General features: G+C 37.0%; 18 protein-coding genes, 2 long non-coding RNA genes and 1 pseudogene across 40 annotated transcripts; 11 read left to right on the plus strand and 10 right to left on the minus strand.

Annotated features, from left to right (window-relative positions):
* Positions 1 to 3745: 3745 nt before the first annotated feature.
* Positions 3746 to 5947, plus strand: LOC149387605 (uncharacterized). The gene is made up of 2 exons (XM_089622194.1): positions 3746 to 5378; positions 5631 to 5947. Exons 1-2 carry the CDS (start codon positions 3746 to 3748, stop codon positions 5945 to 5947), a joined length of 1950 nt encoding a protein of 649 aa, XP_089478320.1.
* A 13047-nt stretch (positions 5948 to 18994) lies between these two features.
* LOC149387606 (uncharacterized) lies at positions 18995 to 20659 on the minus strand. Its single transcript, XM_089622195.1, has 6 exons — positions 20585 to 20659; positions 20058 to 20502; positions 19884 to 19975; positions 19670 to 19765; positions 19464 to 19556; positions 18995 to 19099 (listed from the first exon to the last, which is right to left on the minus strand). Exons 1-6 carry the CDS (start codon positions 20657 to 20659, stop codon positions 18995 to 18997), a joined length of 906 nt encoding a protein of 301 aa, XP_089478321.1.
* Positions 20660 to 20663: 4 nt separating this feature from the next.
* Positions 20664 to 22255, minus strand: LOC149387607 (uncharacterized). Its single transcript, XM_089622196.1, has 2 exons — positions 20736 to 22255; positions 20664 to 20694 (listed from the first exon to the last, which is right to left on the minus strand). Exons 1-2 carry the CDS (start codon positions 22253 to 22255, stop codon positions 20664 to 20666), a joined length of 1551 nt encoding a protein of 516 aa, XP_089478322.1.
* A 404-nt stretch (positions 22256 to 22659) lies between these two features.
* LOC149387608 (transcription termination factor MTERF2, chloroplastic-like) lies at positions 22660 to 29402 on the plus strand (annotated as a pseudogene). Its single transcript, XR_016301082.1, has 7 exons — positions 22660 to 23280; positions 26691 to 26735; positions 27135 to 27541; positions 27632 to 27844; positions 28179 to 28286; positions 28392 to 28666; positions 28884 to 29402. The product of XR_016301082.1 is annotated as a transcription termination factor MTERF2, chloroplastic-like (transcript).
* Positions 24042 to 26685, plus strand: LOC149387609 (uncharacterized). Its single transcript, XM_089624792.1, has one exon. The coding sequence runs from the start codon at positions 24398 to 24400 to the stop codon at positions 26570 to 26572; it is 2175 nt and encodes a 724-aa protein (XP_089480918.1). The 5' UTR covers positions 24042 to 24397; the 3' UTR covers positions 26573 to 26685.
* A 7854-nt stretch (positions 29403 to 37256) lies between the features above and the next one.
* On the minus strand, positions 37257 to 38571 carry LOC149387610 (limonoid 21-O-acetyltransferse-like). Its single transcript, XM_089622197.1, has 2 exons — positions 37772 to 38571; positions 37257 to 37665 (listed from the first exon to the last, which is right to left on the minus strand). The coding sequence occupies exons 1-2, from the start codon at positions 38569 to 38571 to the stop codon at positions 37257 to 37259; spliced, it is 1209 nt and encodes a 402-aa protein (XP_089478323.1).
* Positions 38572 to 44166: 5595 nt separating this feature from the next.
* On the minus strand, positions 44167 to 49005 carry LOC149387611 (proline-rich receptor-like protein kinase PERK15). Its single transcript, XM_089622198.1, has 8 exons — positions 48423 to 49005; positions 47378 to 47971; positions 46415 to 46504; positions 46233 to 46303; positions 46067 to 46143; positions 45808 to 45955; positions 45522 to 45683; positions 44167 to 44472 (listed from the first exon to the last, which is right to left on the minus strand). The coding sequence occupies exons 1-8, from the start codon at positions 49003 to 49005 to the stop codon at positions 44167 to 44169; spliced, it is 2031 nt and encodes a 676-aa protein (XP_089478324.1).
* Positions 49006 to 51819: 2814 nt separating this feature from the next.
* Positions 51820 to 52859, plus strand: LOC149387612 (uncharacterized). The gene has a single exon (XM_089622199.1). It carries the CDS (start codon positions 51921 to 51923, stop codon positions 52857 to 52859), a length of 939 nt encoding a protein of 312 aa, XP_089478325.1. The 5' UTR covers positions 51820 to 51920.
* A 5943-nt stretch (positions 52860 to 58802) lies between these two features.
* On the plus strand, positions 58803 to 61858 carry RAB7B (RAB GTPase homolog G3F). The gene is made up of 7 exons (XM_089622909.1): positions 58803 to 59024; positions 59443 to 59469; positions 59694 to 59793; positions 60397 to 60543; positions 60646 to 60726; positions 60818 to 60963; positions 61411 to 61858. The coding sequence occupies exons 1-7, from the start codon at positions 58972 to 58974 to the stop codon at positions 61475 to 61477; spliced, it is 621 nt and encodes a 206-aa protein (XP_089479035.1). The 5' UTR covers positions 58803 to 58971; the 3' UTR covers positions 61478 to 61858.
* A 1026-nt stretch (positions 61859 to 62884) lies between these two features.
* Positions 62885 to 67859, minus strand: CHB3 (DNA-binding family protein). Its single transcript, XM_089623274.1, has 7 exons — positions 67196 to 67859; positions 66079 to 66608; positions 65169 to 65846; positions 64776 to 64942; positions 64131 to 64702; positions 63750 to 63940; positions 62885 to 63673 (listed from the first exon to the last, which is right to left on the minus strand). The coding sequence occupies exons 1-7, from the start codon at positions 67650 to 67652 to the stop codon at positions 63311 to 63313; spliced, it is 2958 nt and encodes a 985-aa protein (XP_089479400.1). The 5' UTR covers positions 67653 to 67859; the 3' UTR covers positions 62885 to 63310.
* A 7928-nt stretch (positions 67860 to 75787) lies between these two features.
* Positions 75788 to 77651, plus strand: LOC149387615 (uncharacterized). The gene is made up of 3 exons (XM_089622200.1): positions 75788 to 75812; positions 76437 to 76553; positions 76942 to 77651. Exons 1-3 carry the CDS (start codon positions 75788 to 75790, stop codon positions 77649 to 77651), a joined length of 852 nt encoding a protein of 283 aa, XP_089478326.1.
* A 780-nt stretch (positions 77652 to 78431) lies between these two features.
* Positions 78432 to 79661, plus strand: LOC149387616 (BURP domain protein USPL1-like). Its single transcript, XM_089622201.1, has 3 exons — positions 78432 to 78543; positions 78637 to 79081; positions 79294 to 79661. The coding sequence occupies exons 1-3, from the start codon at positions 78493 to 78495 to the stop codon at positions 79659 to 79661; spliced, it is 864 nt and encodes a 287-aa protein (XP_089478327.1). The 5' UTR covers positions 78432 to 78492.
* Positions 79662 to 85852: 6191 nt separating this feature from the next.
* Positions 85853 to 90070, minus strand: LOC149387617 (calcium-transporting ATPase 9, plasma membrane-type-like). Of its 14 annotated transcripts, none has more exons than XM_089621699.1 (10): positions 89856 to 90070; positions 89414 to 89457; positions 88916 to 89039; positions 88746 to 88794; positions 88533 to 88601; positions 88386 to 88431; positions 88260 to 88278; positions 86365 to 86424; positions 86083 to 86245; positions 85853 to 85981 (listed from the first exon to the last, which is right to left on the minus strand). In XM_089621699.1, the coding sequence occupies exons 1-5, from the start codon at positions 89896 to 89898 to the stop codon at positions 88574 to 88576; spliced, it is 288 nt and encodes a 95-aa protein (XP_089477825.1). In that variant the 5' UTR covers positions 89899 to 90070; the 3' UTR covers positions 85853 to 85981; positions 86083 to 86245; positions 86365 to 86424; positions 88260 to 88278; positions 88386 to 88431; positions 88533 to 88573. The 14 variants fall into 14 exon arrangements, 8 of the variants coding, with proteins under 8 accessions (XP_089477825.1, XP_089477822.1, XP_089477826.1 ...); XM_089621696.1 differs by having other exon boundaries at positions 88533 to 88615; XM_089621700.1 differs by lacking the exon at positions 88260 to 88278 and having other exon boundaries at positions 88533 to 88615; positions 88970 to 89039.
* Positions 90071 to 90477: 407 nt separating this feature from the next.
* On the plus strand, positions 90478 to 94521 carry LOC149387618 (uncharacterized protein At5g08430-like). 7 transcript variants are annotated; one of them, XM_089623763.1, is made up of 10 exons: positions 90478 to 90730; positions 90845 to 90891; positions 90981 to 91224; positions 91304 to 91401; positions 91478 to 91537; positions 91618 to 91668; positions 91842 to 91912; positions 91998 to 92195; positions 92428 to 92550; positions 92697 to 92822. In XM_089623763.1, the coding sequence occupies exons 3-8, from the start codon at positions 91053 to 91055 to the stop codon at positions 92107 to 92109; spliced, it is 564 nt and encodes a 187-aa protein (XP_089479889.1). In that variant the 5' UTR covers positions 90478 to 90730; positions 90845 to 90891; positions 90981 to 91052; the 3' UTR covers positions 92110 to 92195; positions 92428 to 92550; positions 92697 to 92822. The 7 variants fall into 7 exon arrangements, with proteins under 7 accessions (XP_089479889.1, XP_089479892.1, XP_089479890.1 ...); XM_089623766.1 differs by having other exon boundaries at positions 91998 to 92168; XM_089623764.1 differs by lacking the exon at positions 92697 to 92822 and adding an exon at positions 92673 to 92694.
* Positions 94522 to 105697: 11176 nt separating this feature from the next.
* Positions 105698 to 106406, minus strand: LOC149387619 (organ-specific protein P4-like). The gene is made up of 2 exons (XM_089621694.1): positions 106278 to 106406; positions 105698 to 106096 (listed from the first exon to the last, which is right to left on the minus strand). The coding sequence occupies exons 1-2, from the start codon at positions 106323 to 106325 to the stop codon at positions 105773 to 105775; spliced, it is 372 nt and encodes a 123-aa protein (XP_089477820.1). The 5' UTR covers positions 106326 to 106406; the 3' UTR covers positions 105698 to 105772.
* A 4643-nt stretch (positions 106407 to 111049) lies between these two features.
* LOC149387620 (organ-specific protein P4-like) lies at positions 111050 to 111848 on the minus strand. Its single transcript, XM_089621693.1, has 2 exons — positions 111703 to 111848; positions 111050 to 111521 (listed from the first exon to the last, which is right to left on the minus strand). Exons 1-2 carry the CDS (start codon positions 111748 to 111750, stop codon positions 111198 to 111200), a joined length of 372 nt encoding a protein of 123 aa, XP_089477819.1. The 5' UTR covers positions 111751 to 111848; the 3' UTR covers positions 111050 to 111197.
* Positions 111849 to 114556: 2708 nt separating this feature from the next.
* LOC149387621 (uncharacterized) lies at positions 114557 to 115516 on the minus strand. The gene is made up of 2 exons (XM_089622202.1): positions 115021 to 115516; positions 114557 to 114873 (listed from the first exon to the last, which is right to left on the minus strand). The coding sequence occupies exons 1-2, from the start codon at positions 115514 to 115516 to the stop codon at positions 114557 to 114559; spliced, it is 813 nt and encodes a 270-aa protein (XP_089478328.1).
* A 5132-nt stretch (positions 115517 to 120648) lies between these two features.
* Positions 120649 to 132411, plus strand: LOC149387622 (BURP domain-containing protein BNM2A-like). Its single transcript, XM_089621692.1, has 2 exons — positions 120649 to 120866; positions 131388 to 132411. Exons 1-2 carry the CDS (start codon positions 120819 to 120821, stop codon positions 132198 to 132200), a joined length of 861 nt encoding a protein of 286 aa, XP_089477818.1. The 5' UTR covers positions 120649 to 120818; the 3' UTR covers positions 132201 to 132411.
* Positions 121601 to 123226, plus strand: LOC149387623 (uncharacterized). The gene is made up of 3 exons (XR_016300492.1): positions 121601 to 121740; positions 122495 to 122557; positions 123197 to 123226. It is a non-coding gene; the product is annotated as an uncharacterized LOC149387623 (long non-coding RNA).
* On the plus strand, positions 129200 to 130825 carry LOC149387624 (uncharacterized). Its single transcript, XR_016300493.1, has 3 exons — positions 129200 to 129339; positions 130094 to 130156; positions 130796 to 130825. It is a non-coding gene; the product is annotated as an uncharacterized LOC149387624 (long non-coding RNA).
* Positions 132412 to 132643: 232 nt separating the features above from the next.
* On the minus strand, positions 132644 to 133217 carry LOC149387625 (uncharacterized). The gene is made up of 2 exons (XM_089621703.1): positions 133149 to 133217; positions 132644 to 133064 (listed from the first exon to the last, which is right to left on the minus strand). The coding sequence occupies exons 1-2, from the start codon at positions 133191 to 133193 to the stop codon at positions 132822 to 132824; spliced, it is 288 nt and encodes a 95-aa protein (XP_089477829.1). The 5' UTR covers positions 133194 to 133217; the 3' UTR covers positions 132644 to 132821.
* Between the last annotated feature and the right edge of the window lie 6998 nt (positions 133218 to 140215).

Here is a 140215-nt window from a genome sequence, read left to right on the forward strand (position 1 = left end):
GGACTTTATGAGCGTTGTAGTCCATAACATAGACGACGATTGGAACCTGAACAAACGTATCATGGCGTTTAGGAGGATAGAAGGTTCTCACACTGGTGAGAACATCTTAGATATCATAGTTAGTGTTTTAGCTGAGTGGGGTTTGAACAATAGGGTTATATCTGTGACCTTAGACAATGCCACTAGCAACAACGCCATGATTAGGGAGTTGAAACAAAAACTTAACGCAGACGAAACCCTTATACATCAACGTTGTGCTACCCACATCATCAACCTCATAGTTCAAGCCGGAGCCGCTAGTTACGACCCTTCGATAAACAAGATTAGGAATTACATAAGTTGGATAAATAGTTCAACCTCTAGAGTAGATGAGCTTAAGAGACGGCATAGACTAAACGGCCTTCAAGAACGCACATTTCACCTAGATAACAAAATTAGGTGGAATTCAACTTTTCTTATGCTGACCAACTTCTTATCCGAGCGTTACGTCGATGTTATTGTTTCTTACATTAACATCGTACATGGCGAAAACGCTATATCTGATTTGGATATTAGGATGGCTGAATCATTTGTTTCTTTTCTCGACATTTTTTATAAAGAAACTTGTTATCTTTCTGCTGTTTACACTCCCACTTCTTTTCTCGGTCTTCATACTATGACCGCAATTGCTGTGCATCTTGATAAATATAAAAACGAAACTATTTTTCAAGATTCTATTCAAGCAATGACAGCAAAGTTTTTAAAATATTGGGGGGCTGGAAAGGTTCCATTACTAAACGGTTTTGGAGCCATTCTAGACGTCCGATGTAAAATTGGAGGTTTAAATTTTTTTTTGAAATACATAAGAAACCATTTTGTGGACCAAGATTACGTTGCACTTGATCTTCCGAGGATCGTGCAAGCTTTTTTTGATCTTTTCAAGGTTTACGAGGCGAAAATTCTACCGCAATACTGAGCGCAATCTTCTCAATCACAGACGCAATATCCGAGAAGACACCAATACACGAATGTCTTCGTCAACGCGCCCGCGTACAGCCCGTCTCCTCAACAACAAGAAGCTGGGGCAAGTCAGACGAGGTCAAGCGCAACCGACGCACGGTCCCATCCGAAGATCCAAGAGTACGATAGGAACGATTGGGTCAGGTCGGACGACGAAGCCATCGACCTCTTGGTTTGGTGGAGGCAGAATGCGAGGAGGTTTCCGATCTTGTCATCTATGGCACAAGACATCCTCACCATCCCAGTTTCAACTGTGTCCTCTGAGGCGGCTTTTAGCAGCGCGGGCCGGATCATCGACGATAGAAGATGCAGCCTGAAACCGGAGATGGTCGAAGCATTGACGTGCGGAAAAGATTGGATTCAACATCGAAATCGAGCACAAGAAACATTCATGTGCTTCGATATTCTAGACGATTTTGAAGTTGATTTTGCAAACGTAAATATAAATGGTTAAAGTATCGTGTATAACAAAGGGATATCCCGGCCCTTGTCCGGGATACATTTTCAAACATTTAACGAGGAAAGGGGTGCTCTTTTTCCTCGCCGTCGCACCTTTTTAGGGGTCGGTGAGGTTTTTTAGGAGGCCCATTTTTAATTTCACATTCTTCTATATTCATATTTTCCACCCATTTACTTCTAAATCTTTTAAATTAAGTCCTTTCATCTAATTCTTTAACTATTTTCATTTTTTCATTTCAACCCAATTCTTAAAAAAAAATTCAGTTCAGTCCTTCTTTTTTCATTTTTTTCTTTTTTTTTAAGCCTAACGGGGTCCGAATTCCCGTTAGGCACCGTCCCTACCGTCCCGGTTGATAAGTGAGATTCATTCACACTTATCTATGACTCTTAGATAAGAATCGAAGCTTGTTCTTAATGTTTTTGATATTATTTTGTAGTTTTTATTGCATTTTCAAGTTTGAGAGAGTATGAGAAGGTTGTGGTGCGAAAACGGGCTAAATCGGAGCTAAATCGAGCAAGTTATGGTCATTTGAAGTCAAGTCAACAAAAGTCAACGACGGTCAACGACGGTCAATGGAGTCAACGTTTCTCGAGAGGCGCGCTGCGCCTAAAACATGGCGCGCCGCGCCCTGGTGCCAAAATTTACACCGAGAGCTCGAGCAGACGACGCGCAAGAGAAGCGCGGCGCGCCTTCAGAATTTCACGAGTGGCGCGCCGCGCCGTTATGTGGCGCACCGCGCCTTCAGAAAATTCACGAGTGGCGCACCGCGCCGTTATGTGGCGCACCGCGCCAGTTGCTTTTTCAGCACTTTTTTGAGCTCGTCTTTTAGATCATTTTTGGCCCTTGGATCTCATCCAAGGGTCCTTATTTGCTCCGAAAACCTTTCCTAAACCCTCATATACACTTATTCAAAGAGGAAAAGAGGAAGCTTTAGAATAGAACACTTTTGTTTTGGTTTTTGAAACTTTAGAGAGAGAAAGCTAGGGTTTGACACCCATTTTGCTCTTGAGCTTGGGAGTGAAGAAGAAGAGGGAGAAGTGACAACCTCCATCATCCTCATCACCTCCATTTGTTCACTCTAAACTCTATCTCTTTTATTTATTGTTTTTTTACTTATTTACTCCACTTTTTGCTTGTTGAACATATTTTAAGCTTTCAAGTATTCTATTTGGGTTTTGTTGATTACCTTTGTCATTTGAGCATTGTGATAAGTTTATTGTTTTATCTAAGTGGAATATTGAAGTAGTGCTTGAGTTTTATGATATATTTATTTGGTTGTTGAGATTAGCATTCAATGTCTTGTTTCTTTATTGTTTTGCTTCTTTTACTTATTTCAATTTTACTTTGTTTATTCTTAATCATGAGTAGCTAAGTAGATTTGGGGTGCGATGTAGTTGAGTAGTTGAGTTGGTTGGTCAAACATTTGGATTAGATTGGTGCTTCATGGTTGGGTTGAGAGTGGAATTCTATGGGTATGGGGCGTGTGTTAGCGCTAATTAGAGTAGCTACCTAGTTAGTGAATCTTAGACGAGTTTAGACACCGAAAGGTAATAAACGAGTGAGCTCTACCCGTCCCATCATTAACCTTCCTAGAGCTATAGAAAGACTAGGGGGTAGATGTAGTTGTTTGAAATCCCGGGCTAAATGCGGTTTTGTGCTTTAATAGAACCCAAACCGAGAGGTGTAAGTTCGACACATAGCTAGATTCCTAAAGACTCGAGAGAGATTAGTGAATGTTATAGGAGGGATTGAGACTAAGTTTTAACACTCTAAACCCGAGCTTAGAATCGTATCTTGACCGACCGACTCGATGAAATAACAAAATCGTACCCCTTCCTTTTAACTTTTGTTTAAATAGTGTTTTTACTTTTGTTTACATTTCATCTTGTTCTCAAAATAATCAAAAACCCCCCATTTTTCATTTTCCATAACTCGAAAAAGAAAGCTAGTGAGTTTGCTTCGGAAATAGTCTAGAGTCCTTGTGGGATCGATATCCGTGCTTTTGCACTCTATTACTTGACGACACGTTCGCTTGCGTCGTGTAGAATTTTTCTTTAGTTAAGAAAAATCTCCATCAAGTTTTTGGCGCCGTTGCCGGGGACTACGGTTCTATTTTCGATTGAATTATCTAGTTTAATTTTTTAGTTTGCTTGTTATTATTGTGCTTATTGTGTGCCTCTTATGTTTTAAAGGTGCATGCGACGACGTAACCCTCCGCTCATTCCTATCAATCACGAGATCGAACGGACTTGCCGACGGAACCGAGCGGAGGCAAGGCGAGCCGCCATGGAAGGAGGCAATGAAGCACAACATCATGCTCGTCGAAACGCGGAACATGGAGAAGAACGAAGGACCATACTCGACTATGGTCAACCTACTTTCGACGAGCACCAATCGGCAATACGAATTCCGGAGATGGAAGGGAACCCAAACTTCGAGATTAAAACCTCGATCATCCACATGGTGCAAAACAACCAATTTGCCAGTTCCCCCTCCGAAGATCCGCAAGACCACATCAACAACTTCTTGCGGATTTGCAACACGTTCAATCTCCCTCACTTATCCAAGGAGGCCGTGTGTCTACGACTCTTCCCGTTCTCCATCCGAGACCGCGCACATGGGTGGTTATCCTCTCTTGCTCCGGGTTCGATCACCACATGGGATGACTTATGCTCGAAGTTCATCTCACGATTCTTCACTTTTGAGAAGATGACCCGGAGGAGAAACGAAATCCATAACTTTGGACAATACGACGGAGAGTCCCTTTACGAAGCGTGGGCTCGTTTCAAGGATATGATTCGGAAGTGTCCGGGCCACGGTATTGCGGAGTGGGTGCAACTCCAAATCTTCTATAGCGGGCTTATGGCCTCGACGCAAGACCGAGTCAACACCGCATCGGGAGGCTCACTTCTCGACAACACCACCACCGATGCATTTGCACTACTCGAGAAGATGGCCCAAGTGAACGATCAATGCCCGGTCGAGAGGAGAATTGCCGCGAGAGAGCCGATAACTCCGGAGATGGAGCTCCTCAAATCGTTGACAATTGAGGTAGCCAAACTCACGAAGACCGTCCACGGAAAAGAAGCGGTGAAGGCGGTGGGGACATCTCACCACAAGTGTGGTTTGTGTGCGGGTCCTCATCCGACGGACGAATGTGGCGAGATAGAGGAGTCCAAGTTTGTGGGAAACCACAACAATCGTCCCACGTACCAAAACTCGGGGAATTATTACACGGGAGCGAGGAACAATCATCCAATATTCTCATGGAGAAATCCTCAAGACCAAGTGGCAATGCAACCGGCTCCACCTCAACACCAACAACCATACCTTCCACCACATCATCAACAACATCAACACCCACCGCCTCAACAACACCATGGGAGCTCTCAATACCGGAATAATCCTCCTCCTCAAGACAAGAGACCGAATCTTGAAGAATTAATTGCCCAAATGGCAATTGAAAACACCAAGTTCATGACGAACACCACGGCCGCACTCGAACGCCAAGAAGCGGCCCTCAAAAGCAACTCGGCTCAAATAAGAACTCTTGAAGTTCAAATGGGTCACTTCGCTAAAGCCATGAGCGAGAGACCGCAAGGGTCCCCTCCAAGCACCTCCGAAGTGAATCCAATGGAGCACTGTAATGCCATTTCTCATCAACACGTTGCAGCCACCGAGAGCCAGAAGAAAGAAGAAGAAGAGGCTGCCCCGGTCACCAAAGCCCCTAAGCCGCACTCGTCGGTCCGCATCTATGAGACGCCACTCCCGTTCCCGCAACGGCTCACGGTGGCGCTTTCCACCGAGTGTGCCGCACTTCTAAAACAAGAGCTCCCGCCAAAGTTAGAAGACCCGGGCAAGTTCACATTGCCGTGCACTATTGGAGACGTCTTTATCGAGAACGCCTTGTGCGATCTAGGTTCGGGCATCAACCTCATGCCGTCGGCCGTCTTCAACAAACTCGGGGTGGGTGAACTAAAGCTCACGCGCACCACTCTCCAACTGGCAGATCGGACCGTAAGGCACCCGCGCGGCTTCGTGGAAGACCTCCTCGTAAAAGTCGGAAAATTCACTTTTCCGGCCGATTTCTACGTCATCGACATGGACGAGGATCGCGATATCCCCATTCTCTTTGGAAGGGCTTTCTTAGCCACTTGCGGTGTTCGCATAGACGTGCAAAGAGGCGAGTTGATGATGCGCATGAAGAACGAGGAGGAGACGTTCGGGATCTGTAAAACCCGAAAGCGCAAGAAGCAAAAAGAAGATGTCTACGTCCTCGAGACGTACGAAGTCGCCACTCCACCACCCACACCTCCGCCACGGGCTCCTAAAGAAGAATCAACAAAAAAGGTGATCAAAGATGCAAAGCCGAAGTCTCCTTTCGAGCCACGGCGAGGACATTGGCCAAAACCGTTCAAAGAGGTATGGATGAAGAAAGAGCGCGTGGAAGAAGATCCGCCGCCGCCCGAGCGCGGAAGCGACGAGTAGGGGAGTTCTACCACCCCCGCGAGGTAAGTTCTCTGTCTCCCGTGTTTTTATGGATCTACATTGAGGACAATGTAGAGATTGAGTTTGGGGGGGTGAACTACTTTGTGGGAGATTTCTGTTAGATTAGGTTGTCTTTATTTAATTTTTATTTTCTTAATTTTGTTTGGTGATTGCTTATAAGTGATAGCATTAAAGTGTTTTCTCTCGTTACTTGCCAATGATACCATGTATTTTCAAAGAAATCCGAGTTTGAGTCAATTTTAAAAATTTTTGTGCTTCATTGTGATTGACTAGTGGTTTGAATGACACAATTTCGGTTGATTTTTCCCACTTATGCACACACGTCGTCCCGGGGTTTGAGTAGTCCTTAGAGGTTCGATCACATCTTTAAATGTCTTTTAGCTCACGAACGCTAAGAACCGCTCTAGCCCTCATCGAGGCAAAATGACATGACACGAACCTAGGAAAAATGACATAGGCCTTCATTTGGACCGATCAGAGCCAAAAAGCCAACCCGTAATACTTCCTTGAGCACCCTTTCAGAAAAAGCCGAACGATTAATCCTTTCTCGTTACTTAGTCAGAAAAAGCCAAGCCCATATTTGTTCAAATCCCACAAAGAACCCCGTTAACTTAGCGACTTTTGAGTGAATTCTTTCGATTTTTGTGACATGTTCTTCGACTAGTCTCTATGTGTTTTATAGTTCATTAGACACCACGCCGGTGATTGTTCGTTTTTATGTTTATTGTTTTGTATTAGAAAGAGAAAGAAAAAGAAAAAAAAAAGAAAAAAAAGAAAAAAAAAGAGAAAAAAAGAGAAAAAGAAAAAAAAACTACAAAAAAAGAGTGTTTAATTTCTGCGTTTTATTATTTAATTGTATTAGTTTTTGGCGTGGTGTTCTGTGACATTAGTTTTAGAGACTAGACGTTGCATAGTCAAAGTTTGGGGGAAAACATTGGGAAGTAAAGGCTTAGGAAAGAAAACGTTCGCGAAAGGTGAAATGTTATACCATGAACGTGGGAATGGGGGAGTGAGTAATATCATGTGAAAGTTGGTGAGTTTGGTGAGATTGAGTCGCTAAGTTGACGTTTTAGCCACATTTTGACAATATCCTACCGTTGACCCTAGCCTAACATTACAAGCTGACAAAGCCCTATTGATTTCCTCGGTAAGTGTCTTGCATTAGTGGAGATTGAGCGGCGAAAAGCATTATGGTGTTCGATTCACATTCATCTCATTATTATTTGAGCATTTGACATTAGAAGACGTGAACGAACATATTGAGTTGACCTCTCTCTCTTTCGGGACATATTTCACACACGGGGGATTTTGATCGGGAATGTGTTGCAAAAGGCCATTTAGTCAATCTAATTATTTTTTTGGTTTCATATGATGATTGACTTGGATTCGGAAATTTTTGTAGGTTGAGGCATGTAACTAACACTTGACATTGTTGCTAAACTTTGTGATCACCATTCGTTTTTAGTGTAACTTCTTTGGTGTGTTTATTTTATTGTCTAGTCTTTTGTGTTGCTTGAGGACAAGCAACGGTTTAAGTTTGGGGGTTTGATAAGTGAGATTCATTCACACTTATCTATGACTCTTAGATAAGAATCGAAGCTTGTTCTTAATGTTTTTGATATTATTTTGTAGTTTTTATTGCATTTTCAGGTTTGAGAGAGTATGAGAAGGTTGTGGTGCGAAAACGGGCTAAATCGGAGCTAAATCGAGCAAGTTATGGTCATTTGAAGTCAAGTCAACAAAAGTCAACGACGGTCAATGGAGTCAACGTTTCTCGAGAGGCGCGCTGCGCCTAAAACATGGCGCGCCGCGCCCTGGTGCCAAAATTTACACCGAGAGCTCGAGCAGACGACGCGCAAGAGAAGCGCGGCGCGCCTTCAGAATTTCACGAGTGGCGCGCCGCGCCGTTATGTGGCGCACCGCGCCTTCAGAAAATTCACGAGTGGCGCACCGCGCCGTTATGTGGCGCACCGCGCCAGTTGCTTTTTCAGCACTTTTTTGAGCTCGTCTTTTAGATCATTTTTGGCCCTTGGATCTCATCCAAGGGTCCTTATTTGCTCCGAAAACCTTTCCTAAACCCTCATATACACTTATTCAAAGAGGAAAAGAGGAAGCTTTAGAATAGAACACTTTTGTTTTGGTTTTTGAAACTTTAGAGAGAGAAAGCTAGGGTTTGACACCCATTTTGCTCTTGAGCTTGGGAGTGAAGAAGAAGAGGGAGAAGTGACAACCTCCATCATCCTCATCACCTCCATTTGTTCACTCTAAACTCTATCTCTTTTATTTATTGTTTTTTTACTTATTTACTCCACTTTTTGCTTGTTGAACATATTTTAAGCTTTCAAGTATTCTATTTGGGTTTTGTTGATTACCTTTGTCATTTGAGCATTGTGATAAGTTTATTGTTTTATCTAAGTGGAATATTGAAGTAGTGCTTGAGTTTTATGATATATTTATTTGGTTGTTGAGATTAGCATTCAATGTCTTGTTTCTTTATTGTTTTGCTTCTTTTACTTATTTCAATTTTACTTTGTTTATTCTTAATCATGAGTAGCTAAGTAGATTTGGGGTGCGATGTAGTTGAGTAGTTGAGTTGGTTGGTCAAACATTTGGATTAGATTGGTGCTTCATGGTTGGGTTGAGAGTGGAATTCTATGGGTATGGGGCGTGTGTTAGCGCTAATTAGAGTAGCTACCTAGTTAGTGAATCTTAGACGAGTTTAGACACCGAGAGGTAATAAACGAGTGAGCTCTACCCGTCCCATCATTAACCTTCCTAGAGCTATAGAAAGACTAGGGGGTAGATGTAGTTGTTTGAAATCCCGGGCTATATGCGGTTTTGTGCTTTAATAGAACCCAAACCGAGAGGTGTAAGTTCGACACATAGCTAGATTCCTAAAGACTCGAGAGAGATTAGTGAATGTTATAGGAGGGATTGAGACTAAGTTTTAACACTCTAAACCCGAGCTTAGAATCGTATCTTGACCGACCGACTCGATGAAATAACAAAATCGTACCCCTTCCTTTTAACTTTTGTTTAAATAGTGTTTTTACTTTTGTTTACATTTCATCTTGTTCTCAAAATAATCAAAAACCCCCCATTTTTCATTTTCTATTACTCGAAAAAGAAAGCTAGTGAGTTTGCTTCGGAAATAGTCTAGAGTCCTTGTGGGATCGATATCCGTGCTTTTGCACTCTATTACTTGACGACACGTTCGCTTGCGTCGTGTAGAATTTTTCTTTAGTTAAGAAAAATCTCCATCACCGGTAGGTAACGGGACGGGACTCCCGTTTAGCCAACTAACGGGAGTACGGGGCTTGGCGGGACCGGGAGGAGCGGGAGGTCCCGCCAAGCCAGGTTTATATAGCCGCAATTCACATGCGACAAGAAAAAATGCACAGCATCATCGCAAAAGCAAAGTAAAGAGCGTATATATCCAGAATTGTGCAATAAAACCACCGAACCGCAAAGCAAAACTATAACCGACAATAGACATATTCCAGGTAATCACAAACGACGACTACAGACTAAAAACCAATATCGGCAATTTCTCATGAATTAAATTAGCAACGCTCTGATACCAATTGTTAGGGTTTTGAATCCCTAAAATATAATCCTAATTCAATTCAAGAGAAACCAAACCATAGATCTTAATAGCAGAAGCGTACCTGAATCCATGGATTGTAAACACCAAGAGTTGGATGGTCTTCTGATTGCAGTTTGCATGAGTACGGAGAATTCTTGTTGATGGGGATACAAGAAAATTATCGTACGTACTGCAATCAGGGACCTACCCTGTTATTAATAACTGTCAGACAGTTACTAATAACTATTGCTTATTTCTAATTTGGCTCATCATCAAATTAGATTAGCACTTATGGTAGCCACATAATAACTTCATGACAAATATGTCCTTAAGTCACAAACTTTATTCTAAATTTGACCACATCAATTTTGACTTAATTAATAATGACCCAACACATTTATTTAATGACATTAGTAGTCCCAAAATTATTCTAACACGAACGACAAAAAACGACGAAACGACATACTTCGCTGTCGCCGGCCGTTTAGTCACCGGAATGGAATTTCCAGGCGACTTTCGCCGATTTCCGGCGACATTTAGTTCCTTGATATTTATACAAGGACCACATAAGGCCATTATAATATACATACGTGGGTTTCAGATAACCTTGTGTATGCGTTAACTTGCAAACAAAGTCAAAAGATTTAGATCTTCATCTTTATCCGGAAGTGACGAAAACAAGAGCTATAGGCCACAAAGTTGAATAAAAAGGCTTTGGTTGGTGGACGACGTTTACTGCGGTCTGTGCGTACGACGTTTACTGCTTCGGGAAAGTCTTGCTCGAGCTCGTGACGGGAAAGCTCGGAATCAGCGGCTCGAGCGATGCCCAGACAAAGGAATGGATGGACCAAACGCTCCCGTACATCAGCATCTACGAGAAGGATCTCGTGACGAAGATCTTGGACCCGTCGCTGATCGTGGACGAGGGCCTTTTCGAGGAGGTTTGGGCTATGGCTGTGGTGGCCCGATCGTGCCTCAACCCGAAGCCCAATAGACGCCCGCCGATGCGGTACATCCTCAAGGCCCTCGAGAATCCCCTCAAGGTAGTCCGCGAGGAGAACTCGGGGTCCGCTAGGCTGAGGACGACCTCGTCGAGGGGCTCGTGGAATGCCGCGCTGTTGGGGAGCTGGCGGAGCTCGTCGGACATCACGGTGGTCCCGGCGGCGGGTCCCGCGGTCGCGGGCCCGTCTCGGCTCGAGAAGAACTCGACGGGCTCGCAAGGGAGCGCCGGAGGGGGACCGAACGGCGGAGACCATTCGTCTTCGCGGAGGAGGAATTCACGGGAGATATTTCCCGAGCCGTCTGGCGTACAAGATATAGAGAGACTCGAACAGGCCTAGGGGGAGAGACTCGGACCGGGATTGGTTGTTCTTGATTCTTTTTTGTCAATAATACAGCGGGCTTTTTCCGATTTTCGGTAGAGTGCCTGTTTTTTTTTTGGGTGTGAAACCTCCGGGCTAGCTTAGCTCTTCTTTAGGATGTCGAAGATCGAGCGGTGTGCGTTGATTTGATCGAGAGAAACACGAGCTTCGCTTCGATCGGACAGCTGTTGTTTGTGAATCAATTCACTGTGACAGTCGGGAATTATTATTGCGAGGGAATTCAGGCGGGAAAAAAAGAAAAAGAAGACGGTGAAGCCAAGGGGTGTCACGGGGGATTATATGGGTTATTATGATTTGTTCCACAGCTTGTTTATGGCATTAAACGAGCTTGTCAATTTTTATGCAATTGATTTTTCTTATAATACTTTTCTTTTGGGTTTCTTGCTTAGTTTTTTTTATCCTCATGTTTGAGTATATTGTAAGAAAATTTTGTCAAATATTCTATATTGGGCAACATATATTAATTCAATTATATTTTGCTATTTGAATTAATGGGTTGACATTATGTGGTCTAATTTTGGATGCCCATTGATTTCTAATTAAATATGGAATTAATTGAGTAGATACTAATATTGCCTAATAAGGGGATTATGGGAACCCTATTGAACACTATAAAAAGGCCTATTGGTTATGGTCCCCAATACACAAAATCATAACACAGTTTCTCTTCTCCCCATCTGGAAGAGTGACGACAGTCCCATAGAGGAGCTAAGGCGATTTGGTTGAGGAAGGCCACAAACCACACTCGTCCGTGTTTACGAACCCACGTTGGATTGCCGCAGTACTTCCGCAACAGTCGGCGATCAATTCCGATGGATCCAGGTATTTTGATTATCGTTCTTAATGATTTACATGATGATTTTGGGCTTTATGGAATATAGTTCTTACAAGTGGTATCAGAGCCGTTCATGTTATTTCATTAGGAAGTTCGTTGATCAATTTTATTTTTTCTGGACTGGTTCATGTGCGTCCTTTTACTGTGTATTTTGATATATGCACTGTGATAAAACCGTGGTGTCAGAGCATGTATTTCATGTTGGATCGTTAGATTTAATTCATACAATTTTGGGTCATGTTTTCGTCCATTCGGTGATGGTTTTTTTGGGTATTGTATGAATTATTTTGATATTGTATGTTTTTTTTTTGTTTGTGGCGGTTGCTTCTGGCTTTGTGCACATGTATTTGTTCAAGTGTATATATACAGTCATATGCTTTTTATACATTTTTTTTTTATGATGTTGTTGTTGCTGTTTGTTCTCAATCACATATGTTGCTTAGTGGTTGCAGACTAATGGATTCCTTTTCAATTAATATATGAATATATATGTTAAAAGGATCTTTTGGCCATACTGTTATTTTTCGGTCCTGTATAGAGCTTTATAGACTCTTATTCTACATCTGGTTGTATGTTTTACTCTTTATAGTATGTATTTGGTAATCAGGTTTACACAAAAAGTTTTTTTTTCTTTTAATTCCTGCCGTATAAATGTAAACCCTTTTTTTTTTTTGGTAATTCTTGTGAACAAATATACGGAAATCTTTGTGCATATTTTGTTTTATTAGCACTAATCTTTGCGTATATTTATGCGAGTAATGGCCGGCCCAAAGGAAGGTGTTATTATTTGGCCAAATATCATATATAATTGTTATTGCTATTGCCTTAAAGAGCATTTACTTTTTTTTTTTAAAAGAATCTTTTTTTTTGCTTTTGCCGAATACATTTTTTGGATATATTAGGAAAGTTTTTTTTTCGTTCCTACAGCTTGTGTTAGGCTGTTTTTATATAACTAGATACTAAGGTATATATCTTTAGTTATGTAAATTTTTTTTTAAATCAAATTAAACCATCAATTAAGGTTATCTGGTGTATTTTAATTGAGTTGATTCAAACAATATGTTGCCAAAGTAGCCTCTGTTGTGAAAAATTAATTTAATTAAAATTATACGAATAGATGTTTGTGCGAAATTATTCATGCGAATTATGCTCGGCCCAAAGGAAGACATAGTTTGGCCGAATAACAACGTGCTTGCAATGATAAATGCGTGATAATTATAAAGTGTCATTCATGTGATCTATGAAAAGTCCAAAGACATTTTATAGTTTGACAGAACTTATTATCAGTATTTGATCAATGCATTGAGTGTACCAATTACAATTAATTTCTCTGTCCAAGACTAGGAATTAATGTTGTGCTAGGTAGCTTGAGATGGTTTATTGATTTAATCATGTACTAAAGTGAGCATATATTTTCTTTATTTTGTTCGTGGATCCAGTTTCATTTGCAACCGCTTCTAACATGTCTAGCCAAGTGAGCCACATTCCTATGCTGAACGGGACAAATTTCAAAGCATGGAAGGAGACTGTGGAGATTGTCCTTGGTTGTATGGACCTTGATCAGGCCCTACGACAAGATCGGCCCATTCCTGCTGCTGGAACCACTGAAGATGCAAAGACTGACAAATGGGATCGGTCAAACCGTATGTGCTTGATGATCACGAGGCGTTCCATCCCAGAAGCGTTCCGAGGCTCCATTTCTGAGAGTAAAAGTTCCAAGAAGTTTCTGGAGGAGATTGAACAATTTTTTGCCAAGAACGAGAAATCAGAAGCGAGTAACACTCTGGGTAAGCTCGTCTCCATGAAGTATAAGGGAAAAGGAAACATCAGGGAGTACATCATGGAAATGTCTCATCTTGCTTCAAAGCTGAAGTCACTGAAGCTTGAGTTGTCTGAGGATTTGCTCGTGCATTTTATTTTGCTCTCTCTCCCACCGCACTTTGGGCAATTCAAAGTGAGCTATAACACGCAGAAGGACAAATGGTCATTGAATGAGCTCATTTCTCATTGTGTGCAAGAAGAGGAGCGGCTCCAGCGAGACAAGACTGAAAGTGCTCACCTGGCAACCTCATCTCGAAATAACAAGAAGAAAAGAACCAAGGAAACTGGGGGACAACCATCTCAGCCGAAAAAACAAAAGACGCAGGAGAATGAATTCACCTGTTTCTTTTGCAAGAAGGCTGGTCACGTGAAGAAGGAGTGTCCCAAGTATGCTGCGTGGCGTGTGAAAAAGGGTAAGATTTTGACTTTAGTTTGTTCTGAAATTAATTTGGCTTTCGTACCTAAGGATACTTGGTGGGTAGATTCTGGTGCTACTACTCACGTAAGCGTATCCATGCAGGGTTGCCTGTGGAGCCGACCGCCAAGTGATGATGAAAGATTCATCTTTGTGGGCGATGGCAATAAAGTTGTCGTGGAGGCTATTGGAACATTTAGATTGCTTTTAAAGACTGGTTTTAATTTGGATTTATTTGAGACTTTTGTTGTACCGTCTTTTAGACGGAATTTGATTTATGTTTCTATGTTGGACAAATCTGGTTTTTCTTGTTCATTTGGAAATAATAAAATTAGTCTCCATCAAAATTCAAATTTCTTAGGTTCCGGTTCTTTAATTGATAATTTATACCTGCTTGATACTGTTAGTTCTAACAACGAAATATTAAGTACAAGCTCGCATGGTACGAAACGAAAATTAAATGAGAATTCTGCCACTTTATGGCACAAGCGTTTATGTCATATCTCTAAACAGAGAATTCAAAGGCTTGTGTCAGATGGAATTCTTGAACCCCTAGATTTGACAGACTTTCAAGTCTGCATTGAGTGCATCAAGGGGAAACAAACTAATTCTAGAAAATTGGGTGCCAATAGAGCTACGGATGTTCTTGAACTAATACATACTGATATATGTGGTCCATTCCCTACAACTGCTTGGAATGGACAACGGTATTTTATTACATTCATAGACGATTATTCTCGATATGGTTACCTATTTTTGATACACGAAAAGTCACAATCATTGGACGTTTTCAAGTCTTACAAGGCTGAAGTCGAACTTCAACTTGGAAAGAAAATTAAGGCTGTCAAATCCGATCGTGGTGGTGAATACTATGGCAGGTATGACGGATCTGGAGAACAACGTCCAGGACCCTTTGCGCTTTTCCTCGATGAATGTGGAATTGTTCCGCAATACACAATGCCAGGGAAACCTAGCATGAATGGTGTTGCCGAGCGACGAAACCGAACTCTTAAGGATATGGTAAGGAGTATGATTAGGCACTCTTCCTTACCAGAGACTCTTTGGGGAGAAGCGTTGAAGACAGCGGTTTATGTCTTGAATCGGGTACCAAGTAAAGCAGTTACCCAAACCCCTTATGAGCTTTGGACTAACAAAAGACCAAGCATCAGGCACTTACACATTTGGGGTTGTCCAGCTGAAGCTAGGCCTTATAGGCCACATGAAGCAAAGTTGGACTCAAGAACGGTTAGCTGTTATTTTGTTGGTTATGCCGAACGTTCACGTGGTTTCAAGTTTTACAATCCCACATCCAGATCTTTTTTCGAAACGGGAAATGCCAGATTCCTTGAGGATATTGAGTTTGGGGGAGAAGAAAATACTAGGAGCGTTGTCTTTGAAGAAGAATCTTCGACTATCGGTATTCAAGATATTATACCTCTTACCGTTCAAGACATAGTTGAAGATATCACTCCCAACGTTGTCCCTAACCAAGACAACATTGAGATTCTTCCTCAAGACCCGCCCATAGAACAAACTCAACAACCTCAAGAAGTGCCATTAAGGAGATCCACTAGAGAGAGAAGAAGTGCGATTTCTGATGATTATATCGTTTTTCTTCAAGAACATGAGGATGGCATTGGTCTGACAGAAGATGATCCAATCACCTTCCATCAAGCCATGCATTCTTCTAAATCTCAACAGTGGATCGATGCCATGAAAGATGAGATGAAATCAATGGAAGACAATGACGTTTGGGATCTTATTGACTTACCTGAAGGTGCAAAGCCAATTGGTTGTAAATGGATATTTAAAACCAAGTTGGATTCAAAGGGTAATGTTGAAAGGTATAAGGCTCGTCTAGTCGCCAAAGGCTTTACTCAAAAGGAAGGCATAGACTATAAAGAGACTTTCTCTCCGGTTTCATCGAAAGACTCTTTTAGGACTATTATGGCACTAGTAGCTCATTTTGATTTAGAGCTACATCAGATGGATGTAAAGACTGCGTTTCTCAATGGAGACATTGAAGAGACAATTTATATGACTCAGCCAGAAAACTTTGTGTCAGGAAATCCAAAGTCTATGGTTTGCAAGTTAAAAAAATCCATCTACGGACTTAAACAGGCATCGCGGCAATGGTATCTCAAGTTTCATCAGGTTATTACTTCATATGGTTTCGAGGCAAATATTGTTGATGATTGTGTATACCAAAAATTCAGTGGGAGTAAATACATCTTCCTGGTTTTATATGTCGATGACATTCTGCTCGCTAGTAGTGACATTGGTTTGCTACATGAAACCAAGAAATTTCTGACGAAGAATTTCGAAATGAAAGATCTTGGTGAAGCTTCTTTTGTATTAGGAATCAAGATACTAAGAGATCGTTCTCAAGGTGTTCTTGGATTATCACAAAAGAGCTATATTGACAAAGTGCTTAGCAGATTCGGCATGAAAGATTGTAAGCCAGGAGATGCGCCCATATCTAAAGGAGACAAATTCAGTCTCAAACAATGTCCCAGTAATGATTTTAAAAGAAATGAGATGCAAAAGATTCCCTATGCCTCAATTGTTGGGAGTCTTATGTACGCTCAAGTTTGCACTCGTCCCGACATTGCATTCATCGTGGGTGTCCTTGGTAGATATTTGAGTGATCCAAGTTTGCAACATTGGAAGGCAGCAAAACGTGTGATGCGTTATCTAAGACGAACAAAAGACTATATGCTCACTTTTCGGAAATCAGAGAGTTTGGAGGTCGTAGGTTTCTCTGATTCCGATTTTGCTGGATGTCAAGACAGCAAGCGCTCCACATCAGGCTATGTTTTTATGTTGGCAGGAGGAGCTATTTCGTGGAAGTCTGCTAAACAGAGACTTGTAGCTTCTTCAACCATGGCAGCGGAGTTCATAGCTTGTTTCGAGGCATCCAACCACGGAATTTGGCTGCGGAATTTTGTCACTAGATTGCGAGTTGTAGATGGCATTGACAAGCCATTGAAGATTTATTGTGACAACAAATCTGTGGTTCTTTACTCCAACAACAACAGTAGCTCGACGAAGTCAAAGTTCATCGACATCAAGTTTCTAGTTGTGAAGGAGAGAGTTCAGGATGGACAAATTTCTATAGAACACATAGGAACCGATTTTATGCTAGCAGACCCATTGACTAAAGGTTTAACGCCTAAGGTGTTTCATGAGCACACTGCTCATATGGGCGTTATTCTAGAAAATACCTTGGTTTAGTGGGAGTTTTATTTTGTGTACTATATGTTCTGTATTCATGTTTTGATTGATGATTTATGCAGAATAAAGTTGGTTTTTCATCATTGTCCTGAATTCTAAAACTTGCGATATTATATTGCATAAGGAAATGATCTCACTAAAGACTAAAGAAGGATCAGTTGGAAATTGACGCTAATTTGAGACCACATTGCTCAAAATTTCCATGCTACTCATCCATATTTGATCTATGTCATGTAGTATATTAATATGGTGATTGCCGTGGTTTAGTCACAACGGAATGTGATAAAAGTTGCGATAATTCCATTATTGATATATGAAATGGACCAGATTGATTAAAGAGAAATCAAAGTATAAATAGCATACGGAAGCGCGCCTAAAGAAATTGTGATATAATTGATTCAGGAATCATATGTAGCCCAAGTGGGAGATTGTAAGAAAATTTTGTCAAATATTCTATATTGGGCAACATATATTAATTCAATTATATTTTGCTATTTGAATTAATGGGTTGACATTTTGTGGTCTAATTTTGGATGCCCATTGATTTCTAATTAAACATGGAATTAATTGAGTATATACTAATATTGCCTAATAAGGGGATTATGGGAACCCTATTGAGCACTATAAAAAGGCCTATTGGTTATGGTCCCCAATACACCAAATCATAACACAGTTTCTCTTCTCCCCATCTGGAAGAGTGACGACAGTCCCATAGAGGAGCTAAGGCGATTTGGTTGAGGAAGGCCACAAACCACACTCGTCCGTGTTTACGAACCCACGTTGGATTGCCGCAGTACTTCCGCAACAGTCGGCGATCAATTCCGATGGATCCAGGTATTTTGATTATCGTTCTTAATGATTTACGGGATGATTTTGGGCTTTATGGAATATAGTTCTTACATGTATATTGTAATTGTTGAAAGATCTCTTACTTAAATCAGGATTGACATTTTGGTTCAAACGTAAAATTCAGGGGAAAAAAAGAAAGAAAAAAAAATGAACCGGGTTTTTCAATGAGTAAATGGCGGCAAAAGTCCCTAAAGTTTCCAGAAACAGCTAAGTTGGTCCCTATTCTTTTTTTTTTTATGGCGAAAGTCCTTTATGTTGAGTTTTAGTCATGCCGTTGATCCCCAACCCCATTTTAGCGTCAATTATTGACGATGTTACAGCGAAAACGTTAGTATTAACTGACTGTGGGTTTTAAGGCTCAATTTAAACAAATAAAATGAAAGAAAATTAAATAAAATGAAACAAAACAGAATAAAACGAAATCAAAACAAAGCAAACCAACATAACGATATCGATAAACATTTCCCCAAATCCAAAATTGAAAACCCTAGAATAAATTCCATCTGTAATCGTTGTAATCAGTTCAGCACGAACTCAAATGGGTGATGAAGGTTCAGCGTCATCGGTATATAGCCACTCACAGCGCACGTCGAGGCGAGGAATCACTGGGAGTCAAAGCTCGGTATCTCATGGTCGGATAGTTAATGGACGTTGCTCGTGTGGGGTCGCGGTGGTGCAAAGGACGTCGTGGACGGATTCAAACCCAGGTAGAAGATTCCTTGGTTGTTACAAGAAAAAGGTAAATTATCGGATTCAAACCCTAGTTTTTTGTTTGGTAGTTTGATTTCGGTATTAAACTAGGTCTGAGTGATGTAGGCAGATGGTGGATGCACAAGTTTTAGGTGGGTTGACCCAGACATTTGTGAGAGGTCAAAACAAGTCATTCCTGGGCTACTGAGAACAATTAACCGGTTGGAGTTGGAGAATCGCCACTACAAAGAACAAGCAGAAGCATCAAGTGTTTGTAGCAAAGATTGTTGTAGCAGAGTTCAAGTTGTGGTAAAAGAACCTGTGAATAAGATGTTGTACATAAATATTGGAGTGTTTGTTATGATGTTTGTAGTGATAGTATACAGCTGTGGTCGATGAGTGGTAGTGTAATTTGTAACTGACTTGAGTTGTAATGAATTGGTATCTGGTTTGAATGTTATGAATGGCAAGCTAAAATTGTAAGGAATTGGTATTTGGTTTGAATGGGAACTCTGGTTTGAATGGCAAGTCTGAATGTTATGAATTGTTATCTGTTTTAAAATTGCAATGGTAGTAGGTACTGCATTGACACTGCAAATTGACACTGAATTGGCACTCAAATTTCACTGCAAATTGATACTGAATTGGCACTGCAATTTAACTCAAATTGACACTGCAATTACACTCAAAATGACACTGAATTGGCACTCAAATTTCACTGCAAATTGACACTGAATTACAGTCAAATTGACACTGCAATTACAGTCAAATTGACACTGCAATTACACTCAAATTGACACTGCAATTACACTCAAATTTCACTGCAAATTGACACTGAATTACACTCAAATTGACACTGCAATTACACTCAAATTGACACTGCAATTACACTCAAAATGACACTGAATTGGCACGCAAATTTCACTGCAAATTGACACTGAATTACAGTCTGCAAATTGACACTGAATTGGCACTCAAATTGGCACTGCAATTACATCATAATAAACAGATTCCAAAACAACATACTACAACTACATAATCTGTTTTCAGCAGTATTCCAACAAAACAGGTATGCACACCAAAACAACATTTAAAATCTAAACTTGTGACTGAGCAGTTTGCTTCTGTCTTCTCGCCCTTCTCTTGATTGTCTCTGGTGCAGGGTTTTTAGTCTTAGGTCTGCCCATCTTCTTTGCTGGCTTGACCTGTGAAACAAGCAAATCAGTTGTCCAGATTTAAATCTAAAATGTTACAAGTCAATTCAAATTGTACCTGACTTGATCCTGGATTAGAACAGGTTCTCTTGGAATGGCCTTCTACACCACAATTGCTGCAGTGATTCTTTTGCCCCCTCCTAGACTGTTTTGTTGCAGTTGTATACTCTGGAAATGGCCCAAACCCAGGAGCTGCCTCATCACCTGTTCTGTTCCTTTTCTTCTTAGGTCTTCCAGGCAAAATCATTTCTGGTGGTGGCAGAATTTTGTTGAGACCAGGTTCTGGCCACTTATCTGGACTTGCCATTGGCTCAATTATCACACTGTAACACGCATTGTGAGCCTCACGCTTGTACCAACTGTCTACATACTCATAGTCTTTGAGTCCAGATGCCCATATACATGTCAAGGCATGTGGACATGGTATGCCAGACAGTTGAAACACCCTACAAGTGCAAACCTTAAGCCTCAAGTCAACAACAAAAGACTGTGAGCCTTGAAAGTTAACCTGGCAATTGAAAACAATGTATTATTAATCACTTGAAAAACAATGTATTGTTCATGTATTGAAAACAATGTATCAAAAGTACCTGGAATTTGGAATTTCCAGCAAGTGTGGACTGACAGTATCTTGATACAGTTTTGTGCTTCTCAATTATCTCCATGATCCTAGGACCAACTGGTGTTTTCCATTTCTGAGCTGCATCTCTTTTTTTTGCAAACCGGCACATTAGCCAAAACCTAATCTTCTCTAACAAAGTGACTATAGGTTTGTCTCTGGCCATGAGTATTGCATTGTTGAAGCTCTCACACAGATTGTTCAACAGCATGTCACTTTTGACAAATGTTTTGAATTGAGACCTACTCCACTCCTTAGGGTTTTTCTGACTAAGCCACTCAAAGGCCTTCTCATTCTCATCTTTTAGCTCAGCCATTTTGAGCTTGAATTCTTCTTCTGTTGAAGCTCTAGCACAGTTCCACATCAGTTGCTTGAGTAATAACCCCTTGTGTTCCTTCTTAAAGTTGGCATGTAAATGCCTAACACAGAATCTAACCTCTGCACCAGGAAACACCTCTGCAATAGCCCTCTCCAAACCCTTCTGCCTATCACTAATCACAGTAAAACCTGTTGAGTTTTGTATGCCAAGATCCTCACTGAGAAGCAGCATGAACCACATCCATGTGTCTGTATTTTCCTTCTCTACCACGGCAAAAGCAACTGGGAAGCATGAGTTGTTAGCATCAATACCCACGGCAGCAAGTAACATGCCCTTGCAATATCCTTTGAGAAAGCATCCATCAAATCCCAATAAGGGTCTGCAACCTCTATTAAACCCCTCCTTGCAAGCATTCAAACAAATGTACACTCTTTGAAACAGTCTTTTGTCATCAACTAAGTCTGTTTTCAGTATAGCTGTTGAACCTGGATTAGTTGCAAGAATTTGCTTGCAATAATCTTCCAAAATGGCATACTGGTCTCTAACTGAACCTTCTAGAGCATCTTTGGCATTCTTCCTGGCTCTAGTAAACACTGGATACGAGACATTGGTGTAATGAGCTGCAGCAGCTAGCTCTTTGAAGTTCTGATAGTCCATGTTAAGGTTGAGCCTAAAGTGCTCAAGGAACTCAACAGACAACCACTTACTCGTGACTAATTTATTATCAAACACTAGTCCACAGTCATGATTGTCTAAAAGAGTGTTGATTCTCATAGTCCTATTATCAGAATTCTGAACTTTAGCATATAACGTCCAATTACAGCCTTGTCCTGTGCACCTAGCTCGTACTCTGGTTTGATCATTATGCACATACTTGAATGACCTATGTTGTTTAATGAAAACCTCTCTTAACGTGCATCTCAGAGACTCAACAGATGGGAAAAGCATACCCAATTTGAACTTGAACTCTGCTAAGTTTGCTCGCGGGTTGAACGAACTCCTCGACGGCTGCTCATCGTCTTCGTCGTTGAGGCTCTCAAGCTCGCTCTCTGACCTAATGCCTTCAGAGTCTTCGCCTGGACCACCCTCACCTTCTTCACATGCCTGATTCACCGACGACCACCATTGCTGAGGGTGCTTTGGATGTCGATCTTCGTCATTCTCTTCCTGGCCAACATATGCCTCCTCTGCGAAGTCAAACTCATCACCATTTCCTTCTTCAATTTCGGGTTCTTCGATTTGGGTTTCTTCGATTTGGGATTCGATTTGGGGTTCTTCGATTTGGGGTTCGATTTGGGATTCTTCGATTTGAGGTTCTTCCATTTTCAAATGGCGGTTTTATTTTCAAAACTCGTTGGTTTGCTTTGTTTTGATTTCGTTTTATTCTGTTTTGTTTCATTTTATTTAATTTTCTTTCATTTTATTTGTTTAAATTGAGCCTTAAAACCCACAGTCAGTTAATACTAACGTTTTCGCTGTAACATCGTCAATAATTGACGCTAAACTGGGGTTGGGGATCAACGGCATGACTAAAACTCAACATGAAGGACTTTCGCCGTAAAAAAAAAGAATAAAGACCAACTTAGCTGTTTCTGAAAACTTTAGGGACTTTTGCCGCCATTTTATCTTTTTCAATTTCAGTTTAGTCGGACAAAAAATAAGTCCATTAACTATATGATATGTGAAACACTTAACTCATAAAATCTCTATTTCTTATCTTCGTGCCATAACTGCCCTATCTTAACCCAAACCGAGAACCCACCCAGTCTCGAAATGCTGACGTGTCCTCCCCCGCCGCGTCACTTCTTCCTATCCCCACGCGCCGCCGCACCGTCAGCTCAACCTCCTCCGCCGTCTCCGGAGCTCAATCCTCGTAACCACAACTCAAAATCCTCCGACCTACTCCTCCGTCACCTCTCCTCCCAATCCTCCGATCACCCCCACCGCCACGTATCCTCATCCCCATCCTCCGCCGCCGCCGGATTCGGCGCCGACGATCGGTCCAGACTCCTCGAGCTCTCGCTGATACGCTGGAGAACTCTGCAGTTCCCTGGCTCCATCTACGCCCAGTTTCCCTCCGACGCCGACGTGGCGGATTCGCTGCCGGCGCTCCGGAGCCTCGTAGCTTCAGACGCCGATGAGGATGAGATGATACCGAGGGCCGTGGAGATTCGGCGGAGAGTTGCGGCGGAGATTCTGAAGCAGGCGATGATGATGAAGGGAAAATTCGGGATCACGTATAGTCAGAACACGGTGGAGATTCTTGGCGATTTCGTCGATTACGTCATGGTTGAAACGACGTCGCTGAAATGCTTGCCTCAGTACTCTGATTCGACCTTCAATCTCCGAGCCATGACCAGGCACGGATCCACGTAGGGGCCAGTGGGGGCAGTGGCCCCCACTGGAATTTTGGAAAAAAAAAAATTTGTACTTATATAATTATATTTAACAAAAAAAAGTCGGAGTCAGTTATAAATCGGATTTAACCCACACCCAATATAAAAAAACTAACTCTGGCTGCTCATCCCGTGGTCATCCGAGAGTTTTTTTTTCTTTGTTTTGCTGCATACTTCAGTTCACGAATTCCAAGAGGTAATTATTAGGTTTTATTTATTGCTGATATCAGTGATATGTACTCTGTTATAGGGATATAGGGATATGCAGCTTTTTTTTTTTTTTGTACTTGATATAGGGATATGCAGCTTTTTTTTTTTTTTTTTTTTTTTTTTTTGAAAAAAGGATTGCTTCGTTCAGTCCCCTTACCTGCAGGACTGCTTTGCTTACCTGTATATGGCCAAATGTCAAAAGCAATTTACAGTACACCATGTTTTTATATTAAAAATATATAAGCACTTTATTTATTATTATTTTGATTATGCAATTCATATGAGTCTATGGTCAATCGTATATATATATAGCTCTCCCTTTATATTTTTTTTTTGCTCTTCTCTTTTGCTTTCTTATGAATTCTTATATTTTTCCTCCATATTTTATTTTGGGGCTGTCAGCCAAAAATATGGCTTAGCCAGCTTTTATAGAAGAAGCTACTTTCTCTGTTTATTTCTTGAAATCTTTTTTTATTCCTCCCTTTCAGATCAGCTTGATTAATTTATGATGAACAAGCCCCTTGTTTGACGGTCTTTATTATGTAAAAAATATTTTCACTGTTGTTAGATGAAGATTTTGGTCTTATCGTATACAAATTACAAAGTTCTTTGATTTTTTTTTTCTTCTTTAATTTTTTAGTTAAAATATTTTATTGATTTTCTTTCTTTTTGTTAAATAGGTATGGATAAATATTTAAAAAGAGGATAAGACTCTCCGTTTCAAACAGGAAAAAATTATGATATTACAAAATCAAGCAAAGAAGAATTTAATCCAAACACTCTTGAGACCGATCCTGGAAAGAGAATACCAATATCAGATTATCATCCAAATCTACAAGACGACGTTCGAAGAGCTTATATGTTGAAAGGTCCTTGTCAGCCGAAGCTTGTTAAGTTTCCTCCTACAAAGTTTGGTGACAGAGAAAGACGCTTTAATCATGCTTGGTATCAACAATATGCTAACTGGTTGGAGTATAGTGTGGCCAAAGATGCAGCTTATTGTCTTTGTTGTTATTTATTCAAACAAAATAACGGGGATCAAGGAGGTGGAGATTATTTTGTTGGCGACGGATTCAGAAACTGGAAAAAAAAGGAGAGATTGGATATACATGTAGGAGGCCATGACAGTGCTCACAATCAGGCGTGGACTAAGCTTGAAGCTCTACGAAAACAGAAGCAACATATTGAACATGCTTTCATCAAGCAAACTAATCAAATGCAAAGTACTTATGCATCACGGTTGACTGCCACAATTGATTGCGTTCGATTTCTTCTACGACAAGGTCTTGCTTTTCGTGGTGATGATGAAACAGAAAACTCAAAGAATCAAGGTAATTTTCTTGAACTTTTGAAGTTTTTGGCGAATCATAATAGTGATATTGATAAAGTTGTCCTTAAGAATGCTCCGAAGAATGATAAAATGACTGCACCAAGTATTCAGAAGGAAATTGTTAATGCGATTGCCGTGGAAACTCTTAATGCCATCTTGAGAGATATAGGTGGTGGATTTTTTTCCATTCTAGTTGATGAATCTCGCGATGTCTCAATGAAAGAGCAAATGGCTGTTGTTTTACGCTATGTCGATAAAAGTGGTTCTATAATTGAACGCTTCATTGGTCTTGAACATGTTGCTACTACAACAGCTATATCTCTAAAAGAGGCAATCGACGGATTATTTTCTAGACATGGATTGAGCATTTCTAGATTGCGGGGCCAAGGATACGATGGAGCTAGTAATATGCAGGGAGAGTTCAATGGCTTAAAAGCACTTATTTTGAAAGAAAATCCGTGTGCTTTTTACATTCATTGTTTTGCTCACCAACTCCAACTTGCTCTTGTAGCGGTAGCAAAAAAACATATTGAAGTTGCAAGTCTTTTCCTTTCTATTGCTAGTATTGTCAACATTGCTAGCGCTTCGTCTAAACGGTGCGACGTTCTTCATCAATTGCATGCAATCAAGATTTTTGAGGCTATCGATAATGGTGAGATTTGTAGCGGAAAAGGATTAAATCAGGAGACCATGTTGAAACGTACTTCGGATACACGTTGGAGCTCACATTATGATTCTTTAATCAGCTTGATCATCATGTTCTCATCCACGATTGATCTTCTTGAGATTATTGTTGACGAGGGGTCAAGCTCAGAGCAGAAATTTGAAGCAAATAATTTATTAAGTATCATGCAATCCTTTGATTTTGTATTTACGCTACACTTGATGAAGGCAATATTAGGGATTACAGATGAATTGTCAAAAGCTTTGCAGAGGAGGGACCAAGATATTGTAAATGCTATGACTTTGGCAAGAATTTGTAAGCAAAGGTTGCAATCGATGCGAGACAAAGGGTGGAAAGATTTCTCTGATGAAGTTTTTTCTTTTTGTGAAAAGAATAACGTGGGAATGCCTAACATGGATGATGTTTACATACCCCGAGGAAGGTCAAGGCGTAAAGGTCAAAGCGTAACGAATTCGTTTCACTTTCGTGTCGAGCTGTTTTATTCTATTATTGATATGCAACTTTTGGAGTTAAATGATCGTTTCACTGAGGCGAACACGGAGCTTCTTTTGTGTGTAGCATGTTTGTGTCCTACCAACTCTTTTTCTGCTTATGACAAGCAAAAGTTGATCCGTCTTGCCGAGTTTTATCCTGAAGACTTTTCTATTGCGAATCGTTTAAAGCTCGATAACCAACTCGAAACTTATATTTTCGACATGCGTTCTAATGCGGAGTTTGCTAACCTTAGAGGGCTTGGGGATCTTGCAAAAAAGATGGTCGAGACAAAGAAAGATCAGGTATATCCACTAATATATTTACTCATCACACTGGCATTGGTACTTCCAGTTGCTACCGCTTCGGTCGAAAGAGTATTTTCAAGCATGAATATTGTGAAGAATCGTCTACGCAACCGAATGGGAGATCAACTGATGAATGATAATTTAATTGTGTACATCGAAAAAGATATTTTTGATAGGATTGACAATGAGACAATTATACGACGATTTCAAGACATGAAAAGTCGACGTATACAATTGTAGTTTTTGATATTTAATTATTTAATGAAGTTTTTTTTATTGCATTCTTCTTGTTATGTTTATCAACCCATTATAATTTTTTTTTGTGCCCCCGCTCGATTAAAGTTCTAGATCCGTCACTGGCCATGACCGTCATTGAAGACTCCAAGGTCGTCCCTTTGATTCGGTAATGAAAACCTAATAATTTTGCCCCCATTCAATTTCTCGTTATTAAAAAAAAAAAAAAAAAACATGTTTGTTGAGTCTTTTTTTGCTGGGCTTGAATAGAGTATGTAAAGTTTGAGAGATAACATTTGATACTAAAACTGGAATTTTTTTCGTTTCGCTTCTTAATAGCTTGAAGACTGATTACGAATTATTCAATGCGGTAATGAAAATCTTGGTATTAAACATGTTTGTTGAACTTTGTTGCTCGGCTTGAACAGAGAAACACTGATTTGGGTGCTACAAGCCAGTTTGAGAGATATAATTTGATTTAGACTGGATTTTATCTTCTGCTTAATTGCTAGAACACCGATTAAGAATGTTTAGACTTGATTGGTGTATTAGTATTGTGATTTTTCAGGTGGTTGAAGCATAATTCACTGTCGTACCCGCAAATCGGGAAGCTAATCTGCAGGACAAAGGGGAATCTCGAGCTGATTCCGCGTCTGGCAGCGTGGCTGAAATCGGTGCACGTGAAAGGCGAGTTCATAGGGTCGGTGATACTGAAATCGGGAGAGAAGGTACTGTGGCGGCCGAGAGAAGAGCTCGAAGAGATGGTCGGGTATTTGGAGGGAAACGGAGTGAGGAGAGAGTGGATGGGTTACGTCCTGAGTCGGTGCCCTCAAATCTTGTCGATGGACATGGAAGAACTGAAATCCCGAGTCGCGTTCTTCGTCGATATGGGCATGAACCAGAAGGATTTCGGGACGATGGTCTTTGATTATCCCAGAGTTCTCGGGTTCTGTTCCCTGGCAGAGATGAGTGAGAGAAGGTATATATAAAAGGGTTGTTTTTTTGCTTTTGTCTTTTATATGCATATTTTGAATCAAATTTTTTATTATTATTTATTTTTAATGCAGGTTAACTATTTAAAGGAGTTTGGGATCAGCGACGAGGAACTCAGGAAATTACTTGCGTTTAAGCCACGGTTGATGGCCTTTGGCATCGAGGAGCGATGGAAGCCTTTCGTCAAGTACGTTTACTACTTTGGAATCACACGCGACGGTTTGAAGAGAGTTCTTATAAAGCCTATGGTTTTCTAAGATTACCATGATTACCATCGTTCCAAAGGTACGTGGACGCATTGCCCGGAACCTTGTAACTATTGAACCATCATCAGATTCGTAAGTTATGATAAAAGCTTATAGGGGTGTTACTACTTGTGATAATTACAAGTAGAATAATGGTTCGAAATCGGTGCACTAGCGGTATAATTTTTTGTCCTGGCCGGTCAGGACTTTGTTATTTATAAATAATATAATGTTTCTTGAAAGAAAAAAAAAGAAGTAAAAGTTAGAACTAACCATTTAGGGAGAACAAATAAATTTGGTGCCGTAAAGGTCTCGCAGGGCCTTTACGATGCTCTTTGGTTAGAGTGACAAACATTAATCTGCTATTCGTGTAGGTGAAGTTTTTTCAGGACATTGGTATTCGAGACGAAGCTAAAGGTAACATGCTTGCAAAGTTTCCTTCATTGCTGACTTACAGCCTCTACAAGAAAATCCGACCAGTGGTTGGTCTTTTTCTCGTCCTAGTTCCTTTTACAATTCGTGTGGATCTACTGGGCAAACAAAACAATTTGGTTGAAAGTATATTGAAAACCAAATGTATGTGATAGGTGATATTCTTGATCATGAGAGCCGGGGTCACAGAGAGGAATATCGCGAAAGTCATAGCTGCGGCGCCGGCGTTGTTGGGATGCAGTATCGCCCGTAAGCTCGATGTGAACATGAAGTACTTTCTTTCGCTCGGAATTCACGTTCAACAGTTGGGTGATATGATCGCCGATTTCCCGATGCTTCTGTGCTACAATGTCGAACTCCATCATCACAAGTATCGGTACCTAAGGATGACCATGGTTCACAGTCTAAAAGATCTCATCGAGTTTCCGAGGTGAAAATCATTGCATAGCTGTAATCCGGTACTTCGGGCAAATCTCGATAAATTGTTATTTCAGCTTCACCGATTGTTTTTGTTTATATTCTTTTTTCTCGAATATCTTTTTTCGAGCTTTCATATCGCCAAAGAACTTCTGTTTCCATATCCGAGGATACATGTCACGATCTTTACTGGTTTTTGGGTATTCATAACTTCTGTTCTCATTTTGTAGGTTTTTGAGCTACTCTCTGGAAGACCGAATTATTCCAAGGCACGAGGTTTTGGTCGAGAATAGGATCAATATGAACCTACGCTATATGTTAGCTTGTACAGACGAAGAGTTTAAAAAGAAAGTCGAAGCAATAAAGGAACAGCGCCAAATATTTGAATCTAGCGCAGGAAATAGTAGCGTACTCCAAAATCTAGAGGAGATCGATAACAACGACGACTCTGTAGAGAACGAGACGCTGGTTGATTGCTCTGAAACAGAGAGTCAGAGACAAAATCGTGATTCTGAAATTAAAAAATTATTGAAAGTGCCCTTGGATCTGACGCCTCGCTGGTTGATGGAAACGAAACACTAATTAATCTACAGTACCATTATTACACTTCAGAAAACTGTCTTTTACTTGACAAGAGAATATATCGACTGACCAACGATTGTATAATATCATTTGGCGGGGAAGTAGAGACCTGAAAATGTTATGAAAAAAGGTGCCAAATAGAAGATAAAGGTCAGTTTAAAGTTTAAACAGCGGAGTGAGTGAAGTTTGATTATAAGTTCGTAAACGCAGTTCATCTTCTTTATGTCATGTTGAAAACCTGAAGTCAATAAAAACGGGAAACAACCCGACTCGAGCTGACAGGTTCGACTAACTTCTTGCTAATAAGATTACAACCTGTCAATCAACCGAGAGAGTTATTTCGTTCAGTAATGACCTATGAGTATCGATAACTCAACATAAAAAACAAAAACAAAAAAACCGCAATCATCCTCAAGAATAGTAATTTGTATATATATAATATCTATACTAATAGACTAAATAATTAAATATATAATACTATTCCTTTTTATTATTTTAAAGAATATTTGTAATGTAGTAGAAAAATATTACAATTTCTTTGAAAAAAAAAATTATTTTATTACATTTTTTAATATAGAGAAAGTAATGTAAATATTAATAACGTATATCTATAAGAAAAAAAGTTATAGGTATATTTTAAATTTGATTGTTTTATTAGAAATTTTAAAATACAAATAGTGGTACATATTTTTTTATATTTTATTATAAGATTTTTGTCGATATTTCCGTCGATAATCGATATATCATCGATATGTCACCGATATATCACCGATATAATCGGTAATCAGTATTAAAATTGTTATAGAATATCCGTCGATACTTGATATATCCGTAAAATCAGAACCTCGGTATGAGTATCGGTATCGATATTTCAAACCTTGGTCCATACATACCTAATCTATCAAAGCATTTCCCATATATGTTGGGAATATATGATGAAACAAGTATGTATGAAGAACCAACAATATCTGGACTAAACCTGGCCTAGCGGGATCTCCCGCGTCTCCCGCTACCGCCAGTGATCCCCTCCCGTTATTTGATCAAACGGGAGTCCCGTCCCGTTATGTAATGGGACGGGAGCGGGATTCCGCCTAACGGGAAATCGGGACCCCGTTAGGTGTAAAAAAAAAACAAAAAAATAACGTTTTAAAAGAATTTAAATAATTAAATAGAAGGATGTAATTGAAAGGAATTTAAATTAAGTGGGTAGAAATGAAGATTTAAATGAAGTTAAATAATTATATACAAGGACTTAATTGAAAAGATTTTGAAGTAAATGGGTAGAAAAAATAATATAAAAAAATGTGAAATTAAAAATGGGCCTCCTAAAAAACCTCACCGACCCCTAAAAAGGTGCGACGGCGAGGAAAAAGAGCACCCCTTTCCTCGTTAATTATTTGAAAATTTATCCCGGACAAGGGCCGAGATATCCCTTAGTTATACAAGTTAGTCTAACCATTTATGTTTACATTTGCGAAATCAACTTCAAAATCATCAAGAATATCGAAGCACATGAATGTTTCTTGTGCTCGATTTCTATGTTGAATCCAATCCTTACCGCACGTCAATGCTTCGACCATCTCCGGTTTCAAGCTACATCTTCTATCGTCGATGATGCGGCCCATGCTACTAAAAGCCGCCTCAGATGACACGGTTGAAACAGTGATGGTGAGGATGTCTTGTGCCATAGATGACAAGACCGAGAACCTCCTCGCATTCTGTCTCCACCAAACCAAGAGGTCGATGGCTTCGTCATCCGACCTGACCCAATCGTTCCGATCGTACTCTTGGATCTCCGGATGGGACCGTGCGTCGGTTGCGCTCGACCTCGTCTGACTTGTCCCAGCTTCTTGTTGTTGAGGCGATGGGCTGTACGCGGGCGTGTTGATGAAGACATTCGTGTATTGGTGTCTTCTCGGATACTGCGTCTGTGATTGAGATGTTTGTGCTCGGTATTGCGGTAGGAGTTTCGCCTCGTATACCTTGAAAAGATAAAAAAAAGCTTCCACGATCCTCGGGAGATCAAGTGCAACGTAATCTTGGTCCACGAAATGGTTTCTAATGTACTTCAGAAATTTTTTTAAACCACCAATTTTACATCGGACGTCTAGAATGGCTCCAAAACCGTATAATAATGGAACATTTCCAGCCCCCCCAATATTTTAAAAACTTGGCTGTCATTGCTTGAATAGAATCTTGAAAAAAAATTTCGTTTTTATATTTATCAAGATGCACAGCAATTGCGGTCATAGTATGAAGACCGAGAAAAGAAGTAGGAGTGTAAACAGCAGAGAGATAACAAGTTTCTTTGTAAAAAATGTCGAGAAAAGAAACAAATGATTCAGCCATCCTAATATCATATTCGGATATAGCGTTTTCGCCATGTTCGCTGTTAATGTAAGAAACAATAACATTGACGTAATGCTAGGATAAGAAGTTGGTCAACATGAGAAAGGTAGAATTCCACCTAATTTTGTTATCTAGGTGAAAGGTGCGTTCTTGGAGACCGTTTAGTCTAAGGTGTCTCTTAAGCTCATCTACTCTAGAGGTTGAACTATTTATCCAACTAATGTAATTCCTAATCTTGTTGATCGAAGGGTCATAACTAGCGGCTCCGGCTTGAACTATGAGGTTTATGATATGGGTAGCACAACGTTGATGCAAAAGGGTATCGTCAACGTTAAGTTTCTCCTTTAACTCCCTAATCATGGCGTTGTTGCTTGTGGCATTATCTAAGGTTACAGATATAATCCTATTGCTCAAACCCCACTCACCTATAACACTAACTATGATGTCTAAGATGTTTTCACCAGTGTGAGAACCTTCTATCCTCCTAAAGGCAATGATACGTTTGTTTAGGTTCCAATCGTCGTCTATATTGTGCACTACAACGCTCATGAAATCCATCTTAGATTGACCAGTCCATATATCCGAGGTTAAGGCAACGCTATATCTACCAGATGATATTGTGTCTTTCATTTGTTCCTTTTCTCCTAAAAACCATTTTAGGATATCGGATCTCAAGGCTTTCCTAGACATAATTTGAACGTTTGGAATTATTGTACTCATGAATCTAACGAAGCCTTGAGATTCGATATGACTAAAAGATTGATCGGTGGATACAAAATATTCTACTAAATCACGTCTAAAGCTTACAGGATTGATGTTACTTACCTGGGTTGACGAGGCTCCAGATTGAGTCCCCTGGCAGTGCCTGTGATGACTCCACAATAGCGACGTCCCGACTCTTGTGTTGTGAGCGCTGAAGATTTTGCCACAACTGTGACATTTTCCGGCTTTTTCGCCGTTCGCAATCACCTCTTCATAGAAGGTCCACACAACGGACCTAGCACGACGTCGTGGTGGTTGTTGTTGTTGAGGTGGTTGTTGTTGTTGAGCACGTTCATGTTGTTGTTGTTGTTGTTCTTGTCGTTCTCGTCGTTGTCGTCGTTGTCGGGTCTCCTCTTGTTGTTCACGTTGTCGAGGTCGTGGAACTTGAGTTCGAGGTTGAGGTGGTGGTGGTGGTGGTATGTCTTCTTCTTCTTCCTCCTCCTCCTCCTCTTCTTCATTTGGATTTTGGGTTTCATCGTCATCTTCTTCTTCATTTGGATTTTGGGATTCACGATAATGTTGCTCGAATTGTTGAAATTCTTGAAAAGCCACTTGGGATGGCGGAATTTGAGCTTGATAGGCTTGCTCGGGATCCATTTGAGGGTAGTATGGCACTTGGGTGTTTGGAATTTCGGTGAATTCCGAATGGTTGAAAGTAGGAGCAACATAATTTGGATCGAAAGAGTATTGGGTGTTTGGGTCGGGGGCGTTTTGAGATAAGTGCAACCAATTTTCTTCAAAACGGTGCATTTGTTGACCTCGGGAAGCTCTTCCCCTTCGACCTCCTCGGTTGTGGGATGAGGATGCCATGAAAAATTAAAAGCGTTAGAGAGAATTTGAGATTAAAATCGAGAGAGATTGAGAGTATTTGAGATTGAGTTTGAGAGAGTTTGAGAGAGAGTGAATGAAAGGTGTGAAGAAAATGAATGAATTAGGGGGGGTATTTATAGATTTTAGAAATAAATGGGTAAAAAAAAAAAATTAAAATTTCGGCCGAAATGTCCAACGGCTATAAAAACAAACGGTAAAAAATTCAACGACTCTTTTTTTTTTGGGCCGTTGGATCAAAGATCCAACGGCCGAGAATTTAAAAAAAAAAAAAAAAAAAAAAAAACGGGACTAACGGGACTCCCGTTACCGTTCGCCAACTTAACGGTACGGGAGTCCCGTCCGTCAACAGTAACGGGAGTCCCGCTCCCGTTACTATGCCTAACGGTAGCGGGGATTCCGTCCCGTCCCGCTACCGTTAGGCCAGGTTTAATCTGGACTCACATCTTTATTGCTTAAAAAAGACAAGGCACTATGCTAAAAAAATTAAAACTTTCTTGAGGTCATATGGTTAATTTTATTTTAATTTTTTATTTTACTCATGTTCTATAAAAACAAATGTATTTTTCTCGGAGCATTTTGAATCCTATGATGTTTCACAGCATTTTCTACGTAATCACATATACAAAGAAATAGTAAGATTCCATAAGGTCCAAATAGACTTGAAATCGAACCATTGAATTGCAACGCCGACCGTATTTATATCACACAACAGATATTTAGCTTAGCCTTGACCAAGAAAACAACATGTGATACCTAAGAAGCCAAAAGCCAATCGCTTAAAAACACACCAGTCAAATAATGGAAGTTTATAGTAGTGATTTTATCTTATTCCCTTTTCTGAAACTCGATACGTCTTTTTTTCTCAGAGAGAGAGAGAGAGATAAATGTAAGAAGCCAGCTAAGATAGCCATTGGAATCTTGTTCAGGAAAATATATAGTACACTTTGACAAGAAAGCACATATTGTTAGCATGGGATGGAAGTTTCTTTGCCGCAGAAATTTGGAGAGGAAAACATATAATATTAGTTTTTGTTGTTGCACACTTTAAAATTTAAAGGCTTTGTACGGGTGGAATTTGCCGGTGAAGTCACAACAACAACACATTATTTCATTTGTATCACAAATGAGTCTAAATTACATTCGTGTCTTTTTTTTTTACATATTTTTCATCTATACAATGTCTTAATTACCCTTCTATTTTATATCCAGCAAGAATTCATATCCACACCCAAACTCTAATCTCTCATCAAATTCCACCATTAATATTAAAATCTTCAATTAGTCAAATATATTTATTACGAATGTGTAATTTTTTATTATGTCCAATTTTAGATTAGATTTTATACGCACTCCCCAAATATCGACATTAATATTAATCATGGACTCTTCAAATATCCAAAAAGTTCTCATAAATAGTACAAAACGAAAAAAAAAAAGAAGTGAACTACCAACTTGTTCAAAGCATCTCTTGGTACAATGAAATTATGAAACGATACAAGGCATAGCTGTAAATGCAATTCCCTTTTTCTTGGGTTGTTACGAGAAATAAGTACTAATTCTTCAAGTCAATTAGACTAATTCTTCAAGTCAATTAGTATTTGAGAAAAAAATATATTTTTTCAAAAATGCTAGTTGATAAATTTTGTGACATGTCAATATGGCAACGTAGTAGATGCTTTATTGAACTCTTTTAGTTGGTTGATGCCATAGCTTATATATCATAATATGCCCATTCATTCAATGATATCTATTACCTGTTTGGATTTTGGAATGTTTTTTAATTATATTATAAGTATCGTATAGAATTTATCCAAAAATATGCTCATCCTTTAAATATTCTAATTTAGAAATAATTACCTATGCATTTATTTACTTGTTCAATTTTTAATGAAATTTCGCTTATTGATCTTTATTTATATTTATTTTTATAGGAAATAGCTTCGTCAAAATTTGTTTGAGCAATTTCAATAAGATATTCTCCGTAGAAGAAAGAGTGTCAATGCTTTAATTTTCACTAATTAATAGTTTCGGCCTCAAACAGATAGAATTAGAAATCTCGGGTCACCAAACGTTGTTGGAATCAACTAGCTAACCAACTTTAACAAGATTGTGGGTAGCTTCTTTAATAGTACTAGAGCCACGAGACATTTAGACTCTTACAAGCAATAAAAATATCAAACCAACTCTATGGGAGTCGTTCATACCCATCGTTGAAGTTTGTTGATCATATACCTTGAGAATCAGACTCAGAAAATGGCGTCTAACAAACCTTGTGGCATGTGTGAATGTCGTGGAGAATCGCGCGCATGAGTTTCAAGCACCTCAAGGATATACTGCTGTACAAAGTATGAATTCGAACAACAGTTTCTGAAAACTGTCAATCAAAGTTCTTGTCGCCGTGTGTCTAGTTCTAGCTGCAACGGGAATGTACGACAATTATATTTAACTATCGTACCGGGAATTAGTTATTTTTGTGTCTATTTAAAGCAATATGTCCAGCGTATGTTTCTTCTCTTTGTAAGAAAAACCATCGTTTTATTTTGTAATCCTCATTCCATCGTTTCTTCTCTTTTTTTTTCTTTTTTTTTTTTTTCAAGTACATGATTGTCTTTTCTCTATTCCTTGAATTGAAATGTTTGATTTAGGGGCGATACCCTACGTTCACACGAGCTACTTAATATGGTCATTAAGTAGGTGAAATTAAATAGAGGATCAGGTGATTTCAGTGGCGGATCACCTTGAAGTAACCAGAGATGTGGATATAAATGAATTAGTGCTAGTAGCTATGAATAAAGGATTGGATACAGAGTTTTCTATTTTTCTTTTCATTTTTTTTGGGTGATGTATGATGTAAGATTTGAGATACTCATTGAGTTTTCCGAGAAAAAGGGTAAATTTTCTATAATGAATGAATATAAAATTAGTTTTCATAACTTTTATTTTTATTTAAAATTGGGGTAAACTCCGATTTTTTTCACAATAAAACTCGATTTTTATGAAATTTTTAAATAGATTGGGTTGATTTTTTGCATCACGAAATTCTCTACCGATACCGACGCGGTTAATCTCGGTTTTATGGATATCTCATGGTTTTGTTCGTTTCGTTATCGATATTTGGCAGTAAGCGATATATCGCGCGATAACTCATCGAATACTCCGATATGTATCATAATTGTAAATGGGTTTTGTTTATTTTCTTATTTAATATGTGAGTATGACTTTCACGTTGTATTTGAGTATTTCAGGTGTTTTTTCATTATTTAACAAGAGTCCTTTATTAATTATTATAAAAGCATAACAATATGAGTTTAAGTAGAATACTGCATTTCAACTTTTAGTTTTCAAATATATCAAGTTTGTAGCTTCACCCCTCTCTCTCTCTCCATGCACCTTAAATATACAAAGAAAAGTGATCGGATCGGGGACGTCATCGTTTTTCTCATGAAGGGGTTCGGGTGCTTCGCCTTCGGGGTTGTCATCGATATTTTGCTCCGAGTCTTCAGTCTCTGGTCCTAACGGGATGTACTCCGGTGCAACTTGCTCGTCGAGCCGTCTCAATGAGAATGCCTTGTCTTGCGAGTCTCGCGACAACGCAGGAGAGACGGAAGGATACTCGTCTCATTTGCTCCATTTGTGCGTCTTGATCGCCTTGTACGGATGCGGGGAGAGCTTCCTCTCGGATGACGTCGTTCTCTTGGACTTGGCGGGCTCGGGCCCGAGTGTTGAATGCGACGCTTCCTGCCGAAAGAAATGAGAATTGGTTTGTACTTAATCATTTAACTAATTAATCACAAAATATCATTAAAAAAAATATTTTTAATAACATTTGTTATCATAGTCTTGGATAAAATAACTCGTATTAGATATTACAAAAACATTAACAAATCATTACACGTTTGAAATAATCTGATAAAGAACTAAGAAGTTATAAGAAAAGAAGTCAAAGAGATCAAAATAACGACAAATCATCAACGAAATAAAGAAGAACTCACGCAACAAACTTATAATAAAACAGCATTAATCATGAAATACGAGATAGAAGGAAAAAACCATGCGTAAGTTGCATGTTTTTCAAATTTTCAAATAAAACCCTTGGTCTCGTGATAAAAATTTGCATATTTAAGAAACTCCACGTCAGCTTCGAGCCTTGCCATAATCTCGGGTTTCAAGCTCACGTAGGCCTCAATTCCACCGCCGCGTTTGGAGTCAAAAAAGCTAATTTCGTTGTCGTAATTCAACGCTGCCGCGCTGACCCACGCAGGCTCGCCCCACCCAAAGTCGGCGTCGTAAAGAGGAAATCTGCAGAGACTGTTGAAGCTATACTCGAGAAACTCGCCGCCTTCCATCTCTACCCTCCTCATTTCTTCCACCACACGCTTCAGATTCGGGTCCTCCCCGGATTCCCTCATCTTCTCGAGAAACTCCTTGTCCACTTTCCTTATCTCCTCCCTTATCCTCTTCGTGACTTCTCCGCCATCGGCGACGACGCTGCCGCGAGCGGATGATCGTGAACGCATCGCGGTGGATGTTTCTGAAGGAGCTCATCGGGAGCGGCAGGTTGAGCTTCTGTCGGATATTCACCGGGTGGGCCAACATGACTACCCGCTCTCTCTCTTCCTCGGCCCCGTCCTCGCTCGCCGAGAGAAGGCGAGAGAGTATGAAAACCGACAATGCCTCGACCAGGGAGACCCAGCTTCCGTACTTTCCCCTATTCGCCTCGATCGCCGGAGCGTCGAATGAGAACATCTGCAACGTGACCTGGGTCGTGATCGATAAGGTGGGGTCCAGAACCAGCTCGTCCCGAGGAGGGAAGAGCTCCGCCAACGCGAAAACTGGCTTCTCGATGGCGGTTGAGCCGCCCCGGGATAAGGCGGCCAAGGACTTGATGAAGCTGATGAGAGAGAGACCATCGCCGAGCTGATGGCAGACGCAGATTCCGACCGCCACGCCTCCGCCGGAGAACATGTTGAGTCGGATTCCGGCGGCGAACTCGTTCATCTCGTTGACTTCGAACGGAAGGAACTTCGAGAGCTCGCTAGGGTTAGGGTTTTTTATTACCTCGGAGAGCTTGTGAGGGCTCACGACTCGGGCCTCGGAGAAGGAGATTCCCTCGTCATTGCAGTCGACGAACCGGTCTTTTCTGACACGGCCGGCGAGCGGGTAATACAAGGCTAGGGCGTCAGAGAGAGCCTTCTTTATTCGGTTCGATATCTCGCTGATCCCAGGCTCGTCGGCTCGGTCGTTTTTCAACTCGTAGAAAAAGATTAGAGGACTGTACATGTTGGGAGATATTTGGTCGAGATAAGAGAGTGTGTAGCGGCGAAGATGGTCAGGTGTTTCCGACGACGGTTTGATGATCTCTTCCGAGGTTACTTCCACTTGAATATTCTTCATTTCTATCGAAACTCTAATATTTGTACTCCGTAACTTCGAGGTGGTATGTATATCTTCTGAATTACTTTGGTTCTTCTATAAATATTACGCTACCATGCCCACATATAGATTTGATTGAAGACGGATATTATAATAAATGAATCTTTGAAGTTTTCTAAAAGATATTATTTAGCAACTTTGTAGAGCAACTCTTTTCTTTTTTGTTTTCTTTTTTTTTTCGTCTTAAAGTTTGAAATAAGTATTTGTCGTCGTTTATCTGATAACGATATCTAACTTTCACGTGATATTTATTTCTTGGTGTCACTAGAAACTGTCTATTAATTACTAAATATATGTGTGGGCGGGGTGTGGGTTTTTGGAAAGATTTGTAGGTATGTGGATAGGATTGATTAATACTCTGTGAGTGTGCGTGCTCAAATGACTGTAAGCAAGCTATCAATTTGAGATAAGGTATCGATTGCCAATATCATCTTTAATATTGGATTTTGGGTTTTATTTGGTCTTTTAGCTTATTATTAATAGTAGTTATTGACTGATACATTATTTTCTCAACAAAATATGTGATTTCGTATAATAAAATTGGTATTTCAATCTATAAATAAAAAACGTAGATTTGCTCATCCATATATCTACATTCTCTACTTAACGGAATACTAAAAAGCTATAAAAATAAAATATGTAAGTTAAGGTATTTACTTAGAAATGCTAAACATTAGTGATTAGTGTATAAGTCTATAATGCCAAAAAAATAGATATGTTTCCTCGAGTCCAGGCCGGGCCCACCTGCAAGAAAGAAACTAAAGCAAAAGCTTTTAAGTCCACTTTCTAAAGAAAGTGTGCACTTTGAAATGTTTACTCCGTACAAGCTATACTTTATAAATGCAGCAGAGAAAAAAAAATATTAAAACAATCTTCTAAAAATAGGAATTCGGAACCCACTTATTACCACACATAATCAATTGCCATCAAAGCTTCTTGTATAAGCCCATATACACTACTCAATTTTAATAAGACTTTGTATAAGCTCATATACAATTGTTTGAAATCAGACTCATACTTTTCATACTTACATAACTAACACATGACTAATGTTTAAAAAATAAAGAGCAATCGTTCATCTTTTATTTTGTACCAGTGTTTGAAAACAATGTTTGAATATAGTGTTTTATTAAGAAAATAGGGAGAGAGAGAGAGAGAGAGAGAGAGAGAGAGAGAGAGAGAGAGAGAGAGTGCTTATATTCATTTTTTCATATTTAAATTTTGGGTTTTCATTTAATAATTTTTTTTCTTCCTTTCTTTTATGTGTACTCCTTGCTATCTAGATTTTAATTTTTGTGTGTGTATATATGTTTTTTTTAATTATTGTCCATTATCAATATAGCTTTATTATTTGTCAATATAATCAAAGAATAATTATGTGTAATTCTTGAAGAATTAAGGGAAAAAAGGAAAAAAATTATTCAATAAAAAAAAAATTCTCGAAAAAATTCGCGAAGTTACCAATTCTCTTTTTACGTGTTAAGAAAATGCCTTTTTTTGCACTTTTTCTTTAGTCTTTGAGGTATGTTAAGCCGCTCCTGCTCGAGTCCTTAAAACATATATAATAAATTTTGAAGAAAATGAAGATTAACCAAATAGTAGAGATCAGTAGAGTAATTGATCCACGCATGCATATTCTTTTTTTTTCCCCCATGTAATCCTATAAATGAAAAAAGAATATTATGATAAATTTATATGGTACCATTTAATTATGGTGCAATTTTTTTTTTAATGAAAATCTTATTTGACATTTCTACATACTAAACAATAGAAAATAGGATATAACGTTCATGAATATGACTAGCGATCTAGTTGACGTGGACTTTCTTGCATGTTAATCTTGAGACGTGAATCGTGATGTATTCCTTAATGTATGTATAATATACATTAAAAAATTATACAAAATATATTGATGAAAGAGGGAGAAAAAAGAAAGTAATATAAATAAAAAGATATACAAAATATATTGATGAGAGAGGGGAAAAAAACTAAAGCTCGGGAAAAAAAAATGATAATGTATGTAATTGATAAAGTATAATATAGTATTAGTAATTATGATTATAATATACATAAAAAAATTATACAAAATATATTGATGTTCGGAAGGGAAAAAAAAAATCAAAATTGGAAGGCAAAAAACAAATGAAAATCGGAAGGCAAAAAAAAAATCAAAATCGGAAGGAAAAACAAAATGGCATCAACGTAGTCGCCGCCTAACGGCACCAGGATTCAAATTGAAATAAAAATATATACAAAATATATTGATGAGAGAGGGAAAAAAATTAAAGGTCGGAAAATAAATAAATGATAATATATGTAATTAATATAGTATTAGTAATTATTATTATAATATACAAAAAAAAAAATTATACAAAATATATTGATGTTTGGAAGGGAAAAAAAATCAAAATTGGATGGAAAAAAAAAAAACAAAATTATACAAAATATATTGATGAAAGAGGGAGAAAAAAGAAAATAATATACATAAAAAGATATAAAAAAATATATTTGATGAGAGAGGGAAAAAAAATTAAAACTCGGGAAAAAAAAATAAAGGATAATGTATGTAATTGATAATATAGTATTAGTAATTATTATTATAATATACATAAAAAAAAAATTATACAAAATATATTGATGTTTCGAAGGGAAAAAAAATCAAAATTGGAAGGCCAAAAAAAATGAAAATCGGAAGGCAAAAAAAAAAATCAAAATCGGAAGGAAAAACAAAATGGCCTCCACGTGTCGCCGCCTGGCGGCACTAGGATTCAAGTTGAAATAAAAATATATACAAAATATATTGATGAGGGAGGAAAAAAAAATTAAAGATCGGAAAAAAAAAATTAAAGCTCGGGAAAAAAAAATAAAGGATAATGTATGTAATTGATAAAATATAATATAATATTAGTAATTATGATTATAATATACATAAAAAAAAATTATACAAAATATATTGATGTTTGGAAGGGAAAAAAATCAAAATTGGAAGGCCAAAAAAAAAAATGAAAATCGGAAGACAAAAAAAAAATCAAAATCGGAAGGAAAAACAAAATGGCCTCCACGTGTCGCCGTCTGACGGCACCAGGATTCAAGTTGAAATAAACATATATACAAAATATATTGATGAGAGAGGGAAAAAAAATTAAAGGTCGGAAAAAAAATAAATGATAATATATGTAATTAATATAGTATTAGTAATTATTATTATTATAATATACGTAAAAAAATTATACAAAATATATTGATGTTTGGAAGGGAAAAAAAATTAAAATTGGAAGGGAAAAAAAACAAAATTGGAAGGTAAAAAAAAACAAAACGGAAAGCAAAAGGCAGAAAAAAAAAAATATAAAGTTAGCCGCCAAAAAAAAAATCGGAAGGCAAAAGACAAAAGGCAAAAAAAAAAAAAATCCGCCACGTGTCGTCGCTTGGCGGCACCACGTGGCGGAACCAGGTTGAAAGTTGAAGAGGCAGTGCCTCTTATTAACTATGTTATGGATTATGTGCATTGTGAATGTGAATGGGAAATGGCCGTAGATAGTAGTCTTTTTTATACTTTTGACCAAAATGTTGTGGTCATTGTTTTTGGACAAAAATACTACCTAACCATATGAGAAAAGTCTTAAGTGCCCTTTGGTTTTTTATTTTGTTCATTTCCATCAAACTTGCTCTCAGCTCTCTCTCTCCTTGTTCATTGTTTCAGAGCTCTTTTTTTCTTCTCTTTTTTCTTCTCTCGTTCATTTAAGGTAAAAAAAAAAAAAAAAAAAAAGCTTGCCTTTTTCTGTTTGTCGTCGCCAGTGGTTTGTCCGTTGTCGTCGTCGCCGAAGAGGTAAACTTTATCTCTTCATGTCGGCGAACGAAATCTGGGAATTTCTGGGTGGGTTTCGTTTGTGTTTGTTTTTTGGTATGAGTTTCGTTGTTGACGTACGGGTTTCGTGATTCGTTCGTGTTTATTTCTGGGTTTCATTCGTGTTTTTGGGTTTCATATTTATGGGTTCGTTCGTGTGTTTGGGTAAAAAATGGTTTTTTTTTTATTGTCGGAGCTGACATACAAGTCTACAATTTCATTTATTGTAGACATACAAGTCTACAATTTCATTTATGGTAGACTTCTATGTCTACAATAAATGAAGTTGTAGACTTAATGTTGGCGAACGAAATCTGAGAATTTCTGGGTGGGTTTCGTTATGTTTGTTTTTTGGTATGAGTTTCGTTGTTGACGTACGGGTTTCGTGTTTCGTTCGTGTTTATTTCTGGGTTACATGTTTATGGGTTTCATTCATGTTTCTGTGTTTCATATTTATGGGTTCGTTCGTGTATTTGGGTTAAAAATGGTTTTTTTTTATTGTCGGAGCTGACATACAAGTTTACAACGTCTGAAATTGTAGAGATACAAGTTTACAACTTCATTTATTGTAGACATAGAAGTCTACAATAAATGAAATTGTAGACTTGTATGTCAGCTCCAACAATACAAAAAAAAACCATTTCAGAGTTCCTCCAATCCTTTCTCGGTCGATCTCTCGGTTCGGCGGTCTCCTCTGGCTCGTCGGAGCTTCGTCAAAAGCTTCTCTGATGGCTTTTCTTTAGTCTGGAGTCGGTGGAGCTCGCGTCTCCTTTGTCTCAGTCGAGTCACGCGGCGAAGAAAAGAGAGGCTCGGAGATGGCGATTCTCCTCTTTCCGGTCGGAGCTCACGCGAAGATTGGCTCGGACTGGGCTGAGCTCGGAGTCGTGCGTCGGAGGCAGAGGACGGCTCGCGACGGAGCGGGTTTTGGCCGGACTTGCAGAAACTCGGGCGGTGGTTATAGCATCGATTTCTCCAGAAAATTAGGAGGGAGAGAGAGCGGGAATGTAGAGAGAGACGGGGGAGAATTTGTTTTTATTATTATTATTATTAATTTATTAGTTTTCACGTGTGTGTGGTGTGAGTATGTTTACAAAAGGGCAAAATTGTACTACCTCAGCTGACCAACTACTATTCTTGTCCAAAACATGAATTTCCATATTTTGGTCAATTATGAAAAGTGTTAGTACTTATAGCCATTTCCCAATGGGAATATCTCCTTACCAGATTCAATGTTTAAAGCCCCATGAACGCGAAAAAGTGTTATATCAATGTCCAATGACTTATGATCAAATAGATCTTTATATTAACACTGCCATTCTTTCTATTTTATAAAATCTTTGATTATAAAAAAAAAAATACAAGTTATAATTTCCATAATCTTCATGTTGGAAATTAATGACCATATTTTGTGGACACATGATCACTGTATCATATGCATATCACTGTTTACCCAAATTTTCGAATTAGTGACGTGATCAAGATTTCAGCTACAAAAACATGTATCACTCCATTAAATAATAAAGAATAATAATTTACCACAACACAAGAGAGGTCATCAACATAATTTGCTAACTTTCCCACCACAAAACTCAATACATAACCAACATTGCTCACAAGAACATGGCTGAATACTATGCCACCAAAAAAAAGCCTAAAGACTAGATGTATATATTTTGTGTCACCTTTTTATTTTCTTAATTTAATTTTTTTTTTCAAGCCGGGCCACTATGTCTACTAGTGGACCCCTTTCGGGCGGCCTCGGGGGACGAGTCATCGCTACTCGAAGAAGAAGGGTCGAGGCCGTACTCGCTCGTGGCCCCGTATTCGCTGCTTCCGTACTCTTCGGTGGTATTCATCTTCGGCTTTAGTTTACGCATCTTCGACATGTAAGACTCGGACTCGTAGTTGTCGGAATTCACCGACGTATAATAAGGGTTTAGTGCAAGTTTCGCCAAAGCCTCTGCCTCGTGAGAATCCAAGTCTTTTAGGGACATATCACCTTCCAATGCTCGCACAATCTTTCACAAAAAAGACATGGGTAAGGATTTTCTTAGCGTAACTTCTCGATGAAAAAAAATCGCAGCAATTTCGGTGGAACACAAATTTTAACCGGATTGTTCTTTTGTAGTAACGAATTTTTTGACGAAAAATGAAAATCAGTGTTATAAAATTTTCGACCGCACTCGTCGGCAGACAAATATTTCCATAAAATTGAACGAGCATTAGGGGTGGTAATTTGGGGCCGTACACAAGACACGACACGGTTACGACACGGCGTAAATGGGTTTGGATCGACCTAAAATGGATCTGGGTCCATCCGTGTCGAACACGATTAAATAACGGGTGAACACGACACGAACACGACAACCCATTGGGACCCAATTAGACACGAATATTAAATGGGTTGTTAATGAGTAAACACGATAAAGACCCATAATGACCCAATGGATTGTGTTTGAACTTCTCTTTTGTAGTAAAAATATTATGTTGGTGGCTTAGTTGATTATATGGAGTATTTTTATTAATTACTTATTCTAACTAATTTGTTATTTAATTTGATTTAGAGAATTTCAATATTTTGAAGTAAACATGTCTAAGGGCCTAAACCGATTCGCGTGTTCAAATAGGTTTAGTGGTCTAAATGGGTCTGTGGGTCTAAGTGGGTTCGTGGGTTACATGGTCCATTGAGACACGATTAATAAATGGGTCTTAGTGGGTTGGGTCTGGGTTTGACAAAAAAATAGTGGGTCGCGTTTGAGTTTTGCTCCTAGACACGATTAATAAATGGGTCGTGTCTGGGTCTGTCAAAAAATACATGAAAACGAATAAAACACCGCACGAACACGACACGTAACCCGAATTGCCACCCCTAACGAGCATCGACATTTTCTTTAACAAGATAAGAACGTAGTTTTTCAGAATCTAAATTGTCTTTTTTTTAAACATTCAACAAAGACATATAATTAAACCTTTTTCTATTCAAATGTGGCACGCCTTAAACAAAATAAAAAGGCCCTAATTAATTTTTGTCCTAAATTTTTTATTTCCTACGATTTTTTTCCGATACCTGGCTCATTGTTGGTCGGCGCTTAGCAGAATGTCGAATACACGCAGCCGCACAAGCCACCATACGCGACATGTCATAGTGGTCGTAACTCCTCTCCAAAAGTGGATCGGCCACTACATCAAAATTGTCGTCCTCCATCGCTCTCAAGCATAGAGGCCGTGCCTATATATTCACCCATAAATCAAAATGACCAAATAAGTAAAATTACATTTACTCGAAAATACATTAAATTTTTTTTTTTCATTAAATATAAAAAAATTAAATGTGAAAAGGGGATTTTTCGAACCCAATCAACTAAGCTGTCCTCAACCCGGTGGCCAATTTTATCCACGGCAGATCGTCCGGTGATCAACTCTAACAACACGACACCGAACGAGAACACGTCTGATTTATCTGTAAGCTTTCCACTCGAGGCATACTCGGGAGCCAAGTATCTGCATTCGCCAGTTTTATAATTAGATTAAAATTTTATTATTTTACTCAATCTTCAAATTGTTAATTTTTTTTTTGGGGGGGGGGGAGTTAAATGGTTTTTCTTTTCGTACCCAAAAGTTCCCATGACGCGAGTGGATGCATGACTGAAACTATCTTGATTTAGCTTTCCCAGTCCAAAATCAGCTACCTGGAATGTACACACACATTTTATTATTAATAAATAAAAAATTACTTAATCTCACATGGTTTTATTAATTCTTAACACATGTTCATTACCTTGGCTTCAAAGTTGAAATCAAGTAAAATGTTTGAAGTTTTAATGTCACGGTGAATGATGCGAGGATGGCCTATAAAGGAGAAGAAAAAAAAAACCGATAATTAACACATACTATACAAAATATATATGTATATATATATATATATATATATATATAATAAGAGAAGTTGTATATTCTTACAATCTTCATGCAAGTAAGCAAGGCCTTTGGCTGATCCTATGGCAATTTTGAGCCTATTATTCCAGTCTAATATTGTCTTGCGTCCCTTTTCTGCATTTAATAAACCACAAACAAACTCATAAAAATTAAGAGACATTCCGCGAGTAAATCAAGCTTTTTAAGATGTTTTGTTATAGATTTTTTAATTTATAATTAAAGGACAAGACTAAATGTCAATGACGTTTTCTTCATTTTCATGAAAAACACTTGCTTAATAAATGTGAATTTTTATTTTATCAATTCATTTTACATCTTATACAATTTACATATTAATTACATTAAATTGACATTTCACATAAATTGTAAGGTAACAAATATCCTTTTCCTTTCAAACATCGAAGACTTTTACATAAACACAGCACACTTATTAAACCTGAATTATTTAGATGAGTGAAGGATCGATATATTACGTAAATTGTTCCTCAATACAAATACTAAATTTAGACAAAGAAAAATTACCCTCTATAGAACAGCCAAAGTATTAGAAGAAAAAAAGGACAACTCTATTGATTTAACTTACGTCTAATCAACATGGCATATCAACATTTGCTTACCATTACATGCCACATAAGCGCTGGTGCGTTGTTCTGCTGATATTCAGCATTAGCCTTGTATCAATTATAAGTTCAGAACCGGACTATTATTTTTATTATGTACAAAATAAATATTTATAATTTTTTTCCCAAATAGTATAGGTATTTTACGGAGGACGTAGATACTAAACATGTGGTCATTCTAGACTTTTTACATTAAAATTCTAATCTAACTATGTAATAATTATGAAAATATTTAATTCAAACAAGACGCATATATAATATTATGCGAGACATATGCATATAAGTTGAGCTATATTTTTTTTATTTATGAATAATTTTAATTGAGGGCAGTCATTTGTTTGTTTGATAAAAATTAGTACCAACGTACCATGAAGATGAAAGTGAAGAGTGTTATTGGGAAGGAACTCGTAGACCAACATCTTGGCCTCGGGGGCGATGCAATACCCGACCAACGACACCAAGTGCCGATGGTGGACCCGACTGATGATGTCGACCTCAGCCCGAAACTCCTTGTCCCCGCGGAAGCCCCCCCCGGCCCTGAGGCGCTTCACGGCGATCTCCTTCCCGTTTGGGAGGACCCCTTTGTGCACCGTCCCAAACCCGCCTGACCCCAGAAGGCTCGCCTGAGAGAACCCCCCTGTGGCCGCCGCCAGCTCGTCGTACCCAAACGTGCTCTTGCTGAACCCCAGAGCCACCGTGGGGTGCGGCGGCGGCAACAGCATCTGGGCAGACGACGCGGGCCCCGAGAAGGCCGAGGAGGTCCCGACACTGCTGGAGAAGTCGGGAAGGGGCGGGGGAGGGGGAGGAGGGAGTGGGGGAGACGACCACCCGCCGCCGTAGGAGGGGTTGGTGGTCATCATAGTGTTGGTAGGCGACGAGGGAGTTATGTTCACCGCATGGTCCCTCGTTGGTTGTGCCCAATTCCGGCGAGGGACATTGTTGTTATTATTATTTGCTCCACCTGCACGCTCAGGATTAAATTAAAATTACAGAAAAATTAGAAAAATAGTTAATTTAAACGTTTAACATTGCTAAATAACCAACGTTTGGTAAATCTTAGGTAAATAGTTACTTTCATACGCAAATCTTAGATAAATAGCTAATGTTATTTGGTATATGAAAGTGGTTATTTACTTAAAATTTACGTATGAAAGTGACTATTTACTTTAAATTTAACAAATATTGATTGTTTAGCGATGTCAAACATTTAAATCAATTATTTTCGTAACGAACACTTAAATCAATACAAGAACTAGTTAGAAGTATAATAAGTTTAAACTACACGAAGGTTGAAAAGTCGGTGAAGTTGGTCTTTAACAACGAGGACAAAACGATAATAAATCCAACTAGCAGTTGAAAGTATTGGGATAGATTTATAAAATATGATAAGGCGTATATATGTAGAGGAATACCGGTGGGAGGAGAGGGAGGTGGGTAATTAGAGACGGCGGAGGAGGATTTTCTCTTCCTTTTGGCGAGACAAAGTAATAAGAGCGCCACCACGAGGATCACCACTCCTACCCCTGCCACCACTCCCACCACCACCGCCACCGATCCTCCCTCCGCCCCCGGTGGTGGCGGCGGAGCATGCTGCCGCGGCGCCGGAGGAGATCCCGATCGCGGCGGAGGCGGCGGAGGAGGATGAGATTCCGATCTCCGAGGTGGAGGAGATTCTGAACTCGGAGGCGGCGGCGGCGGCGTAAGAGGAGATCCCGACGGAGGCGGGGAAAGAGCTGCCGGAGGCGGAGGAGATAATTCCGTCGGAGGCGGCGACAATGGCGGGGGAGATAATTCCGTCGGAGGCGGCGACGATGGTGGGGGAGATAATTCAGTCGGAGGCGGCGACAATGGTGGAGGAGATAATTCCGTCGGAGGCGGCGGCGGAGAAGGCGGAGGAGGAGGAGGGGAGGTTACCGGAGGCGGAGAGGACTCCGGCGGTGGCGGCGGCGGAGATAAGTTTGGGGCCGGAGATTCGGTTGGGGGAGAAGAGGCCATTAGATTGTTGATCGGTCCTCCAACCCTGAAATCCCCTATTATAATAATAATAATAAATAAATTTTAATATATCGTATTTCCATACAACGTCTAGAGAACGAAAAAAAAAGATACTACGAAGAACGAGAATCTCAAATGACGTTAAAAAAAAAGCTTCGGATTTAGTTACTTTTTAATTTATTTATATTGACATGTATGAGAAAGCGATGGATTAAGATTTTCTGGTCATGAAATGAAAAGAGAGAGAGAGAAGAGAGAGACCTGATCGGAGATGGGGTCGGAGGGATAATATTCCTCAAGAAAATAAAAAGAAAAAGAAAAAGAAAAACGAAGAGGAGGAACAAAATGGTCGGTCTGAATAATGGAAGGACGAAGAAACCGTTTCTCTCTTTCTTCGTCAACCAGCACATGTATTTCTCATTTTTTTTATTTTATAGATATATAGAATCTGTTATCGTATTACCTTATTTTAGAGTGTTTTTAGTAACGACTTATTAAAAATAACAAATGTTATATGATTTATTGCAGTTGCTTTATGCCTGTATATACTTCTGTTTACATTTCATGTCAGATACATGTACGTACTTCATACAAATATAGTCTTGTATAGATTTTTATTTTTTATGTATATATATGTAACACACAAATGAAAATTCGTCCCTGTATGAAGAGAAAATATCCTTTCAGTTTTCGGAATGAATGTACATATTTATGGATGAGCCTGATAATGTACCGCTGAAACAAACTCTATCAATGGCAAAATATTACCAATCAAATAAAGTTAGGTGTTCATAAAAAAAGAAAAATGTCTCAAAAAATTATGAGCAATTTAAAGTGGTCCGTCAAAAATTATAAAATCACTTTATTTCTAAAAGATAAACAAGAATTAAACTAGATACATGAGATAAACTATACCTAAATTCAATACAAGAGAAAGTCATCTCTATAAGTATGAAGTGCCCTTTTTTTGTATCGGACTCCACAAAGTGGATAGACATTTCCCTCTGAAATTCACGAAAAACTGAGTGTTGCGATATTTTCGCACATTTAAGTGCAAGTGTCGCCCAAGTAATATAGAGCAAGTTAAGATGTTGAACCCACAGGGACTAAAGTTAAATGAAACTCAAATAACTAGTCACGAATTGAACTCAACGAGATATGATTATTAACTAATTTACATAAAATAAATAAAAACACCAATTAAAATACGGATGGACGGATGTGAAGAAGACAATGCAACAGCTTCACAGGTCTCTCATATGGTTTGGGTTCACAAAATTCACGCACAATTTATACATACTCTTATTTTACTAATCACGTTCACAATTATATTATTAAATCTCACTCGAGATGTTCAAAGTCAAACAATGGTGGAGGCACATGGCAATGAGCGGGCAAATGCCTCCCATTAACTTTTCAAAATTGTAATTTTACGTTAATTATTTATTTTTTATATTTAGCCTAAATTTATATGATTGTTTTAAAAAATTCCCTTTAAAATTTTCTTTTAAAATTTGTCCCTCGACAGCGATTCCGGGCTCCACTACTGTGTTCTGAGATGTTCTATATTACATCCATGTTTGCTTATGTATGCCACAAAACAAGGTACATTTTTGTACAATTCTTAAGAAATTGTACTTCAAGTTTTAAATAGGGATATGATCTCTTCGAAATGTCTTCGAGATTTAACACGTCATTTACGTTATTTACTAAGGTTGAATTACCCATGTAATGTGTTTTCTTCTTTATAATATCTTGAATACTACAGCGTGATACGACAAATCTAATCTCAGACTGTACCAAGACATAGCAAAGTTCAAACCGTAATTGAAATGATTATATTTTTAGAATAATGTTTGAGAGAGGAAAAAAAAAATTCAAATGCTAAATGATAATTTCTATAAACCAAACTCCGCTTGTATAGAAATTAGCTGTCGTTCGAGAATGAAAGCACTCAAAGAGTGGAAACTCTGTCTCGGACACACTATTAATTGGTCAATACACTACACAAATTTTGATTTTCTATTGAAGTTTTGAATCGTATATATGGTAATTTTCAGGCGAGCTATTAGAGATCAAATATTTTCCATATGTGTCGTTTATGTCTATTAAACGATAAGTACGGCAAGTTGTATTTTCCATATTTGTTTCATTGTATTTTCCTTTATTTCCTTAATGTCTCATGGCTATATAAAGCCTTATTCTTGTACATTTCTCATGAAGATTGGAATAAACATTTTCACTCTCAATCATTCAAGATGATAGTTAGTTTTTCTCCAATTCTCAAATCCAATTTCTATCTATCATAACCTAGAAATGTAATATGGTATCAGAGCGAAATTCCGCATTCGAATTTCTAGGTTAGAGAAACACACTTCGTCATCCCCGATTCCTCGACGATCGGAATAGATCTCCGACGACAAGCTCGGTGGAATTTCATGAAGGTTGATTTCCTTTTTCCTCCGAATCGTCACATTATTGAGCGCCTCTTCTTCTCGATTTCAAGTTCTTCTCTTCATCGCTTCATCGACGGAGACGCATCGGACATTCGGAGTGATTTTTATCAAGATTCATCACCGGTGATTTCAAGCCGTTTCATTAATCAAGAATCTTCTTCCGGCGAGTCCCGCCGTGTCGACATTCAAGATCTTCTCCGGCGAGTCCCGCCGTGTCAAAGTTTCAAGATCTTCTCCGGCGAATCCCGCCGTGTCAAAATTTCAAGATCTATTTCCCGCGAGTCCCGCCGTGCCACGGCCAACAAGGTTCCCTTCTCCGGCGAGTCCCGCCGTGTCAAGGTTTCAAGATCTTCTTCCGTTGAAGACCAAGAAAGACGAGGGAAGAAGAGCAAAGAAAGATCGATAAATCAAAGACTTAAATATTTCTTTTAGTTTTTGAGGGAAAAGAAAGGTTTTGTTATGGGGAAGCTTTTGTGCGAGTCGACTACGGCAGTGGCTGAGACGTTCCAACCTTTTTCTCCGGCGACGATTCCGTGGCTGGAGGCTAAGTCAACGCCGGACGTTGATTCCACGGATCTAACTGAGGCGGCGGCGTGGGACGAGGTCGTCGGGCTTGAGGAGCAGCAGCGACGGAATCTCCGGCGACTCCACGTGAAAGGCGTGCTGTGGAAGCACTGTGAGGACGGCAAGGAGAGATCAGTGGTTTTCCGACTCACTCACGGTGGAGAAGTCCCCTTCGACGGAAACTGCCTATTCACGGCGTCGCGGAAGGCAATGGCGATGGCTTCGGAGCGTGACATCGACGCGCGGGAGCTGAGACGGCGTACGGTGTCGCGGTTCTTGGAAGATCTTGGATCCGCGACGGAGAAGGAGGCGGAGATGATCGGAGCCGCCATACGGAACATGTACTCGCCGGATCTGAGCAGCGGTTGGGGAATCCATGTCGTTCAGGAGGTCAAGCTCCACGCGAGGAAGGACGACCGTGATTCTCTTGATTCCGCCATTGACGAGCTTGTTAACATCGGAATGCAAAGAGAGATCGCGGCGGAGTCGATCTACAGAGAGCGGTGCTTGGCCATGAACGACGGTCCAAGCTGGGCGAAGTACATGTCGATCTCCGGCTCGGCCGACGATGAACACGACATCGTGACGTTGCAGTACACTGAGGATGGCTTATTGTCTGTGGACGAGAACAGGCTAGGCCACGCAGCCGCTTTCGGAGACGATATCGCCATTGAATGCCTCGCCACCGAGTTCAAGCGAGAGATTTACGTGGTTCAGGCACACGGGTCGGGACAGCGTGGCCTCCTCACTGTGACGCTCAGTCTCACAGTTGGTGTTTGGTTGCGGGTGATTGGATTCCGAGAAAGCTATGTTCTGCAATTCTGTTCTTCTTAGCGCACTCAAGGTGTTCGACAAAATGTCTCTGAGAAATTTTTTCTCAAAACGAGATCGGATCAATTCATTTCTTCATTCATACGATCGAAGTCTTCTCCGAGTTGTCTTCTCCGATATCCAAGTTCAATCCAAGATGAACTTTCGGGAAAGTTCATCTTGCGGGGGTGTATTAGAGATCAAATATTTTCCATATGTGTCGTTTATGTCTATTAAACGATAAGTACGACAAGTTGTATTTTCCATATTTGTTTCATTGTATTTTCCTTTATTTCCTTAATGTCTCATGGCTATATAAAGCCTTATTCTTGTACATTTCTCATGAAGATTGGAATAAACATTTTCACTCTCAATCATTCAAGATGAGAGTTAGTTTTTCTCCAATTCTCAAATCCAATTTCTATCTATCCTAACCTAAAAATGTAATAGAAGCATATTGGAAAAGGCTAGGAAATAAGGTAACGAAATGTGGATATCACGAGAAAAAAAAAATGAAATGTGTATTAAAAAAAATATACTGTATACTTACGTACGTATAGTCTTAATTTATGAAAATGATTTGACAGACAATAACGAGTTAGTCTTTACAATAAATAATATTTGGTAACAATTATTGGAAAATAACGACACAGAATGATCATCATGTACTAAAAAGCAACGTCGTATTGATTATTTATGCACACATTTGGTTAGTAAAAGAGCCATGTCGCCAAAGTGAGGATGTAGTTTGGAACTCGGGAAACATGATGAATAAGAAAAATATGGTTTCTTTTTTTCTTTATTTGTGTTTGTTGACTTGTAAATTTAGTACAACAATATCTCTCGAAAATATACAGGCTCCGAATACCAATATGATTTAGACAAGACTTTCTCTTTATATTGACGAATCTAACACAAGAGAGCAGTGTTTAAAATGGGTCTGCAATAGAAGAAAGAAAAAGGCATAAACGTGTTTGTCTTTTGTGTGTAGGAATCCTCCTGGAAAGCTCCTCTCGATCCCCTATTTATACCCGTTTGGGGTCGCTCCCTTCACCATGTAGTTGTGGGCTCTTACGGTTATTCTTGTGAACGTGGGGTGATCAATCTCACGTTCTTGGTGGTGTTTTTGGTAACTGCCATCTTGGACGGTTATTACTTCTTTTGTACGGTTTGAAACCGTTGAAGTGTGCGTTTTAGAAGCTTCTCTTCTCTCCGAAGTTCTGATCGGTAAGTTTCGTTCTTATCTTATGAACGGTTCGTTCCTTTTCAATGGACAACCCTTAGGTCTATTTTACCTGAGCTCGGTGCTGGATTCTACTTACTGCTCGGGATTCCGACTAGTCTACTCGGTGCTTGACTAAATTATCCCGTAACAGTGTTGATTGATAGATTGAGAAAATTTTGAGAGAGAAAAAAATAAGGGGAATTTTATTACTAAATAGATTTAACTTTTCATGGAATTTCAAGGGGAAAAATGTCCAAATTTTGAGATATGGGGCCAATATTTATCTATATTTTCTTACTAATCTTTTTTCCCCTTAGATTTTTCATGATTTGCAGATACAAAATAGAATTACGGTTTGTTCTTCTCGGTTTTCTTCTATTTTCATTAAAAAAATTTATATTTTTTTTCACATTTTCTCGCATTTTTCAAGTTCCAATAGATTCTCAGTAACTTGAATAAACAATTTAAAGAACATTGATGGGGGGTGACGAATCTCAACGCTCTAGACAAATAATATTTTTAATAGGATTTGTGACTTGAGATATTGTTTACACTTTACATGGTCTTTTTACAGGGTTTGGTCAACTTGAGAATCCTCCTCACATAATCTCGAGGCTTGGCTTAGGTCGTGTAATATCCTTTGGATATATCCAATCGTGTCCGGAGCATTTTGACACGACTGCCATTCGAGACAACCCTCGAGACAGCCAAGGTTGACCAGTTAGTCATTGGTGCGGGTATTGGCTTAACTGGGTATTTATTTAACTTGTAATGAGGACTGCGATTTTAATTATTTGAGATTAATATGTACTCTTTCTATATTTGTGAGGGCTGAGGCGACCGTTATCAAGTGATTGGGACATCGGCCCGAATTCATTGACTTCTCTTTCAGCTTTGCGCCTTGTCCATGTTTTTTGAGGGACGAATAGAGACTTTATTTGCTCATGCACATCACACTACAACGATAACAAAATAGCCGTCTTTGATGTATATGTAAAGGGAAACTTGATAAACCAAGCTTAGTGTAGCATGTGTTTTGAAAACCAAACCATATTTTTGGTCTTTTAGAGAAACCAAACATTTGTCTATGTAAAATGTCCAAATTACCCTTAAATTAAAATTCTTTTCAAAATCAATCCTTTTTTCTCTGCACTCCCCTTCCTTCCCATTTCACGCGTGCCTTTCCCATTCCCTTCCCTTTTCAATTCAAAACCCAAAAAAAAAACCCGCTCATCCCGTCCCAAACCCCCACGCACGGCAAACCCCCACGCACGAATGGGTAAGTTTCGATCCCTGATTCGACGATATTTTGTAAGAGATTTGTTTGATTTCCTGAAAAAAAAAAAAAAAAAAAAAAAAAAAAGAGTTTGAGTTCGTCATGTTGGATCCAGAAAAAATTTCGAAATTGTTGTCTGTAATTTCGAACTTTATGTCTATAATTGTTGTCTGTAATTTCGAACTTTATAGCTGTTCGAAATAACAGCTATAAAGTTCGAAATTACAGACAACAATTTCGAACTTTTTTCTGGATCCAACATGACGAACTCAAACTCTTTTTTTTTTCTTCAGGAAATCAAACAAATCTCTTACAAAATATCGTCGAATTAGGGATCGAAACTTACCCATTCGTGCGTGGGGGTTTGCCGTGCGTGGAGGTTTGCCGTGCGTGGGGGTTTGGGACGGGATGAGCGGGTTTTTTTTTTTTTGGGGTTTTGAATTGAAAAGGGAAGGGAATGGGAAAGGCACGCGTGAAAAGGGAAGGAAGGGGAGTGCAGAGAAAAAAAGGATTGATTTTGAAAAGAATTTTAATTTAAGGGTAATTTGGACATTTTACATAGACAAATGCTTGGTTTCTCTAAAGGACCCAAAATATGGTTTGTTTTTCAAAACACATGCTACACTAAACTTGGTTTATCAAGTTTCCCTATGTAAATAACTAAATAGCTTTCCAAGTCTCTAAAATATCTCTTAATTTAAGTAATGATGTTATAATTATTTTAAAAAAATCTCAAGACTATTATTATAGGAGAGTTAGACATCAAATAAGCTATTATTGATGTATATGTAAATAACTAAATAGCCTTCCAATTCTCTAAAATTAATATCTCTTAATTTAAGTAATGATGTTATAATTCTTTTTCAAAAATCTCTAAGTCTATTATTATAGGAGAGTTAGGCATCAAATAAGCTATTTTTAATATTTGAATATTTTAACGATAATTTTAATTAATGATAGTCACGAGGTTATTTGAAATAGCTTATACTATTATATTTCACTAAAATATAACGAGTAATTTTGTCATTTTCATTAAATTATATGCGTGTATATATACGAATATAAAGCATTTATTTATATAAAAGTAAAAAAAAAAACATTTATTTAAATATTCAATTACCTCTATTTTAGTAACCTATCTAAAGTGCTAATACATCTAGGATACATCTTGTTTTCTATTAATAGGGACATGAATGAAATTTTATTTTTCTTTTTATTTTGAAAGAGGAAAGAAAAGAAGAATATGCGACATAGAATCTTCTACGAAAAATACAGGTGGGCGACAACTACATATAGTCCGTGGACATTACTCACACACGCGCACACACACTTACCAAAAAAAAAAAAAAAACTGAATATGTGACTATTAATCATAATAAATTATCCTACTTTTATTAAACATCACATCTAATTATTATGTTTTTCATGTATGGTATATACTATTGAATTAGCTGTCATAGAACTTTTTTTTTAAGGATAAATCAAATTTATATATAGATGTCCGTCAAATTAAACAAAAATCAGTACAAAATTTCCTGATATATAGTCAAGTACATTTAATTATCTAATTTTAAACAAATATTCAAGAAAGAAAATTAGTTATTTAAATAGTTTTTTAAGGAAACTTAAATGTAGTTTAAACCTTAAAATCTCTTAACATATAAATTCAATTATTAGCGTCATTACATACTACATACATTCTGGTTATTTTTGGTTTTCAAAATTCAACAAAAATTTAGTTTTACAAAAGAGATTTGTAAGTAAGTAGCCATTTTATAAGGGATAGTTTAAATTACTAGCCAAACTATTAACAAATTCGGGGAAATAGCCCACGTTGATTGGAGTTGCCCAAAATACCCTTTTGCCCAATTCATCTATTTTTCTCTCGATTGATCTCTGCCGCCACAAAACTCTAATCGAAACTGTCATCCAATTTAAAGGCTCATGTCTTCGCCGAAAAAACCACCGCCAGAGCTCCGTCTCCGCGGATTAGAACATCATCGACTGTGAAGAGAACTCCGATTTCAGATGGGAGAAGAGTGAAATCGGACGAAAATCCACGTGTCGGTCTCCGCCGTGATCGTGACGGCGACGGAGGAGAACGTCGGTCCTCAATCTCCCTCTTCTTCGGCGACGAAGTTCAAGAACAAGAAGTCCATGGTTGAGAAAGCGGAGACGATGACCAGAGCTCTCGACGAGGCGGTTCCGCTGAGCCGCTTCGGATCCACGAGGCGATGAGGTATTCTCTCCTCGCCGAAAGAAACAGAGTCCGACCGGTCCTTTGCCTCTTCGCCGATTGAGACGCGGCGCCGCCGGAGTTTCCGGTGGCGGCGACGATGGAAGGCTCGGCGTGACGAAGGAGCCACTCGATGGTCTCGCCGTCGGAGCGGTGGCCTAGATCGCGCGTGAGCTGGAAGATCCTCGCGGCGCACATCGCCGGCATTCTCACGCGCCGCCATCGGCCGTCGACTTTGGTGTGCCGGTCGCAGGAGGTCGACAGTGGAGATCGCTTCCTGATCGCGGCGGCGAGCTGAGGATTCTTTGAAGGAACGACTATGGAGGCGGAGGAGTTTGTTACGGCACAGAGATATGCAAAAGAAAGGATATAGAACCCACACTTGGGCAGTGGTGCGTGGGACCCACCCCAGTCACATGAATTCACATGTTTTTTATTTTCACATAATTCATAAAATATACTAAATTAAATTATCTTGCGGTGCATATATTCTTTTTTAACATGACAATGAGATGTTTAATTTATAATTTTCTGTTATATTAATTAGAAAATGTTATGATTAATTTGTAAATGTATCTAATAAGATTTACTGTCGTTCTTGTTATGGTTAATAAGATTTACTGTTATTTTTGTTACAGTTAATAAGATTTACTATTGCTTTTGTTACAGTAAATAAGATTTATTATTGTTCTTGTTACGGTAAATAATATTTACTTTTGTTCTTGTTACAGGAAATAAGATTTATTATTGTTCTTTTTACGGTAAATAATATTTACTTTTGTTCTTGTTACGGTAAATAAGATTTATTGTTGTTTTTGTTACGGTAAATGAGATTTACAGTTGTTCTTATTACGGTAAATAAGATTTACTATTTTCTTGTTACGGTAAATAAGATTTACTATTATTCTTGTTACGACAAATATGTAGTTTTTGCTATTGTTAATTAGATTTATTAATTTTTTTTTTGTTATGGATGATATTATTTACTATGATATTTACTATGATAGTTAATAATATTAACCTAAGGGTATTATTGGAATATTAGAATGTTGTCATGATAAATTGGTTATTTTCTTAAATATATTAATAGTTGGGCTATAATTTTAAAGTAGGGGATGTTATTTTGGCCAGTTCCTTGACCCCTTTACAAAATTCGAAATTTTACTGTGATGTAATATTGTACAAAATTCCAAATACTAAAAAAAGGGTATTTCGGAAATAAAGAAAAGAAAATGAAAATCATTTATGGAAATTTTTGTTAAGAAACAAACTACAGGTCAGTCCAGCTCTGTGATACCAAAAGACTAGAAAGCTCCGACCAGTTTTCGTCTATAGATCTCTCTTTCTCTCTCTCTCTCTTTCTCTCTCTCGATCCGTTTGAATCTCGAGTCCGTACACCATGCCATCTCGGAGAAGAACGCTGTTGAAGGTCATCATCCTGGGTGACAGTGGGTACGTATCTTTGGGGTTGTTTATCGGTTCAATTATCGTTTCTAGGGTTTCGATTCGAACGATCGTTCCAGATCTTGCTTTTTATTTATGTCTTTGCGGTTGATTCGATTTTCACAATTGATTATATGTGAATTCAGTCGTAAAGAATATTTTGCTTGATCATTCCGTTCTATGGAAGATGTTCTCCATTGATCTTATGCATAAAATTGGACCCAATTTTTGATCTTTTCATTTTTAATATTTCGTAGGGAAAGAGAGATCTTATTAGATATTATTCCTATCAGATGAACGAATTTCCCACTGAATTAAACAGAGTGTATGTGTGTGTGCGCGCGCGCGCGCGTGTGAGATTGTGTTGTGAATTCTCAATCCAATTTATCTGCTAAAACCTGTATTTCTTTTTTGATTTCATTTGCAGGGTGGGCAAGACCTCTTTGATGAATCAGTATCCTTGGACTAAGCTATCTGATATATTCACATATACATATATATATATATATATATATACGTATATGTCTATAAATTTCTTGTTCAGGACGTATATAGCTTGTAATCATGTGGGTTTTGTTAGGCAATTGAGATTGAATTCTCTTTCTTAAAAATTAAATTCGTATAGCCGTTCTTTTGGGTTTGTTGCTCTGTTTTTTTCCCTTGACATACTTCTTATAGGTATGTGAACAAGAAGTTTAGCAACCAATACAAGGCCACAATTGGAGCCGATTTTCTGACAAAAGAAGTGCAGTTTGAAGATAGGCTCTTCACCTTGCAGGTAATTGATAGTTCTCTTACCAGCATGTGCACTGAGCTTTTACATATTTTCCAGCCATATCCTTTGTATTTATCAGTTGGTTCTGTCTATGTTGTTTTTGTCTAAGCTGTCTTGTTGATTTCGCTCTCTTGGATTTGCCGTAGTTCAAACCAGGCACAAATGGGATATATTCACTGATTAAGTATCAAATGCTTGCTGCTTTACTTTAATGAACTGGTTTTGCTCTATTTTTTCCTTGGTTGTTTTATTTATGTGTGACAGCAGAAAAAACTTCCACAAGTATGTTCTCTTTCTGCACAATTGATTACTATAATGTGTCAGAAAATTGGTCCTTTCTTCTTTTTCATGGTTATTACCCTAGTCAACTTATCTTACTTTTCGATGATATGCACAAGGAACAGCGTAAGCAAAATATTCAAATCTCTCCGTAAGTACTGCCTTAAACTTTGGTGAAAAAACATCTTTTAGTGGTTTCTTTTTCTTCTTCTTCCAAGACTTAAAATCTTATATTGGGTATTTGATAATCATGCTGTGCTCTAAGGCTTGATACCCCCGACATTGACTTTGGGTTTGTACTTTTAATTTGTTCATATGTTTGCACAGATTTGGGACACAGCAGGTCAGGAGCGATTCCAAAGCCTCGGTGTTGCTTTCTACCGTGGTGCTGATTGCTGTGTTCTTGTTTATGATGTCAATTCCATGAAGTCCTTTGACAATCTCAACAACTGGAGGGAAGAGTTCCTTATTCAGGTATGTCTTTACTATTCATTTATATATATATATATATATATATATCCAGAGAGTTCTGCCATTTTGAAATTCGTGTGCCCTAATGATTTGAGGAACCTGCAGGCAAGCCCTTCGGATCCTGAAAATTTCCCTTTTGTTGTCATAGGAAACAAGATTGATGTAGATGGTGGAAACAGCAGAGTGGTATGAATTTACTTTGATTTGTTATTTTTTTGACGTAAAAAATGTATATGTTCACGTGACTAACCCCAGTCGCTCGTCGTTGATTCTCTAGGTTTCGGAGAAGAAAGCTCGGGCTTGGTGTGCATCGAAAGGGAATATTCCCTACTTTGAGACCTCTGCCAAGGAAGGAATCAATGTCGAAGAAGCTTTCCAATGCATAGCAAAGAATGCGTTGAAGAGTGGGGAGGAAGAGGAGATGTAAGTCTACAAATCTTTGATAAATACTTGTCGATATTGTTTTGCATGTACAAGAATAATTCTGCACTAGGCTCTTATTAATGAGTTCTAGTATTGTGGTTAATTTCTTTTAAGGAGTTTTAGTATTGGAGCCGTGTAAAATAACAAAATTGTGACTGAGCCTGAGCCATTATGAATAACCTTCTAATCTTTGAAATGAAATACTTGATAGCATTTATATTCCACCACATCTCAGCTAAAGTTGATCATAGTCAATTTGTTACTATATTCCCTAGTCAAGATCATGCTATTAATAGATACACCTGCAAATCCTTTTATAGTGTCAAATATATGTTTAAACAACTACATTCTCCAGATTGTCTCTGGTGCATTTTCTACATTAGAAGTCGCTTATTTTATCATTTTTTTTTCATCTAAACTCTCATTTTGATTTTTGCCTCTTTAAAGATACTTGCCCGATACCATTGACGTCGCAAACAACAACCAGTCGAGGTCAACCGGGTGCGAGTGCTAAGTGACGGTTGCTTCATTCTTTTTTCTCTAGCAAGCCAATAAAAAAAAGTTATGTTCAGATTTGAAGAGACTATTTCTCCAGTTCGTTTGGTTTTGTATGCAAACACACTGTACATTAGCTGTTTGTGAGAAACAAATCGGTCCAAAAAAAAAATTGCTTGTTGGGTTTGGATGTACTTTTCAATCGTCGTGCTCTGTGTTCTTTGTAATTAAATCGGCATTTGATCCTCTTCCCTTCATTGTGAATTCGGTACGTTTTTATGTTCATCATTTTTGATGATTTGTGTAGTTCTTATGTAGAAGGGATTAAATTAAGGGGACGAGACTTTGGCATAAATATTCTAATAATGCTATTACGTTGCTGTAACTGTACATCGATTGAGATAGTGCGATTTTCAAAATCTGTTTTTACAACGTTGTGATTTTAACCTTTGCTTTTCAAAAATATCGAGATCATACCTTCTGCTTAACTAAAATGACGAAATTATTCCTTGAAATGGATAATAGTGTCACAAATCTCTCTTTCATTGATATTAACTCTTATATAATAAAAACATAATCAAATCCAAAACAGTATTCTAACTTTCAAATTTCAAATTTTGAAATAAAAATAACCTTAAATTGAAATTAAATAATAAAATTCATATATCCTAATAAATGACTTCATTCTGTGTTCGACTTGCAACTGTGAATCATGAGTTTCTTGTTCGAATCTGTAATTTTGATGACTATCAACTGTCGATTTTTACCATTTTGCCTCTTTTTGCGTTCTTCACGATTAACATGCTGCTGTTTATTTTTTGGTTTTTAAATAAATTACATATATGACGTGAATGAATAAAGATAATTGGTGTTTACATATAAATATTATAGTCAACATCAATTAAAAGTCAATAAAAAGAAGATTTGTGGCATTGTTGTCTATTTCGGGGTATAATTTCGTCATTTTAGTTAAACAGAGGGTATGATCTCGACATTTTTGAAAACCTAAGGTTAAACTCGACATTTCACTAAAACACAAGTTATATATGTTTCATTTTGTCAACTGACGAGCTTTCACATTGAAACCCTAGATTTGGGAAGCTAGTGGCTTGATGACGACATCCGCAACCCGAGCCCGACTGAAGTTGGAGGTATTTGTGCGGCTAAGTCGGAAAAAGTACCGGAAGTCACTTTCTCTAGGGTACCCTGTGTATGTGCCCTATAAAAAATTGGACTTTAGTCACTGCCAAAACAACAAATATCATAAAAAAAAGTAAAGCGTTGAATAGATCCACGTAGCTTTCTTTCATGTTCGTCTAAAATTTAAAATCTCATTTTCGAAGTCTCATTTCCAAAGTGCAATCTAACCGAATGGGACATAATTAAGTGATGCGATACTTGAATTCCATAAATACTCAATCATGGGGAAAAAAGAAGTGGACACCTTCGTAAATGTAACGTACAAGTCAAGCTATCAGAACTCTAAGTTGAACCAATGGAGAACAACGTATTTGGATCACAATCTTTCTAAACTAATATTACAGGTCACTAGTATTCCCATTCATAAATATAGATCTGAATTACATGAATCGACTGGCCAAAAGAATCCTGATCGTCCAAAGGGCATGTAAGAACTGAAGCTTTTGCTTAATCTCGGCTTGCCTTAGTAAATCTCACCAAGGCTAAAGGAATCATTGTTAATCCCTAATGAACCAGTTACCCCATGATGTGTGCGACTTTCCAAGCATCATGTCTTCAAAAAAAAAAAAAATCGGAAACTCACTGGCTGACTATGCTAACGGTGGTGCCAAAGAAAAGTCGAAGTTCTGATACACATGTTGGCCTCAAGTTTTTACTGTGTTCCAACGGAAGAGAGTTTTTCCGGGGCAGAAGGCCGAATCGAGCTTCCTGACAAAGGCATTGAAGGGGTTGGAGCCACTGTTCCGACTTGGGGTCTCTGCGCCGGTGGCCTCTGGGAAACCATGCCTAGCGGAGGCCTCGGAACCTGGCCAGCAACGTTCATGCCGATCCTATTGGCAGGCATCGAGGATGGTATCATCCTAGACGAGGAAGCAGATATGCCAAGCCGGGAAGCGATTATCGCTGCTCGTTCATGGTAAAGCCTCTGCCTAGACCGTTCCAATTGCTCCCTAACCCTCATCACTACACTTTCCATATCATTGAAGAAGGCCAACTTGTACTCCAGTTTCTGCAACTGTGTGGGGACAAAAATATCAAGTTGAGAGTCCATGATTGTGAAGAGCCGTGATTTTTAATTTTTTTTAGAGTACCTGCTTTTCTATCAACAGAGTTGAGAGTTGTCGGATTAGTTCTTCTTCTTGGTTGGCCAGAAGTTTTGCCTTCACTGCTGCTGCTGAAATGGCGGTGACCGCAGCACGCTTCAGTTTATCGGGTTTGTCTTCTTCTTTTGTCTCTAAAGATTCGGGCTTTTCTTTATCAGTCTCTTTATTGTCATCATCAGCTGGGAAGAACAGATAAAATGACTTGGGTCAGCAGACTATTCTTGGTTGATTATGAACTTTTGTTTGCGAAAAAAAAATGAGCATAAACACATGCACGTTTAGGCATAGCAGTTGAACAATTTTACTAAAAAAACTAGTCATAAAAATCATAGGAGAGAGAGAGAGAGAGAGGGAGAGAGAGAGCTCTACTTGCTCTGTTTTCGACAGTTGGGTTATCTGAAACTTGTTGCAAGGGGTCATTCTTTTCTGACTGTTGAGGAACCATTTCTAAATCTTTTGCTTTCTCAGAAGGCTTCACTTCAACTGAGCTCGCAATTTCAGGCTGTTGACTCTCCTCTTTCGAGGGCAGAGGATCAGATGCTGCATCTACATGTTCTGAAGCTTGAGCTTCAGTCATTTCTACATCTTTCACTGTCTCTGTCGACTCAGGAGGCTCTCCTGGTTTTTGTTCCGTCTCCTTCAACGAACTTGGTGGAAGCTCAGCCTCGGCCTTCTCATCAGCCGGTTCACTCACAGTTGACGGTAATTCATCAGTTTTCATGTCAGTAATTCCTGATTTGTCTGAATTAGTGGGTCCCACCTCCTCGCAACCAACTGCTTCCTCCGGGGGTTCGCTATCTGGCACACTCTGTGGTGTCTTTTCTTCAAGAGTAGAATCTTGACTTTTCTTGTTGCAATTATCCGTTGATAAATCCACTTTCTGGCTTCCTTGTTCTTGGGTTTCTTCCTTTTGATTCTCCACGGCAGTCGCTTCAGCAAGGCTGCAAAAGTTTCGATATTGTAAGACAGAACAAAAAAATCTGAACATATGCACCGGTAGATTAAAAAAAATACCTATGAAGCTCAGCTGGTTCCTTAGTTTCATTTGGTGGATCTTCCAATATAAAGCAGTGCCTTGTAGCAAGCTCAATCGCTGGAGAGTTTCCAGATAATGATTTCAAAGAGTTATGAGCCGAAGCAGTTGCAAGGTCGGGTCCAACCAAATTTGAGAGAAAAGCGGCCTGAAAAAGAAAACTGTATATATGTGATCTACCAACTACATATATTACTTAGAGACTTAAGTAATCCATACTTCCATTGAAACTACTTCAGATGCAAATAAAAGTACTGTATCCCAATTATTTCGGGTTTTTAATATCCTCCAGAACTTACTTCATATCTTTTATACATTTACCCGACTATTACTCTCGTAATCCAAAAAACAAGGTATATACAAATTTGACTAACCATCGCCATGACAGGATTTCCCACTTCTGCAAATGAAATTGGGCCATCAGGTGCGAGAGGATACCCGACAGCTTCAAATGCTTCTTTAAGAGCCTTCATTGCACAATCTTCTCCTGTCTCCGGAGAATCTTTGGATGCACTTTCCTCCTCCTGTTTTGAAGTCTCCTGCGAAGCTTTTGTGTCATTTACATCTTCTGGTTTTGAAGCGTCCTGACTAGATTTCCCTTCTTTCGTTTCTTCTTTTGAAGTTTCCTTCGGCGAAGTTGGTGATTGATCGTCCTTAGCAGGAGTCACACCTTCAGTTGCTTGAGCGGCGTCTTTAGGAGCTAATGAATCTTTCTGAGGTAAATCTTTCTGAGCAGAAGATGGATTTGCAGTTTCTTTGGAATGGGAGTCAATATTATCATTTAAATCAAGAAAGCTATCCTCAATTGGCATTTGAACAAAGTGAAGTATGCATTGAGCTTTTGTTTTCGTAGCAACGTGTTCTGCAATCTCACTCCAGTTTTCTTTATAAAGTTCTAATGCTTCGAGGAGAAGGAGAGTCTCCTGATCCGTCCACTTTCCACCACTAAGCCCAGGAACCTCACCAGGTTCCATAAGAATAAAATCCGAAGATGACATTCCCGAGTCGAATTTTTTATTACTAAAGCAATCGAAGCATAGATCAAAATCCGCCTGTTAAATAATAACAAAATCAATAAATGAGCAGAAACTATTAATGTTCAATTCTTATCCTGTAGGGGTTTCTAAACATCATATTTCAATCCTAGTGATTTTGTTCTTTGAAATTTAACTCGACCTCAAACTCAATAAACCTGACCTCTGGATATAACTAGTCGCTCCTCGCATAGGGAAAATAGATTGCAAGTTTAGATTCTTTTTAACAATGTTAGAGAACGAAACTTACCTGCTTCTGACAATGGTAGCGCTTGCGTGAGCAATCAGCCGAACAAGAGTTGCAATGGTACTCAACGGACGGACCTTCAGGTCTCATCAACTCTTCAGCGATAGGAGGCTCTGGAAACAGCCCGGATGGCACAGTCGGAGCTGTAACACTATTCCTGGGAACAACATGCTTTGATGATTGTGGTGTTTCAAACCGATACAACTTATCAGCTAAAGAAACTGTTTTCACTGCACCACCGTCGCCATCAGCGCTGTCCGTTTCAGAACTTGATTGTGGGAATGGGTGGAAATTTATCAAACCCCAGTAGTCCAGAAATTCCAGGACTTCTTGTCTGGCATCCGAGTCTGCAACTTCAAGTTCAGATAAGTCTTTCAACTCAATCTGTGTGCTTGGATCAGAATGGAATTTTCTCATAATCCAATTGCGAATCTCCAAGTATGAACCGGAGGTACGTAACTCAGACTTCCTGTTGAAAAAAGATGGCAATGTCTGCTCCTCAACAGGGTGTATTTTAGTCCACGAAAACCATCCTGAAAACAGAAAAGAAAAATGAAAATCACTTGGTTTTCCAAGGAACAAAAGCAATTTTAGCATTTCCTAAGTTCAAACAACAGGGGAAATGAACAGAAACAACAAGCATGGTTAAGAGGAACGACGTCATTTCCAACTAATCTAAAAAATATCCTCACATCTCCTTCAGATTACCTAATTCCTTTCACAAACCTAAAAGGAAAGATATAAAACACTAACCAATTCCGTAAAGTCTCAACTCTTCCCCTCAAAATTTTCATTGCCCTTTTCCAAGCACTTCCCTAACACAGAGTGTGAGCGCTGATATAGCTAACAAGATAAAACAGGAATTAATGGAACCTCAAGAAGCACTGACCAAACACTACTACAACTCAGGAACACAAATTTAATTTTAGACCTGAAACAAATTTACCACCTAAATTTATGCGCCAAAAAAAAAAAAAAACCAACAGAAACGAAAACAATGCTAAGCCAAACTAAGTTCCGATGTAAAAAAGCTATCATTGACCTCATATTTGAACCGAAAATGAACAAAAAAGAAGCGAACTCTTAAACGAAAGATTAGAGAAAAATCGAGAACACAGACCACAATGGTTCGGAACCACATGAGCGGTAGCGCTTCGAGATCCGATTGTCTTAAACTTGGCCTCGATCGCAGCCTCGATCGCCTCAAGTTCGTTCTCCTTCCGCATCGCCGCCTCCGCGGCGGCCTCTCCGGCGGGAGTTTTCGACGGTTTCACTCCGAAAGCCGGCGGAGCCTGCGACGGCGCGGATGCCGATCCGAGGCCAGTGGGACCCTGGCGAGCTCTGGTGAGCGGACCGTTGTGGTTGTGGATCGAAATGAGAGGGTGAGATTGGGAGAGGAGAAAGGATTTCTCGCGGTTCGCGCGTTTCGATGAAGCCGAGGACGACGATCCCCCCGAGCCGAGGGCGCCGGACTTTCGCTTCTGGCCTCCGCCGCGGCGGCGCGACGAGGTCGGCTCAGCGGAGGCCGGCGAGTCCGCCCCTCCTCCGGCCGCCGCGTCGCGCCGTTTCTCCTCCATGGAAAGAGAGAGAGAGAGAGGGGTTAGGGTTTAGGTCTTTTGGTGTTGAGAGAGAATTTTGAGTGGCGAAAGATTTATTCTTCTTCTTCTTCTTCTTCTTCTTCTCTGTCGTCGTCGTCGTTTGTTGATATTACTATTGCCAGTCCTGTATTTGTTGCTTCAACTCACTCGTAGGCTCGTAGCTCGAGTGGGGTTTTTTTTTTTTTTTTTTTTTTTTGGGGTTATTCTACCGTTAAAGTGGAAGAAGAAATCTGAGTAAATTACATGTTTTTGTTAAAAATGCTCCGTCTATATTATTTTTCCATGTCATCCTATTGATTAAATATATTAGAGATAATAAAATTAAGTGTATCAGATGAAAATGAAAATTTTTAAAAAAGTATTGTTGTTTGATACATATATATTATTATTGTGTATGTATATTTTTTTATGTATATATATGTTCTGAATGATTTTATAGTAATAACCTTTAATTTTAATTTTTCTACAAAATTTAAAAATAATTCATCATGCTTTATTGAAATTTATAAATAAAATATCTTAGATAATGTCAATGTAAGTGCATTATCAATTTATTTTGTTATAATAATACCCCATAATTTGTCTAATTTTTTTTAAAAATTTGCTGTTTTATATTTAATTTTATAAATTCACGCATAGTTTCTTATAATAGCAGTGTGAAATCATTTTATTAAATAAAATATTAACAAATTTTTTAAAATAAAAGTAAAATATTAGAATAAATTAGAAAAACAATTTAAAAGACAAAAAAAAAAAGATTAAAAAGAATGAGGTGATGTTTTCGTTACAACAATGTACTTTATATTAAGCTAAATGTACGTAGTTGTAATTTTTCCTTTCCTAGCACCGGTACATGGTGCAAATTGCAATGATGAATGAGCCATCTCCTTGTATGGTTGAATCTATTTGGACTTTGTTCAAAGCAAGGTTCGAAATGTCGTTTTTGAGCCTCCTGATTTATGGAAATTCGACACGCCGACAAAAAAATGAACGAAAAAAATGTCGAAAATGACAAATGAAATGCCGTTTTCGATGGAAAACCGATATGCCGATGGAAAACCGAACGGAAATATTGTTGTTGAATATGTTAATATATATATATACACATGATAATATATCTTTGACTTTTTAAACTTAAGATTTATGGCAACTATATTTTATAATCTTCAATACGTAATTGTTTTTACACCAATCTAATATCCAATATTTCAATACCCACAACTTGTTAATTTCAATCTCACATAACGTATTTATACCCAATACACAAATTTATACATATATATATATATATATATATATATATATATATATAATTTCTTAAAATGTAGATGAGATTTTTAAGTTTTATGTGATATATTTTTTATAATTTAATTTATAATGTTTTATAAATTTATTATTTTTATATTAAGTTTATGATAATATAAATTTTTTTTTATTTACAAATCTTATACTAAATTTATACATAATGTAACAAAGTGAAAACTTAGCTAAGTGATATATTTTGAACATCCCACACATGTGCTTTGGGTTCGAATCCCAATCTCACCTTCAATTTTTAAGCTTAAAACGACACATATAAAAAAATGCGACATTTGATGAAAAACAATACAAACCGAAAACGACGACAAAATGACAAATTTGTACTTCGGCGGCCATTTATGCCATGCTCCGGTAGCGCCGCTGCCGCCGAATTCCGACGAATTTCGTCGGCATTTAAAACATTGAATGAGATGTCAAATGGGAGACACTCAACAAAATGATAATACAGAGAGAAAGGCTCCACTTTAATAAATTCAATATTTATTTGCAATAATTTAAATAAATTATTTAACTTATAAAATATTTAATTGATGGCAATAAACATATTAGTACATAAATATGCCGATAACATTCATTTTAGATGGGAAAAGAAATCATATTTAAATATGTGAAGTTTTTAAAAAATTCTGCCGAAAATTCCAATTCAATGTTTAAATTTTCATAATTTTTTTGTTCATTGACTTTACGATAATTTTTATTTTATAAAAAATATCAATTTTCATTAAAAACTTGGTAATTTTTTTTTTTTTTACTGCAAAACGAAATAATTAACATAATTTCGCAATCTTGAAAACTCTAGTTTAAAATTTTAAATCTTCATCTAAACATATAACAAGTAAAAAAAAAGTGGTTCATAACATAGTTTAGTTGGTAATTTTTGGATAAATGCCCTCCTCCTCGGATGGGCCCTCCACTCTATGTGGTCATATTTCTCACGGAAAACCCTCTCCGGTGTCAGTTTCCTCGTCGATCAAACAGCCTTCCTCAAAATGGACGAGGCTGATTGAGACGATATCCTCCGTGATGACGGACATCGTTCTGCATCGCGTCCTCGCTCCTCAACAGCGGTGGGAAAAGTCATCGCCCCGCGTATTAGCACCTTCAAACTTATCATCACCATCATCTCTCGACTACGGCTGAATCTCTCGACTACGGCTGAGTGAATCTTCAAGGCGCTCGAAGCTTCTCGACAAATCTGATGGAGCTTTCTTCATCGGTTTTGAATTCTCCAACCCAAAACAACGTGCACGTCTCATCGAGAAAGGCATGTGGTGCTTTAACGGTGGCGTCCTCCTCCTCGAGCCCTGGCCCGACTCAGAACAATGAAGAAACTCCGCTTTTACCACAGTCAATCTCTGGACTCGCATCTACGATATTCTGATCCAAGCCCAAACCGAGAAGAACATTACCAGAATTGCCTAATCAGGAGGCAATATTGCGGAACTCAAATGGGAAAATTCTTTTTGTTCCATCCTCAATGAATTCTTCAGGTTCAAACTTAAGCTAAATCTCTCAAAACCAATTTTCTCGACCGTTACATTCCAATAGCAAGGAAATTATTTTGGATTTCTTTCGAATTCGAAAAATTACCTCTTCTTTGCTACGGTTGAAGAATCATTGGCCACGACATCGCCTCTTGCTTTGCTCTAGCAATCACCGTTCTCGACTCCAACGAAAATCCACGCAACGCTCTCGGACCCTGGCTCTGTGCGGAGTCTGCGCACATTTCCTGTTTTGACAGGTCTTTTTTGCCGATAGCTCCTACTCCGGGGTCTCAATTCCACGACGACGGTCCAGTCAAGGCGATTCCCTCTTCACCGAGATCTTTGCATCCAAAATCCATCGACATCTCGGCGATCCCTCTGGACCCCATGTAGATCCGTCACTGGAGATGTGGATAATAAATGATGATTGATGTTGATTCAATACACTCAAACTAACTTCATTAAAGTTCGCAGAGACTAGGTTTTCAAGCAAAACCTCGTCAACAAATCTCTGTGTTTGTGTGTGATTGTTTGATTATTACGTGTAGTAGTGCAAGTTTTATAGCGGACAAAGTTATTATGTATTTTATAGCAACAAATTTTAAACAAAGCATCTTAGAGGACGTTGAATGAGATATATCTTGCACTTGTGTGGTTTATGAATATTTTAGACCAAATCACATACAAAGTGGTTCGATAACTAGAATAGAAGACGTTCACATTAAAGGTTGACGAACCCACTGATTACACAAAGAAACATCGTCACACAAAACAAAACATAAAATAGATTACTGAAGCCTTATTTGAGATATTAATCAGACTTCATTACACGAGGAATACAAACGATTTTACTTATTGCTTTAGCTGAGTTCATTGGTCCTCCATTCTTTTGTCGGTGATATTATTTCCATGGACCAAAATGTTGGACTAGGCTGTGGCTAGCTAAGCAGTTTTCATCAGCGTTTCGGGGTCGGCCCAGACGAAGAGCGGATTGGGTTGTGGCTTGGTCGTCTTGCTCAGCGTTTCGGGGTCAGCCCAGACGAAGAGCGGATTGGGTTGTGGCTTGGTTGTCTTGCTCAGCGTTTCGGGGTCAGCCCAGACGAAGAGCGGATTGGGTTGTGGCTTGGTTGTCTTGCTCAGCATCTCGGGGTGATCAGCCCAGACAAAGAGCGGATTAGGTTGTGGCTTGGTTGTCTTGCTCAGCGTCTCGGGGTGGTCAGCCCAGACGAAGAGCGGATTGGGTTGTGGCTTGGTCGTCTTGCTCAGCGTCTCGGGGTCGGCCCAGACGAAGAGCGGATTGGGTTGTGGCTTGGTTGTCTTGCTCAGCGTCTCGGGGTTGTCAGCCCAGACGAAGAGCGGATTGGGTTGTTGCTTGGTCGTCTTGCTCAGCGTTTCGGGGTCGGCCCAGACGAAGAGCGGATTGGGTTGTGGCTTGGTTGTCTTGCTCAGCGTTTCGGGGTCGGCCCAGACGAAGATATATAGTTAAACTGGTTATAAAACCTTTCAATCCAAACTAATAAGAAATATAAGTCAGATTGCTTACCAGCGAAAGTAAGAAGAAACTTAGTATGACAGCACTATGAGATTTCATTTCAAATCTGTTTGTTCTCCAGCAGATTATTTAGTTTGGTGGTGTGAGCAGCTCTTGGAATACTCCATAGCTATTTATAAGAAGAAGAAAAGAAGGAAGTAAAACGTTCAGGCCCCTTAAGTTTCTTGGAATAGCATAACCACAAAGACAGGATTTTTTTTTATTTTTTTTTTATTTTAGCAAAATTTTATAATATAAAATTGTCCTGAAATAAGTAATAACAACCAAAAACGCCGAGTTGGTATCTCTAAAAAAAACTATATTATAGTTCATAACACATTAAGCATATCAATAATTGCTATTAAATTGGCAATTTCCAAATAAAATTTCATTTAACAAAACCAAATGTGCAGAGCAGATCATGATCGCAAATATATGATTCTACTTGATTTCATACTAGCATATCTCACTCGATTTTGTTTTTCTTCTTCATTTTTCTTATGTATTAATACTTCATTTTCGAAACTGTCTGGTATTTGTTTTATTTTTCATTGCATGTCAAAAGAAATTTGACTACTATCAAGATTTTCTGTTTTGAGATCTTGGAAACCTAAAGTTTCTCTACACCAGCATGAACACTAATCTTATAATTTATCACCTATGTGTAATCTACAGTTTGTAGTAGTGACCGTACTATTTTGGTCTTTATTTTATCAACGCTTTTGTAGTTTATAAACTCGATCTTCACCCTCGGAGATTATGAGAATTTTATAAAGAAACAATTGAAAGTATTAGATGCGAATAAAAATTGATGTATTAGTTACAATAATTGACGTATTAATTATTGAATTCCATTTACTTACAATAGATGTATTAGTTTAACTTTGACCTTATGTAATGAATAAAAATTACCAAATGATCAACATCTCCTCTATAATACTTATATATCTACACTTCGAATTTAAAAAAGAAAGAAAAAAATACATATATACAGTAATCAATAAATATATATAGAATTGTGAAAATTATTATTTTGAATATATATTAATTCCAGTGATCAAATAAATAGTCATATTTTCAGATATAATATAGAAAAATTAGACGGACTAGCTAAATTCAAACGTTGAGATTGCATTTTAGCCAACATTTACATTTATTTTGAGAAATAGCCAATTTCGCTGACGTGGCGTTCAAGCCAATATTTTGCTTCCAGTTTTGCCCTTTTTAATTTAAAAAAAATATAATTAAAGAAAATCAAAATTGATTGCTAACATATTTATGATTTGATTGCCAATATATTCTATTTTGATTGCTAACATATTTATGTTTATATGATATATAATTGATAGCAAGTTAGGAGTTATTGTTGAGTATTTTTTTTTTCCCTTACACGTCTCTCTCTCTCTCTCTCTCTCTCTCTCTCTCTCTATCTCTCTCTCTCTCTCTCTCTCTCCACTAGAGCAGCCATGGAAGCCTCGCAGAGATCGCTCCTCCTTGAAGCTCTTCCCTCTCCCGCCCAACTTCACGCCGTCGTACGGCACGTCGGGATCCCGCGCCGACACGTCGCTGCTCCGATCGACGGTCTTCCGCTCCGGAATACTTGCCTCGCTGAGGGCGCTCAAGACACGATCCGTGATCGGGATCGCCATCACGGCGTAGCACAACCAGGTCTCTGACAACGGCATCACGATCGCTTATCCCTCCGGCGGGATGCTCGACCAGCCATGGGAGCCCTTCGCCGACTCCCTCGCCGCCGCTCCGAGCTCCGATCGAGTCGTCGAGTTCGTTGCCGAGTTCGCGGAGTCGGAGGTCGGATTTCGTCTCAGGTAATTAGTCTTTGAATTTTCCATATCTTTGTCGAATTTCAGAGTGTGAAATTCTAGGGTTTCGATTGGGGATTTCGAAAATAGTTCTTGTTTAATTCATTTAAATTCGTGTTAATGTTTGTTAATTCGTGTTAATTCGGTTTATTTATGTTTATTTTTTGGATTTCAGAAATAATTCTTGTTTAATTCAATGTTGATTCATGTTAATTAACGTTAATATCTGTTAGTTGCTGTTACTTGACTTTGTTTTTGAATTTTTTCCTTGTTCTTCCCAGCTGATTCATGTATGGAATGATTTTCAATCCTGTTAATTAACGTTAATATCTGTTAATTGCTGTTATGTAGGTTTTTGAACGATTTCAATCCAATTAATTAGCGTTAATATCTGTTAATTGCTGTTAATTGACTTTGTTTTTGAATTTTTTCTCGTGCGTTGTAGGTTTGGATGCGTGTTTGAAAGATAAGCATTTATCACGGTGGATTTGTTAGATATGCATTTATCACGATGGATCTGTTTTAGTTGGCATTTATTCACGCGATTCCAATTTCATTTCTTTCTTTTTGGACGCGGGAATCTTCCAAATATTTTGATTTGATATTATTTAAATGAAGGGCAAATTTGTATTTTTTTTTACTGTTAATGTGGTATATTGGCTACACATTAAAAATAAACCAAAAGTTGGCTATTTTGACAATTACAACGTTTGACTTTGCTATTTTGCTCGGGCTCCCTATAATATATCGAAAAGCATGATTAGACTAACACTTGATATGATTTGCATGATTAGACTAAAACTTGTTAGCAACGTGTTTATATATATCATGAGCAACTTACGTGCGTAAGCCATGCAAAGTCGGTAAAGGGTCAGTTTGCGGATAAGCGTTCGAGATTAAATTATTGGACAACGATTGAAAGTATTAGATGCGAATAAAAATTGATGTATTGCAATAATTGATGTATTAATGACTAAATGCCATTTAGTTACAATAATTGATGTATTAGTTTAACTTTGACCTAATCTAATGAATAAAAATTACTAAATGATCAACATCTCTCCTCTATAATACATATATATATATATATATATATCTACACTACGAATTTAAAAAGAAAGAAAAAAAAATACATATATACGTGTTAGCAACGTGTTTATATATATATATATATATATATATATATATATATATATATATATATCATGAGCAACTTACGTGCGTAAGCCATGCAAAGTCGGTAAAGGGTCAGTTTGCGGATAAGCCGTTCGAGATTAAATTATTGGACAACGATTGAAAGTATTTAGATGCGAATAAAAATTGAAATCGACTTAAATTGTATTTTTATATGTACGTATGGCGTAAAGTCTTTATCAATAAGGAGTAAGGGCAATAGAGTAGAAGAATGAGACATAATGCTCAATATAGTCAATACCACCCCCTGGTCATTTTTAGGTATAAACTATTGTGAAAGTATCATGTGGTTCCATCTCAAAACCAATTGGTAATGAGAGGAGTAACCCATGATCTTTATAAGCTCTTGTTAGTTCCCATTCACTTTCGATATGAGATTCCTAACACGCCCCCTCAAGATGGCGGCTCTTTGCGTTCGCTCATCTTGTGCCGAATCCCAACGATTGGATCGGATACCCGTTTGGGCTTAATGGGCTCTGATACCATGTGAAAGTATCATGTGGTTCCATCTCAAAACCAATTGGTAATGAGAGGAGTAACCCATGACTTTTATAAGCTCTTGCAGTTAACTATATAGGCAGTTCCCATAGTAAATAAAATTGAGGAGTGGGCAATTTGGTTGAAAAGGAATATATTTCCTAAAAATTGATGAGAAATAGAATACCATATCAAGATTCAAGACATACGGTAAAAACAGAAAAATATACTCAAATCAAACTATGGTAAAACAAACTCAAAATGGTACACAAAGGTACCATTACAAAAATGGAAGAAATGCCGCGAGAAAGAGGTTAATCCGCCGCAAGACACAATATTGGAGATGATGATATTAGGGAAAAGAAATATTCAAGCAAGACTCGGGGGAAAAGAAAGGATACCTTTAAGTAAAAATTCAAAAGAAAAAAAAAACCTTTACATACTAAAATTTGGATAGTCATGATTAAACTTCAAAAGAAATTTGAATGGCCATCAAGATCCAACAATGAAGTCAAATAAGTGCATCCCTTTGATTAGCGTCAAATCAAGTTGATGTATAAATAATTAAGCAATTAAAATGGGAGGAACAACCGCCCACTACACACAAAATGGGAGCGGTTACTTAATAGCCGCCAAAGACATGGTGCTGATCACTACACGTCCCACACCATGAAAGGTCCCGAAGAAGATTCGAACACTAATGATAACGCAAGCATGAACGAGACTCATTTCAAAATATTAGAGCGTCGGATTGAGAAAATAGCTCTGGGACAAAATATCCTACTCCGAAGATGGGAGATGCGGTTTCACCTTTCACGGCTCAAGTACTAGAATACCCCTGCAAGATCGTTTCAGAATGCCAAGCATCCCGACTTATGATGGAAAACAGACCCAGGAGATCACTTTGATACAATCACATCATGGGTGTTGTTGCAAGGAGCCAACCCCGAGGTAATGTGCAGAGCTTTCTCTATCACCCTCGCAGACTCTGCCAAAAGGTGGTACTGGAAGCTTAGGCTGGCTCGAAAGTTCATGGAACAATTCGTTGGGTCAAGTTCGGGAAGAACCATGATGAGTCATTAAAAGACTACATCAATCGCTACTCGGAACAAGCACTCTAAGTAGACGACCTCAACAAAGATTTTAAGCTCTTCGACATCACCTCAGGGATCCGAACGAAATCAAAATTCTGGTGGTCCCTCTAAAAAACCAGTCTGCGGGACTACAATGACTTTATGAAGAGAGCTTAGAAATACATCAGGGCCGAGAAAGCAAGGTTAGCAGCGCGTAAGTTCGAACGGCCGAAATCCCGGCGAGAAGAGTGAGGGGGGAGATAGTCTGAGGACACTTGACCCCAGAAGAAAAGCCGCTCTGGAACAGGCCCGACCAAACCTTTCCACTAGGAAGTTCGACAAAATATCACGCTTTAAATACTTCTATAGAGGAAATATTCAGTCTCACTCTTACCCAGGACAAAGAAGATTTCTCAAAGCCCAACAAGATAAAGAATGATATCTCGAAGAGGGATAAAATCAAATATTGTGCTTTCCATCACAACGTCGGTCATAAAACCTCGGAGTGCTTCAACTTGAAAGAGGTCATCAAAGCACTGATCTGGAGAGGATCACTAAAAAAGTACCGAACGGACCAAGACGAGCACGATGAGCAAAAAAATGAGGCATACGGAGAAATCTCCTTAATTGTGGGAGGACCACACATTGGGGTAAATACGAGAAGCTCCCAGAAAAACTACGTAAGAGAAGCACATGTAGGGTATCGCCAAGTCTCTTTTGCGGTGGAACAGAGACCGGGCAAGATCGCGAAGACAATCTCGGAACCAATTACCTCCACAGCAGAAGATGCACGATGGGTAACGTTCCCACACAATGATCCCTTAGTAATTTCAACCATCATCGGAAATCGAATAGTTCACCAAATTTTGGTGGACAACGGAAGCGCAGTCAACATTCTCTACGAAGAAACGTTCGACAGAATGGGCCTTACGAAGGAAACCCTGTCTACGTCCCCGAAAAGCCTATATGGCTTTACAGGAGATTCGATCAAACCTGAAGGAATCATCTCGATTCCGATTACGGTCTGGGAACATCCGAGGAGCAAAACCGCCAACACCGAGTGGGTGATAGTAAATTAAACCTAATCAGTTAATTAATTTACTTCGGCCTGATAGACTATTTTCTTAATAAAAAGAAACTTTGACTATTTTTTAAAAAGAAGGTGGGTTATTGGGCTACTGGCCTAATTTTTTAATTATTTTTATAGGCTGATATTAAATAATTTTTTTGATGTCACCAAAGTTTATAATTTATTTTTTACAATCTATAGACATCCATTTTAATATTTATTTATTTTATATACCTAAGAATATCTTATTATTATTATTAATTACATTTTATATGAATAATTATTAATTACAAATATTAATGCTAATTTTATCAAACACTAAATCTTCTTCTACTAACGGCTATATTTAGTTTTTCCATTTACTTGTTTGTTTTTTTAAAAACAATAGTTTTTTTTTTCTATTGCAGAATCTATAAATATATATATTTTTTAAAATATAGCAATGTCAAACGGAACTATTATACATTCCCATATATATGTATATGTGTGTGTGTGTGAATATAAAGTAGATGAAACCCTTCCCTTCGGTGTTTTTTTTAAAGAATTTTTTTTATTTTAAGAAAAAATAATAAATTAGACTTTAAATACAGGTAGTGTTCATTCGTACCGATTTTTTTTATCAGGAAGATAAAAATGCTTTAAAAAGTTTTAAATATTTTTTTTTTCAAATTCAAATATTTTTTGACATATCTCTGTAGGTATATTTCTTCTTACAAACTAAAATATATTAATTATTATTGCGTGTATAACATATAAGAATGGCGTAAAATAAGAATTGATAATACTAGAAAGAGCTATGTGCTCATCGATATTAGAATCATTCGCGATAGAATAATTGGTGGCACGGAAATATGGGACGCTTAGGTGATTGGACTCTCCTCTTCAGTCTACTAACAATTCTGGTACGTTTGGCGTATTAAAAAAAAAAAAAAAAAACACTCTCCAGTGGATGGATCATTAACACATTAATTTCGATGCTTGATTGTTTTGGAAAGGTTTGTGATGGAGCTGAATCGAGTCAGAGTTTGGGGCACAGTAGTGGCGGCGCCGATCATGGAACGCACGCGTTAGGTTCGAGCATGGACGTCAAAACCCTGCAAAGGTCGTGGGTTTTCAAGATGGAGGACATGAAAGCGGACGCGAGAAAAGCGGTGTATTTCCCGACGAAAGAGGAGTCGGTGAACGGTCGGTTCATCCCGAGAGAGATAGCGGAGTCGATACCCTTTTCCCTCGAGGAGCTCCCGAAGATCATGGATCTCTTCGGGCGCACCAAGGAAGCCGAGTACATCGAGTCGGCTCTGGAGGCCTGCGAGAGCGCTCCGGCGAGCGAGGTGTTCAAAGGTTGCTTCACCTCCTTCGAGTCCATGCTCGAGACCATATCGCTCCGCTTCTTCAACGTATCGCCATCATCAAATAATAATCCGAGCGGGACAACTAAAGGCGAGAATTTTGACCCCCCCCGGGATCTCCATTCATTTTGGTCATAATATATGATTGCCACCAATTTATTTTAAAAAGATGGCAGTTTTTTTTTAAATAAGCGCCATCGTTCAAGTGCCACCGATTCTTGTTTTCTCTAGTAGTGCGGTTATTTCATGGTTTAGAAAAAAAAAACGTTAATTATTAACGCATTAATTTTGTCCAACTTTTAGTAACGACGTCCGTGTTCCGCGGGCCCCACGAGAGGTCCTTCCAGAACTACACGGTTCTGGAAGGGCCGTTCGAGGTGGCCACGACGGGGATGGTGGGTTGCCACGCGATGTTGTACCCGTACGCCGTCTTCTACTGCCACGCCCAGCCGGGGAACGTAACCATTAATTTCGGATCCCGTTGCTCGGGGAACGGGACGGGGTCTGCGTCGACGCCGTGGCGGCCTGCCATCTCGACACCTCGCAGTGGGACCCGAACAGCTGGGTGTTTCGGATGCTCGGGACCAAACGGGGCGAACCCGCCTGCCACTTCTTCGCCCCCAACGACAACATTGCTTGGGTTCACACTCCTCCTCCTAATTCCGCCGTGAAAGCTTCAGCCTAATAAGTCATATGCATCAAATATGTATTATAATATGTGTGTGTGGGTTTGGCATAAATAATATAGGTTGATATGACGTATAATCAACTCTATGTTTATAATAATAATTGTCAGGCCGAGTGCTGTTTGTGGAATTTTTTTATTTTATTTTTATTTTGGTTAATATATGATCATGTCTTTTAGCGTTTAGACACTTTGATATAGCTGTAGCTGTTAACAAAAGCTGATTTAGTGTTTGGTAAAATATATATTAATATTTATAAGTGATAATTATTTATATAAAATGTAATTAATAATAATAATAAGATATATTTTGTTATATAAAAAATATATCAAAGTGGGTGTCTAGAATGTAAAAAATAAATTATAAATTTTGGTGACGTCAAAAAAATTATTTGATAAAAGCATATAAAGATAATTAGAATTAAAAGTTAGTATAAGAGAAAAAAAAAAGTTAAGAGAGAGAAATTACAATCCAAAAACTAAAGCTAGGTATAAAAGCTACAAATCGTAGCTTTTGGTTTTTTAGTTAAAATATTCAAAAACACTTTTTAGCTTTTAGAAAAAGCAATTTTACCAAACATTTAAATATGATTTAACTTTTAGAAAAAACTAAAATCAAGCTTAATAAGTTGAACCAAACATAGCTATTATTTAGGCTCATCATGTCTCCACTCCAACTATAAATTTTGATTTTCCACTGCACACGCTATGTATAATTAAAAGGAATCTTGTCCAGTGATGCAGTGGAAAATGGAAGTTTCTAGGTCAAACAAAATTGATTGCCAAAATACAGGGATTAGGTGAGCCAAGTAGGCTCGATTTTTTTTAATTTTTTTTTTCGTTCAATAAAATAACTGCTGATTAAATAACGGGATGTGTTGTGAATAAAAGATTGTGTAAGAGATTAAAAAAAAAAAAAAAAAACGAAAACCCAAGCACTCTTTCCTTGACTCTCCAACAGTTTTCGAGCTGCTTTCAGGACTCGACGCCGCATGTGGATGCCGCCGGTGGCATCAGGAAGGCCGGCCCAGGAGATGAATTCAAACCCGGCGGCGCCGATCCTCTGAATCGTTAGAGAACTTGATTACCTTCGCGGCCTCGGAATTGCACATAAAGGAAGGAATATTTTGATCGCCGGCGATGGACCGAAGATCGCCGATTTCGGCTGCGTGAAATTTACGGCACCGGAGGGTTGCTACGGAGGAGGAGGAGGAGAGATCGGCGGTGGATCTCTAACGCCGTGGTGTTGTATTTTCTAGGAATAAAAGGATTTGTTTTATTTTTATTTTTATTTTTATATTTTTAGTTTTACGTGTTTAACGGAACAAAAAAAATCTTGCATGTACTGTCTATTAAAAAAAATAGTTAATTGTAATTGTTGAAGTGATTTTTATTTTACTACCCCTATTGCTATTATGTACCATATTTTTGCATGTACGTCTCTGTAGTTAGGTCAGGTTGATTAAGTCTACAAACATTTTTATATGCGTGTGTTAAATATAATTTTTAAATATACATCGAACATCATTAGATCCTAAAAGTATTTAAAAAAAAAAAATTATGGAAGTAATTTAGGGTAGTTGAAACTTGAAACTGGAAAGTATGTTCCACATATGTTAATATTAACCATATTATTATTTTTTTTGGCATCAAAATTAATTCGCTGTCATTAATTTTAACCATATTGCTGTATAGCCTTATGTGCTGTCATTTTCTTCAACAAAATAAAAACTGATTATACAAATCATTTTCACGTCTACAAAATTAATCGTGGCTAAAATAATCAATGAAGAAGAAGGAGATAGACATACATAACATACCTGACTCTTCTTGGCTGGGAGAGAAAAAAAAAATAAGTAGCTCTTGCAATGAACCAAAGCTAGGGTTTTGCTATTCTGTGCGTGACCCAGTTCGGGTTCGACTCGCCGTGTTCGTAGCCGAACGATCTTCACACATCTGACGGCTCAGCACGTTTTCTTTTCTCTGTCAAAACGCGCGTTTCATTAACCAGCCAAGGAACTGTCGTTTCTTGCATCGTTGATGTCGTTTCCCCTCCTCTCATTGACTGTCGTATGGGCTTACGTTTCTTTCTATTCACTAGACTGTCGAATGGGCTTTTTGCTTCAACAGTCAACAATTGCCAAATATATATATATATATATATATATATATATATATATATATATATATACACTAGATAGTAGCACGTGGTTAATAAGGATTTACTTAAAAAAATATAATTTAAAATTAATCAAAGTTACTTAATTAACGAATTTTAAATACTTAGTCTCATATTCATAAATAAATAAATAAAGTAAATGTTTCTCATAATTTTTCAATAAACATACACAATCACAAAATACTATAATAAAATATAGATGAAAAAAAGTAAATAGCATAGAAAATACATGATGTTCTTTAAATAAAATAAAAAATAGTTTAATCAAAGCCTAAGTTTTTTGTTAGAGGTGGATGTTGCAGAGGAGTGATCATCATCTTTGTTTTCCAATTCTTGGTCGATAAAATTAAGTTCAGTGAGCTTGTAAACTTGACTAACGGTGAATTCGTGTTGCATTCCTCTTAAATTTAGAATTTTCGTGTCTTGAATATGGTATGCTTTTGTGATAGCTTCTTTGGACTTGAATAGTGGCCTTTCAAAGAAGATTTTTGTGAACTCTTATGTTGCAAATGTGAATAACGATTAATTTTGTAAATTATTACAAAATTTTTAGATAAGCAAAACATATTTTTATATATTGTTTTACTTGCTCCGAAATGTTGGATATTTGTGAAGTCTTGCATGAAAACATTTTTTCAACAGTGTAATCAAAGCACGCAGCTTCGAACTTCTTTGAACCATCCGTCAAAATGAACTGAATGCATAACCTATAAAGTATTTTGTCACATGAGAAAAATATTGTCATGTGAAAAAATATTTTGTCACGCGGAATTTTTTTTTTTTTTTTAAAGAAGCAAATATTGGCAAGACTAATCTTTGATTGGATAATCCTCAGTTGGATTTTCCTCTAATTCTTAATTAGCAAATGTTTACGCACGTGATAAATTTAGGTAATAATTGGCAACGATATTAATTAGATATTTCAATGTAATTATCTAATTTTAAGTAATTCAACTCCGCCGAGACCCTGAATACAATCTCACCCTTTTATGTGTGCAGAACCCATAACACTGAAAGAAAAAAAAAATATCAGCAATATACATTTTTTTATAAATTATGAAAAATATTTAATAGCATCCGAGAGCTTTGATTCAGCATCCAAGCTTGAATCATCGCGGTGTTTTGCTAATGGGATTAATAAATATCGTCATTTTAATTTGTTCTATCAAGGTCCACCAAGGCAATTAAATCACTGAATTCCAACACGAAAAAATAAAAGGAATTAAGAAATGAAGAGAAAACGTTAGCTAATTTCTTCAATAAACTTGGAGAAGATTAAAACATGTACCAATAGAAAAGTTATACAGATCGTTATTAACAACAACTTCATTTCGACGAATTATGGTAGTCAATAATAGAGAGCAACTACAAATATAAATAAAATTTCCGAAAATATTCCTCAACTCAAAACACAAAATCTAGCTTCACCAACTCAAGCTGCATATTAGCAAAGTGAAAGTAAGAGCCTAAATTTAAAAATTATTTTCGTGTTCCCAGTTCAGTCTAGGATATCACCGGAGAAGATGACCTAGACTCGGAAAAACTGAAACAAACCCAAATTCAAGAACAAAACATGAACTGATCCATTCGAAATTGACATCCAAAACCTAAATAATCTAGAATCAACAATAATGTTTGTCCATATATCTGCCACCAGCAAATAGATCAGCCTGAATAGCTTCGTTCTTGCATTATGAGAATCACTTTTTCTTGAACTCTCTGGAGATTCGTATGATATCTTTTCTTTTGAGAAATTTTATAAAAAAATATGACTCATAACTCACAAGTCATGATATTGCGTTTTTACTCGCCAAATATTTGAAACATATGAATATTTGGACCGAAATCCTCAATGACTGAGAAAATACAGCTTATAGCCACGTATGGCCGCGGCCGGAAGCAAAAAGATAAAATACCATTGCAAGCAGCCATATGTGGCAAAACATAGCCTTTTTAATAATCGATTAGGGTATTTTGGTCAAACATGCCATATTTTTTCCAATTTTTACAGGTTTGGACGGCGATCCATTTCTTCATAAGCAGTTGCTCTGCGTTGTATTTTGCTCAGCGTTTTGCCGATATCGAGACACCTTTCTAGTGTGAACGTGGGACATTTCATTGCACTCAGAGTTTTACCTGCCTGCAAATACTCAAACCATCTACAAGCATTTACTCTGGATCGAAAAGCGGATATAAAAGTATAAAGCTTTGAGCTTAAAGAGGGCTTAAAAAGAGAAGATTCATTCATAGTTTCAATTGAATTTGCTGAAAAGCGAACATGATTGCATTCTCATCGGTTATCTTCGTACTCTTAGTTACCTTCTATGATCATAATTGGCTCTTCCCAATGGGCTTACGATTTGATTCCACTAAAAGGGAATTTATTTGTGATTACTAAGCGTGGATCCGGGAGCCAGGGCATCGAAGATCCGAAGAAACTCTAAACTCAAGAAAATCGGAATAAAACGTCTCATTATAGCGTTTTTACAGATTGGAATAAATATAAAAGAAGGCTGACCGGCAACAAGTTAAGCGAGGCGTAGTCGGTGGAGTCCCGGGTTAGCTTCGGACGATGGTGCTCGCCAATGATACTCAAGCTAAAGAAATTTCAAATTCAGAAAAAGAATTGAACAGGCTAAGAGCGACCGCCAAATGCAAAAATGGTAAGTTAAAGCTTAGTTGATGCATTTTATCGAACACATAGCGGACCAAGGGATTGTTATGATAACAGAGAAACGCCATTGCGGCTCTTCTTACAAGATGTACACACCATATTCATCGCATGTGCATTTTAGTTCATCATCATGGAAACAGTGTTTAAAAAGACGGTTTGTAGGCGCGCCTGCTCTAAGGCTTACGCCTGGGAGTCTTTCTGGCGTTATGCGCCTCAGTCGAATAAGGCGAGCCCCTTAGGCGGTAGAATCGCCTTATAATCGTCCTTTACCGCCTTTGAAATGAGAGGTTTTTTTTTAAAAAAATCTGGGCCAAAATAATCAGCCGGGCTTGTAATTCGGGCGTTTTTAGGTTTTTTTTTAATGACAATTAACTATAAGTAATTAAACCACACCACTCGGTATGTGAACCGTCTCTCACGCAACCCTCTATGTCCCTCACGTTGATATCATGGAAGATGATGACGATGTTGTTTGATCACCTAGATGATGACGAGGACATGGAAGATGATGACAATTTTTCAGAAAACGAAGAGCTAGAAGACTATGATTTGTTTGATTAGTGTCGTCGAGTTTAATTTATATCTGAGTCTAAAACTCATTTTTTTTAGTTTTTGTTTTAATACTTATGAAAACTTGAAAATTACTATGAATTTTATATATATTATATATTTTCTATATTGTTTTTGAGGCTTACGCGTCGTACCGCCTAAAGGCTTACCGCCTCCGCCTAGAAATGGATTTCGCCTCAATTCCCGCCTCCGCCTATTTAAAGAAATCTGAAAACTTAACGACACCATGAATCATAAAAGGAAACTGTTTCGGGTTTTAGTAGAAGATATTCTTCTCAAAGATTACACTTTTATCATACATTCAATGCAATGTAGTTAAACAAAAGAAATTGGGTGAATTAGAAATGCATCATCACCAACATTGTTTACTATTTCAATAAGAGTGCAATACATCACCAATGGTGATGCATTACCACGTGAAATAAAACTGACACCTGGGCTGCACTAAGTCTTGAAATTTTGAGAAATGATGTGGTGTTGCAACACCCTAAGATGATATGCGTCGATAAATGTGAATTATTCAAATTTGAATTTGCTTTTCATATCCTGTTGTAAAATTGACTGCCATTTCAAGATTGACGACGGTATCATGGCCCTTTTATGTTGACACCCCTACGAAATCCCAAAAACTCACCAGCCCCACAAGGACAATATTGGACCACAAGAAATATCCTTCTCAAGTTGGAAAAGTGCAATGATTTTTTTTTTTTTTAAAGAAACAACAGCCAGGAACAATGAAATTATGAAATGCACAATGATGACAGACCTCGTGCAGTGCAGGTGCGTCATTGGTGCCATCTCCAGTTACAGCGACGACTTCTCCGGACTTGCGTAATGCCTGGACAAGCAATAATTTGTCATTCGGTGAAGATCTTCCCATTACCTGTATGATTGCTTCAACTTTAGTACATTACTACTCCAAGACTGGGTTGTCCAGTGGACGGATACTATATTTAATAGCTTAACATTCTCTTTAGTGGGTACCGTTATCTTCTTGGCAACTTGCTCCCTTTCCTTCTCCGAGAGCGTGGAAATCTTTTCCTTCAATGATGTTAGGATGAGTAGCGTCTTCTAGAGAACGGAGTATTCCACACTCCAATGCGATCGCTTTGGCTGTTTGTAGATTGTCACCAGTAACCATGCGTACCTAGAGTGCAAAGCAAGGATTATGTCGCATCATTGATATAAGAAGAGACAATAAGGTTCTAAGAGACCATTTTGCAATCACATACACATAGCATAGCAGTCTAGAGGAAATTGGAGTACCTTAACACCAGCAGCTGTGCATATTCTCACAGCATCTTGAACTCCAGGACGACAAGGATCCTACAGACAAGGCATGGTGTCAGATCATTATGTAACAAAATATATCACAGGAACGGACCTTAGTTTGCTACAAGCCATAAAGCTTGTAGAGTCGCCATTGTTTGATGAGCCAATGACAATACATCATTTGATACTAAAATGGAAATAGGGGTAAAATATCCTTTGTTTCCTTAAGGTTGTACACTTGAAATCAAGATCAATACACTCGAACTGAGAAAACTCTGCCTCACAAGTGGGGGAAAAGAAGAGGTTCACACCTCGGTAATTTTGAAGCTTACTTAAATTTCACATAATATGACCTGAACATAGCTGCTGCGTAGAAATTTTTTTTTTTTTTTTAAAGCTCTTGTTCATATCCAAGTAAAAAGGAAGGATAACAGATGGATGATACAGTAAAACAACGATAATAAACCGGAATAAGGGCATCGTTTTCACTTTAGCAGTGTAAAAGAGAATGCACATATAAACGTGGGAGTGAGCTTATTTATTTATGGAAATATATATTTACATTAAATTACTTGAAGAGTTTCTCAGTTCCATCATGCACAATAATGTCTCTATCTAATAAAAAAAGGGTTAATGGTGGCATAAATACTTAATGTTTGGACAAAACCATACTTATGTACCTAATCTTTTTTTTCGACGGCAATAATACCGAACGTTACGTTTTTGGCCTTCCGTCACTACCTCCCCCGTTAACTTTGAAAATGAACGGCCACGATTTGATTTTTGATATATTAACTTTGAAAGAGATCCGGAGAGTGAAGAACAAGATCATCCAAGAGCACAGGTTGAAGAAGAGCACGGCCGAGAGCAGGCCGATCGTGCCCAGGAAATTCGACAAGGACCACGAGTTCACGTCGACGAGGATGGGAAGGCAGTTGTCGGAGCTGGGGCTCAATCCGAGCCTAACCATGGACCGTGCCCGGAGCAAGTCCAGAGGCAGGAAGAGGGAGAGATCGTCGGAGAAGAGATGCGATTCCAGCGATGCCATGGACGTGGATATGGACACACCTAGAAAGAAGCTCCGAGAGAGGTCGAGATCCATGTCTCTGGGGAGGTCTAGATCGAGGTCTAGGCCGCCCACTGAGGCCGTCCCCGGTGATGGATTCAAGGACTCTGCTATGAAGATCAAAGCTCGGAACCTCGGAAAGAAATCCCACAAGAACAGGAACAAAGAGGCTCGTCGCGGAGAGGCCGATCGTGTCATTCCTACTCTCAGGCCGAAGCACTTGTATTCTGGGAACCACTGGAAAAACCGACAGACGTTAGTATCAAAAATCAAATCGTGGCCGTTCATTTTCAAAGTTAACCGGGGAGGTAGTGACGGAAGGCCAAAAACGTAACGTTCGGTATTATTGCCGTCGAAAAAAAAGATTAGGTACATAAGTATGGTTTTGTCCAAACATTAAGTATTTATGCCACCATTAACCCATAAAAAAAATAGCAAGTTAAAGCTTAGTTTCCATTTAAAATATGAGCTTCCTCTTTTTGGTGGAATCAATTACACCGAGAAGAAGAAGAAAAAGGGAAGGGAAAACAAAAAAGCAACACAAAACCCTAGTATTTAATTATAGAGCGATGAAGATCATCAATTCAATTTCAGTTTTCGATTTTCATTCGGACCTCATTTTGTTGAGCTCGTTCAGCGCTGGCTGAAGAATGTTGTACAGAACCCAGCCGATCGCCGGTGCGATCACCCAGTAAAAAAAAATAACAATCTCATAATACAAAAGCAGTAAAACAGAGGTTTTTTTTTTAAAAAAAAGGGGCTAATACAATTCATGATGAAAACAAATAAAAGAATAAAATTAATTCAGGAAGAGAAATTAGACCTCAAGCAACGGAAGACCACTGATGAAGAGAAGCAACAGAGTGAGGAAGATCGGGATCTCAAAAGAAAAACTCAACCTCAGAGAAAAACTGTACACATAAAGTAGAGTTTTTTGTTTATAACTAACCTCCATCGGCGAAGAGGAGCTGCAGAACTTCGCCACCAACATTAGTCTGCTCATCATATTAAGAGCAAGTCAGCATGATATAGAACTGAGGTCTAGAAATTTCTAACACTACAGACACCATTGAGGCACTGAAGGTAGAAATCATACCTTCACTGGAAGTTCACTGCCAAATCAATCCACGTATACAATTACTTGTCCCTCTCTGATGAGATCTCTCTGAAAATCCATAACTAAAATAAATAAATATAAAACCAATTCAGAATCGCAAGTTAACTCGATCAAATTTACGTAAAAAATATGAACAACGATTACAGAGTGAGTACGAATATGAGACGAAGAGCGATCCAAGCAAACCTTTACCTGTTTAGGTTTCGGCCAATTAACCTAGAGAATTCGAACCATCTGCTTCCTTAAATGTTCAGGGAAAAACTAAAATTAACGAGTTAGCTCAGCCAAACAAACGAACCAAAAAAAAAAAGAAAAAAACAAAGAGTAAAATCCTAAGGACAATGATATTAATTTTGTTTCACCTGAGTCTAACAAGACATTCCAAGAGAAGATAACAATCTCGAAGAACAAGAAACCTGAATAACAACCGGTGCCAATATAGCATAGAGAATTGACATCATCATGACACAACATAAACATCGAACCCTACATCAGATTCACGAAAGAAGAATATGGTTTACACAAGAGGCAGCCATCTAGAAATTCAAAGCAAACCAAATACAAAAATAGATATTGGCAATAACAGAAAGGTTCCAAAGGAAACAATAGATCTATAGCCTTTCCGATCATTCCAGGTTCATAGATAACCCTAAGAAGACGCGGATGAACCTTCAGAGACGAGTAAGACAAGGGCCAAGGAACCACAATTCATGTAAAACCGTCCTAATTGTTATATGACAGGTAAGTAACGAAAAATCAAAAGTAACTTCAGGAGAAAAAATCGAGAGATCGACAAACAGAAGAGGTCAATTAAACGAAATATCCATATATGATACATCAGGTGATGGAATACCAGAGACCTTGTGATGCGATACGAGCCTCTTGAAAAAAATCCTAACACAACCTGAAAAACGCAAAACCGAAATAATTCTAATGCGCTAAAAAACAATTACCTTGTTAAAGAATTCTTAAATCTTAATTGTTTGATAATTCAAAAGAGATTACAGATCCTATAGCGATGAAGTCGAGAAAAGAAACATGCCGAAACCATAGAAACCCGTGGAAGATAAAACTGAATTGGGCTAAAATAAATTACAAAAGTAAACCGCCGAATTTTTTACGCTTTAAAGGTTTTTATTTTTCAATTTCATTTGAAGATTTCACGGTTTGAATCGGCGGTTTGGCCGATTCGAAACTGACCAAGAGCTATTTTACTTCAGAAATACCCAAAAACGTGAGAGAGACTGAGAGACAGGGGATATAGAAAAAGAAATGAATTCGAAGGAGATGAAGTGGAGGGACCTGGAGATCGAGAGTGGCGTGGTAAAAACTTAGGCTTCAACATGGTGTAGGGTCTGAGTCCACCATCGCAGAAGTCGGTCGGCGATCGGGCCAGCGAGATCGATCCAGCAAAAATTATTTGGGTCTGGACTTGGACTGAATACGTTAAAGATAAGATGGGAGAGAGAAGCAGAAGATATAAAAGAACATAATTTGAAAAGACATGCCTAACGGAATGGACACGCCGGTTTACTTTTATCGAATGGATCAATTTTTCCTGGATTACGAAGATGAAGCGACGTCATTTTATTGAGCGTCCACAAAAAAAAAAAAAAAGCTTACGTGTCATATTATAATTGGTTAAAAACCTTATGAACAGTGATTTCGGATTCTTACTTATAATATTTAAAAAAAAAAAGCTTACGTGTCATATTATAATTGGTTAAAAACCTTATGAACAGTGATTTCGGATTCTCACTTATAATGTTTTATATAGATATATCTATATAAAACATTATAAGTGAGAATCCGAAATCACTGTTCATAAGGTTTTTAACCAATTACTATATGACACGTAAGCTTTTTTTTCTTCTTCTTTTCTTTTGTGTACGCTCAATAAAATGACGTCACATCGTCTTCATAAAAATGGCATCCATTCGATAAAAGAAAACCGGCGTCCATTCCATTATGCATGTCCTTTCAAATTCTGTTCTTTTATATCTTATGCTTCTCTCTCTCATCTTATCTTCTACGTATTCAGTCCAAGTCTAGACCCAAATAATTTTTGCTTGATCTCGCTGGCCCGATCGCCGACCGACTTCTGCGATGGTGGACTCGTCTCTACACCATGTTGAAGCCTTAAGTTTTTACCACGCCACTCCCGACCTCCAGTTCAGGTCCCTCCACTTCATCTCTTCGAATTCGTTTTGTTTTCTATATCCCCTGTCTCTCAGTCTCTCTCACCTAATCAAGGTTTTTTTTTGGGTATTTCTGAATTTTGGTTTTTGTAGAATTCAAACCTCCGACCTCCCTCTCCGGCGAGATACTGCATATTCATGTTTGGTTTTTTTCTCTTTTCATGTTTTGTTGTGCTCAATAAATTGAAATCTGAAGATTCGTGCAAACGTGGATTTGATTAACGTGCAGAAATCGCGGGGCTCACCTTGGAAAACTCGAAAGACGAAAGTGAATCGAGATGTTCAAAAGAGCTGTTACGCGATGGTGAATAGCGCGAATATCAAACTCGTGTACTTGAAGAGGAGTTTATTGGAGGAATTGTTGAAGAAACCGGAAGAGTTCTTCGAGAAAGTCGTGGGAAGCTTTGTGAGAGTGAAATGCAATCCCAATGATTATCTGCAGAAGAATTCTCACCAACTGTTGCAAGTCAAAGGTATGTTTGGTTGATTTCATATTGATATTGTTATTATTTACTGGACTTGGATTAAGGAAATTTTATGGTTTACAAACAGGTGTAACTGCATCAAATAGTGGCCAGATTCTATTGCAATTCTCTGATTGCCCTGAAGACTTCTCAGTCTCTAAGCTCTCGAATGACAATTTCACCGAGGTTAGATCAATAGTGATGTTTAAGGACATAGTTTGAGCTACGAAAGTGTATTAAAATCAAATGAAAATTAATGCAGGAAGAGTGTGAAGATTTGCGTGACAGAATAAAAGGCGGACTACTCAAAAAGCCCACAGTTGTAAGCGTGTTTGTGTGTAAATATATTTCATTTATAGCAATCTGGTTTATTAAACAATGGATTCTACTCCTTAATTATAGGTCGAGCTTGAGCACAAGGCGAGAAGTCTGCATAAGGATATGATAAATCATGTAACCTCTCTCTCTCTCTCTCTCAAACACACACACACACAATCCATTGATTTAAATACACATAATTCTGAATATACATAGGCGATATATAGATCAGTGATGTTGTAACACAAATAGTTTATATACAAAAATGCTTTATGAAAACTTAATAGTTCAAACTGAATCTTGTTCAGTGGATTCCAAAAGAGATGGAATTCCTACAGAGGCGAATCGATCAGGCCAATGAAAAGGGATGGCGAAGAGAATATCCTTTTCTTAAGTACTAACTATATAACATTCCACAAAACTTTTTTTTTTGTGTGTGTGAGACACCTTAACCCGAAATATACATTGAGCGACTACGTAGATAGAATTCAGCTTCTCGGCGAAGAATCGGAGCGACAGAGATTATTAAATGAGCTTCCAGAAATTATCGCGGAACCTCGTCGTTCAGGAATCTGAAGATGATCACAGAAATGGACTTAATTACTCGCCTGAAACGCCAGTTAGCAGTGATTATGGTAGTGGAAATTTTTCCTACCAATCTGGTAAATGTTTCTTATATGATTATTATTATCCTTAATTACCACTGATTGATTTTGAGAGCATGCTTGCGATTTTTGAACCAATATATTCATACCATTTCAAACGGATTCTCTAATACTATATTAGAAAACGTGTTTCTCTCAGGGTATAGTTACAAATTCTTAATATTTCTTTATTTCCTATCCCACACCAGTTATGTCCTACAAAATCTAATACAGCTCTAACATACCTCAGACCCAGAAGAATGTCGTGCTCTGAAATGTGTAACATCAGCAAACGAAAAGCCGCCTCAAGAATGGCGTGCTCTTAAACCAGAAGTCGGTGATAATGGTCGCAAAGATGATCAAATAGACAGCGGTGAGTTCAAACTTTCAATATATATATATTTTTTGTATCCTACATCAGTTACACTGATATATGTTTTTTTTTTTTTTTTTTTTTTTTTTTTTTTTTTTTTTTGTAATAAATTTGTGTACAAGCCATTTGTGATGCCATTCTTTCAGATTATCCATGTCATGCTTCTTTTACTTCCCGAGGGTTCTCAGATTCTAATTCATCTCAGGAACAAAGGATCGAAGCAATCAATCTGTAACTTCGACTAATGAAAAGCCGCCTCAAGAACGTCAAGTTCTCGAACTGGAAGTCGGCAACGATTCTCCAAAAGACAATTTCTCAACTTCACCAGAGGTTCAACAGAGCAGTAGCTCGGTGATAGTGTTGGAATACGAAAGCACTACAAAGGTCGAGGTGATAGAGTTGAGCGACAGCGAGCCAGAGCTCGAGACTCCAGTGAAGAAGGACATTGGTAACTATATATTGTGTTTCAAACTTGAGAGTTCATAACATTGTAAAAACAACATCATTGGAGATGGTTTTGACTGTTGTTTCAGGTTCGAGAGACACGAGGGATTCGAGAAACCAAGGCAAAGGGTCTGCGTTGAAGGAAATCGCGGGGATGACTTGGAACGGTGAGCGTTCGGGTCATTGGTCCGATGTGGACGTGAATGCGTGTTCATGGTATTGCCGTACGGCTCGTGGTCACAGAGCGGGTCCGTTCAAGATGACAACTCTGAAGAAGGGCTTTGAGACGAGGGAACACAAAGTGGAAGTGTGGGTTTGGATGAATGGTTGGAACGAAGACGACGCTATCCTCTTGGACGACGCAATTCACCTGTTTTTCCCTGGGAGCTAAATATATAATATAAAAGAAGACTAGAAAAACTGATTGTTTCCACAAAATTTGTTGGTCACATTTTTGGGTAGGTAGAACTAGGCACTTAGTGGTGAAATAGAAAAAAAAAAAAAAAAAATAGAAAGCCAGAGAGATAGCTAGCAAAAAATTGGGGCTATGATGTGCACGCCTTAATCTTCTTCTTATACTGATTATTATACAGAAAGAAAAAAAAAGTTTGAGGTTTTTGAAGATGGTATTTAACTGTCTTGAAATTTCCATGTACAGAATTGAAAACTTCACATGAATTTATGACTTTCGTATCTTTCAATGAAACTTATATATATATCTACATAAAATATTATAAGTCAGAATCCGAAATCACTGTTCATAAGGTTTATATCCAATTATAATAAGACACGTAAGCTTTATTTTTTTTCCTTGTTGTTTTGTATTTTGTACGCTCAGTAACGGCGTTTTTTTTTTTTTTTTATTTTGGCTTAACTGCTTTGAATAATTTACAGGCGAACGAGGAGTTACCACCTCTGAAGCGATTTCTTCTTGGTTGAAATGTCGTCTTTTTTTCTCCGTATCCCAAATAGAAACCAAATAAAAAAAAACGCAGACAAGCGGAAAAGAAAAGAAGAAAGAAAAAAGTTGCGCCCCATCCCATTTTCCTCATTACCGTGTCTGAGAGTTTTTCCGATTATCGCACATCGGCTATCGCGGACTCGCTGCACTACTCTAGATTGAAATCCGTGTTCTTCTTTTAACTTCGCAAAGGCATCGGTAAGCTTTGCAGAAATCGTTTTTTTTTTTTTTTTTTAAGAGTACTTTGATTTGGGCTGGTCGTTTATGTTAAATACAAAGACGCGATTTTGACAAATGACTCTGGTTTGGGATTTTTCTGTCTGGCAATTCAATCTGCGATATTCTCTTTTCTTTTTTCTGGAATCGCTTCTTTCCAGAGATCATTGTTGAATAAGAAAAGAAAGAAAAAATACGCCATCTCTTCTTGCTGCGATTTTGTTTATGGAATTGTTTCAATCTCGTTTTTTTTTGGAATCGCTTCTTTCCAGAGACCATTGTAGAAAAAAAAACGCTAGGAAGAGCAACAAAGTAGAAAGAAGAGAACCGGCCGAGAAGAGAGTGAGGGGGTTAAACAGAGAAGAAGAGTAACCACGCCAGAGTTCGTCGCGTATCAAGGTAAGAAAGCCTTGTTTCGTGTCTCTCTCTATATATATAGGTGAGAAATGTGTACGTAATTATAAGAATTCGTGGTGTTTGGTTACAGTAAGGAGTTCTTTGTTTGGGGTATTAGGTCGAAGAGAGCATATGCAAGTTTGCGAAGAAGGTCTGACTCCGTCGCAGATCACAGTGGTTCTCCGTGACTCGCACGGTACCGCTTAGGTCAGAAGTGTCACCGGAAGCAAGTTCCTTCGAATCCACAAGGCTAACGGTAATATATCTCCTCAATTTAATCCACCTTTTTTTTTATTTCTTATTACAAATTAAGTTTATGAAACCTTAGGCTCCGTTTGGAACCCGGAAAATAAGAGAGAGAGTGGAAATAATAGAGAAAATGAAAATAATAGAAAAAGTCAAAATTCTAATTGTGTTTGAAAGTCATAAAAAATATAAGAGAAAATTAACGGGAAAGTAACGATGAGACTAGCGACGGAGCTAACTCAAGTCCAGGGTGGGCTCTAGGCCCCTCTCCCTCAAATTTTTTTATTTACATTTTTTGCCCATTTTTAAAAAATTTTACATTTTTTACCCTAAAATATTTACACTTTTGACCCATTTTTTAAAAAAAAATTTCATTTTTACCATGAATTTTTTTAATTATAACCCCCTAAATTTTTTTATTTACATTTTTTGCCCATTTTTAAAAAGTTTTACATTTTTACCCTAAAAAATTTACACTTTTGACCCATTTTTTTATAAAAATTTCATTTTTACCATGAATTTTTTTTAATTAGCCCCCCTAAATTTTTTTATTTACATTTTTTTGCCCATTTTTAAAAAGTTTTACATTTTTACCCTAAAAAATTTACACTTTTGACCCATTTTTTTAAAAACTTTTCATTTTTATCATGATTTTTTTAATTAGCCTCCCTTAAATTTTTTTATTTAAATTTTTTGCCCATTTTTAAAAAGTTTTACATTTTTACCCTAGACAAATGTGATCCCCTCATAGACAAATGTGGAGAGATTCTCATTTTCCATTTGATTTTCGAAGGAAAATGAAATCCTCATTTTAGTTATACACTTTCCCTCGCAGCCAATCCAAAAAATGCCCATGCTTGTGCCTCTCTTCTCGCAGATTTGTTTAGAGACCCCGATCTGGAATTCGGGAGCTTTTCCGTGATCTTCGGTCGAAAGAATGCGAATCCGAAATCCACAGCAATCTTAAGGGAGACATTCAACGAATTGCCACCAAAGAGAGCTCACGAAGGTTCGAATCCGGACCAACAACATTCAAACAAGTTGCTTTTTCAGCAGCTTCAGTCCCATTTCAACCAGCAACAACAGCTACACGTTTACACTTTGTTGTTGAGGCAGCAAGCCCTAGAGCTTAGAGAAGTTAGAGGGGGCGATGAGATGAGATTGAACTTCCTCACTGAAAAAATTGGAGTAAAACTGGTGGGACGAAAAGGTTTAGGGGCCAATGCTGATTCTGTTATTGCCTCTATTAAAGCCCAGAGAGGAAATCGGAAGACCTCTACAACTTCGTTGGCCCTAAAGACTGGTGAGCAGTTGGTTTCGAAACTAATCACTACCTTTCTCAATTTTGGCTTCGTTGGCCCTAAACTCTGTTATTGCCTTTAAATCGATTTTAGTTGTTACACTTCTCTGTGAATTTGAATTATAAGCTATTTTCTTTGCAAAGGTACATCAAAACTTAAAGCTGGCAATTTGACAAGGAAGTTGCAAACAACCACAATCTCCGATTACTGAACTGGGGATACTGGTTGACGAAGTCAAGAGCCTTCGCCACTATTTTGACGAGTTAAGCTTCGTATTTATTCCCCGAAGGTGTCATGTACCTGCTAACAAGCTTGCTAAATTCTCTTGTAACCTGGATTGAATATACTCCTCCTTGGTTGTACTGTGATATTCTGCCAAATTTGCCCAAGTAATAGAAGTTGATAAAAAAAAAAAATTATTTAAGTGTGTTTAAGTAACTTGTTTGTGTTTTTTTTTTTAACGAATGTGGTGATGACGGATTGAAGTCTTTTTGCTTGAAATTCTTTTGATCTCCTCTTTGTAATTTCATTACTTTTGTTTCATTCAAATTGATGTTAAATGTTATAAACGATCTATTCCTTCAAAAATGACATTGAGAATTGGACATTAATTTGTCAATTAGGTTTTAGCATGCTCTCGCACCATTTTGGTGTAGCAGCATGGTGGAGGCCGTCAAGCTCATATGGCTTTGCTAAAAAAAAAAATAGACCAAGATCGAAAACTCTAGGGACGGAGATTCAGAATCAAGTTTTCCTTTTCGATTCGAGTTTTTCCTTTTCTATTATTATTCTGAAATATTTTACTTCCATAATCACGGATATATTAACTTCATATTTTGTTTTTCAGTTGACATCTATCTTGATGAATCTTAAAAAAACTCTTTAACAAAAAATATTAAGAACCCCATAACATTGTTTTTTATATTAATTTACAAATTAATATCTATAGTTACCATGTGCTACACACTTGTTACATAAAAAAATAAGCAAGGATATCACCGCTCTCAAGATATAAAGGTTAATCAATACATAAGATTAATCAAGATCACAAGGAACTGAAGGTTAATCATGATTAAAAAAAAAAAAACAAGAAACGAAGAATAATAGTCAAGATTTTTTTTTTCCGATTTGCATTTTATTCATTTCTATTCCTATTATCTCTTACTTAATTTGAATTTTTTTTCTTATCTATTTCTATTTTTATTATGAAATATTTTACTCGCACGGTCATGTATAGTACAATTTCATATTATTTTTCAATTGAATTTTACTTTGAAGAATATTCGTAAAACTATTTAACAAGATGTATTAAGAAACTATAACATTATTTTAAAATAAATTTACCAGCTCATATCTATAGTCACCACGTGCGAAGCACGTATTACATCCTAGTATAGATATATATATATATTAATAAAGTGAATATTTTGTAAATATACTATCGATCGACCTTCCTATTTCCTCCATAACAAATTTCTGGGTATCCAAACGGTAACGAGAGAGAGAGAGACGAATATTGACAGGTCACTAGAGTTTGTCTCCGGCGACTCGCCGCCGCGTTTCCGACTGATCACCGCCGTGCAAATTGACAGGTTAATATAATGCATGTTATTATTACAGGTTTCGAGATTGAAGAAAAGTACTAATAATCGAAGCTCTCTCGTTGTTGGACGGTAAAAATCAAAGTATGAGGAGTTTCATTGGTTGATAATTATTCCAAGTCAGAAATAATTGCTACGAAGCGCAAGACGGATTCCATTTTCAACTATAATCATTCAAATCCCATAGTTGTTTCAGAAATGGTCTTTCATTTTTCTCAGAAACGTGAGAGACCTAATGATTTGATAAGATCTCTTTTGTGGAGGACGAAGCCATTGTCGGCCATTGACGGCCATTGAAGACGAAGAGAGTTCTACCTCGAGAAACTAAGCTGAGCTCAAAGAAGTTTTCATGTTCGGTAGTTTTAAGTTTTGAGATTTATCAGGTTTTTTTTTTTCACGCCATGAATTTCTGGGTATTAAAAAAAAAAAGAACTCTCTACTTGCCCAATCAGATACAGGTTAAAAACGACAATCCTGGACAAAAATAAAAAAACGACATCATTCGTTTCAGAAAACAGAAAACGACCTAGTGTAAAAAACGACATCGTTCATTAAAGAGAATAGAAAACGACAATCTTGAGAAAACGACATTTCGGAAAATAAAAACGACAGTCTTGATAAAACAATATCTTTCGTTTCGGAAATAGGAAATGACAGCCATAGAAAAGGACATCATTTGTTTCAAGGAAAAATGGCATGAACTAGCCAATTCAAACTATGGCTTTTGCAAAATAGCCATAGTTTCATTAGGTTAACCAAAATAGCCATTACTCTCATCCCTGGACTAAATTAATCCTGCCTGGATTAAATTTAATCCCGATATTTTGTGTGGATTAAATTTAATCCTGCCTGGATTAATAATCGCAGCTTGGCTATTTTGCTTATACTTGATAAACTTTGGCTATTTTGCAAATCCTTAAGTTCTATTTGGCCATTTAGCCGCTTGACCCTTGTTTCAATAATAAGAAAACGACATCGTTCGTTACAAAAAAAATAGAAAACGACATCATTAGTTTAAGTAAATAAAAACGACAGTCTTGAGAAACGACAGTCTTGATTTCAGAAAATAGAAAACGACATGCTTATAGAAAACAAAATAATTTTTGAGAAAACGATGTAACCTGTCCCCATTAGCTGCAGTTTTGATCAACAAAAAATAAAAGTAACTATTTTTGTAGTCATAAAACTTAACTAATAAGTATTACAATAATAAATAATACTTCTGTTTTATTTTTGTGGTAATTCAGTCAACCAAGTTTACCCTATTCATAGAAGTGACTGAATCCTCCTTAACCTCTGTGCTTGGTGATAATTTGATTCTTAACTTTACTTACTAATATTCACATAGCGGGTTGTCTTCAAAGTTCAAACCCCCACTAAACAATCACATAGCTGAATTCTCCAAAGTCCAGACTCTAAAGCACCACAAGCTCCTTCTATTACTTAGTTTGTGTAATCCAAACTTGAATTCTAGCGATTACTTTTAAAAACAAAATCTTATTCTTTGTATAGAAAGACTATTATGAATTTAGGATTTGAATAAAATCTGAAAAATAATGAATTATAGTTTTCATTTCATTATTATAATATAATAATTAGGGTTTAATGAAAAATAAAATCCATAAAATCGATATTCAAATCTTTATATTTACATTTTTATATCAAATTAATTATAAAATGTATTTTAAAATGACTTCTTGTTTGGAATTTTAGAAATGACCGTAAAAATATAAATCTAGAAATCATTTATGCAAATTAAAAGAATATAAATATGTCTTCCTCAAAAAAAAAAAAAAAGAATATAAATATGTAAGCTGTTGGAAGTTGGAACCACTTGAGTAAGGTGTTTACTATATTATAGAAAAAGCATGATTTGCTTCTAGTCTTATATTTTGTGACACTGACCCCTTGAATTTAATTACTTTAGTCGCCCTCAATCTTCGTACGTATAGTCCACAGTTTATTTATAACTTTCTTTAAGTCGCATGGTAGGCTTAACTTTTTATTTTTAGCACCATATCTTACGAATCCAAAACTCTTACCTAATGACGTATATAACGTCTTTTACACTTTATCATAAAAAAAAAACCTCAATATTTATGTTTGTTGTATAAACCTCTTTCGCATTTATCTTCCAATAATTTTGATTTCGAATATTTTTAGCGCCTCTAAAATTTTCCGTTCATACTTTCAATGCAAACTTGCACATTTTGAACAAATGTTAATTTCTCAATGCATATTATCACTAATTATTTCATTACATATATTATTCAAATAAATTATGCAATCACAACTCTCTTGAAATAATTAATGATATCGCTAAATTATATAAAAACTTGGTCTCGGGAAGATAGAGCAGTTTTATTTTATTGTTTTTAATGCTAAAGGTAACATCGAAATTTAGGGATGTTCATAAAAACCGTCGAACCAAAGAATCCGATCATACAAACGAAATCGCACTTTTTTTAGCTGCCTCATTAAAATCTGATGAAGTTTGGATTGTAACCAATCCAAAACACAATTGTTTCGGATTAGTTTGATTTTTTTTATAGTCGTGAGATTGAGTTGAACCAAACCAACCCGATGGTATTTTTTTTATTTGTACTATTGTTAAAAAAATATCATTTTAATAATATTATAATTAAATACTAAAATACTCAATATTATACTTTATTATTTGCGAATACATTAATATTTGATAATTAAAAATATGCGTAATTTGATCTAACGTATTAGATATTATATATATATATATATATGGTTTTCATTCGAGTTATAAAGTCATTTGTCGATAATTATAATACGAAAAAACCAACTCAACTCAACCCGATTATTTTTTGTTTGGTTTTACATTTCAATCGAGTTGATTTGAGTTTTAAAACTAAAAAATTAATTGTAGCGGTTCAGGTTGATGACACATAAAAAAATCGATTAACCCAACCCGATTACACCCCTAATCGAATTACAAAGTAAAAAGGTAACTCCAAAAATCTGAAAACTGGTCTTTGTTAATTTACTGCATATTCTAAGCTTGACGTAAAACAATGGAGTATACTGAGCTGATTTTTCCATCAATCATATTCATTCGCATAATCCTTACCTGAGATGATCTACTTGCTGTCTATAAAAAGAATCTACCTGTTTAATTAATTAGTTCACCACAGTTTTGAATAAACATCAATTAATTCACCTAATTGTCCCTTATCACGTGATCATTATTATATTCTCACGCATGACAAGCTAAATTTATAATATAACTACCTGTTCCCGCTTAATTTATTTCCTTTGTTGTCTGTAAATCCTACAAATTTTTTTTTAAAAATCATTTCATAGTGTTTTTAGTTATAAAGAAAAGACACCATGCAATAATTAATTTAGGCCACTATATTTTTAAAACCAACTAATACATCAAGTATTCATAACTAATTACAATATAGCCTCATAGTTGTGACCTAGCTGAAAATTGGACGTCCTGATACCAACTACCAAGCTCACCTCTATAGAAACTCTGATAAACAATTAATAATGTGGATGTGAGAGAAATTAATTTATTTGTTTAGTTATTTGAAAAAAATCAGGTAACTCTAAACATTGAAGATCTTATAACTGTTTTTCTTCTTCTTCCGATAATTTTTATAATTTTGTATATTATTTCTGGTGCACAATCAAGCAGGCATGTGGGAATTAGGTGTATTCAGAGATCAAGATAGGACTTGCGTCTGATTTTACTTTTTGTCCTTTTGGAATAATGCTTATAAACACATATGTAGTGTTTCAAATAATGCAGGGATGAACAAATAATTATTCATAAGTTGTCGACATCATATATATTTCATATCTTACACGTCACCACCACCTGTGACCTTTTGGCACATACTTACCCCAACTGGATGTTTATAAATTATTGTATTGATAAGGTTTTCTTTATTAAATACAGTCGAAAGATTATAGTATCACTACTGTTGTAATTGAACGCAGCATTGGACACGTGTAATTGAAGTTAGTTGCTTAGAATTCAGCTCGCTCAGTTCGGCAGCTCGCTCGGTTCGGCAGCTCGCTCAATAACGCAGCGTTGAACACGTGTAAGTCTAGGAAGCTTAGCGGCTAAAAACTGGTTTAACAGTTTTTGACGCAGGTGACCGTTGGATCATATCCAACGGTGACTTGGTTACTAAGCTTTCTCCAAATGTCTATTTATAGCGTTTGGATGGTCTGTGTTATAGTTAGTACGTTTTATTCCGAGTCTGAATTAGAGAGAGAATTAGAGAGAAAATCGAGTTGATCTCAGAAACTCGATTTGGGGATAATTCTAGGGTTTCTTTGCTCGTTTTTCAATTTCTCAGTTGTAATCTGTATTGCCGTTGATAGTAGTGATCGGAAGCTGGACTAGGTCGTTAGTGACTGAACCAGGGTAAAAACTTCGTGTCTTCTTCTCTTATTTCTTCTGACGACGTCGACGAGCTCGTTTCCTGGTTTTCCGGTGATTGTGGTATCTCAGTTTCGAGGACTCAATCCGGGAATTGGCGTAACAACTACGTACGGGAATATATTTAATATGATTAGAGAGATTCGGTTGTATAAGTACAAAACAGGAAATTATTAATGATTTCGTTTATCTATTGTGTATTATTAGTAATTAAAACTAAGCAAATCTACTACAAGAAGTATGTCATTTGGCCATGATATTTGTCGCGGCTGTATCCTCAAATGTCGCGATTGAATCTCTTCTTGAAATAAGTGGAGATTGTAGGCCAAAATATTAAGCAATATTAAATGCCGCGTTTTTTACAAGTTCAAATTTGAAATAGTCGCGGCTATCCATAGTCATAGTTAAATCATCGAATTGTTTTAGCGATCTTCAAATCAATTTAAAAGTATGTGTGTCTTTCTCTTCCATTAACAAGTTTTTATCAAGTTTAACGACAAATTTTTAGCCGATACGTGAATTTTTAGAATATTGATGAAGCGAAAAATCACTTCATTTTATCAAGTTTAACGACAAACTTTTAGCTGATACGTGAATTTTTAGAGTATTGATGAAGCGAAAACTCACTTCATCTGCCAAGGGTGAAATCGTAATTTCAGTCCTATTTAGATTTATAGATGCGAGGAAAAAAGTAGGGTCTCGATTCTCGTCAATGGATTTGGATTTGCGAGAAGAATAATCAACAAATAAAGGAATGCAAGAAACTTTAATGATGATGTAAAAAACAATACAAATGAGATTGTGAAAACAACAACGAGGGACGTAAAAATAAATGTGAATTTCTGTGGTATATATGCGGTCAAATTGTGATTCTAAAAACAAGTGTCGTTCTCCTCGGTTGGTAGGTTTATTTATAGATGCTCTTATGCTCCACATCTCCCGTAGTCTTCGATGCCTCGTCTCTACGATCGTCCTCTTTTGTCGGGTGACTTTACACGTGGTGCTTGAATTAGTCTTCCCGCGTGAAGAGAGGTTATCATTCTCATTTGAATCTTTGACTTACCACGTGTTCCGATATTCGAGAGTACAATTTGCTCCGTTGTTTGACAGTTGAACTTGTCATCTTGAATGACCATGTCGTCAAGCTCTTGGGACCTCTTCAATTTGAGGTGATCAGTTCATCACCTCTTCGCGGTTCTTTATCCGAGGTGTCTTTGGATGAAGACGTAACTTAAAACGTTGAGTAGATTGCAAATATAATGTTTCAAGTGGTATAATCCGTGAGATTTTTCAACATTTATTGCATCTTTCATAATGGTCTGTACCATAACTTCCCTAGAAAACGGACCCAATTCAATGTGTTCCAAATGGAATGAGAATTCACTGCTATTTTTCCCTATATTCGATTCAAGTCCCCAAAGATTTTCGATGAAGATAACGAACATGATAAGATCAAAACTGAAAAGTTCATAGTAATGGATCGATGGGCGGATAAATTACAAGGGAAATTTACACTGCACCATTAAAAAGAATGAAAGTTTATGGTGTTATTAATTTATGTTCTAGATTAAACCAATAACTCATAACTATAAAGGTAAGGCTCAAAACCTTTTAACATATTGAGTAATTTCAATAGCCCTTTATTTGAAAAGTTTTGCCAGTTAAAAAAAAAACTTGAGAAAACCTACTACGTACTTGAGAGACCAACTTTGAAAATAATAGTAGGTTTGGTTAGTATTAAACACTACTTTTCTCTATGAGAAAATAAAATTATACATGTAAGTAAAACACTACTTTCGTAGTTTTTGGATTTTTTTTTTGTCATTTTCCAAATTTTGTTAGTCATTTTCAACCTTTTTTTATGCCCTGCTGAAATTAATTATCACAATTTTATTGATGCGTGCTCTTCATTATATTATGGGTAATTAAGCTATATAACCTCCTGAAAATAGGCAATTTATTTTTGGCCCACATTTTGTTAATAAGTGGTAAATAACCAGGACGATTTATTTACAGCGAAATTGGGACGAGACTACCCTTATGTTTTCCCGCCCACGATGTATCGTCCATTAATACGTGATCAGCTCTAATATTTGGATATTAATGCAAGCGAAAATCGATGAGGTAATTATAACCGTATAGATGCGTTCACACTTAACACGCAACCCGTCATATTTATTGTTTTCCAAAAAACAAAAAAAAAAGAAGCCCAGAAAAAACGCGAACAAGCAACTGCTCAAAATTTGAACCGAAAAAAAATTCAACCCCTTTATTTACAAACGAAATCGAAACCCAGACAAGAAAGGCTTCAAAAACAACGACGAAGAAATTGAACGAACACAGGTTAGTAAATAAATCGATGAAGGTCATTATAACCGTATCTCTGCATTCACACGCTATTTACTGCTTTTCAGAAAAAAAAAAAAAAAAAAAAAAAAAAAAAGGATTTGGCCGCCATCAATGGCCGAGCCCGAGCACCCCCTTCCTCTCTCTCATCGTCATCGTCTCCTTCATCTCCTTCTCCTATCTTCTTTTTCATTCCTTGCGCGCCATCAATGGCCGAGACCGAGCACCACCCGCGCGTGTTCCAGCCGAGAAAACGAGGACAGCCACGAGCCGCCATGGATGCCGGACCGAGAGGAGACACCGGGAAACGACGCAGAGAGCACCGAGGAATCACACGACCACCACCACGTCACCACCGTCGTCAAACGTTACTTCGTCCTCCTCTCCTCGATCTGCGTCCAAGGTCCCAATCGGAATCATGGACACCGCGAAGAACAATTTATTTATTTATTTTTTTTTGTTGTTGCTCACATTAATAGTATGTTCGTGTAAATAGAAAACATATTTACAGTATATTCGTGTAAATAAGAAGCATATAAACCGGAAAAAATTCTGGAAATATTTTGGACGTTCTAAAATTATGAATATATGGAAAACAAAATAATATCGATAAATGAAGAATATTTTCCAAATCCACACGTCCAAAATTCAAAAAACCAGGTTAACTACTTTCCTAATCGGTTTTATTCAAAATTAAAAAAAAAAAAAAAAAAACTGCCTAAATGAAACAAATTAGTTAAGTCAACGCTGAAATTTCTCCATATCCACACGTCCATAAATTCAAATACTTGCCGAATTCATTTTCAAATTTTAAACAAAAAAACTGCCTAAAATAAGAAGTTACTAATCCGAGTATACAAGGGCAAATCTGTAAAAAAAATCCTTCATAAATGTGCAGCCACGTAAGCAATATTAGGCTATTTACGGATTATTAACAAAACGTTGGCAAAAAATAAATTGCTACACATTCCGTGGCTTAAGCAGCCAATTATTTGTTATATTATTGACTACGTAAATTATGGATACTTTGTTCCACATTTTTAAGTGTAAATATTACATATATATACTTAGTGTAAATATAACATATATATATTGTGAATTATATATTGGTAAATTGTTCAAATTTTCATTAATTCAAAACGTCTATTTCGAAAAACCACTTGTACATATAGAAAATGACACATACCACAACTAATTATTATTCATCACAGGAATTTGATACATCAAGAAAAACCACACACAGGAGTACATAGCATTAAGCACAACTACGATCATGTTTATATCTTCACTCGTTGTAAGCAGAAACATTTGGGGTTGGCTCAAAGTCCTTGGAAGATGATGATAACTTGTTGTTAGCCTCGTCATTGGGATAAGCTGTGGCGTTTGGTGTCGGCTCGAATTCGTCGGTGAATTCATCGCTTCGGATGAGATCGTGATGACCACCGGATTCGCGACACTTGTCTTTCTGATCAAACGGCTTCGAATCGAGGCCTCTATTGGCGGCCACGACAAGGCCTTGAATTGCCTTTGGCATCGGCTGATCTTTCGTCACAGCGCGCCAATACTCTCCTGCTTCAACTTTCCTTGATTCTATGCTGCTAGCAATTAACTGCACCAACACAAAAGATATAATATTTATTATAGAATAATATCAGTCTATGTATGTATGTATGTGTGTGGACGAAAGAAAGAGATATAACGAAAACAATATAATATTTATCAACTATTACACTTGTTTATAAGTTTGTTAAGGTGTTCTTAGTAAATGCATAAGGAAGAGTAAGGCTTACTAAGAGAAGAGAAAGGAGGACTAAAACTGCTTGAGAAGATTTCATCATGACTATTAATTGAGACTTTGAGAGAGATGTATCTTTCTTTTCTTTTTTTCTCTGGGTATTGATATCGTTAGTTACAATGTTCTACTTATAGGAAAAAAGGAAGTCGCCATGAGATACAATCATTAATATTCGTCATACTGTTTCACCGGCAAAAGGTAAAAAACATTAATCCTACTTTAAACAAATTTCTAAGTAATCAAGTCAATAAAATTTTGTGAATTTCTAAATAGCCAATTTTTCGTAAATGATCATTCGGATGTGTCATCATGCAAATAATTAGACTATAGACACCCCTTTGGTATTACGCAAATTCGAGTATTTACGTAAATTTGGCTATATTAATAAAAAAAAGTATGTCTATTTACTCATAATTAACGAAAGGTAAAATAGGCATATAGAGTTTTTATTATATTTATAAAGCTTACTTTTAAAATACACAAGATTAGATTGGTCTAGAGATTTTTTTTCAATTAATTGAGTAATTAAGCCACTAAAGTTTGGAGATTTGCTAAATAGTAAACTTTTTGTAAATTTTAAGTATATAGCTTATGTAGACTTGATTGGACGTTTACAACTATTAATATCTTTTTGGCTTTATTAATAAAATTTCGTGGCTATTTACTTAAAATTTACCAAAAGTTGGCTACATGGAAAAACACGAGTCTTCATATATCTATATATCTTGAGAGCCATTTTTTTAGTGGCAATTAGCACAATTGTCCAATAGCCCACTCTCCATTTAAAAAATAGTCAAAATTTCATTTTATTAAGAAGATAGTCCACCAAATCCGTAGTAAATTAAATAAATAAAGAGTAACTTAAATTAAATAAAAAGAGTAAATTTTACTCTTTAAGTTAATTAATTTATTGCGAGCTGATGAGCTATGTTTGTAATAAAATAAAATTTTGATTAGATTAAAAAAAAAAAAAAAAAAAGACTAGACACTTAGCTTTTTTTTTTTTTTTTTTTTTTTTTTGAATAGTACGGAATTTCCATTAAAATTGGGTAAAAACCCATCAATACAAGAGAATAACACTTTAGTACATGGATTACCAAGACCTAAGTCGAGGTGAATCTAACACTAACTTCCGGTAAAAATAGAGCACACAAGAGGCTCGTTAAAAAACCCAAAGAATGGTGATGGAAAAATCCAACCAAACTTGGTCCGATAACCACGAATAAGATGGCTCTTCAACCTGCATAGATAAAAACCTAACAGGAAATCCACTACGGGAGAGGAAACTACGGCTAATCCGAGTCCAACACAAAACAAAGCAAAGCAAGAAAATGATAGGTCCATGCCAACATCAAAAGAACAAACTAAAAAACTAAAACTGAAACAAACTAAAAAAAGCGAACACCCGCACTCAAGATCTGCAGCGAGCACGGCCGCGTCGCGAACGTCGACGAGCCACAACTACCACTCTCCAACCAAAACAGTGTCGACGACGCGAGGCCGGGCCACACGAGAGAAAAGTAGCGCTCATCTAGACTTTCTTCGACCTCACCGGATAAAGATGTTAAGACCGGGATCGACGAGGGGCGGCGATCTGAAAAGGTAACACCCTGTGAGGACAGAAGCCAAGACCGAGGATGGGCTTTGACGGAGCGCTTCATCGAGGAGCGTCGGAGAATAGCAGCCACGTCGGTGAGGAGTGATAGATCGGGGATGGCCGGGTCTGAGGGAGCGCCGAGGGTCGCCTGAGGCTGGGGCGACATCGAGCTCCACCACGCCACCTGAAAAGACCAACACCAACTGCAAAAAACCGAACGTCCAAGGGAAGAGACGGCACAACTCAACCGCCGGAGAAGGACCCCGCCGGAGTTGCAGACCCACAACAGCAAAGGGATCAACTTCCAGATCCTGTCGAACCCGGAGTTCCTGGCCGAGGGGACCGCGGTGGGGGACCTGCTGAAGCCCGACCGCGTGCTCATCGGCGGGCGGGAGAGCCCCGAGGGGGACCGGGCGGTGCAGGCCCTGAAAGCGGTGTACGCCCGGTGGGTCCCGGAGGATCGCATCCTCACCACCAACCTGTGGTCGGCGGAGCTGTCGAAGCTCGCGGCCAACGCTTTCCTCGCCCAGAGGATCTCGTCGGTGAACGCGATGTCGGCGCTGTGCGAGGCCACCGGAGCCAACATCTCGGAGGTGGCGTACGCGGTGGGGACCGACTCGCGGATCGGGGGGAAGTTCCTGAACGCCAGCGTCGGGTTCGGGGGGTCGTGCTTCCAGAAGGACATCTGCGAGTGCAACGGGCGTGGGGAAGGAAAGCAGAAAAACAAAGAAAAAGAAAAGAGGTAGCAAATCGGCTAGAGATTAAACATGCCTCCCCCCAAGACTTAGCCTTGCCGCCGTTAAACGAGGGCGACGGCCGTTGCCTGGGGGGAGTGGGCGGCGGCTGAGAAGAAAATGGGTTTCTAAAACCCTAGTTTTTGAAAAGGGGGAGAGAATAGAGTTAAGCGAATACCATTTTAATGTGACTAGACACTTAGCTAATTGCAACAAATTCATCTTTTTTTTTTTATCACTTAACTACTTAAGTATGCTTGATGCATAAAATGAAGAAAAAATTAAAGTGAATTAGATTTTAAATCATATTTGAGTTAAGAGTCGTAAAACAATTTCAAATTTTGGAGCATTAAGATTCAAAATCATGCTTTAATTTGAACATACTTATATAGAATGCTTTAATAATTTTTTTTTAAAATTATCTAATTAAAGTTTGGAATAAAAATAACACTGCATTTTAGCTGATGTAATTTATTTGCTCTAGTTAAATGTGTATCATGATTGATGTTATATTATATGCGTTTTGTTCCAAGCATATACTGGGATTTATCAAGTTCTGAACCTAATTTTAGCAACTCAGTGGGTGAATATAATTCTGAATGAACTACTAGATTATAAATAAAATAGAAAACCATTGAGCTAAGAAAAAAAATGGGAAAAGATAGTTCAAGTGTTGGAAATTAATTAGGATGGGATGCTCTATAAGTTCTCTATCTAAGTAAATCTGCCATGGATTTACTTTGCCAAAGCCCAAAAGTATAAGCATATTTTTTTTCTGCCTAAAAGAAATTGATCATTCTAAAATAATAAAATCGTCTTTTTTTTTTTGCTGTCCTAAATAATTTAACTATCGATTGCCAAAGATGTATATTATTGGCTATCGTAGGGTCCTAAATAGTACGAGTTGCATATTATAAAATTCTGACATATGATTTCTCTGATCCTCTAATTGAAAATAATATTAGGACTTGTACTTGTACTTAAATATATATGATAGTACTCTGTCGTGAGCTTCGAATAATTCAAACGTGCATGTTTATTGACAATTTGTCAGCCAAACTCAGTTATATGATCGAGAGAGAAAGATGCCATTTACCTTGAAGAAGGATTATATTGAACAAAGTACAGCAAACGAAACTGGACTATTAATCGTTTAGGTTTTTTTTTTTTTTTTTTTTTAATAGAAATATTGGTTTAGGATATTGTCTAAGTGCATGAATTAAAAAACACTAATTTTGATCTTACCTCACATTTGAAAATCAAATTTCATGTAAAACACTTTAGGAAAAACAAAATTTTTGATGAGCAAAATAAAAACAAATTTTTTGAAATCACTAAAAAAATAAAGGCAAAACTTTTGAAGATATAAAAATGAAGAAAAAAATTTGCAAATATTAACGAATGATATCTAAGTTTTTTTGGTCTTGATCTTCTTCATCATTTTGAAGTTTTTGTCTTCATTTTTTTTAGTAATTTCAAAGTTTTTACCTTCATTTTATTTAGTTATTTTGAAATTTTTAAAAGATTCTTTGAACGTTTTACCTATTAAAAAATTTGGGTTTCATAAAGTACGTGTTCAACCTGAATCTTGATTTTTAAATGTGAGGTAAAAGAGTTTGGTTTCTCAAGTTTTCCAAATGAAATTTTTAGCAAAGTTAAATGACTTTTTTTTTTTAGGATGGGTTGGTGTAAAGTTATTGGATGTAAAATAATAATAAAAATATTTTAAAATTGACATTTGAGGTAATAGTATGGATCGATGGGCGGATAAATTGTAAGGGAAATTTACACTGCACCATTAAAAAGAATGAAATTTTATTGTGTTATTTATTTATGTTCTAGATTAAGACAAGAACTCATAACTATAAAGTTAGACTCAAAACCTTTGACATTTGAGTCAATTCAATAGCCCTTTATTTGAAAAGTTTTGCCAATTAAAAAAAAAAAAAAAACTTGAGAAAACATACTACGTACTCGAGATAGTCCTAACTCGAGAGACCAACTTTGAAAATAATAGTAGGTTAGTATTGAGAAAACACTACTTTTGTCTACGAAAAAAGAAAATTATACATGTAAGTAATAAATTAATCTCTTAAATTTTGAACTTTTTTTGTGCCTTTTTTACTTTTTTACTTTTTTTTTTTTTTTTTTACTTTTTTTAGTTTTTCGTAGTTTCTGGATTTTTTTTTGTCATTTTCCAAATTGTGTTCGTCATTTTCCAACTTCTTTTATGTCCTGCTGAAATTAATTATCACATCATTTTTGACGCGCGCTCTTCATTATATTATTGACTACGTAAATTATGGATACTTTGTTCCACATTTTTCTTACTGTAAATATTTTTGACGCGCGCTCTTCAATATATATATATATATATATATATTGTGAATTATGTATTGGTAAATTGTTCAAATTTTTATTAATTCAAAACGTCTATTTCGAAAAACCACTTGTACATATAGAAAATGACACATACCACAGATAATTATAATTCATCGCAAGAATTTGATACATCAAGCAAAACCACACACAGGAGTACATAGCATTAAGCACAACTATTCATGTGCTATATCTATATATATTATCACTCGTTGTAAGCAGAAATATTTGGGGTTGGCTCAAAGTCCTTGGAAGATGATGATAACTTGTTGTTAGCCTCGTCATTGGGATAAGCTGTGGCGTTTGGTGTCGGCTCGAATTCGTCGGTGAATTCATCGCTTCGGATGAGATCGTGATGACCACCGGATTCACGACACTTGTCTTTCTGATCGAACGGCTTCGAATCGAGGCCTCTATTAGCGGCCACAACAAGGCCTTGAATCGCCTTTGGCATCGGCTGATCTTTCGTCACAGCGCGCCAATACTCTCCTGCTTCAACTTTCCTTGATTCTATGCTGCTAGCAATTAACTGCACCAATACAAAAGAGATAATATTTATTATAGAATAATATCAGTCTATGTATGTATCTATGTGTGTGGACGAAAGAAAGAGATACAGCAAAAAAAATATAATATTTATCAATTATTACACTTGTTTATAAGTCGTTTAAGGTGTTCTTAGTAAATGCATAAGGAAGAGTAAGGCTTACTAAGAGAAGAGAAAAGAGGACTAAAACTGCTTGAGAAGATTTCATCATGACTATTAATTGAGACTTTGAGAGAGATGTATCTTTCTTTTCTTTTTTCTTTTTTATCTGGGTATTGATATCGTTGGTTACAATGTTCTACTTATAGGAAAAAAAAAAGGAAGTTGCCGTGAGATACGATCATTAATAATATATGTCGTACGTACTCATCACGTTTTCCTTCGTCATAGTGTTTCACCGGCCAAAAAAAATAAAATAAAATAAAATAAAATCCTACTTTAAAGAAATTTTTAAGTAATCAAGTCAATAAAATTTTGTGAATTTCTAAGTAGCCAACTTCGGTTAATAAATGATCATTCGGATGATGGGTCATCATGCAAATAGTTAGACTATATACACCCTTTTGTGTATTACGCAAATTTGAGTATTCACGTAAATTTGGCTATGTTAATAAAAAAAAACATGACTATTTACTCATAATTAACGAAAGATAAAAATAGGCATATAAAAATATTATTATGTTTATAAAGCTATATATCTAATAAACTCTACTTTTAAAATACACAAGATTAGACTGATCTAGAGATTTTTTTCAATTAACTGAGTAACTACGCCACTAAAATTTGGAGATTTACTATATAGCCAACTTTTTTGTAAATTTTAAGTATATAGCAATTATGGTGATGTATAATTGATTGGACGTTTATAGCATTTCATTTATGTCATTGGAGTCTGATAGCTATTTACAATTATTAATGAATATTTACAACTATTAATGTCTTTTTGGCTTTGTTAATAAAATTTTATGGCCATTTACTTAAAAATTAACAAATGTTGCTTACATGGAAAAACATGAGTTTTCATGTAGCTATATATCTTGATAGCCATTTTTTAGGGGCAATTGGCACAATAGTTCAATAGCCCACTCTCCATTTAAAAAATAGTCAAAATTTCATTTTATTAACAAAATAGCCTACCAAATCCGTAGTAAATTAAATAACTACAAAGTAAATTAAATTAACTAAAAAGAGTAAATTTTACTCTTTAGTTAATTAATTTATTGCGGGTCTGATGAGCTATTTTCTTAATAAAATGAAATTTTGGCTAGATTTTTAAAAAAAAATTAAAGAATTGACTAATTGCAACAAATTCTTTTTTTTTTTTTATCACTTAACTACTTAAGTATGCTTGATGCATAAAATGAAGAAAAAATTAAAGTGAATTAGATTTTAAATCATATTTGAGTCAAGAGTCGTAACAAAATTTTAAATTTTGAAGCATTAAGATTCAAAAATCATGCTGTAATTTGAACATACTTATATAGAATGCTTTAATATTTTCTTTAAAATTATCCAATTAAAGTTTGGGATTTTAAAAAATAACACTGCATTTTAGCTGATGAGCTATTTTACATCAGTTTTCTTTTAATTATTTTTCCAATTTTTTTAGTGGAGGCACGTGTCCCACTAACGCCCAAGTTAATCCGTCCCTTCTTGCCGCAAAATTATCAATAAACTTTTCATACTTTTTTTTTTAGGGAAAGCATCTTCATTAAAACGCAGACTGAATGTCCGAAGTTACATTATCAACCAGCCACGCAGGGCAAACATCAATCCTCCAACAGGACTTAGAAAAGATCGCATAGTGACGAGCCACACAGTTAGCCGCCGCATTACACCCTCTTGGGACCCACTTGCAGCTCATGGGAGCGGTCGCAAGGGCCTCGCAGATGTCATGCACAACCGGACCTTGAACTCCTCGCAGGTGACGCTTCTCAATCAACCGAACAGCTTGTTGGCTGTCAGACTCCACCTCGGACACCTTCCAAGCATTAGTCCGGTAGAAATTGAGCCCCTCCCTAATCAGGAGGCACTCCGCCGTCAAAGCCGAGTCCACATCCGAGACCACCAGGCTATATATAAACCACCAACACCTTACCATCACTATCACGGATCAGACCGCCCAGCGCCGCTCGATGAAAAGAGCTGTCCCACGTCGCGTCCACATTCAGCTTGAGCGAAGCACCCTCCGGGGCCGTCCAGGACAATCTGGGCCTTACCGCTTCGGCCCGATCAGATCCCGACATAGAGCGAGAACCGTTCCCAAAACACTCCAGCCACACCGACAGTTCACTAACCCAAATCGTTGGGTCTTTGGAAACATTCTCAAAGAGCCGTGGATTGCGGTCCGACCAAGCCGCCCAAACAATCTCACAGAAGAGACCCAGCTTAGCCGTAGACATGACCTCATAGGCTCTCAAACACAGCTCCACGACGGGAAACTCACCCGTCTTCTCGACCCATCGATGGAGCATAGAAGCCTTCCAAATCGATTATGCCCGCTCACAACTCCATATCGCATGAGAGGCATCTTTTGGAAGCGCTCCGCAAAAAACACAGAAGGGAAGGCATTCGATGCCCCGCCGCCTAAGGTTTCCGTATGTTGGGAGAAGGTTGAACCAACATCGCCACATGAGGTGCTTTATCTTGGCGGGGATATTCAGCCCCCACAACCTCTTCCACCATCCCGGGAGGATATCTGAAGAACACGCAGCCCACGAGCCAGCCTCTTGACGCGCCAACCGATATCTGGTCCGGACCGAAGAGCTACCTCCCTCCTCGAAGTGCCACACCAAAGATTCAAGGCTCCCGTTGTCGCTGGTCTGTATGCTGACCACAACCTGCACATCATAGGGAACGAGGATGGATTCAAGGAGGTCTCTGTTCCAGCGGACTCTGTCCAAGAAGTCCCGAACTCGTCAAACTCTGCCATCGCACGGCTCCGGAGACACAAGCCGAAAGGCGCCAGCTCTGGGGAGCCAGGCCTCGCCGAAAGCCCAGATATTCCCCATCCCGATTTACCACCGCAGCCCCTTCTTGACAAGATCCATACCCCAACAAAAGCTTTTGCACAGAAAGGAGAAGTGCCCTTTGCTTTCAAGATCTAGAGCCGAGCCGTGCGGGAAGTACTTGGCTTTAAAGATGCGGCTCATGAGGCAATTCGGATAGTGGATAAGACGCCACGCTTGCCTCCCCACCAAAGCCCGATTAAAGTCACTGAGGTCATTAAATCCAAGCCATCCATCGCTCTTCGGCTTAGCTATGAGGTCCCATCGTTTCCAATGAATTTTGCGTTTATCCTCTGACCCACCCCACCGGAATTGAGCGATCAAACCTTGAATCTCACCGAGCAAAGTTTACAGGAGCTTGAACAAACTCATCATATACGTGGGGATTGCCCGTGCCACCGATTTAACCAACACTTCTCGACCCCTCGAGGAGAAAATTCTGGCACGCCAAGAGCTAAGTTGCTTCTGGATACGTTCCTTGATCTTGCCGAACACCGCTAACTTGTGTCTCCCCACATTGACAGGCAGCCCCAAATATGACTCCAGCTCCGCCGTGTTGGATACTCCGAGCGACCTAGTCAAGCCTACCACTGCCTCCGCCGTCATATTCCGGGACACACAGAACACCGACTTAACGAGGTTGACCCGTTGCCCAGAGCCAGACTCATACACGGCCAAGATAAAGCGGGTAGCCCGGACGTTAGTCTCATCAGCCTTGCACACTAGCAAGCTATCATCCGCAAATAAAAGATGCGACACTGAAGGAGCAGCCGAACAACACTTGAACCCCTTAAGAATCCCCAACCGTTCTTGACCCCGAATAAGAGCCGAAAAACCTTCCGCACATAATAGGAAAATGTAGGGGGAAAGAGGGCAGCCTTGACGAAGGCCGCGAGTCGGAGAAATCCAGCCCCCCACCTTTCCATTGACGACCACCGAAAACACCAGGGTTGATATGCATCGGAACATCGTATCAATTAGTTACGCCCCAAAACCCAAACGCTTCATCATAGTCATCACGAAGCCCTATTTCACGCGATCGTAGGCTTTGCTCATATCAAGCTTTAACGCCATGAACCCATGTTTACCCTTCGTACGCATCTTGATGGAGTGAAGAAGCTCGTAGGCGATAGCTGCGTTATCGGAGATGAGGCGGCCCGGAACGAAATCACTTTGGGTCTCGGAGATGATAAGAGGAAGAACTCCTTTAATTCGATTAGCAATAGCCTTCGTAACAATTTTTAGAGACACATTGCAGAGGCTAATAGGCCTAAACTCCGACACATGCCGGGGATTCTTCACCTTCGGGATTAAGACTACGTGAGTCTCATTCTATTTCGACACATCAGCTCCCGAGTTCAAAATATCGAGACACTCTCGAATGAGATCTGATCCCACTATGTCCCAATTTTTTCTGGAAGAAGAGGGAGTGAAATCCATCCGGCCACGGGGCTTTAGTCGGACCCATAGCAAAAAGTGCCCCTTTAACCTCCTCGTCATTGAAAGCCTCCTCAGTGTAGGCTTGGGTCTCAACACCCAGACTTGTGAAATTCTCGCCCGTGATTCTACCGAAATCGTCACCGCTGGCTCCGTTCGATCAAAAGATCCCCGTGAAGTACCTATCGACTACTCTGCGAACCTCGCTTTCGTCCGAAACCCAAACCCCGCCTTCGTTGACCAGTCCCTGAATAGAGTTCCGGCTTTTCCTTCTAGAAGCTCGAGCGTGGAAGTGCTTCGTGTTTTTGTCACCCCCTTTCAACCACTCGAACCGAGCACGCTGTCTCCAATAGTACTCCTTCACCAAAATCAGCGACTCCAGCTCCTTATTCAGCTTAGCAGCCACCGCGATAGAAGTTTGCGATCTAACCTCACAGTTGATGGCCTCCACCCGCACCGCTAGTTCTCGAATGTGCTTGGCTCGGTGGCTGAAAGATAGCGCCGCCCACCTCCTTAACTCATGCCGACACAGATCCAGCTTGGTTTGAACCCGAGAACCACACCCCGCTCCAGCCTCCCAAGCCTTCCGGATGACATCGCTGCACTCTTACTTGGTATGCCTTATAAACGTGAAGTTCTTTGTATAAACCCTAAATTGATTTGAGGGTTCTAAGAAGGTTAATTTATTTGCTCTAATTAAATGTGTATCATGATTGATGTTATATTATATGTGTTTTGTTCCAAGCATATACTGGGATTTATCAAGTTCTGAACCTAATTTTAGCAAATCAGTGGGTGAATATAATTCTGAATGAACTACTAGATTATAAATAAAATAGAAAACCATTGAGCTAAGAAAAAAATGGGAAAAGATAGTTCAATTGTTGGAAATTAATTAGGATGGGATGCTCTATAAGTTTATCTAAGTAAATCTTCCATGGATTTACTTTGCCAAAAGTATAAGCATATTTTTTTTCCGCGCCTAAAAGAAATCGATCATTTTAAAATAATAAAATCGTCTTTTTTTGCGGTCCTAAATAATTTAACTATCGATTGCCAAAGATGTATATTATTGGCTATCGTAGGGTCCTAAATAGTACGAGTTGCATATTATAAAATTCTGACATATGGTTTCTCTGATCCTCTAATAGAAAATAAAATTAGGACTTGTACTTAAATATATTTATGATAGTACTCTGTCGTGAGCTTCAAATAATTCAAACATGCATGTTTATTGACAATTTGTCAGCCAAACTAAGTTATATGATCGAGAGAGAAAGATGCCATTTACCTTTAGAAGAAGGATTATATTGAACAAAGTACAACAAACGAAATTGGACTATTAATTGTTTAGGATATATATATATATATATATATATATATATATATATATATATATAAATATTGGTTTAGGATATTGTCTAAGTGCATGAATTAAAAAAACACTAAGTTTGGTTTTACCTCACATTTGAAAATCAAATTTCATGTGGATCACTTTAAGAAAATCAAACTTGTTGATGAGTAAACATTCAAAATACCCTTGTTAAAAACCTCCGAAACAATTAGAAAGATAAAGATAAAAATTTTGAAATTATTAACAAAATAAAGCCAAATTTTTTTAAGATATAAAAATGAAGGCAAAAATTTGCAAATATTATTTTAACACTAGTGATTTCTAAGTTTTTTTTTGTCTTGATCTTCTTCATCGTTTTGAAGTTTTTGCTTTCATTTTTTTAGTGATTTCAAACATTTTACCTTTATTTTTCTAGTGATTTTGAAATTTTTAAAATGTTATTTTGGACGTTTTACTTACCAAAAAGGTTTGATTTCCTAAAGTGTTCAACTTGAATCTTGATTTTTAAATGTGAGAGGTAATAGAGTTTGGTTTCTCAAGTTTTCTAAATGAAATTTTTAGCAAATCTATATATATATATATATATATATATATATATATATATATATATATATATATATTAAGATGGGGTTGGTGTAAAGTTATTGGATGTAAAATAATAATAAAATTTTAAAATTGACATTTGAGGTAATATACGCCACTACATTGATATGTTCTTCATTTTCTATGCCCAATTAAGGTTGTGCATAAACCCTAAAATTGATTTATATGCTCTAGTTAATTAAGTACACTATGAATCCATGATTAATGTTCATTTAGAATATGTGATCAGTCCCAAACATGTTATAAGTAAATCTTCGGGAATATATTTTGTCAAAAGTATAGGCAATTTTCTGCCTAAAAGAAATTAGTCCTTTCAAAATAATAATCTTCGTCTCTTTTTTTTTTTTTTTTTGCTGGAAAAATTCGTCTTTATTTGGCTGCCAGCTTTCCACTAACTGGTACCACTATATTGCAGTCCTGAATTTGGATTGTCGGAAAAATTACTAAAATACGGACATGGTTATATTTTTCCAAAAAATTAAAGAATTCTAAAAATTTTCAAATGAAAAATATGTGTCGATAAGAATTGACATAATTTCTAATGAAATTTGTAACTAATTAAGCTATCTTAATCTTAACGTTTGAGATTTAGCAACGTTTAGAAAATTATGAGAAAATAGCCAAATGTATAAAGTGGCATTTAGGATAATTAGTTTTTTTTTTTTCATCACTTTCTCTATTTTGATTATGAATTCGTCATTTTCTGTCTCCTAACTTTTTTCAAACATTTGTTTTTTCATCCAAATACTTCAAAAATCCATATCTATCTCATATGAACTCTCGAAATTAAGTGATTCCAAATCCTACGGATTTATGGCACCGAGATCTTCAAAAATAGACCCATTGTGTTGGATGAAAAATAATTTTTAATGTCATAGATGTAGAAAAATCACGTTACTGCCTTAGATATGGAAATTTATTGAATATTTCTGGAAAATTCATTACAAACACACATAAACATGACGCATTGAACATTATTTTTCATCAAACACAATGGATCTATTTTTGAAGATCTCAGCGCCACGAATCCATAGGATTTGATAAAATCAATCAATTTCGAGTTCATATGAGATAGATATGGATTTTTGAAATTTTTGTGAAAAAAATATAGGAAAAAAAATAGGAAAAAGAAAGTGACGAATTCAAAATCATGAGAGAGAAAATAACGAATTTAAAAAACTAAAATCATAAAAGTAATTTTTATTAGCTATCACTTATGCTACATATGAGGTTTTTTTGCTATTTTTCTAAAAATTTGCAAATGTTGGCTATTTCCAAAACATGAATATTTTTGTTGGCTATTAAACTGCCCATTTATAATCTATTATTAGCTTACTTAATAACATTTAACAACCTATGAAACTGATTACCAAATTACAGAAAATTGTAATTCATTGGTTATTTTTTTTAGAAATCTCTTTTACCTATAAAGTTTTAATTAATTATATAATATTCACAATCATGAAAATTATATTTACAAAAAATACATTGTAATAAATACAGTACCAAACTTCATAATTTAAGATAAAATTCAAACCACAAATCAAATTTGTCCGAACAGCGAAATTTCCATTGGCTGCCAAAATATTCTAAAATGTCCCGTGATACGTAAATGATTTTTTTAATCCTGTGATTGAAGATATAATTATAAATAAATTATTTAAACTTTAAAAACGATGAATCGTTATTTTAAGAGATTGAACTCATATCTACATATAAAAAATTGGAAAATTGACAGCAATAATATCAATTGTTTGTCACTCGTCAAAAATCAACAAAAACTCAAATATTGACATATTTAGTATCAAATGTGTCACGGAATCAACCAGTTTGTAGTCAAATGTGTCATGGGATCAACCAATTCGTGATAGATGTATCAATACTCGAGTTTTAGTTGATTTTTGATAAATGACAAACAATTTGCATTATTGCCGTCGATTTTCCTAAAAAATTAGTGTCATCCAAATTATTTTTGGGGATAACTTCCTTTTTTTTCAATGGGACAACTTCTACTTAAAAGTATGTGAATAGTCTGACGTGAGCTTTAAATTATTTGTACGTGCATATTTTATTATTAATTTTCTAACTAAACTCAATTATATGAGAGAGAAATGACGTATAGAGATGTCCTTTACCTTTATGTATATATATATATATATATATATATATATATATATATATATATATATATGTCCTATATACATGTCCTTTATCTTATAATTATTAAAACAAAATACGAAATTAGCTCAGAATAAAGAGATCTTAAAACTTCAAGGACCGAAGTAGTGAAAACAGATTCGACATTGAAAAAGATCCCAAATAATCTAGACTTTTTTTGCATAAGGATAAAAATAATTTAAATACTAAATTATTACTAAATAGTTTGAATTTGATAGAACTATTTAGCCTAAATTAATATAAGGGTAATTTAGCAAAATAGCCAATTTAAACGTTGAGAATTGCTAAATAGCCAATGTTTGGTAAATAGTAAGTAAATAGCCATTTTTATATATTTACAAACGTAAATATCGAGTAAATAGCCACTGTCATATTAAGCCACGTCATCATTTATGGCTATTTACTTAATATTTACAAAACCTTGGCTATTTAGCAATATCAAACGTTTAAATTGGCTATTTTTCTAATTTTTTGTTAATATAATGTGGCTAGTTGTTCATAATTAACAGGTAGTTATTATCAACTTGGCTGGTCCCCACGAGAGGGCGTTGGTTTTAATTTATATTTTAACAATAGTTATTTTTTTTTTTCTAGACAATGCCAAATATAATAGCAAGAGAAAAAAAATTAAAGTGTGAATTGGAGTGAGCATTTTTCAGAGGTGGAAGAAGGAAAGACTGATCATTTATTCGAAAGAAAATGGGAACCATACTAGGTTGGAAACTCGTTCTTCATCTGCTAATTCTGGTAAAGCTCAACCAAATATTCATTTAATACTTTTTTCCATTTACTTATTCTCTTTCAAAGTTTCTGAGAGGTAGATATATAGTTTGATAAATAAATTTTAGCAATATACTTTAAGACGTATATAAGAGATATGGTTTATGATGTTTTTGTTAGTGTGAAATCCCGAAATAATTTTTTTTATTATATAGATTTTTTTTTTTATTTTCCTTTTTTAAGTTTGGATATATTTATAAGGTGGGTTATATATAAATATATATATATATATATATTTATAGGTAGGCATGCAGCATATATATATGTGAGTATATTATGGACTTGGTTTGATATAATAAATATTATATATAGAAGATATTTCTTTTGTTACGTGGTATAAATAAATACATATACATATATATATATACATATATATATATATATATGGTATAGTATATAATATTTTGTAGACTGTAGACTTTTGTTTTATATTATACAATATCTTTCTTTCCTTAACGTGAAAGGAAGCCAACTTTTTTAAACAATTAATATATATATATATATATATATATATGTATCACACATGTATTTTGGGCTTTAAAAGAATCAGTTACGTCTATACCTTTTCACAGGAAAAGTTGCGCGTGAGTTTGTTATTTTATGCGTAGTTGTAGTAGGTTTTCTTTTATGCCAAAAGTCTTATAAATACATCAGACCCCATAATCCCTTTTCTTTTTTTTTTTCACGCCATTCTATCTCTCAGCCTCCCTCACGATCTCTCTCTCTCCCTATATTCACTTCTCTTCCCTCACAAATAAAAACCCTAATCACCAAATAGTCACCTTAATCTCTAGGTTTTGGGTTCAACAAGTGTTAGTGAGTTTTTCCAATCTCTTTTAAGGTATTTTTTCTTCGTGCTCAGTTCATACTATCCCTTTATTTTTTTTTTTTATGCTTTTATTTCGTTTTTCATAAGAAAAATTAGGTTTATTATTTCCTGTTTAGAAATCAGTTTTAAGCAGTGTCAAAATCGCACGTTTTAAAATAGCTATAAACGGTTTTTGGATCTAATTTTTTTACAGATTATACTTTCACATGTTATTTAATTGTGGTTTAAATTTTAGAATTTTTCGAGTTCTCCTTATTATTTTATGAATTAATTGCGATCAGTGCGCAGACTAGTTTTTACCCTGATCTTTTTACAACAAAACGTCTTGTTTATATATCTACAAAATTCTTTTTGAGCTAATTTTTATACACGGCCTAGTTCTATATGTTTATGATATCTACTCCAAATTTTAGAATTTTTGGATGCCCACAGAATATATTTGGGATAAAATCCAAACGGTGCGCAAAATCGTTCCAAAACAGTTTTTGTTTTTAAAAAGACTAAATATTGCTTTCTTATACTTTTTATTTTTTTAAAAATAATCTGAGCATTTTCTGTACATGCCTCTGAAGTATGAAGTGTTCCAAATATTATTTCGCTCTCACAGTAATTTTTATAGATTTATTTTTCAAAAAAATATTTTATCGACCCCAAGGGTATTTTCGTAATTTACACCTTCAGCCGAAATTTTGAAATTTCCAGAAACTAAGTCATGTATTAAATCCTTTTCTTACCTGATAAGTAATAGTCAACCTTTTCCGTTTAGGTTCCGAGTCATTAAGAGCATCTTTTTCCTTTGACGGTCTTCGATCGTAATTCCGATATCCAGGTGAGAATAATCTCACTGCAACACGGATTAGTTAAAAAAAATATATATAATACGTATTATGTGATATGAAGTATTTATGTATTGTGTGAATTTTTGTGTGTGCGTGTTTGTTCGGAATGTGCTTGTTATGATATGATATGACGATATGTGAGTTTATGTTATTATCTTATGTTGTGTGTTAGAATATCTACAACACATCTTATGTTTCTAGCTATGTTATCATGTATGTTTTTATCTTATGTCGCTCATGCTTTTAACGTAATAAACACGGTTAATAAGTTAAGTAAGCAAGAGAGTCGTACCGCCTCGAACTACGGAGGTAACTAGAGGAATTTCTCGAGCCGAACTACGGGCTCACATAGAGAGTTCCTTATATGTTTATGTATGTGACGGGGCGTTCTATGGGAGGTCGCAGCCCCATGGTTCGTTACCAAAGTGTACACTGAAATCGGTACGGCTACTCTAGGGGACCCCCGAACTAAAATACGATAGACGTTTAAATAGGGTATCTCATGTCACGGTTAAATTTAAAATACTAATAACCGGTTCATGCATTTTATTTTATTACTTATGTTTTGTGAGTTATAGTTATTCTCGCTGAGCGTTAGCTCACTCTATGTTTATACGTCCGTGTTGTAGGTAAACAACATATGAGCAAGTGAGGAGGGTGGATCAGCGGCGGCGATAGCGAGAGGGTTGGGTTATGGTTGCCGTTTTCGAAAATAAAAGACTTCCGCTTTGCTTTCAGTTTTTCAATAATCCAAAACCAAGGTTTTATTGTTCATGGTTTAAGTTATGTTTTTCAATTTCGTTAAAGGTTACGACTTTATTTATGGAATTTATTTTACGATGGTATTTTGTTGGTTTTAAATTTCCAATATGCAACTTCGACTTTTTGGTTGTTTTCGTTCATCAAGTTTACATGAAAATTTATTTTTAGGTTACAAGTTTTCAAACTTTATATTTTAAGTTATGTTTAAAAAAAAAAAATTTACCTCAAATTTTCTTAAGTTTTAAAAAGTAAGATAAGTAAGACGGTCCGAAAAGTCGGGTCGTCACAGTTGGTATCAGAGCAACGAACCTACGACCCCCTTCGCTATCGATCGTACGGCTTCCCCCTACTCAAGTAAGTTAGTACTTTTTTTTTGTTTATATCTTAGTCGTGATTTTTTTTCTTAGATGGAAAACATTCAAGCTGCTCGTGGACGAGGTAGAGGAAGGCCACGAGGCCTAGGTAGAGGAAGAGGCAGAGTTGCCACTAATGTCCCAATGCAAGATGCTCATCATGACGCTCCGTTTCCCGAACAACAGGGAGCAGCAGAGAATCCCGACGGTCCAGCCCCCGCACCTCAGCCAGCGGCCCAACCAGATCTTGCGGTACTCGTTACTACACTGTTGCAACGTATCGAAGCCCAAGAAGTGGAGATACAAGAGTTGAGGAACCATCTTCCCCAAGTCAATGGAAATGTGGAAGAGGATCAACAAGCACCACCAATACCTCCTCAGGGTGTACCTCAGATGGGCCAAGTTGTTGTGGCTGATGATCTTTTCGAGAGGTTCAGGAGGATGAGAGCTCCAGATTTCGAAGGTTCCACTGATCCTTTAGTGGCTGACGAGTGGATGTCAGAGATGAAGAAGATCTTCAACTTCATGAATATCTCGGAAATTGAGAAAGTCATATGCGCGTCTTTTGTTCTGAAGAAGGATGCACGATACTGGTGGGAGACAGTTGCTGCTAGAAGAGACACACGTGCTATGTCTTGGGAAGACTTCATTGAGGAGTTCAACAGTAAGTATTTCAACATGCGAGCGATGAACACTCAGCAGAGGGAGTTTGCGGAGCTGAAGCAAGGGACGATGACGGTGACTGAAGTTGTTAGTAAGTTCAATCAATTGGCCAGACTGTGTCCTCACTTGGTTACAACAGAGACAGAAAGAGTTAGGAGGATGATGGGAATGTTCCGACCGGAATTGGCCTTAGCCATTGATAGTGGAAGTCAGCCACCTACCACCGTCGCCGACTGCCTCGAACGCACCATGCGAGCTGAATACCACTTGATCCAAGTAAAGGAGGAACGAGCTCAGTTTTACAAGGCTTGAAAAGAGGAGAAAGGTCAAAGCAGAGGACCCGACAACAAGAAGCCAAACCAATCAGGAAATCCCCAGCCTAACCATAACCGTCAAGGCTTCAAGGCACAACCCCAATGGAATGGGAATGGAAAGAAGAGAAGTCATCCTGGAAATGGTGGCAACGCCAACAACAAGGTCAAGGTAGAGGGAACGACCTTTCCAGTATGCAAGACTTGTGGGAAGATGCATCCTGGAGAGTGCCGGAAGGGAACCATGACCTGTTTCAAGTGTGGTCAGCCTGGTCACTTTCTCAAGGATTGTCCGAAATCAAATTCCTCTCAGAATGGACAATATCCGCAGCACAACCCGAATGGACGACTTAACTTCATGCAAGCTGCCATCGAAGGGCCACAGATTTCTCAAGGTCGTTTAGAAGCACCTCCAACCACCCAAGTTCCACCACCACAACAAGCCCGCATCTACGCCTACACCAACGCTGATGCTCTAGCCAGCTCATCGAATGTGGTAGCAGGTCAGCTTCCTATAGCTCATTTTGATGCTTTAGTATTGTTTGACTCTGGTGCTACACATTGTTCTATTTCGTTAGAACTGGCTAGGAAATTAGGCGATAGTGTAGTGAAAACTAGGAAGGTTTTCAGGACGGCATTACCGTCTGGCGATGTGCTATTATCAGAGTACCGTTTAAAAAGAGTACCGATAATAATTGGTGGTCATGAGTTAAGGATCGATTTCATTGTCTTAGAAATGAAAGACTTTGATGCCATCTTGGGTATGGACTTCTTAGGCGAGAATAATGCAATGATCGATTGTCGCCGAAAAAGAGTAATCTTCAAACCGGTAACGGGAAGAGGGTTTACCTTTGAAGGAAGGCCACTCAAGAAATCTAAGATGTTGGTGTCAGCATTACAAGCTAGAAGATTGATGAGTAAAGGGTGTTATGGATTCCTAGCGTCGGTAGTGGACAAGACTAAGGATGTAGAAGCAACGCCTAACGACGTGCCAGTGGTGAGAGATTATGTAGATGTTTTTCCCGAAGAATTACCAGGCTTAGCTCCAGAGCGTGAGATTTCTTTTGGGATTGAATTACTACCTGGTACGGGACCGATCTCTAAGTCACCCTATCGAATGGCGCCAGCTGAACTCAAGGAGCTACAAACACAACTTCAAGAGTTGTTGGATAAAGGATTCATCCGCCCAAGTCATTCACCATGGGGAGCACCAGTTTTATTTGTGAAGAAGAAGGATGGATCTTTCCGTATGTGCATCGACTACAGAGAGCTTAACAAGGTCACCGTCAAGAACAAGTATCCGCTTCCTAGGATTGATGACTTGTTTGACCAACTCAAGGGAGCAAAAGTATTTTCGAAGATTGACTTGCGATCCGGCTATCATCAATTACGAGTCAAAGAGGACGACATTCCAAAGACTGCTTTTCGCACCCGCTACGGTCATTACGAGTTCACGGTCATGCCTTTTGGACTCACTAACGCCCCAGCAGCCTTCATGGATATGATGAATAGGATCTTTAGCGACGTCTTGGATAAATTTGTAATAGTCTTCATTGATGACATTCTGATTTACTCTAAGAGTGTCGAAGATCACGAAGAACACCTGCGAGTTGCACTACAGACTTTGAGACGACATCAACTATATGCCAAATTCTCGAAGTGCGAATTTTGGCTGGATAAGGTGCATTTCCTTGGTCACGTGGTTTCTAAGGATGGGATCTCCGTTGATCCTTCCAAGATAGAATCCGTCAATGATTGGAAACCGCCTCGAAGTGTGACAGAGATCAGGAGTTTTCTCGGTTTAGCAGGCTACTATAGAAGATTTGTTGAAGGGTTTTCTACATTAGCTGCTCCACTCACCGCCCTCACGAAGAAAGATAAGAAGTATGAGTGGACCGAGAAGTGTGAAGAGAGTTTTCACGAGTTGAAGAGAAGACTCACCAGCGCGCCAATACTTATAGTCCCTGAAAGTGGAGAACCTTTGTCTATTTACAGCGACGCGTCAAAGACAGGTCTTGGTGCTGTGTTAATGCAAAACGGCAAAGTAGTGGCTTATGCGTCACGACAACTCAAAAATCACGAGAGGAATTATCCTACTCATGATTTGGAGTTAGCCGCAGTGGTTTTTGCCCTCAAGATTTGGAGACACTACCTGTATGGTGTTCGGTGTGAGATATTTACCGATCATAAGAGCTTAAAGTATATTTTCACTCAAAAGGAGTTGAATATGAGGCAAAGAAGGTGGCTAGAATTGGTTAAGGACTACGACTGTGGTATCCATTACCACCCCGGAAAGGCAAACGTGGTAGCAGATCCCTTAAGTAGGAAGGGTGAGGCTAGTCTATCGATGATGCGAGCTTTATCTCCTCAACTCACTGATGAAATCAACAATTTAGGGGTTGAAATTATCACACAAGGATTAGCCAATATGACCTTACAGTCAGATCTGTTTGAGAGGATCAAGGAAGCGCAAATGCGTGATCCGGAGATGTCAAAGTTGAAGGATGATGCGTTGGAAAGGCAAGAGTCAAAATTTTCCATTTCGGAGAATGATGTACTCTTTTTCGATGGAAGGATTTGTGTACCCAACGAAGATGAGTTACGAAGGCAAATTCTTACCGAAGCACATGAGACACCGTATTCAGTTCACCCAGGTTCCACGAAGATGTATCAAGACCTCCGAGAACACTTTTGGTGGAGCGGAATGAAGGGTGACATTGCAAAGTTTGTCAGTAAATGTCTTACCTGCCAGAAAGTGAAAGCCGAACATCAACGACCAGCTGGAGAATTACAGCCAATCGAAGTTCCTGAATGGAAGTGGGAACAAATCACAATGGATTTTGTGGTTGGATTACCTAAGACGGTTGAGGGTTATGATGCTATCTGGGTAGTGGTGGACCGTTTGACCAAGTCTGCTAGGTTCATCCCGATGAAGGTCACGTACTCCGTGGAGAAGTTGGCTGAGTTATACGTGAATAACGTGGTGAGACTGCACGGCGTTCCTCTATCCATTATCTCTGATCGCGATGGTCGTTTCACTTCTAACTTCTGGAGGTGCGTGCAAAAGTCGCTGGGATCGCAACTAAAGTTTAGCACCGTTTTTCACCCCCAAACGGATGGCCAATCCGAGAGGACGATTCAGACCCTAGAGGATATGCTAAGGGCATGTGTCATGGATTTTGGTGGGAGTTGGAGTAAGAGGCTGCCACTTATTGAATTCTCATACAACAACAGCTACCAAGCCTCAATCGGCGTTGCACCGTATGAAGCTCTCTATGGGAGAAAGTGCCGATCTCCAATTCACTGGTTTGAAGCGGGAGAAAATAATCTCGAGAAAACAGATTTTATCCGAGACACAACAGAGGCTATCAAGAAAATTCGTGATCGAATGGGAACTGCCCAAAGTCGACAGAAAAGTTACGCCGATAAGAGAAGACGGCCTTTGGAATTTCAAGTCGGAGATTTGGTGTTCTTGAAGGTAGCACCTCTCAAGGGTGTGATGAGGTTCGGCAAGAAGGGAAAGTTGAGCCCGAGGTACATTGGTCCTTTCGAGATCATAGAAAGAATCGGAAAAGTAGCCTACCGTCTAGCCCTGAATCCCGAGTTAGCATTGGTGCACAATGTGTTTCATGTCTCGATGCTCAAGAAGTACCTACCTGACCCAGCGCACGACTTAATCCAAGAACCCATCGAAGTTCACGAAGACTTGACGTATGAAGAGAAACCTGTCCAGATTCTCGATCGCGAAGAGAAAGTTTTGAGGAACAAAGTGATTCCTTTGGTTAAAGTGCTATGGCGGAATCACAAGATAGAAGAAGCTACTTGGGAACGGGAAGAAGACATGAGAACACGATATCCCGATCTTTTCAGAGAATTTTAGTGTGTCCAAGTAAGAATTCTTACGTTCTTCTTGACTTTTCTAATTTTCGGGACGAAAATTCTAATAAGTAGGGGAGATTGTGAAATCCCGAAATAATTTTTTTTATTATATAGATTTTTTTTTTTATTTTCCTTTTTTAAGTTTGGATATATTTATAAGGTGGGTTATATATAAATATATATATATATATATATATTTATAGGTAGGCATGCAGCATATATATATGTGAGTATATTATGGACTTGGTTTGATATAATAAATATTATATATAGAAGATATTTCTTTTGTTACGTGGTATAAATAAATACATATACATATATATATATACATATATATATATATATATGGTATAGTATATAATATTTTGTAGACTGTAGACTTTTGTTTTATATTATACAATATCTTTCTTTCCTTAACGTGAAAGGAAGCCAACTTTTTTAAACAATTAATATATATATATATATATATATATATATGTATCACACATGTATTTTGGGCTTTAAAAGAATCAGTTACGTCTATACCTTTTCACAGGAAAAGTTGCGCGTGAGTTTGTTATTTTATGCGTAGTTGTAGTAGGTTTTCTTTTATGCCAAAAGTCTTATAAATACATCAGACCCCATAATCCCTTTTCTTTTTTTTTTTCACGCCATTCTATCTCTCAGCCTCCCTCACGATCTCTCTCTCTCCCTATATTCACTTCTCTTCCCTCACAAATAAAAACCCTAATCACCAAATAGTCACCTTAATCTCTAGGTTTTGGGTTCAACAAGTGTTAGTGAGTTTTTCCAATCTCTTTTAAGGTATTTTTTCTTCGTGCTCAGTTCATACTATCCCTTTATTTTTTTTTTTTATGCTTTTATTTCGTTTTTCATAAGAAAAATTAGGTTTATTATTTCCTGTTTAGAAATCAGTTTTAAGCAGTGTCAAAATCGCACGTTTTAAAATAGCTATAAACGGTTTTTGGATCTAATTTTTTTACAGATTATACTTTCACATGTTATTTAATTGTGGTTTAAATTTTAGAATTTTTCGAGTTCTCCTTATTATTTTATGAATTAATTGCGATCAGTGCGCAGACTAGTTTTTACCCTGATCTTTTTACAACAAAACGTCTTGTTTATATATCTACAAAATTCTTTTTGAGCTAATTTTTATACACGGCCTAGTTCTATATGTTTATGATATCTACTCCAAATTTTAGAATTTTTGGATGCCCACAGAATATATTTGGGATAAAATCCAAACGGTGCGCAAAATCGTTCCAAAACAGTTTTTGTTTTTAAAAAGACTAAATATTGCTTTCTTATACTTTTTATTTTTTTAAAAATAATCTGAGCATTTTCTGTACATGCCTCTGAAGTATGAAGTGTTCCAAATATTATTTCGCTCTCACAGTAATTTTTATAGATTTATTTTTCAAAAAAATATTTTATCGACCCCAAGGGTATTTTCGTAATTTACACCTTCAGCCGAAATTTTGAAATTTCCAGAAACTAAGTCATGTATTAAATCCTTTTCTTACCTGATAAGTAATAGTCAACCTTTTCCGTTTAGGTTCCGAGTCATTAAGAGCATCTTTTTCCTTTGACGGTCTTCGATCGTAATTCCGATATCCAGGTGAGAATAATCTCACTGCAACACGGATTAGTTAAAAAAAATATATATAATACGTATTATGTGATATGAAGTATTTATGTATTGTGTGAATTTTTGTGTGTGCGTGTTTGTTCGGAATGTGCTTGTTATGATATGATATGACGATATGTGAGTTTATGTTATTATCTTATGTTGTGTGTTAGAATATCTACAACACATCTTATGTTTCTAGCTATGTTATCATGTATGTTTTTATCTTATGTCGCTCATGCTTTTAACGTAATAAACACGGTTAATAAGTTAAGTAAGCAAGAGAGTCGTACCGCCTCGAACTACGGAGGTAACTAGAGGAATTTCTCGAGCCGAACTACGGGCTCACATAGAGAGTTCCTTATATGTTTATGTATGTGACGGGGCGTTCTATGGGAGGTCGCAGCCCCATGGTTCGTTACCAAAGTGTACACTGAAATCGGTACGGCTACTCTAGGGGACCCCCGAACTAAAATACGATAGACGTTTAAATAGGGTATCTCATGTCACGGTTAAATTTAAAATACTAATAACCGGTTCATGCATTTTATTTTATTACTTATGTTTTGTGAGTTATAGTTATTCTCGCTGAGCGTTAGCTCACTCTATGTTTATACGTCCGTGTTGTAGGTAAACAACATATGAGCAAGTGAGGAGGGTGGATCAGCGGCGGCGATAGCGAGAGGGTTGGGTTATGGTTGCCGTTTTCGAAAATAAAAGACTTCCGCTTTGCTTTCAGTTTTTCAATAATCCAAAACCAAGGTTTTATTGTTCATGGTTTAAGTTATGTTTTTCAATTTCGTTAAAGGTTACGACTTTATTTATGGAATTTATTTTACGATGGTATTTTGTTGGTTTTAAATTTCCATTATGCAACTTCGACTTTTTGGTTGTTTTCGTTCATCAAGTTTACATGAAAATTTATTTTTAGGTTACAAGTTTTCAAACTTTATATTTTAAGTTATGTTTAAAAAAAAAAAATTTACCTCAAATTTTCTTAAGTTTTAAAAAGTAAGATAAGTAAGACGGTCCGAAAAGTCGGGTCGTCACAGTTAGTTTCACAAGTGTTGTTCAATATCCAGAGATGTGGGTTTTGCTTATTCAATCACAAAAGTCTTCACCTTTGTTCTTGTACTGTGATTTTTTTCTCATTTTTTTTTTCTACTGATGTTATTTGTTCTTTTACATGGAAATAATGATATTGTATTCTTTTTTTTTTCAGTTGATTTCTCAACATGTTCAATCCGGAAATAGTCTTGAAGACCACAAAAAGATAATATATAGAGATCATCATTCCAAACCACAAAACCATTCCACAAACCCCATGGGTCACATGGAGTCCAACATAATGGTTTTCTTCACCTTAAAAGACCTGAAATTAGGGCAAACCATCCCGGTCTACTTCCCCAAGAAAGACCTAAAAAAAGCCCCTAAATTCATCCCAAGAGACGAAGCTGAATCGATCCCTTTCTCGTCGGAGAAGCTCCGCGAAATCCTGACCTACTTCTCGTTCGCCCCGGAGTCCCCTCAGGGCACGGTCATCGCGGAAACCCTAACCCAATGCGAGGCCCGGCCCATCGAGGGCGAGACCAAGGCCTGCCTGACCTCCCTCGAGTCCATGCTCGACTTTGCCCGCGGAGCCTTCGGGCCCCACGATCCCATCACCGCCGTGACTACCTCGTTTCTCACGGAGGACTCGAAAACGACGTTCCAAAACTACACCGTGTCTCGGGTCCCGAGGGAGATCCCAGCGCCGAAAATGGTGGCGTGCCACACCATGCCCTACCCATACGCCGTGTTTTATTGCCACTACCAAGAGAGCGAGAGCCGGGTTTACAAGGTGTCGCTCGAGGGCGACAACGGTGACGTGGCTGAGGCCTTGGCGGTGTGCCACATGGACACCGCCAAGTGGAGCCCTCACCACGTGTCGTTCCGCGTGCTAGGGTTTGGGCCCGGGACTCTTCCAGTTTGCCATTTCTTCCCCGCTGAACACCTCGTGTGGGTCCCGTCGTCGCCTAGTTATTCGGCGATCTAGTTAGTGATCAAACATGGTGATGTGGTGTGGGGGAACTAAAAATAAGGCATAACATCTTTATTTTTATTTTTTAAATAAAAATAAAGGAGTGAAAATCTTATAGACACACCATAAGAAAAGCTGTGATGTGTAAGTTTCCTTGCTTACTTGTAGCCTTGTACTGATTCTACTATGAAAATCTATGATATCAAATTCAGATTTATGTGGTTAATTTGTTGTTTCCTCACAAGTGTTGTTATTAAAAGAATAAATTTTATTTACCATATACACAATTAGTTAATAAGAATAAATTCGTAATAAGAGTACTTATTAGTTACTATTATCCTGAATTAAACTAAGATTATTATACTACTTATCATAAATGATAAATAAAAATAAACTATAAACGAGTATATTCCTATTCGTATATTTCAGAATGCTTAGTATTGAACAGGAAATGCATAAATAAAAACTATATTAACCAGAACAATTAATCCCAGCGTTCATAAATACCCAGATCACATTTAATTGAGCACCGTCATTACACAACTGAAATCTGAAGTACAGAACACAGAAGATGAAAAGCAAAGCACTTATAAGAGAGAAAGATTATCACGTCTATCTTGCAAATATAAACCAGATTCAGTCACGTGAACTGATCTCATTATCTGCAGCCTGACGAGGCTTCGAAGTATGGCTGTGGTAAATAATAGCACTTGACTGAACATCAAAGTCCTTCACGAAAGAGACCATACTTTCATGTTCAGACCCAGCTGACAAGTCTTGATCGTCAACAAAAATGTCTCCTCTTATTGCTTCTGGAATCGGTTGCTCATTCATCACACTCTTCCAATACCCTCCGATGTCGTTTCTTGCGCCTCCCGTCTGATGTACACCAAACACAATAATTATATTAAATATAAAAAATCCACTTAATATATACAAATAGAGAACCCGTAATTTTATTACCAAGAGAACCGAAAAGAGAATAAGGCAGACTAAAATGGGCTTCATGGTCTAATTCGGATAATATTTTATTAGTTTTGTTTTGAGAATGTGTACAGTGTTGTTGTCGTTTGCTTTTATAGCCAAAAATATAAACCCAATGCAATTAATGCCATTTTTTCAATTGTGTGTACACGTAATATGGTTTCTTTTGTTCTTTTATGATCTAGAATGGTCAACATGCATGGTTTTCTTTTCGATGTCGTTTCTTGCGGATTCCGATACGTAATTAATCACAGTTGTTAATCCTTGACAAATTAGATAATTATAAGCCCATTTGCACTAATACATAGTACATAGTACATACAGGCTACAAAGACTCATGCAATGTCCTAATTAATGTTAGGAACGTTATCTGCTAATCTCATTTTATGAACCAAAGCGTGTATATATATTCCCGATGCAATTCGGCCCAGAAACTCAAATATCTGTTGTTATTCGCCTGGAAACTGTTCGTTTTACAATAAATAGTAATTTGGCTCAGATTCACATACACTTGTCAAATAATAACTATGGGATGTTGAATGGTGTATGTGTTAAAAAAAAATTCATTCCTAAGCAAAAGTTTTACTCAAATATGGTCTCAGTCTTTTTTTTTTTTTTTTGGCATAAAAAATATGGTCTGAGTGGCGAAAACTAAGTACTGCATAGGCCATCCCTATTTTTTATAAAAATTAAAACAAATATTTATATAGATCGTTAAAAATTACATAGTATTTTTAACTACATAATATGCACATTTTTAAATAGTTTTTACTCTACTTAAACTATATATACACATATTTATACAAAATTTATATTACCTGGCACTCTCACCTTAAAATTCTAGTTCTGCTCTTACTCTCGGTATCTCATTACTGTTTAAAACTTTAAATTATCATTTATTTTTTATTGAAGTTACAAAATTTATCCCTTTTTTGCGCCTAATTAATTAATCATAATAACATTTAATATTGATACAACTGTTGCATAAATTCTATAATCGATATTTTTAGTAATTTTTACTTGTTATTTTACCAAAATGAGTATAATTTAATAAATAAATCAAAGTAAAATAAAACACACACTAATAATTTAATAAAACAAAAACACCTCTCTAATAGTACTTTTTTTTTTTTGAGAAGTTGTCCAATAGTACATTATTGTAGCATACATATCGCGTACACACATACGTACGTAAACGTACATTATTATTATTATTATTATTATTATTATTATAGCTTACATATTGCGAACAGACAAACACTTCTTAATTTTGTCGTCTATGTTTATATCAAAATCATCATCATCATCATCATTATTATATAGATAATGGTCCCTATTTCCAGCCCTCCAGACTTTCTTCATTCATTATAGACGGAGACATTAGGGCTTGGCTCAAACTCTTGAGCAAATGACTAGTGATCTTTGGCATGGTCGGTCGATTTTAGGTCGTTGGGATAGGCCGTGACATTAGGGACGGGCTCAAAGTCATTGGTGAAAGCGCTTCGATCGTTAGGATAAGCCGTGACATTGGGGACGGGCTCGATGTCATCGGTGAAAGCACTTCGATCGTTAGGATAAGCCGTAACATTGGGGACGGGCTCGATGTCATCAGTGAAAGCGCTGCTCGTTTTGGTGTTGTGATGAGATATCAAGCCCTTGATCGCCTTTGGCATGGCTTCATCTTTCATCACCTCTCTCCAATACTCGCCACTCCCGGGCCATTTCTTGATTCCGTAGTGCTACCAGTAAACTGCTCCAAAATTAATTGTAATTAGCAAGATTTCATTTTTTTTTTCCTAAATAAACTACATATGTGATGTAGTAAACTCATAAATACTACTTACCAAAAGGATTGCAAAGATGGCTAAGATCACGGTGTGCCAACGGATTTCATGTCTACAAATGTTGTTTGAAGCTTGGTTTCTGAAACGTGGTCCTTCAAATTTATAGCGGTGATCTCACTAGTACATACAAATCATGATATTATAATACTACTTGGTATCCACCACGTAGCCAAGATTCTTATTACTAACTATTTATTAAGGGATTTATATTAATCTATTGTCTAAATTTTTTGCTTTTTTCCTTAACGGTCTAAAATCTAGAATTGTGTTTCTCTTAGGCTCCTCCGTTTGGAACCCGAAAAATATGAGGGAAAAGAAAATGGAAATCCTTTCTATTTTACTTAGGTTGTTTGGATTGAGAAAAATAGTGTGGAAAAAAAAATATGATGAAAAATGCGAGGGAAAGTGTATAATTAAAATGAGAATTTCATTTTCCTTCGAAAATCAAATGGAAAATGAGAATCTCTTCAAATTTTCTATGAGGGGGATCACATTTGTGTGTCTCGTACAGGGACTGAGTCAGAAAAGCTCAATAGGGGGGCTTATTTGAAAAAAAATATTTAGATGGGCTAATTAAAAAAAAAATCATGGTAAAAATGATTTTTTTTTATAAAAAAAAATTAGTCAAAAGTGTAAATTTTTAGGGTAAAAAATGTAAAACTTTTTAAAAATTGGCAAAAAAATGTAAATAAAAAATATTTGAGGGGGGCTAATTAAAAAAATTCGTGGTAAAAATGAATTTTAAAAAAAAACTGGGTCAAAAGTGTAAATTTTTTAGGATAAAAAATGTAAAACTTTCTAAAAATGGGCAAAAAATGTAAATAAATTTTTTTTGAGAGGGGGCTGGAACCCACCCTGAACTTGAGTTAGCTCAATCTCTGCTCTCATCGTTACTTTCCCGTCAATTTTCTCTCATATTTTTCATGACTTCCAAACACAATTAGAATTTTGATTTTTTTCTATTATTTTCTCTCTTATTTCCGGGTTTCAAACGGAGCCTTATTAGTGCTTTGTATATTGTCATACATTTTTTTTTTCAAACTTCTCCCACTCATGCCGACTAAAATAATCGACATTATTATGTAGTTGATAAGAAATTGACCCCTCCTTCCTTAGTAACATAAAGTCTCAATAATTTCATGGATATTTTTCTTATAGTAATATCTTCGTCAAATATGCTCATCGTGATCTTTCTACGACGAGCTCAAGTTAATAAGCTTATGACATGCTATTTTGAAAACGGAATGACAAACAAAAGTTTAAAGATAAGCTGAAACTCTGTCTACAAGTACATACAAACGGCCAAGAACGCGATCTTATCTTGGACCCTAATAATGCTGATGAGATATATCTTAAATCCATTCCTTGGCTTGGCCCTAGGATTTCTTAACTATTATTTTTTTTTCTTGTGATTTAAAATATTAATTAAAAAAAAAACGTTGTGATTGTATTGTATTACTCACACCGTTTCATTTTGGTGTCTTGTCCATAGAGAACGAAATACATTATTACAGCAATGATATTTTAACAAACAAAAGATTTTGAAGTGTATATATATTGCGTATACTTAGCTGAGAAAGAGATGGAAGATATATAATTTTAGCATATAATGTGAAAACTCCAAATGTGCTTTAATTTACTAATCATGCAAGTAAATTTATTATAATTATTTAGTGAAATTTTATGGTCACGTTCATTCATGTTACGTGTGAGTTTATGAATTATAAATTATATTAGTTCAAACACTAATTACAAAATTTAGTTTATGACTTAAAAAAATCAATCATATGACAATACCAAACTGTTTGAACTAAAATATTATGGGTCTATTAGGTAAATAACCACATTTACAATTTGATATTGTTAAATAGTCAATGTTTCATAAATCTTAAGTAAATATTCACTTTCATATATTTACGTACGTAAATTTAAGGCAAATAGTCACTTCTATTTATTAAATCACGTCATCTTTATGGTTATTTTTCTAAGATTTACGAAACGTTAGTTATATATCAATTCCAAATATTTTAGTTGGCTATTTAACTAATTTTTTGAAATATTATTATGTTAATTTGAAGGACAAAACCAGGGGGCTAATTTGAAAAAAATATAATTTCATGGGAGCTAATAATTTGTAAATATTTGGGTAAAAAAGTGTACATTTTCTTAAAAATGAGCTAAAAGTGCAAAAAAAATTGAGGGAGACTTGAGCTTTCCTCTGTTTACTTTACTGTAACTCCGTCCGAGTATTCTTCAAAACTAAATTAATATATATATATATATATATATATATATATATATATATTAATTTAGTTTTGAAGAATACTCTTCAATTTAATTTATGGATCACGCAAAATAAAACATATGTAAATTTTTGTAAGACAGAAGAAGACAACGTGTTTAATCCTAAATTTTAGAAGATTTAATGAAAGTAAACATAAATTATACGAAAATTTGGGCGGCCAGCTTAATAGTATAGAAAGAGTAAATTTTATCTCCAAAATCATATCTTGTTGGTTGAGATATTGCATCTTATGTTAACAAACACTTGATAGTATAAAATACAAATCCTATCCATACCCTATTAAGATTTTCAGACACCGGTTTTTTTCCTTTATTTTTTTAGAATAGCAATTTTCAATATGATCCTTAAAAGTTATAATAAATTAAACCAACAAGTGGTCATTATTTACCTACCCTCTTTTTCAAGCCCTTTTTAGACTGAAAAGCAATAATAATTTGAAAGTGCCTTTCTGATGTAGCGGGGTAGTGGAAAGGATAAACATGTATATATATCATTAGTACGTATATATTACTAACTACTAATAAAACTAATTTTGAGTACAAAATATCTAGGATTTATAATAGGGCATTGTAGCGAAATAGCCAAAATAAAACTATAAAATTTGTTTTTAACTTATGTTTCACAACTTTTTGGGAAATAGCCAACATAATTATGTGGCAATAATTAAGGTCTTATTTACCCTTATTTATTAATAAATTCGTCATTTTCTCTCTCCTATTTTTTTCCTACACTTTTTTTACATAAAAACTTCAAAAAACCATATCTATCTCATATGAACTCGAAATTGAGTGATTCCAAATCCTACGGATTCGTGACGCCGAGATCTTCAAAAATAGATCCATTGTGTTTGATGAAAAATAATGTTTAATACCATAGATGTAAAAAAATCTACCTTAAATATGGAAATAACTGAAATTTTTTGAAATTATCAAAATAAATAAATGGAAATGTAAATATGATGCATTAAAAATAATTTTTCATCAAACACAATGGTCTATTTTTGAAGATCTCGACGCCACGAGTTTGTAGAATTTGAAATCACTCAATTTCGAGTACGTATGAGAAAGATACAAATTTTTGAAGTTTTGATGCAAAAAAAATTATTTGAAAAAAAATAGGAGAGAGAAAGTGACAAATTTATTAATAAATAAGGGCAAATAAGACCTTAATTATTGCCACATAAACTATTTGGCTATATCACTAAAAATTGTCAAACATAGGCTAGATCCAAAATCACATGTTTAAAGTGACCTAACTAATTACAAATCTCTTTATAATATTAATATTTTCTATTAAAAACTGATAACTAATCTGCATCACTTTCCATCAAATCAAACTTAAAGGAAATTTACACGTTCTCTTAAATATAAGATCCGGTGGTGTATGGCAAGGATCCATAGTTCAAATGAAAAACACTAAACACGTACGAGATTCTAGTGAATCGCAATCTAATCGATTCTGGTTTATCTTTTTCTATTATTGTCTGAGATCCGCTATGGATTTAGTGTAGTTGATGGTGGTAGGTAAATCATATTGTAACTTTTTTTCTATTTCAATTAAAGTAACTTTTCTTATTAAAAAATGGTGGTAGGTAAATCATAGATCAGTCTGTTTCTATATTAATATATAATATCATCTCCAACCCAAAATCTAAAAAACACAGTTTTTTTGTTTTTAGATCACATCAAACATGTATACATTTGATTCAAAATTTAATAAGTAATATCATACAAAAATACAAGATTTTTTTTATCCATATGTGATTTCATGTTATTCATTTTATAGTTCGTTTGTAATCAATGTAATTATTACTTTTTTTTTTTATCAAATATCAAGATTAATTATTTATATAAAATTAGAATAAATTAAAATAATTATATATGTAATTTTGTGATAAATTCATATAATTACACACAAAATATATAACTATAACTAGTATGGTTATTGATTATATTATTAAAATCTCATTTCAAAATGGAGTGGAATAAATAGTGAAATTTTGAGTTTCACTATTCTCTCATTCTATAATAGAGTGAGAAATGAAATTACATTGGAACAAAAACAATTTCATTTTGTCACTTCTCACTCCATTATGAAGTGGGTTGGAAATTTCCTAAAGAGTTTTTTTTTTCAAAAATAATATATAAATAGTTAATCACCATTAACCTCTCCATTTTTACGAATGTAATACTTAACCCTTTAATACTACTATTTTGAGTTCCAGCAAAAAAAAATTGAGAATTTTGATCTCTGAATTATTGATATTGTAGCATTTGGTCCTCTTTATAGATTTTTTTCAATGGAATTCCACACAAAAACAACTCAAATACATTACAAATTAAAATTTCTTTTTAATTTTCTAAGGGAAACTAATTAAATTATATTTTGACCTCAAAAAACATGTAAATTTAAACAATATTGGGCTTTTGAAAATTATATTTTAAAATATTATACATTTTAAATTATAAACAAGTGATTATAATTTGTAGATATGTTTTAAGTTGTTTACGTGTAGAATTTTATAAAATTAATAGTTTAGGATCGAAGTGCTCCATAAAAATATTTGATACCAAATAGTCGCATATCCAACCAATAGATCAATTGTAACGACTTCGTTGAGTCATAAAGGAGCAACTTGCAAGCTCTCTCTCTCTCTCTCTCTCTCTCTCTCTCTCTCTCTCTCTCTCTCTCTCTCTACTTATCACCAAATGACTTCAAGTTGGATATATGAGTTCACTTTTATTGTCATCGCGAAGAAAAAGGAGGGAATTTGTATAAATTTATCACGAGTTGAGCTTTTTTTTTTTAATGTATACTTATTGCATGGTTAATTTTCTTTTATTGAGGACTTACTTTAGTCACCCATTTGAAACAATTTCCTTATATCATAAGTCGTC

Source organism: Urtica dioica, chromosome 8 (genome assembly GCF_054948205.1).
Source record: "Urtica dioica subsp. dioica isolate 48M chromosome 8, U.dioica_male_clone48M_v1_H2, whole genome shotgun sequence".
In the NCBI taxonomy this organism is placed as follows: Eukaryota; Viridiplantae; Streptophyta; class Magnoliopsida; order Rosales; family Urticaceae; genus Urtica; species Urtica dioica.

Coding starts and splice junctions, on each gene's coding strand:
- LOC149387605 (XM_089622194.1), top strand. CDS start 3,746: ATGGAAGGAGGCAATGAAGCACAACATCATGCTCGTCGAAACGCGGAA. Junction 5,379..5,630: donor GAACGCCTTGTGCGATCTAG/GTTCGGGCATCA, acceptor GTGTTCGCATAG/ACGTGCAAAGAGGCGAGTTG.
- LOC149387606 (XM_089622195.1), bottom strand. CDS start 20,659: ATGGAGATAATTGAGAAGCACAAAACTGTATCAAGATACTGTCAGTCC. Junction 20,503..20,584: donor CTGGAAATTCCAAATTCCAG/GTACTTTTGATA, acceptor TTCAATTGCCAG/GTTAACTTTCAAGGCTCACA. Junction 19,557..19,669: donor AATTCAGTGTCATTTTGAGT/GTAATTGCAGTG, acceptor GTGTAATTGCAG/TGTCAATTTGACTGTAATTG.
- LOC149387607 (XM_089622196.1), bottom strand. CDS start 22,255: ATGGAAGAACCTCAAATCGAAGAATCCCAAATCGAACCCCAAATCGAA. Junction 20,695..20,735: donor ACTTTGTTAGAGAAGATTAG/GTTTTGGCTAAT, acceptor AAAGAGATGCAG/CTCAGAAATGGAAAACACCA.
- LOC149387609 (XM_089624792.1), top strand. CDS start 24,398: ATGTTGAAAGGTCCTTGTCAGCCGAAGCTTGTTAAGTTTCCTCCTACA.
- LOC149387610 (XM_089622197.1), bottom strand. CDS start 38,571: ATGAAGAATATTCAAGTGGAAGTAACCTCGGAAGAGATCATCAAACCG. Junction 37,666..37,771: donor GAGAGAGAGCGGGTAGTCAT/GTTGGCCCACCC, acceptor CGCTCGCGGCAG/CGTCGTCGCCGATGGCGGAG.
- LOC149387611 (XM_089622198.1), bottom strand. CDS start 49,005: ATGGCCTCTTCTCCCCCAACCGAATCTCCGGCCCCAAACTTATCTCCG. Junction 46,304..46,414: donor TGCTTACTTGCATGAAGATT/GTAAGAATATAC, acceptor TCTCCTTTATAG/GCCATCCTCGCATCATTCAC. Junction 44,473..45,521: donor GCCGACCAACAATGAGCCAG/GTATCGGAAAAA, acceptor TTTTTGTGAAAG/ATTGTGCGAGCATTGGAAGG.
- LOC149387612 (XM_089622199.1), top strand. CDS start 51,921: ATGGGGAAGCTTTTGTGCGAGTCGACTACGGCAGTGGCTGAGACGTTC.
- RAB7B (XM_089622909.1), top strand. CDS start 58,972: ATGCCATCTCGGAGAAGAACGCTGTTGAAGGTCATCATCCTGGGTGAC. Junction 59,470..59,693: donor AAGACCTCTTTGATGAATCA/GTATCCTTGGAC, acceptor TACTTCTTATAG/GTATGTGAACAAGAAGTTTA. Junction 59,794..60,396: donor ATAGGCTCTTCACCTTGCAG/GTAATTGATAGT, acceptor ATGTTTGCACAG/ATTTGGGACACAGCAGGTCA.
- CHB3 (XM_089623274.1), bottom strand. CDS start 67,652: ATGGAGGAGAAACGGCGCGACGCGGCGGCCGGAGGAGGGGCGGACTCG. Junction 65,847..66,078: donor GCTACCATTGTCAGAAGCAG/GTAAGTTTCGTT, acceptor ATTATTTAACAG/GCGGATTTTGATCTATGCTT. Junction 64,703..64,775: donor GAACCAGCTGAGCTTCATAG/GTATTTTTTTTA, acceptor AAACTTTTGCAG/CCTTGCTGAAGCGACTGCCG.
- LOC149387615 (XM_089622200.1), top strand. CDS start 75,788: ATGGAAGAAATGCCGCGAGAAAGAG. Junction 75,813..76,436: donor AGAAATGCCGCGAGAAAGAG/GTTAATCCGCCG, acceptor TGTTGTTGCAAG/GAGCCAACCCCGAGGTAATG. Junction 76,554..76,941: donor GGAACAATTCGTTGGGTCAA/GTTCGGGAAGAA, acceptor ATACTTCTATAG/AGGAAATATTCAGTCTCACT.
- LOC149387616 (XM_089622201.1), top strand. CDS start 78,493: ATGGGACGCTTAGGTGATTGGACTCTCCTCTTCAGTCTACTAACAATT. Junction 78,544..78,636: donor TCAGTCTACTAACAATTCTG/GTACGTTTGGCG, acceptor TGTTTTGGAAAG/GTTTGTGATGGAGCTGAATC. Junction 79,082..79,293: donor TCCGAGCGGGACAACTAAAG/GCGAGAATTTTG, acceptor TCCAACTTTTAG/TAACGACGTCCGTGTTCCGC.
- LOC149387617 (XM_089621695.1), bottom strand. CDS start 89,898: ATGTTGAAGCCTAAGTTTTTACCACGCCACTCTCGATCTCCAG. Junction 89,040..89,413: donor GGCTCGTATCGCATCACAAG/GTCTCTGGTATT, acceptor AATCTGATGTAG/GGTTCGATGTTTATGTTGTG. Junction 88,795..88,915: donor GAATGTCTTGTTAGACTCAG/GTGAAACAAAAT, acceptor TGAACATTTAAG/GAAGCAGATGGTTCGAATTC.
- LOC149387618 (XM_089623761.1), top strand. CDS start 92,063: ATGAGCTTCCAGAAATTATCGCGGAACCTCGTCGTTCAGGAATCTGAA. Junction 92,196..92,427: donor AAATTTTTCCTACCAATCTG/GTAAATGTTTCT, acceptor AACATACCTCAG/ACCCAGAAGAATGTCGTGCT. Junction 92,999..93,083: donor TCCAGTGAAGAAGGACATTG/GTAACTATATAT, acceptor CTGTTGTTTCAG/GTTCGAGAGACACGAGGGAT.
- LOC149387619 (XM_089621694.1), bottom strand. CDS start 106,325: ATGATGAAATCTTCTCAAGCAGTTTTAGTCCTCCTTTCTCTTCTCTTA. Junction 106,097..106,277: donor TCCTCCTTTCTCTTCTCTTA/GTAAGCCTTACT, acceptor GTGTTGGTGCAG/TTAATTGCTAGCAGCATAGA.
- LOC149387620 (XM_089621693.1), bottom strand. CDS start 111,750: ATGATGAAATCTTCTCAAGCAGTTTTAGTCCTCTTTTCTCTTCTCTTA. Junction 111,522..111,702: donor TCCTCTTTTCTCTTCTCTTA/GTAAGCCTTACT, acceptor GTATTGGTGCAG/TTAATTGCTAGCAGCATAGA.
- LOC149387621 (XM_089622202.1), bottom strand. CDS start 115,516: ATGTTCCGATGCATATCAACCCTGGTGTTTTCGGTGGTCGTCAATGGA. Junction 114,874..115,020: donor GTTCGGCAAGATCAAGGAAC/GTATCCAGAAGC, acceptor GTGAGATTCAAG/GTTTGATCGCTCAATTCCGG.
- LOC149387622 (XM_089621692.1), top strand. CDS start 120,819: ATGGGAACCATACTAGGTTGGAAACTCGTTCTTCATCTGCTAATTCTG. Junction 120,867..131,387: donor TTCTTCATCTGCTAATTCTG/GTAAAGCTCAAC, acceptor TTTTTTTTTCAG/TTGATTTCTCAACATGTTCA.
- LOC149387625 (XM_089621703.1), bottom strand. CDS start 133,193: ATGAAGCCCATTTTAGTCTGCCTTATTCTCTTTTCGGTTCTCTTG. Junction 133,065..133,148: donor TTCTCTTTTCGGTTCTCTTG/GTAATAAAATTA, acceptor GGTGTACATCAG/ACGGGAGGCGCAAGAAACGA.